The sequence below is a fragment of the Coptis chinensis genome, chromosome 1 (assembly GCF_015680905.1).
Source record: "Coptis chinensis isolate HL-2020 chromosome 1, ASM1568090v1, whole genome shotgun sequence".
NCBI lineage: Eukaryota > Viridiplantae > Streptophyta > Magnoliopsida > Ranunculales > Ranunculaceae > Coptis > Coptis chinensis.
The window spans coordinates 50,569,050-50,713,228 of record NC_141456.1 but is presented as its reverse complement, the minus strand read 5'-3'; the positions used below and the strand labels follow the sequence as shown (position 1 = coordinate 50,713,228).

The 144,179-nt window shown below is 37.6% G+C and overlaps 9 protein-coding genes, 5 long non-coding RNA genes and 1 pseudogene across 20 annotated transcripts; 9 read left to right on the top strand and 6 right to left on the bottom strand.

Annotated features, from left to right (window-relative positions):
- The first annotated feature begins 13,071 nt into the window (after positions 1-13,071).
- On the top strand, positions 13,072-13,920 carry LOC147524447 (uncharacterized). The gene has a single exon (XM_086574844.1). It carries the CDS (start codon positions 13,072-13,074, stop codon positions 13,918-13,920), a length of 849 nt encoding a protein of 282 aa, XP_086430970.1.
- A 15-nt stretch (positions 13,921-13,935) lies between these two features.
- On the top strand, positions 13,936-14,379 carry LOC147524446 (uncharacterized). Its single transcript, XM_086574841.1, has one exon. The coding sequence runs from the start codon at positions 13,936-13,938 to the stop codon at positions 14,377-14,379; it is 444 nt and encodes a 147-aa protein (XP_086430967.1).
- A 6,800-nt stretch (positions 14,380-21,179) lies between these two features.
- Positions 21,180-21,797, bottom strand: LOC147524445 (uncharacterized). The gene has a single exon (XM_086574833.1). The coding sequence runs from the start codon at positions 21,795-21,797 to the stop codon at positions 21,180-21,182; it is 618 nt and encodes a 205-aa protein (XP_086430959.1).
- Positions 21,798-22,680: 883 nt separating this feature from the next.
- On the bottom strand, positions 22,681-23,469 carry LOC147524444 (uncharacterized). Its single transcript, XM_086574831.1, has one exon. It carries the CDS (start codon positions 23,467-23,469, stop codon positions 22,681-22,683), a length of 789 nt encoding a protein of 262 aa, XP_086430957.1.
- Positions 23,470-47,714: 24,245 nt separating this feature from the next.
- LOC147524443 (uncharacterized) lies at positions 47,715-48,341 on the bottom strand. Its single transcript, XM_086574826.1, has one exon. It carries the CDS (start codon positions 48,339-48,341, stop codon positions 47,715-47,717), a length of 627 nt encoding a protein of 208 aa, XP_086430952.1.
- Positions 48,342-53,394: 5,053 nt separating this feature from the next.
- On the top strand, positions 53,395-58,111 carry LOC147524442 (uncharacterized). Its single transcript, XM_086603246.1, has 2 exons — positions 53,395-53,665; positions 57,457-58,111. The coding sequence occupies exons 1-2, from the start codon at positions 53,535-53,537 to the stop codon at positions 57,830-57,832; spliced, it is 507 nt and encodes a 168-aa protein (XP_086459372.1). The 5' UTR covers positions 53,395-53,534; the 3' UTR covers positions 57,833-58,111.
- Positions 58,112-59,455: 1,344 nt separating this feature from the next.
- On the top strand, positions 59,456-66,257 carry LOC147524441 (uncharacterized). Of its 6 annotated transcripts, XM_086603226.1 has the most exons (9): positions 59,457-59,844; positions 60,335-60,468; positions 60,579-60,743; positions 60,888-61,085; positions 61,521-61,575; positions 61,737-62,061; positions 62,166-62,264; positions 65,171-65,265; positions 65,708-66,257. In XM_086603226.1, exons 3-6 carry the CDS (start codon positions 60,726-60,728, stop codon positions 62,012-62,014), a joined length of 549 nt encoding a protein of 182 aa, XP_086459352.1. In that variant the 5' UTR covers positions 59,457-59,844; positions 60,335-60,468; positions 60,579-60,725; the 3' UTR covers positions 62,015-62,061; positions 62,166-62,264; positions 65,171-65,265; positions 65,708-66,257. The 6 variants fall into 6 exon arrangements, 5 of the variants coding, with proteins under 5 accessions (XP_086459352.1, XP_086459347.1, XP_086459333.1 ...); XR_015219442.1 differs by having other exon boundaries at positions 59,456-59,844; positions 60,335-60,743; positions 60,888-61,381; XM_086603221.1 differs by having other exon boundaries at positions 60,335-60,743; positions 65,759-66,257.
- A 15,337-nt stretch (positions 66,258-81,594) lies between these two features.
- On the bottom strand, positions 81,595-82,917 carry LOC147524440 (uncharacterized; annotated as a pseudogene).
- An 8,451-nt stretch (positions 82,918-91,368) lies between these two features.
- Positions 91,369-92,353, top strand: LOC147524439 (protein MAINTENANCE OF MERISTEMS-like). Its single transcript, XM_086563334.1, has 3 exons — positions 91,369-91,944; positions 92,026-92,105; positions 92,290-92,353. Exons 1-3 carry the CDS (start codon positions 91,420-91,422, stop codon positions 92,336-92,338), a joined length of 654 nt encoding a protein of 217 aa, XP_086419460.1. The 5' UTR covers positions 91,369-91,419; the 3' UTR covers positions 92,339-92,353.
- Positions 92,354-101,062: 8,709 nt separating this feature from the next.
- Positions 101,063-102,970, top strand: LOC147524438 (uncharacterized). Its single transcript, XR_015196960.1, has 2 exons — positions 101,063-101,375; positions 102,579-102,970. It is a non-coding gene; the product is annotated as an uncharacterized LOC147524438 (long non-coding RNA).
- A 2,983-nt stretch (positions 102,971-105,953) lies between these two features.
- LOC147524437 (uncharacterized) lies at positions 105,954-116,930 on the top strand. 2 transcript variants are annotated; one of them, XR_015219420.1, is made up of 7 exons: positions 105,954-106,227; positions 106,401-106,488; positions 106,721-106,837; positions 107,473-107,681; positions 115,151-115,352; positions 116,273-116,372; positions 116,483-116,930. It is a non-coding gene; the product is annotated as an uncharacterized LOC147524437 (long non-coding RNA). The 2 variants fall into 2 exon arrangements; XR_015219421.1 differs by having other exon boundaries at positions 115,151-115,296; positions 116,483-116,786.
- A 152-nt stretch (positions 116,931-117,082) lies between these two features.
- Positions 117,083-122,888, bottom strand: LOC147524436 (Plastid-lipid associated protein PAP / fibrillin family protein). Its single transcript, XM_086603187.1, has 3 exons — positions 122,116-122,888; positions 118,271-118,466; positions 117,083-117,621 (listed from the first exon to the last, which is right to left on the bottom strand). The coding sequence occupies exons 1-3, from the start codon at positions 122,658-122,660 to the stop codon at positions 117,310-117,312; spliced, it is 1,053 nt and encodes a 350-aa protein (XP_086459313.1). The 5' UTR covers positions 122,661-122,888; the 3' UTR covers positions 117,083-117,309.
- A 2,586-nt stretch (positions 122,889-125,474) lies between these two features.
- On the top strand, positions 125,475-131,001 carry LOC147524435 (uncharacterized). The gene is made up of 3 exons (XR_015196959.1): positions 125,475-125,939; positions 126,050-126,170; positions 130,528-131,001. It is a non-coding gene; the product is annotated as an uncharacterized LOC147524435 (long non-coding RNA).
- Positions 131,002-136,028: 5,027 nt separating this feature from the next.
- LOC147524434 (uncharacterized) lies at positions 136,029-136,922 on the top strand. Its single transcript, XR_015196957.1, has 3 exons — positions 136,029-136,313; positions 136,458-136,715; positions 136,830-136,922. It is a non-coding gene; the product is annotated as an uncharacterized LOC147524434 (long non-coding RNA).
- Positions 136,923-138,869: 1,947 nt separating this feature from the next.
- On the bottom strand, positions 138,870-139,634 carry LOC147524433 (uncharacterized). The gene is made up of 2 exons (XR_015196956.1): positions 139,175-139,634; positions 138,870-139,072 (listed from the first exon to the last, which is right to left on the bottom strand). It is a non-coding gene; the product is annotated as an uncharacterized LOC147524433 (long non-coding RNA).
- Between the last annotated feature and the right edge of the window lie 4,545 nt (positions 139,635-144,179).

Genomic DNA, 144,179 nt, shown 5'->3' with positions numbered 1-144,179 from the left:
TCCATCGAACTTTTCTTCAATTGAAGTTTTTCGAATTCCATCTCATATTTCTTCAATTGTCTTTGAGCTTCCAATTCATAGCCTTCTTTGGTGGTTTTAGAAAGTTCCACCAGAAAATCATCAAGTTTCTTAGCGGATTCCTCCACTTTAGAATCACCTTCTTCTTTCTCTTTTTGCCTTCTTCTCTTGTCTTCTTTCTTTCCAAAAGGCCTATCCTCAAGCCCATCAACTTGGTGTGGATCATCATCTATTGGTTGAGTTGTCGCAGTTGATATTGGAACTGATGAATCTCCTTCCCCATTATTTGACTTTGACTTTTTGGTGGGATGCAAATCATTTCTTAACTCTATCCTCTTCCATTTAGGTGAGTCTTTCACCATATTATAGCATTGTATCCACTTCCAAACCACATTATGTATCACATATGCACTTATTGCTTCCTCAACCTACCAATTAAGCAAAAACTAAATTAGAATTGAAAAATATATTTGTGAATCAAAATAACAAATAAAAAGTAAATACTTACAACCATATTGTCATTATAGCCACTTGGAGGAGATGTTTGAATCTTAGAAAGAATAGCATAAAACTTTTGATATTAGCTTGAATGAGAGTCCAACAGTGTTTCATGCCCGTCAAGTTGCGTTCGGTCATTCTTCCTAGATTTGCATGAAATGCATTTAGAATTCTAGCCCAAAAATCGTTCGACTTTTGCTCATTTTCTACTACACCATCTTCACTAACTTGTAGCCAACTATTGGTGAGAGCAACATCTTCTTCTTGTATCCATGAAGCTCCTCTAGATTTTGCTTTTGGTTCTTGACTAGTCATTGTTGTTTTAAGAGTAGAGAGTAGAAAGTAAAGAGTAAAGAGTAAAGAGTAGAGAAAAGAAGTGAGTGTAAAACTATGGTGTGAGTGTTTCAATTTATAGGGTTAGAAAGATATAGCCGTTTTTTGCCCGTTGTTGTCATTGAGAGCACGCGGTTTTACCAAAACTGTGCCATAGAAGCCCATTTAGCAGCCCAAGCCCACGCGGTGTTGGCAAAACCGCACGGTTTTTTTAAAACCACGTGAGTGATTTGATACAGCATCAAAGCTGAAACCAAATATTGGCCGATTTGGTGTTTGGTTTGGTGTTTTTTGGGTGTTTTCATCAACATGTGACTCTCCTGAAGTTGAAAAAACACCAAATTGTTGGAAATTTGGTGTTTGATGCTAGGTTGATATCACTCCTAAAGATGCTCTAATAAAAGTAAAACTAATTAAAACTAAACTAAACTAAAATTTACTAAAGAGGGGAAGCTAGAAGAGGAAAGAAAGTGTTTAGCCTTAAGCCTCTTTATATAGGAGAGGGTTAGAGTTACATTTTCGTGCATGGGCTAAAAAGGGAGACTTTGGGCCTCTAATGTGGGCCCAAAGTCCATTATGTTAAATCTAAAGAGGTCACAGCTGCTGGAAATTACTTCCATGCCTTTATCATCTACTTTTATAACTCCGATTGGGGCAAGGCTGGATCCATTGGAAATCTTATTCCGAACTGGTCATTTTGTCGTAAAGTAAGCCCAATTACAAGGCCCGAGTCTAATGATACGGCCTATTGAAGTTCTGTTGACTTTTCTGTCTTTTTTCTACCCGGATTGACTTTGACTGGGCTTGGAAAAGTCTTTTCTCCATGATTCTTGGGCTTTAAATGTAGAACTTCTTCGGCAATCATCTTGACTCATTTTCCATGAAAAAGTGGTGTTTTTGGTCACCTAATCAACTTCAAGTCCTGAAATGCACAAAAACACGTAAATAATACTAACTCTCATTTATTATAAACATAATTGGCCTAAGTAGAGTACTATTAAGGGGTTTAAACTACACTTTTGGGTGCTTATCAATTATGCTATTGATTAAAACTTAAACTAATTTAACTAAGCAATAATATATGATATTCGAATGAATGAGGAAATATAGAGAAGATGAATAATCCACCTAACAAGTTATTTCTTGCCAAAATCAAGTTACTTCATTGTAAAGTTATAATCTTTCGTCTTCCCGTAATGTTCCAACAAAAGCTTCAAACTTTATAAATCCCTAGTAATAACCTACATCTTTATAGTCATTCCTACTAGCATGAAGGATAATTATGATTAAATATCTATGTTATAATCCTAACAATACTTGGTTTAATTCAATATACACTTTATCTCTAAACATGCATAAGAACTAAACCTGTAAAACATCTACAATGAAACAACTATCCTTAAACATCAAAACTCCTCATTAGCCTTCATAATCATCCCCTCTAATGAGGAGATTAGACTAACTTCATTGGAATAATAACAATAACATAATTAAAATCAAACATGATAGAAAACTAATAATAAAAGTAGGACTTTTATTGAAGAAAACTTAAGAAAGGTTTAATGGAGGCTACAAACCCTAGATCTAAACTACAACTAATTAGGAAAGAAGATCCTCTAAGGTGTTTCCTTAATCCCTTTTTATATTTTTAAGGATTGGGTTACAATTTTCGTGCATAGGCTTGGGAACACAACTTTGTGCCACTAAATCAAGTCTGAAGCCCAATCAATTAAATCCAAAAGGATCCAAACTATTAGAATTTAATGTACTACCATTTTCATCCACTTTTACTACTCTGATTAGGTTGTGGCTTAAACCATTGGAAAGCTCTCTCTAATTTGGTCATTTTTATATAAAATAGGCTCAATTCCTAGTTCTTAGTCTAAAGATACTACCTGTTAAAGTTTTATTAACTATCTATCCTTTTTCTGCCCGAATTGACTTTGACTTTCCAGCTTTGACTTAGCTTTAAAAGGTTTTTTCTCTTTGAAACTTGGGTTTTAACCATAGAACTTCTCTAGCAATCATATTAACTTTGTTCTATGTAAAAGTGACGTCTTTATACACATTTTCAGCTCAAATACCTATAATACATAAAAGCAAGTAAATAGTAATAAACTCACATTATTATAAATATAATTGGCCTAAGTAGAATACTATTAGGAGGTTTAAACTACAGTTTTGTGTGTTTATCACTTTACATAGGATATGGGGGATTCGACTCTTGGGTTCAGCACTACGAGAGGATTATACATGGAGAAATCCACCACCAAAAGACCTTCAGACGCCATTGTTTGAGCATATGTTTCCTCCATAACCACATCACTAGCTGGAGAATCCATAAGACTTTTGTCTGCCAAAGCTCTCAAATCACAGCTATCAAGAGTTTCTTTGTCATTAACTGGTGTATTTTGATCCATGATAAGGTCGTCGGCTTGTTGCTCTGCCAGCACATCAAATCTATTTGCATCTTCTTATATGGGTGCAGCTTGAGCTTGTTTCGAGACCCACATCAGTTTATGTGTTTCTATTCCTTTCTTCTTATTATGTTTCTTCTTTTATGCTTTATCATGATTTTCTTCTGGTGGTGGAGTAGTATTTAACACCACACTTTTGCCCTTATCCCCATTGTTCATGACTCCCGTCAAACGCTTGCACTTAGTGACTAAGTGGCCTATAATTTTTCAATGGTTGCACATCTTGGATAGTTTATCGACCTCCACAATTTGCCAAAATTCACAATTCACAGCTTTGACATGTATTTGATCGGGTATGGCTTTCGATAGATTTATATCCACTAAAACTTTTGCATAATAGCCATATTCCCTCGCGAGAGTTTTTTTTTTATCAATTTGTTGTGGGATTTCAACTCCATTTGCAATCACCATTAATATTTCAAGATCCCAGTACTCTTGGCCTAACCCAGGGAAGCGAATCCAAACTAGAGCATGAGTTTGTCGCTGGCTTTCTAAGTTGAAGTTTGTGGTTCAAGGGCTTAGGCGCAACTGATTTTTGCCAAAATTCCAAGTTCCACCTGACCACACTCTGTTTAAATCCTCTGCATTTGAGAATCTGATGAAAAGGTAACCCTTTGTTATGGGAGTGATGACCCACTCTTCTGATGGCTTCCAAAGATCATGAATTATTTCTCTAACTTGCTCAATTGGTGTTTTCTACATATCTATTCTTCCAAGTAGGCAAAATTTACAGTATTCAAGCCCTCTTTCATATGCCCATTGTGGAATTTTAACCGAGGGATATTCGCCCACCATTTCTGGCATTAGAAGATTATGAATCTCAATGAGTGGAAGGGTTGATTGCCTTGCAGCAGCAACATATGATTTAGGCACAGTGGCTTTCTCAGCTGCTGGAGTTTCAGTCTCCTGAGCTGGAGAAGGTTTGGGAACCTCCGCAAGTGGCTCTTTTGACTGGGGTGGTGGTTGACTGGTTTCCCCTAGGAATCCCCAAGGGCATAGAACCATCCCATTTGCCATGTTTCAGCAAACATATGCCAGCTTTGAGTTCGTAGGGTTCAATTTGCTTAAAGGTATAGGGCATAGAAGAAAAATCTTATCTTGTTGTCTGAAGGTGAACGGTGTTGTTGTCTGAAGGCTTGGACATAGAAACTTTAGTTAGGTTCTAGTAAGAGAAGTGTGGAGCTTCTCTCTCTATGAATTTTCATCTCTAAGTATTTTCTCCTGCTAATGAGGAGTTTTGATGTTTAATGATGGTTGCTTTATTGTAGATGTTTTATAGGTTTAGTTTCTTATGCATGTTTAGAGATAGATAAAGTGTATATTACATTAAACCAAGAATTGTTAGGGTTAGAACAAAGATGTTTAATCATAATTCTCCTTTATACTAGTAGTAATGACTATAGATATGTAGGTTATTGCTAAGGATTAATAAACTTTGAAGCTTTTGTTGGAACATTGCGGGAAGACGAAATATTAGAATTTTACAATAAAATAACTTGATTTTTATATCTAGATAACTTATTAGGTGGATTATTCATCTTTTCTATCTTCTCCTAATTTATTTGAATATCATATTTAATTGATTAGTTAATTTAGTTCACAATTTCTTTAATTCATTAGTAGTAAATGTAGAATAGAAAATCACAACAAATTATTACTCTCACCATTGTTTATCTTGATTTAATTAGTTGAATTCTATTTAGTACGTCTTGTTTGTGTCGAATGGATCCGTACTCTTGTTATATTGCAATATCATATTGAGAGTAGGAAATTGATCTAAAAACGTGTTCTCCGGCACCGACACCATTAGATAAACACAAATTTATTAAATTAAATATGAATGCATAAACACTAATACCTAATCTAACAAAAACGCATTTAGATAAATTTTTCTTACTTTCTAATAATAATGATGCAATATAACAAGAGTAAAGATTCATTCTACTCTTAAACTATCCATAAATATATTAATTCAACTAATTTAAATCAAGAGGAATAACGTGAGAGTAATAATTTGTATTGTAAACTAAATTATGATTATGCTATTGATTAAAGACATAATGACCTAAAAATACAACGTACTTTACCATTTTTTATATTAAATACAATGTATTATTTTTCTTGCCTAAAAATACAGTGTATTTTCAAAATTTTACAATTGATACAATCTATTAGATGTGAATAGACAGCTTGTCAATTTACCATTAAAATTGAGCACGTGACTCACACACACTTTTTATTTTATATTTTCATGTTTTTGAAACTTAAAAAAATGTTTAGGTGGACTATTTTGACCGACATGGCTAAAGTCAAATTGAGGAAAGCTCGCGCCTAACTAGCACAAGCAAAGCCATTATCTCATTTTTCTCTCCGTCTAAAGTCTTATCTCTACATTTTCCCCAAATCAGAGACCTTATTTAAGTTACATCCCCAACTCTAATTCGTCTCGAAGCTTGTAACTTGGCATTTACCTTTTCTCCAATTTTTGAAACTCAGCATTGGATTCTAGCGATGAACAAAGGAAGCTTCTGCCAATAGTAAGCTTTTACAAATGTTTTGCTTTTACTATTATTGTCCCCACCAATGTTTGTTTACTGTTTATTGGTAAATTCAAATAAAAAGAGGCTTTAGCTTTTGCAATTGAAGATATTCTTGTTTATTGTCCACCATTATTTGTTTACTACTTGATATGTCTGACTGTTTATTGTTTAAGGTTTAGCTTTAATAATTATTTAACTAAGAATATGGGCTCAATATTTACATGTCTTTGTTTATTCGAAGGCATGTGATATTATTTTTGGTCTATCTTTTTCCATTTTATATTGCTATAGTTTGGTCATTGTTTGTCTTTATGTTATGCTCAATTTCTATATTGTTTATAGTCTACTTTTTTTTTTGCAATGGCTAAATAGTTCAATTTGTGGATACACCATGGTGGTACGTTTAATTACATACCTATGTTGAATTATGCTAATGGGAAGGTTGAATATTGCGATAATGTAAGCATAGAGGAATTGTCCTATGATAATATTGTGGAAATAGTGGATCATTTGGGTTATAGGAACACCTTTAAACCTTATTACAATGTCCCAATGAAAATACTAGAGAATGGTCTTAGGATCTTTATGCCTGATGATGATATAAGTCCAATTATTGAAATTGCTTCAGCTTATGCAGTTGTTAAAGTTTATGTTGATCATTGTGAAGGGTTAGAGGATGAGTATGAGGGTTCTAAGACTGATGATGACTATGAGGTTGAAGAAGAATCTGACAGTAAATCTGAGGCTACTAGCCTTAATCATATTAGTGATGCTGAAGAGGAGATCATTGAGATTAGAGTAGAGAAGATTGAAATAAAGAATGCCAAAAAAAAAGTCAAGAGATAAGTAACCAAGGGGTTTAGTTGATGTACCATTTGAAAATACTGAAATGCCTACAGAAAATTAGGAAGGTGGTACTGAAAATGAGCATGGTGGTACAGATATATTTGGTGAGCTTGGTTATGGAGCAAGGAGTGGGGATGGCTATGAAGCAATGGTTGGGGATGGTTATGAACTTGAACATGTTGATTCTAATGAGTATGATAGTCCTTCGAGTGATGAGGATGGTGAGAGAATAGGAAATAGTCAGTATTTCCTATTTTTAATCCTAAATGTGATACAATGTCTCTTGAACCTGTTAAAGGCATGATATTTGCAAATTGTGAACAATTAAGAGACTTTTTGAATGATTATACAGTAGCCAATCTTGTTCCTCTAAGGTTTTATGGGAGTGCAGATAAATATTTGCTTGTAGAGTGTACAAAGTGTACTTTGAGGTTGTGAGCAACTTATATACAGAAAGAGAAATCTTTTCCAAATCCAGAGTTTGTTTAATGAGCATACATGCATAAGAGATTTCAAGATAAAGATTGCAGATGCAAGGTGGTTGTGTGAGAAGTACTTGCCAAAGATTGTTGCAAACCCATGTTGGAAACTGAGAAAGTTTAAGCAAGATGTTGATGACACATACAAAATTGTAGTATCTGAAGTGAAGTGTAATAGGGCAAAGAAGTTAGCTATGGCTGAGGTTGAGAGTTATTTAAGAGATCACTATGGTAAGTTAAGGGACTATTGAGAGGAGATTTTGTTATCAAACCCAGAAGCTATGTTAAGATTGTAGTTGATAGGCCTGACCCTACCAAAATGGATTTTTTTATGAGGTTTTATGTATGCTTTGAGGCTTTGAAGAGTGGTTGTAAAGATGGTTGTAGAAATGTTATAGGTCTTGATGGGACTTTCTTGAAAAGTTTTTGTAAAGGGGAGTTGTTAACTGTTGTAGGGAGAGATGGGAACAACTAGATGTTTCCTATTGCTTGGGTAGTGGCCGAGGGTGAGAATAAAGATAATTGGTTGTGGTTTCTAGAAAAGTTGAATGATGACTTGGATTTGGGATTGGTTTGACTCTAACTACTGATCAACAAAAGGGATTATTGATAGCTATTGTAGACACATTCCCTACGACTAAGCACAGATGTTGTGCTAGGCATATATATGCCAACTTCAGGAAATATTTTCCAGGAGCACAACTGAAGTCTCTTTTTTGGCAGGCAAGAAAGGCTAGTTATCCTCAAGAATTTAAAAATATATATATATATGAATCAGATGAATGCAATTGACTTCCATGCTCATGATCATATTATGAAAAAAATCTTGTGTTATGGTCTAGAGCTTTCTATGGGTTCTCTTCTTCATGTGTCAGTTCATAATAACTTATCCAAAGCTTTTAATTCAAGATTGGTGGACGCAAGACAGAAACCAATCATTCACATGCTTGAATTGATTAGAACTTAACATGTGTCAAGGATGCAATTAAGGAGAGAGATCATGGATAAATAGACTAACAGCTTATGTCCTGTGATTAGGATGAAAGTTGAAGAGAATAGAGTTTATAACTATTTAGTACCACGAACTTTTATTTTTTTTTCCTAAATGGTACCCGTACTTTTTTTCTCGCCTATTAGTACCATGTACTCTTAATTTGTTTCAATTTAGTAGCTCAGCTTGTTTGCCATCTCAATCCATTTGATTTTTCTAACGGCGAGCTCATGTGTATAACCACATGAGCTTGGTCTCTCTAATTAGCGAGCTAAATAGCCTAATTAGTTACATGGACACAAATTGCTGAGTTGGAAATAAACTAATTACTTACATAGGTCATGAGATAGACACGTGCGGTTGGAAGTAGTAAACCAAAAAACTTTGACTCGATGAAAAAAAAAACATAGAGAGTAAATAGTTTAACCAAAAAGAAAGTGTGAACCCTAAAAAAGAAAATTAAAGATCACAGTGAAGACAAAGATAACAAAAGTCAAATTGAACACAAATTGAAGCTCTTTTGAGGAAGTTTGATTGTTGTGTTGTCTCAGTACGTATTTTTATTAAAATCAAAGTTATTTCTTTTGAGTTATTCCCTTTTGTTTAGTTTATTTAATTAGGTTGAAAATTTTGGGGATTCATGGATTGAAATTGTATATAAGTTATTTAATATTAGTGGTGCAATTGTGATGATTATTATATGATTAATTATGTTTGGATTCGTGTTTCTATATATTTTTACTTGGATTAGTTGGGGTTTCATTAAAAAATCAGTAAATGTAGCACTTTTGCTACAATATATCATATTATATAGCATACTTTTGGTATGATAATATATCATATTGATTCGCATACTTTTATTATAATATAATAATTTATTTGTTCGTATTATATAGCAAGCTATATATATTTGTTTGTATATAGTGAACACATTCAACTTAGTATTACCCCATGGTGGTTTGTTCTATTGGGAACCAATATTGCATTATGAATCTGGATATAAGCAAGTGTACTATGGTCTTGATCTTGCTACTATGAACTTGTATGATCTTCATGCTAAGGTTGCTCAATTGGATTATATACTCAACTACAATTATTGAAAGCTATATTATCATTATCCTGGGTTGTCTCTAGCAAAAGGTCTTAAAAATAATCAGCAATAAAATATCTATTTCTGAAATGTTAAACCAAGCTAGTGTGTATGGCCGGAAGCATTGATGAGTATGTTATCCATAAATAAGATAAAGAATAAGATTTTTAGTTTGAGTTTGAGGATGAGGATGAAAATGAGTTCAAAGAGGAAAGGGGTGAGGATGACATAAGTGAAGCTGGAAGTTTAAACTTTGCCACTGATGATGAAGAATTGATAGAGGTTAGGGTATCAAATGCACAGAGGAAGGCTAAGAAGTTGGCTTTGAAAAACCATAAAAAAACAGTTACTAATAGCGATTTAACCATCCTAAATAAACAGGTTAATTAACTCCTATTACTATTATTACTTGCAAGCGCACAAGGTCTATTGTAGTAGGTGTGCGAGAACAAGGTCGAACCCACAGGGATTGTGATCTAGGAATAACTGAAGTCTAAAATACTATTTAACCTAGTCCGAATATTATGGTTGTTGATTCGAAGATTGTTTAACTACTAACTATTTTAATTATACTTTGAAAACTATGAAACCTGTATTAACTATGAATGGTGGAAACACTAAGGCGTTTGATTCCACCTTAGACTTTTGTAGGTTCTCTTAATCCACTAATTTAAAATTCTCTTTTATTGTACGAGTAGCATGAGGGAAAGGTAACCCTAGCTTGCTCGAAGATGTGATCGTGTAATACTTATATCAATCTATGTATTAGGTTGGTTGAATTTTCAGCACATAAGTATAAACTCCTAGCAAGAACTGTCTTCTTACAACACAACTCTTCACAAGCTTATAATAACAGTAAAGGCAAAGCTTTGATGATAACAACACTTAATCTAACTATGGACTAGTCAATACATGAAGACTATCAAGAGAGATATAATCCATGAAAGTAGTGCTACTATAAACAGTGAAATTAATCAAGCTAATCATTAAAAATCAAGTTGAGAACAATAAACAGTAATCAAGAAAATCCTACGCAAGTCTAGGGCTTCACCAAAGCCCTAGCTTTGAATTTAGTTACTCATAAACATGGTGGAAGAAACAAAGGAAGAAGGAAGAGAAATCATTGACAAAACCGTGGTGGTAGGCGTTGGCTTCTTCTCCAGCAACTCCACTTCTTCTTCTCCAGCAAGCTCTCGGACTGTTCTTGAGTTTTTGTGATGGGGGCGAGAGAGAGTAAGAGCTCTCCATTTGCTTTGTTTATATAAAGGTCCATTAGGGCGTACAAGCCTTGGAATCCCTTTTGGAAACCTTTCCTTTTAGAACTTCCTAAATTAAAATCCAAGCGGTTAGCGCGAAATTGTGAAGGTTTTGGAAAACACTATTATTCTGCAAAATTAAAAGGGAACGCGGGTCGCGCTCTGACATAGGCTTCTTAAGGCGCGGGCGCGTTCTGTGATAAGCACCCAAAACTGTAATATTAAACCCCATTGAGACATATAAATTTGGTTAATTATGTGTTTAACAATCATGAAATAAATATATTTTTGTACTTTTGTAGGTCTTAGCAGTAAACATGAAAATATTGGTTAAACTTGCAATAAAGAATGGGGAACGATGTATATATGAATTCTTCCAAATCAGCCATGTGAAGCTAAACAAAGACGGATCAAAGCCGAGGACTCAAACATGACAGAATCGAGTTAGAACGGGACTATGTAAAGGAAAACGTAAACTTTCGAAGCTCATATCTCGTTAACCTGGACTCCGATTTCGGCAAGTAAGCTGCCCAGATGATCAGCACGACTAGCTCTACCTTAGGCCAGAAATTATAGAAATCGACGTCCAGACCCACCAATGGACATAGCACATGGACCCACCTTTCGGGACCACAAGAAGATATGAGTCATCAATCATGGAGCATGTCAATACAAAAGTGCCAAATTATTGGTGCAAAATTGACACCTTGCATGTAATTAATAAGATTAGGTGTTAATAGTGAAAAAAAGCAAGGTGTCACTTTGTTTTAATGTGGTGGATAAAAGTGAATTAAAATGTGTGTGTGTGTTTTCACGTGGGATGAGGGGGAGAATTCTAGAAAGGAAGGAAAAAAAAAAACAAAACAAGGGGGGATGCACTCCATTTACTCCCTTGACTTCTTTTCCTTTATCATTCATTGTTTTTTTTAGTTCCTTAGTTTTTAGTTTAGTTTGGAGTTTTTATGAAAAAGCTTGTAATAGTTTTAATGGTAGAAACTTTTGTGTTCTTGTTCTAAATAAAATCTAAACTTCTTAATTCAAGTGAATTCTTCTATTATTATTCTTCTTCTTTCTCTTTCTCATATACATATCTATTTTGCATCTTTCATTTTTATCCCAAGGATCATGAGCTAAAACCTTCCCTTTGTGGGGGGTTAATGATGCTCATGTGAGGGATAACCTTTGTGATGCGATTTTAGTAAGTTGTTTAGGAAGAACAACTAGACCTACATCCTATCCCAAAATGGTAGTTGGTGTAGAGTCTAGTTAGGAATCAAGGTGATGATCTTAGAGATAAGTCATTGTTTTGGTTCTGCATGCTAGCAATATGATCTTAGAAATGAGTCATAGTGTTAGGGGTCAAGTTAATCTTTATTAGGACTTGTCTATGAGTTCTAGGAAGATTAAGATTGCAAGAACCTAGAATCATACAATAGATCGAGGTTATCTTCACATAAGGAGAACTAACTCTCCACACCTATCTAGAAGTCAATTTTTATCTTTGTTTTAGTTGCATGTTTACGTAACTCAAAGTTTTCATTTTTTTCATTAAAAGAAACCAAGTAGTTAGTATCAATTCAATCATAGCTTAAAACTTACTAATTTCCTAAAATAGCAAAAACAAGTTGTAAGTTGTCCTAGACTTAGGATGGTTCGAAATCCCTACTCAAAACTATGCATACGAATATCGTGAGTAAGGAAAAATCTTTGTATTCGCACTTTGTCAAATTAGAGAATCAAATCTCTAACACACTCAAAAGGTGAATATCACTCTGACCTCTTGACAACAGCACCTCAATTTTTTTAGTAGCTTTATAATGTCATACACATGTTATTTCATATCTTGTTTTGTGTATTCTCTCTGTAATCATGACGTGAGAATCTCACAACTCTATAAAGTCCTCAGTCTCAACTCGTTTCTTCATATTCGCGTTGATTTCTGTAACACCAAGGAAATAAACTAATCAAAGAAACTTATATTAATTAACTAGACAATATAACATAAATATGGGCATACATGTGTAGCATTTATGTGCTTATCAGATATTGAGCCACACACTGAACCAACAAGAAAGGATTAACCACCTACTGAACCAATGACTAACCCACATAATGAAGCTTTTGGTGTACCTATTTATCATGTTAATGAAATTGTGGATGATGGTTATGATACTGAGTATGCTGATAGTGATGATTTTGACACTCCTGAGTTAGAATCATATTATGACTTTGACACTCATGTTCTGAATAAGGGGAAAATTAAAACTAATTACCCTGTTTACAATCCTCAATAGGACATGTGTACATTTGTGCCTAAAGTTGGGCTAAAGTTTACCTCTCATCAACAATTGAAGGAGTGCTTAAGCAACTACTCAGTTGCAAATGGGGTTTTTCCATTTGGTATAAGAAGAATAAGGCAAAACAACTTCTAACTCTTTGTGCTCCAAAGTGTCCACGGAGGGTGCATGCAAGCTATATGCAAAATTCATCAAATTTTCAAATCAAGATATTGAGAAAGGTACACAAGTGTGGTAGAAACTATAATGTTAAAATGGGAAATTCTAAGTGGCTTGCCAAGTGGTATTACAATAAGATACTTGCTAATCCAACCTGGAAGCTTGCAGACTTGGGCTGAAATCTTGAGTAAATTTGCATTAGAAGTAACTACAACACAATGTCTGAGAGCCAAGAGGAAAGCTTTAGGTGGTGTTGACAAGGGTTTAGAGCTTCATTATGCCAAGGTGTCTGACTATACACATGAAATCTTAAGGTCTAATCCAGGTAGTATAGTGAAAATAGAAGTTGATAGACCTAACCTAGTACAGATGGAAGTGGATGCACCACTACTAGTAGGTCATTTCCAGAGGATGTATGTTTGTTTTCATAGTTTAAAGAAGGGTTGGTTAAAAGGATGTAGACCTGTATTAGGTCTAGATGGTTGCTTTGTCAAGGGTGAGCTTCTGAATGCAGTAGGAAAGGATGGAAACAACCAAATGTTTCCTATTGCATGGGCACAAGTGGAAAGTGAGTGCAAAAACTCTTGGTGTTGGTTCCTTGATAGATTGCTTGATCATTTGAATATTTTAGATGGACAAGGGTGGACAGTTATCACAGATCAACATAAAAGACTTGTGGAAGCTTTACAGTTGTGTCTACCATTGGCTAAGCATAGGGCATGTGCTAGGCACATATATGCAGATTTTAAGAAAAAGTATTGTGCGCTACAACTTAAACTTGCTTTTTGGAAGGCATGTAAAGTTGGTGCACCTCAAGAATTTGATACTGCTATGGAGGACTTAAAGAAAGTGAACCAGGAGGCACATACATACTTGATGAATAAGAATCTAGTTGCATGGTCAAGGACCTTTTTTGCAACTCACTCTACTTGTTAAGCTATTGAGAACAACATGTGTGAAGTGTTTAATGGGACAATTGTTGAAGCTAGGGGTAAACCAATAATCTCTATGTTTGAGGAGATTAGAATGAAGTTGATGGAAAGAATGGTCAAGAGAGTAGATACGATGCGAGGATGGGAGGATACCATATGCCCAAGAGCTACAAAAAAGTTAGAGGCAAACAAGCTGGAATATAGGCACTGGTGGGTATTTTATTATGGGAACCAACATTTTGAAATCAAAAGGGATATGATAGCTTATATAGTGGACATGAAACACAAGACATGTACTTGTAGACTGTGGGACCTCAATGGAATTCCTTGCTGTCATTCTATTACTGCAATGCTTAACAGTGGAGAAGAACCTGAGAAGTATGTTGCACACTGGTATTATGTTGAGAGCAATAAGAAGGCATACTCACACTTTCTGAGACCCATGAATGGTGAGAATCTCTAGATAAAGACCAAGGTTGCAAAGTTTTTGCCACCCAAGAATAGAAGAATGTCAGGCAGGCCAAAAAAGCTGAGGAAGGACTTCTATGAATCACCAAGTAAGAAAGCAGATGTTGTTACTATAAAAGGCATAAAAATGACTTGTCAAAGATGTAAGAAGGTTGGCCACAACAAGAAAGGATATAAAGAGATACTAAATGCATTTGTAAGTTACTTAATTGAATTAAATTTTAGTTACTTAATTACTTTGAGTACTCACTAACTTTCATTACAGGAAAACCAATTGAATGACACTCCTATGAATGAAGAAATGACTGGTAATTACATGAATGTGGAAATGAATGATGTCATACATGAGATTGTAAGTATTCCTCAAAGGAAAGCCAAGGATAATGCTCATAAAGAAATACCCCTACAACCTATAAGTATTCTTTTTTAAATTTTATTTTATGATGCTTGAAGGTTAATTAGGAATACCAAAACATGTAAGTTGTTTCTTCATTTTTACAGGTGAGAAAGTACAAAAATCCAATTGTACCAAGAGGTGTTTTAAACTTAGTTGGTCCAAATGGTGTGCCATATTCACAAAGGTAATTGTTTGTATATGTTCTTTTGTGTCCATTTATGTTCATAGTTGAGTCTCTTCATTACTTAACTTAACTTCTTCTTTATTTATGTTCATAGCTTCCTGGTCAGAAAAGAGGCTGATGGAGTGCTCCAGTTGATCCAGCAGCTTCAACAGACGTTAAGCAATCAGCTCCTAGTAACACTGTATCTATGCCAACACCAGTTGAACAAGCAGGTCCTAGTAACATTGCATCCATGCCAGCACCAATTGATCTAATGCCTTCAATGGATACCCGAACAACTAATGCATCATCAACAAGTTTTGTCAAAGAGAGGAGCATCATTAGCTCAACCTAGACAAGAGGAAAGGCACCAAAGACGATGTCTTCAAGGACGATGGCTGGTGGACCTGCAACTCAGACAAGAGGAAAGACACCTACTGGTAATGGGTATGCCAAAAGATGGTGTATATAGTTGAGTACTCGACTGTGTTTTCAATACTCCAGTAGATCGAGTTATTACAACTCAACTGTTTTTTGTGTTAAGTACTCTAGTAGATCGAGTAATTGAAGCATGCAACTCGACTATTTTTTGTTTTGAGTACTCAACTATTTTTTGTGTATGGATTATGTTGGAATCTTTGGAAATTCAGTTTGAATTTTGGCTACTGAATGTCAAGTTTTAGTAACAAGTCATGAATTTTTATGCATTGTCATAAGGAAGATGATCTCAATGCAAGAATTGCAGCAGGAATTTTGGAAAGGACAAGAAAAATCATTACCATATTCATTTGAAACACAATCAACATTTAACCAAAAAACTAGTCTTACATGCCATACAAACCACAAACTTCTGTCAGATTATACTCGTCAAATTACATTCCTTACAAACAACAAAACTCTAACAGATTACATGTCCATTACAAAGTTAAAACTCTCATAGAAGTTAAAGAGTAAGTTGACAGAGTTTTGCATTACAACCTGTACAAATTAAATGTTCATCAATTTATATTTAGCTTTCAAAATTCTGATTGAGTTATTTTTAAGGTAACAATGGGTTCCGCAATCAAAGTGGTTGCTTTCTTTCTTGCCTCCATCTTTGGTGCATCATGAAGCCATTCAAATTCCCCGTAGCTCTTGCATTTCAAGTACTTTTTCCAGCATTTAATCCATACTTGGTAATCTTAACAATCCTCCTTCCCCTATAGTATTTTCTCTAACATTCACAGTCTACCCAAGGGCACTCGAGCACCCAATGGCTTGCCTGACCACACTTAAAGCATTCATTTTTTTATGTGCTTGATCCAATCCCAGAAATTTTTTCATAAACAACTTCATCTAACCATTGCAAATAACTTCGACATGTAGCATGTTGGCACTTCAAGTACTTCTTTTCTGGATTGCGGGTTGTTTGCGATATGCCCAACAATCAGATACCATCACATGTAACTTTTTTACATGGAAAGTATGGAAATTGGCACTCAGTAGCTGAGTGTCCAACTTCATCACAGATCTGACATACCTATGAACAAAACATGTACTAACATCAAAATTTGAAACTGATGAAGATATGCCTACAAATGACCATTTTCCTAGTTGAGTACTCTTTCCCAGTTCATCAAAACAATTTCAATAATTTAACAGTTTAACACAAATTCATCCATCTAAATTTTCAGGACAAAAACTTAATTATAAAACTCAAATTTAATCAAAGGTATAACCTTAATCTAAATTACCTTTAGTTTTTGGGAAAAAAAATAACTCGTGATTAACTCGCCCCTAGCGAAATCAGACGGATTGAAATGGCAAACAGACTGAGGTACTAAATTGAAACAAATTGAGAGTACGTGGTACTAATAGGTGAGGAAAAAAGTACATATATTGATATGAATTTAACCGGCCTAAAAAAACAGACTAATTAAACCTTACTTTATAATAATACTCGCAACCGCACAAAGTCTATTGTAGTACACAAACAAGAACTAGATTGATCCCACAGGGATTGCTTCTTAGAACAATTGAGTACTTAGAATATTGCCTAACCTAATCGGAATAATATTTGTTTTATAAAGATTTGAATTAACTATTACTAAACCTATTTAACTAAACTACAAAAGCAATAAAACTTAAATATAAACTATCAATGGAGAAACACTAAGACTTTCGAATCCATCTTAGACCGTTGTAAATCTTCATAGTTCTTAATTTAAAGTTCTCTTTTTAATACAAGTAGCATGACGGAAAGGTAACCCTTGCTTACTCGATGATGTGATCGTGAATTTCCTAATGATTCTAACAAATAGTTTTGATTGAATTTCAGCACACTAACATATAAATTCCTAGCAAAAGTTGTCTGTTTAAAGCACAACTTCTCACAGATCCAATTAAATAATAAAAACGGTGCTTTGATATTAACAGAAACCTAATCTAACAATTGAGTAGTCAAGCCATGAATTTGAACACACAAGATATAGTCAATGAAAGTGGTTCTACTAAAATCAGTGAATTCAAACAAGTTTTTCTATTAAACTCAAGTCAGAGAACATTCAACTAGCTAAACATGCACAACCTACGCAAGTCTAGGGCTTCATCTAAACCCTAGCTTGTAGTTTAGCTAATCATGATACTTGAAACAATAAAAACCAAAGAGAAAGAAGTATTTAACAAAACCAAAATCCTACAGTGGTATCTTCGTTCTTATCCAACTCGCCTATTCCAGGAGCTCCAAGGATGTCCAAAGCTTCGGCCTCCAACAGATCTAACTAAAACTCCTAGGGTCGTCCTTTTTTATGTCTTCTTTAGCTTATATACCCTTCTCATTAGGTTTCGTCAGTGTTGGAACCGATTTTGGAAAATCGTGTGCAGTGGGGAGTCTAAACTGAGTGATTCTGATCGCAAAAAGAACTTATTGTTTGCGTAATAAAGAGGAGGGGCGTGCTCCCTTCAAACTAGGCGAAATAGACGGCAGGCGCCCTCCAACTTTGACTGCATGAATCCAAACTTTTACATTAGCTTCAAGAAGTCCTTTACATGCTATTTTCAAACTTATATTGAGTACACTCTCTGTAACCATTCCATGGCCATTTTTCAATCTTTTTAAAAGCTCAGGTCTCAGCCCATTTTGTCGCATTCATGTCGATTTTCTGTAAAACCAAATAAACAAACTAATCAAAGGAATATATATCAATTAATTGGATAACTTAATATAAATGTGGGCATAAATGTGTAGCATTTATGTGCTTATCAGATACCATTTAGGGAAAAAAATGAAAGTTCGTGGTACTAAATAGTTATAAACTCAAGAGAATAAGTTATCAATAAGGCATTGGAATTGCTTGCACACTCGGGAAAAAAATGTTTGAAGTTAAAAATAGTAAAGGCGGGGTTATGTGGTGGATGTAGAAAAGATGACAAGCACTTGTAGAATGTGGGAATTGTCAGGCATTCCATGCCCCCATGCTATAAATGGCATTGTTTTTAATGAAAACCCACATGACTATGTGGCATGCTGGTACAAGAAGCAGACTAACATCAAGATTTATGACTATTACATGCAACCTTTGAATGGAGTGATCTTTTGGCCACACTCTACAGCTGAAAAGTGTCTACCACCTAGGGAGAGAAGAATGCCTAGAATGCATAAGAAATGTAGAAGAAAGGAAATGCATGAAGGACCAAGAGACAAGTTAGTGAGATGTCAAGTCACCAAAGACAATAGAGTCATCACTTGCACACAATGTCAGATTTCTGGACACAACATAAGGACATGTCCAAATATAAATGAACTTGAAGTTGATAAACGTGTAAGTTAACATGTCCACATTTTTTTCCCACTTATTATAGTCATTTCCAATTTTAAGAATGTTGATTGTTTTTTTATCTATGTTTTTGATGATTGGCACGTAGGTGACAAGGTCTGGAAAACCTAGGGGCAGGCCTAGAAAAAAACCCACTACCACCTCCAAGGAATCCCAATGCAGTACCAAGAGCCAGGGGAAGGGGTAGAGCACCTCATATACCATTTGGAATTGGAGTGTACCAAGACCCTAATAGTGGAGAGCACTATGTCAATGTGAGTATTCTTGAATTATTTAGATAATTATTTTTGTTTTGACATGTCTTATATTTTTTTTATTAAGAATCTTTTATTTATTAATTGACTTGCATTATATCATTAATTTATCATTGTTTCCAATGGTTTTAGCCTCCAGGACAAGGTGGACCAATCAACTTTAATGAAACTGTTGAAGAATCCTTTATAAGATCAAATCTGACTTCTCAATCTCAACCTACAGCTGGAAGTGAAGCTCAACCTACTGTTCTAAGCGAAGCTCAACCTACATGTAGATGAAGGACTAAAGCTCAACCAATTGTTGTAAGTGAAGCTCAAACTACATGTAGAAGGACTAAAGCTCGAGCTACAGTTGTAAGTGAAGCTCGAGCTACAGGTGAACCTCAAGTGGAAAATCCATCTCAAGCATCAAATCAAGTTGGTAGTCAAGTTACAGCTGCAAGTCAAATCGAACGCCCATCTACGCCCTATAGGATGAGTAGAGCTAATGCTAGAAAATTGACAACTCTCTTAATGGATGACTTCTCACCAGAAAAGGCACCAGCAATGAGAATTGAAGAAGTGACAGAGAAGTAAACAAGTTGCAGGGACAAGTAAGCAACCAACAAGACCAAATACAAAAAGGACCAAAACAGTGGGGTTGAAAAGCGTACTCTAAACAGTTTATGGTTTTATCTTTTGGTTTGGATATGTCAATTGCAATACAACAAGACATTCATTGTTGTTCATTAGGGCCATTATGTCTTGTATTTATTTCTTTTTGGTTTTGCTTTTGGATGTCAGTACTATGTCTTTTGGGTTTTTCTTTTAACCATGTCAGTACTATTTTGGCTTTGCTTATATATATATGAATGCATGTGTTGAAGTACGTTGTTTTAAACGGGAAATTTAAGTAGTTGAACTACACTTTATATGTAGGGATCTTATATCTATGTTTTTGTTGATTGTCATGTAGGTGTCTTAGAGTTTTTTGTTTGTTGTTTGTCTATTGATTGTCATGATGTAATTGAGCTACTCTTTATATCTATGTTACAAGTACCAATGGTGACTGCGTTAGCAGCAACAAGAAGTGAGTTCTTGGTGGTGAATGGTGCATGACGTGTTTCTGTAATGCTAGTGTGTTCATGTTCTTGCTCTCGTTTGTCTTCTCTTTCAAGTCAAGTTATCTCTTTACCTTTGCTTTACTGGATGTGATCAACTCCTTATTTCACTATACACCAAAACAACTCTTTAATTGCATTCAAGAAAAAAAAACATAACATGTTCACTTGCTAACAATTCCTAAAAAAACATAATACAACAACTTGAAAAATAAAACAACATACCAGATTTAAAACTGCATACGAATACATGTTCACTTGAACAAAATGATAACCCAAACAAAGAGAACAACAGACTGGCCAATTTTAATAACCTACAAATCATTTTGTACTTCTTTTTCCATTCCTCTGTTAATTTCTTCTCTTCTCCCAGCCTCCTCAACATCTCTAACTCCCTTCTTTCAACAAAAAACACAACAAGATTTAATTGGTCGTTGATATTCTACAATGTCCGATTATGACACGGCAACTCAACCAACCTTGAAGAAGTTGAATCAACACTTCTAGAAGAAGATTGTTCGACCCATACAAAAAATTCACAAAACTTTTCACCTCTGTCATTGCCATAATTGTGACAACCCCAAAACATTTTTCTTGGGTTTCTTTCAGTGCGTGAAACCTTCACAATAGCTGGGATTCCACATTCATAGATGTGTCTTGAGTTGACAGAACTAGAAGACATAACTGAAGAATTTGTGGTTAGTCAATTATTTGAGGCTCAATATCAAATTATAAAGTGGAGAATGGCGGGGAATAAATGGTGGCAATAAGAATTGGAGGGAAGAATGAGAGGGAAGAATTGGTGGCTTCAGGGGCGGATCCAGGAATGTTAAGCTAAGGGGGTTGTACTTAAGTTAAACTAAAAAAAAAAAATTATAACAATGTCCCACCAAAAACTATACAGGCATCATCTTTGCTTTCATATTTCTGACAAACATCATACCAAAAAGTAATCATCTTCATTATACTATTCAAAATGAACATAAACAAATGTCTTCACATAGACACATATACCAATAGATCTTGACAAGTATAACAAAAGACATCCAAAAGTTAAAATATGACACTAATGAAATCGTGACTTGCGAGGTTTCTTATCAAATTCATCTATTACTAACTTTATATCAACTTTGTTAGCAAACTCCCTTTTAATGTATATAACCATGCAATCCGCAAGAAACTCGTTATCCATCTTGTTACGAAGTCGTGTTTTGACAAGTTTTATAGCTGAAAAGGCTTGTTCAGTAGTCGCTGTGGAGATAAGAAGAGTCAAGACAAGACGAATCAATCTATCAATCAAATGATAAATAGTTGACTTTCTTGTTTCAACTAAAGCTCGACATAACTCAGAAATGGTAGACAATTTTTGAAAACAAGGATGACGAGTCACATCAGGCTTATAATGTTGTAGTTGACTTCTCAAAATAAGTATCTCATGCTTCGTGAAGTCTTCACAATAATATTTCTCGGCGAGCTTGCAAATATCATCAATATGAAAGTGCTTAAAAGCATCTTTCGGGTCCAAAGCCGAACTAAGAGAAAGAAGCTCCATTGCCTCCTCAGAGAATCTACTTTTCAACTCCACCAACTGGTAATCTATTACAGCATTGAATATATTAACGTGGTAGTGGTGCTCAACTGTAATACAATCATTCTGCTGGCAAGAACGACGTGTACCCGTCATATGACGAGAGCTCATATTAGGAATATCAATATCATGCTTCTTGCAAAAAGAAATCACATCCTCAAGGAAACTATTCCAACTTGTTTCTCTAAACTCTTTAAGAAGCTAATTCGTACTTGAAACTAAACCCATGGCATTTAGAATGTCTTGAGACTTCACTTGCAAGGCTTTACATAGTACATTTGTGATTCCCATAGTCTTATGCAATAAATAAAACATAAAGACAAATTGAAAGTCTCTCATAGCAACATAAGAACCCTTAGCTTCCCCACGCATGGTGTTATTAGAGCCATTCTTCATGATGAGTTCAAGAACCGTACAAATTGCATCATACATCTCCATCAAGCTTCAAATGGATTCATAGTGAGAACTCCATCGAGTTTCTCCAGCTCATTGCAATGTACAAACTTGATTAACACCTCGTCCACTATTAAGCTCACTAATTGTTAACAAGTGTTCAATTTCCTCTTTTCGAGCTTTTCTCTAACTCTTTCTTCCTCTTAGGTGGAACATGGAGATTAACAATGGATGCCAACTTTGAAAAGAATAACCAAACATCAGAAATATCTTTAGAAGCCGCAACTAATGCAAGTTGTAGTAGATGCGCAAAACAATGCACATAATATGTATAAGGACACTCCTTAAGAAATAGTGCTTGTAATCCATTCCATTGACCACGCATATTACTAGCACCATCATAACTTTGGCCTCTCATATTTCCAATAAGCAAATTCTTACTAGCAAGAACTTTGGAAATCTTTTTTTTCAAAGTTAATGCACAAGTGTCTTCAACACCAACAATAGCAAAAAACCTCTCTCTAACAAAACCATCACGATTAACAAATCTTATAATAATTGCCATTTGCTCTCTCCGTGAATTATCTTATGCTTCATCCACAAGGATACAAAACTTTGCATTACCAACATCCTCACGTATTTTCTTTCTCACATTTTCGGCAAATATATGCAAAAGTGCCTTTCGAATACCATGTGAAGTATACATGGCATTTCCCGAACAATTACCAGCTATTTCAGCAACTTTCTTGTTCAACAATTTTGAAAACTTGAACATTGCACGGAAGCTTCCACAATTCTTTGATTTCTTTGACTCATCATGGCCTCTAAAAGGAAACCCTTGTTGTGCAAGCATTCGAATACATTGAACAACATTTCGGAGTAGAATCCGATTATTTGCAATCGCTTTATTAGAAAGTCTATTGATAACACTATCTATATGTCGAGAAGGATTCATTAGATTCTCACAATACAATATTGCCGACCTATGTGGAGAACAAAGACCACCTTCATGTTTCAAAAAAGGACATTTCTTCCCACTGTTAACTTTCCTCCAATTTTGAAACCCATCAATGGTAAACATCGGATGCTTCAGAGGATTGGTTTCAAAGAGAAAACAATAGAAACAATATGCTCTATCCTTGTGGAGTGAGTACTCTAGCCAAGGAAATAGTTTGTACCAATTAGCGTTGAACCGACGTCCTTGCTTTCCAAACATAGTCAATGGATAATCTTTTTCGTTCTCATGAGCCAATCGACAAGGTCCCATTCTAAGATAAGCTACTCGGACTTCATCACGCTTAACAAGCGGATATTCATATATAACAATACGTTTACCCGGATCATGTTCAAATAGAGAAGTGACATCAACTTCCATAGGTGTAACTTCTTGAGCTTTGCAAGAATGTTCAACTCTGACTTTTTAGACTCGAGAAGAAGGTTTAACTCTTTCAATTTTGACAACTTGAACTTTGGTAGGACGTTGCTCTTCCCCATCAAGTTTTTAATTATCAAGAATAGATGTTGAAGTTTCGTCACTTGCTAGTTTATCATCTTTTCACTTATAGAACGATAGAAGAGTTAATGGTTTTTTGGGCACTTGAAAATGCGACATTGTAACCTAAGATATTAAATAATTATCAATATACAATAGATAGTGATAAGTGCTCAAAAAGTGCAATTTAACCCTTAATGATGCCTCTTGTTTAGCCATCTTAGTGGACTAATAGTGTTTGTAAGTTATGTTTTTGATTCTACAAGTGAAAGAGAGAGTTTTGTGGAATATTAGAGAAAAAGGGGTAAAACGGAGCAATTCAGAGCATTAAGGATCACATGGAAAGCCCGTGGACAATCATGGAGAAGGCCAAGGAATTGAAGCTATTAAAGATGCGACTTGGACCTATTTGGAAGCCCAAGGCCAAATGATTCGTTGCTTAGACCAAAGCCCACAAAAGAGGATAGAAGGATAGAGTAGAAAAGATAAAATAGACTTTCGCATCTAAGATGCATGGATCGCACGACCAGACGTATTGCTCACGTTTGGGATGCATGGATCGTGCGTCCAGAGGCATGAAATGATACTGTAGCCAATTCATTTTCAGTTTTGGAGACGAAGTTGGACTCTGAAAGAAGTCTATTTGTATTAAGAAACAAATGACGGTTTGGAATGCTTCTAGAACTCATTGTAACCCCTATAAATAGAGGACCTAAGTGCCTCATGTAATTGGCCAATTCACTTATATTCTTGTCTCTAGAACTTGAGGCAGAGAGAGATTAATAATAAAAGATTCGGTTTTAACTAGCTGAGTCTTAATAAATTAGTCTTTCTAGTCTTATGTTCTTCGACTCTTTTTCTTCTCGTTCTTCGTGTTCTTCCTTCTTTATGGAAGGCTAATATTCTCCTTCAAGGGAGGAGATGAAGCCAGTGCTTAAGGTTTAATGATTCTTCTGGTTCATGGTGTTCTTCAATCAGGTTAATTCTTTATATTTTTAGTTATTAGTTCCATTGCCCACACCAGGGGATGAAAGTATAGAATAGGGTTTATGTTTTGTAATATTAATATCACGCTAGTGTTCTTTACTTTTCTTCTAGTAGTATAGTTCTTTAGAGTTAGGGAAGTATTCTTTGTGTTGCCTTAGAAGGGGTAGCTCAGGGAGTGGCTGCCTAGGGGAAGTATTCTTTGTGTTTGCCTTAAGTGGTGATTCATTGAATGGTCGCCCTATTAGGAAGTACTCCTTGATGTTGCTCTCGGTAATACATTGAATGGCTGCCCGAGCTTACATAAAAGGAAAGAAGATATTAATAGCATAAACATAGGAACAACCTTAAGTAGAATTAATTGTTAACGATGTTTCGTCCAAGAGGGCATCGACACTCGCTCGATTGCCTAATTGTAGTCTACTTGTAAGAACAACCATGAAGTAGAAGGTCATAGATTAAAAGTATTAGTGTGAATTCCCTCTCTTATAAATTCTCAATAGTTTAGTTAGTTTAGTTTAGTTTAGCATTAGAATCTAAAATCTCTACAATCATAGTTTTTAATCCCTCAAACCCCTTTTCCAGTCCTGTCTTTCACATAACATACACTTAAAAGTGGAACGATACCCTACTCATCTTTTACTTATTTAGGGATAATTAGGTTTTGATACGCTTCTATTTTGTTCAACGGCCATCATCCATCTACATCATCCATCTACATCATCCATCTACATCATCTATCTATATCATCTATATCTTATCTCACAAACAAAAAGAGGCAAGGTCAAATGGTGCCGCTATCGTTTTAAGTTGTTTATGTTTAACGTTTTCTTTCAAGATTAGAATTTTGGATATTGAGGTAATTTTAGTCACATCATCCATCCTTTTAAGAAAGAAAGTAGCTTGAAAGACATCTTGAAGACAAGATCTACCATCTAGGTTAGTCGAATCTTTATTCTTTTTATTTCATTCTTAGTATAGTTGCATCATAGTTTAGTTTTATTGTTTTCTAGTATAATTGCATTTAGGACCTTTTCAACAATTGAAGTTGTAAGCCAACACAGCAAAACATCAAACTCTAGTGTTTCTTGTCTGAATCTTGATAAACGGACTATCGTCTGTGGGCAGTGGTACTTAAGCAATCCAAGTGATTCACCATAACCCTAGAAAGATGACTTTAGACAACGGGCTTAGATACTAGCTGCAAAGCCCAACCCAGTTGAAGGAAAGTAGTTTTACATTTTAGTATAACTTAGAATAATTGCATACTATTCAAGCATTGTAGGATAGTTTTTCGTCATTTTCAAGTGTATGCCCCGTCGTCCATATCATCATCCAGTTAACAACTGACTCACAAGAATACTAGACGAGATTGATACAATGGCCGCACGCAATGATGGAGGTGTTTTGGACACCAATAATCCGGCCTGAAGCTATCCCACCCATGCAAGCATAACAAAGGAAGAAGCTGAGTGATTTCTATCCTCTAATCATTGGAGACCCACCCAGCAATATTGTTTTTCCAGAGACAGAAGCTAACCAATTTGAACTTAGAGCATTAGTAATCTCTATGCTTCCAAAGTTCAATGGTTCAGACAATGTTCAGCCTTATGTTCACATGAACAAATTTCTATCAGTCCTCAGAACTTTCAAGAACCAGAATATCAGGGATGAGAGTATCAAGTTAATTCTTTTTCCAATCTCACTCGAAGGTAAAGCATCCGAATGGTTATTAACTGCACAGCCGATCAATTCAATCAACAACTGGGAGAAGTTGAGAACAAAGTTTATGAACAAGTTCTACCCACCTCAGAAGACAGATGCCATACAGCAAGCCATCAGCAATTTCAAAGGAAAGGTGACTGAAGAATATTATCAAAGCTGGGAGAAATTCAATAATCTGCTAGTCTCATGTCCACATCATGGTTATGATAAGAGCACACTGGCTCATTTTTTTCTTTCGAGGACTTTCAACTATGAACAAGCAGATGATACAATCAATGCATCAAGGTAAGTTTACATCATTGGATGGAGAGAAAGCCTACAACTTTCTCGAGAATTTAGCGGAAGACACTCAACAATGGAGTACTAGCAACGAGGACGTAGCTAGAATGGAGGGGGTGCCGAAGCAATTTAGCAACCAAATTTAAGAAGACCAAAATCAAGCAATGCTATCAATTATGGCAAGCCTATCAACAGGACTTGAAACTCTGAACAAGAAGTTTGATCAGATCTCCATGAATCCTCCAAAAGCAAACAATTTCCAAGCTAAACCTCAGCCAACCAAGCCTTGTTATGCCATTTGTGAGCTATGTTCTGATGAAGGCCACACCACTGAAGAGTGTTCGTACTATCTGGATACTAATGCAAAGCCATGTAGTATCAACTCTTTAGGAAGAAATAACCAGTTCAATCAGGGACAGAATTATTGGAAGCCACAAAATACAAATCAGAGGAATTTTCCTCCAAGATTCCAAAATCATTCTAATAAATTCCAGAATAACTAGTATCAGTTCCAAAACTGCCAGCAACCATACAGAAATCAACAGTCATACCAGAACCATCAATACCAAGCCAACACAAATAGAGAGTTAGTACCAGATCTTATGAGTGGATATATTGCCCCTACGCCTCAGTCGAGCAAAGCAGTTATCCCACATCTGGAAGAAGCTATCACCACCATTGTCAATGAGCTGAAATAGACAAATCAAAGAACCCAGACGTTGGAGAGTAACTTTAGTGTCATTCAAGGCCAGATAGGGCAAATCGCTGCCGCCTTGACAGAGAGATCAAAAGGAGCATTACCAAGCAAGCCAGAGCCAAATCCGAAAGGAAGAGGTGTCTTGCAGGTAGATAACCTGGAGATTACTCATGACCAATTTAATTATGTCACCACTCTGAGGTCAGGCAAGAAAGTTGATAACAAGATTATCTATGAACCAGGAAAAGATTTTACAGAGCCTAAGGTAACTTATGTCCCCACCATCCCACCCAGTTCTAACACTCCAAATATATCTAGTGTTTGCCACCACAAGAAACCATTGCAAGAGAAGTTCAAGGAACTTCAATCGTGGACGTAAGTAAGAAGAAGCCATCATGAGTGACTCCACCTGTCACTCCACTATTTGTTACCAAGCCAACTGAAGCTGAAAGAAGAGAACCGATATTGAAGAATCCGGCAGCACCATTTCCTTCAAAACTAGTGAATACCAGAAAGGATGACCAGTACAAGGAGATTTGCGATGTATTTCAGAATTTGCATATTAATATCCCATTTCTGACCGCCATCAAGCAAGTTCCCTCGTATGCCAAGTTCGTGAAAGATCTAGTGAAGAAGAAAACCAACATTCCGAAAGAAGCTTTTATTTCTCAAAGATGTTCATCGTACCTACAGAATCTAGCGGTTGTGAAACTGAAAGATCCTGGAAGTCCAACTGTTACATGCAGAATTGGAGATTCTTTGGAGGAGCAAGCTTTATTATATTTGGGTACTAGTGTGAATCTTCTACCATATTTCGTCTATGAGAAGTTAGGCTTGAAGGATCTAAAACCGACTGATGTTACTTTATAGTTGGCAGATAGATCAGTGAAGATACCTAGAGGAATCATTGAAGATGTCATAGTCAAGATCGAAGATTTCTATTATCCGGTTGATTTCATAGTACTCGACACAAAACCTACATCTGGTACCAATCATTCTAGGCAAACCATTCTTGGCCACTGCAAATGAACTCATCAACTGTCGAAATGGTAATATGACATTATCCTTTGGTAATATGAGAGTCGAGACCAATGTTTTCCATATGTTACAGTAACCACAGGAGGTATGTGATGTGAATGAGGTATGCATGATTGAAGCGTTAGCACAGGATTATCTGACTCATTCATATCCTGCTGACGAGTTGTTGAAAGCTCAGACAGACTCAGACTATGAGGAACTTAGTGTTGAGGCAATCAATGCAATTTTGGATTCATCACCTGTCATGGATGACTTCAAGTTCAAAGAAAAGTTTGAATCGCCTATGCTTGATGGACCATCTAAAGAGCTTAAGAAGGAGTCGCCTAAGCTAGAATTGAAGCCTTTGCCGTCTACACTCAAGTATGTTTTCTTGGGAGATTTGGGAACCTACCCAGTAGTTATTGCATCAGATTTGACTGAGGAGTAGGAATCCAAATTAGTAGCACTTTTAAAGGAACATAAGTCAACTATAGGTTGGACAATTGATGATATCAAGGGGATCAGCCCTATGATAGTTCAACATAGGATTCATTAGGAAGAGGATTACAAGACTTCTAACCAACCACAGAGGAGGCTTAATCCGAAGATGAAGGAAGTAGTTCGAGAAGAAGACGTCAAACTCCTTGATGCCAGCATTATCTACCCTATTTTTGATAGTCAATGGGTTAGTCCAGTTCAAGTTGTGTTGAAGAAGTCCGGAACCACAGTAATCGAGAACGAGAACAATGAGTTGATTCCAACCAGGATTCAGACTGGATGGAAAGTTTAAATCGATTACAGGAAGTTGAATAGTGCATCGAGGAAAGATCATTTTCCATTACCTTTCATCGATCAGATATTAGAAAGATCAGCTGGACAAGCTTACTACTACTTTCTTGATGGTTACTCAGGATATTTTTAGATCCATATCCAACCTGAGGACCAAGAGAAGACCACATTCACATGTCCATTTGAGGATTGCCTGCACCATCTCTCCTTAGTCCTTAAACATTGTTGCGATACCAACTTAGTTCTGAACTGGGAAAAGTGTCACTTCATGGTAAAGGAAGGGATAGTGCTGGGTCACCAAGTTTCAAAGGAAGGAATTCTAGTAGATCAAGCGAAAATGTCTACAGGAAGTAAGCATGTTGTCGAAAGATCAGTTTTGAGATGGAAACCTAAGTATTCCCCACTTGTTAGTTTATGGGATTTACTCCTTGTTGACCTTCAAAGGAAGATTATTTCTATATATGGCTCGTGTAGGGTTCGGAAAAAGTCCATTTGCGCATAAAAGGAGATTGCGTAAGCTAGGTTGGTGTAAGAATTGTCATTCTGAAACTTGTCCTGGGTTACAGCCATTAAGAGAAGATTGTTGGTACAAGGTATACTTTTGTCAATCACCTATTGAGAGAGATCAGAAGAATTCCTACAAAGTGAAACCTAGTGGGTGGGAATACTAGTCTTGAAGATCTGACTATAAAGGACTCAAAAGTCTTGAGAATCTAACTTTAAAAGACTCACATTACGTCTTAGGGATCTGACGTAAAAAGACCTAAAAAAATTTGTTTCTTGAACTAATTCTTTATATTCGGCATCAATGGTAATATCCTATCTTTTTCTCATCCATTTCATTTACTTCTTTATACATTGAGTTCAATGCATGCATAAGTAGGGGGAGGGTGTACTTGAGAAATGAATTTCGAAAATTAGTTTTCAAAAACAAAAATATTTTTGTTTCTATATCAATAGCATGAGAAAAATGAATTTTAATGATGAGTCTGGGATATATATTCTATACTGCTTAGTGTTGAGTTTGATAGATAGTTGATATTATTGATTTCATTACCGCTTAGACTATTTATTATGCTCGGACATAGTTCTTGTTGATAGAATTCTTTATCAAGACACCACTATAATACTTGGTCAGTTTTGTGTACTTTTGCTAGAAAAGAGATTTAAACCCCTAGTAAACTGGAAGTAGAATTTTTAGACTTAGCCCATGAGACTTGAGCATTATACCCATTCTTTGGAGAGTTCTTATGAAAAATCCGAGTCTTAGTGACTCAACATCTTTCAGTTCTTTATGTCGTTGTAATATAGTCTCATTATTTGTTGATTTGGTTAATCACGAAGTGACACCAACTGGGGAGATAGCCATTAGGTCTTGTAGTCTATTCGAAACAGAGTATCATACTGATAAGTCAAGTAGTGAACCCATTCAGCCTTTATCCCACCTAGTAGGACCATCTTGTTAAACCTTTTTGAGCCTTACAATAAGCCATTTTCTTTCAAAACCTTTTATCTTTTACCCAACTCCAGACAAGGAGTATAACCAAAATCTTTATCAGCCATACCCATATGTTTCTGAGAATACGAGGGGAACAATAGGAATAAAGAGCACAAAAGGAAGATTACAAGGAAATATCATAGAGATACAATGAAGACCATCATTTTGTTCTAAGTGAAAGAAGCTAGTAGAAAACAAGCATATCCAGTACTAATCAAGGATATACCACTAAGTTTAAAAAAAAAGAATAAGTTGAACAGAATGGATGGAAAAGCTAAGACAAAGGAAGAATTTTCTCTGCAATACAGAATTTGAAGAAATCTTCCAAAGAAAGAAGCAAAACCCTTAGTGTTTTCTGAAACCCCCTTAGAATCCTTTTTACCTTTCCTTCATAAACTAATACCCAAGCTAAGTTACAACCCATGACTTATCACTACAGTATGGTACGAAGTCTAGAATAGGTGAGATGATGCTAAAGTGAAGGACCCAACACTTCATATGTGATTGACATTATTTCCATGAGACTACTTTTATTCAGAAGTCTGTTTTTCAAGGTAGTATGTGGGATGTTCATATTCATTATTCTTTTCCCCACATACATGAGGTAAAATAGTATACCATCTTCTGATAGATTCTTTTCTAAGAGTATGACCAGTGAGGATTGAAAGTCGAGATTATCTGTCTAAAGGTAAACTAGGGATTTCGTTTCTTGGATAGGAGAGTATAGGAGATTGACTAAGTACACACATAAGCCTTGATTGAGAATTTTGTCAATTTTTACTATCTCCCATCATAATCTATGAGTTTTTGCAGCAATGTAGTTAGCAATGGAGACCGTCTGTTGGAGTAAGCACTAAGTAGGTAAGGAATTTCTCTCTCTAAAAAATACTATCATTCTTGAACATGCTATTGATTAATTTTGTGGGTATATCACCTGAAAAGCCTCATGAGACCATAACTCGTCCTTTTTGGGGAACTTAAAGGTTTAAAGCCTTGTTGCATATGGTAAATGCAATCGCGATGCCTGCGAAAATGAGTTAGGATTTTATTTTTGTTATTAGGATGTGATTTTGATCACTTATCTATTTTTTATCTTATTTGCTAAGAGACTAGCAAAAGGCTAGTTGGGAGTTGTAATAAGTGCTCAAAAAGTACAATTTAACTCTAGATTATGCCTCTTGTTTAGCCATCTTAGTGGACTAATAGTGTTTGTAAGTTATGTTTTATGATTCTACAGGTTAAAGAGAAAGTTTTGTGGAATATTAGAGAAAAAGGGGTAAAATAGAGCAATTCGGAGCATTAAAGATCACATGGGAAGCCCGTGGACAATCATAGAGAAGGCCAAGGAATTGAAGCTATTAAAGATACGACTTTGACCTATTTTAAAGCCTATTTGAAAGCCCAAGGCCAAAGGATTTGTTGCTTTGACCAAAGCCCGCAAAAGAGGATAGAAAGATAGAGAAGAGACAAAATAGACTTCCGCATCTGGGACGCATAGATCGTGCGTCCAGACACATGAAACGACACTGTAGCTAATTCCTCCTCAGTTTTGGAGACGAAGTTGGACTCTGAAAGAAGTCTATTTGTATTAAGAAACAAATGACGGTTTGGAATGCTTCTAGAACTCATTGTAACCCTTATAAATAGATGGCCTAAGTGCCTCATGTAATTGGCCAATTCACTTATATTCTTGTGTCCTGAACTTGAGGCAGAAAGAGATTAATAATTAAAGATTCGGTTTTAACTAGCTGAGTCTTAATAAATTAGTCTTTCTAGTCTTATGTTCTTCCACTCTTCTTCTTCTCGTTCTTCATGTTCTTCCTTCTTTATGGAAGGCTAATATTCTCCTTCAAGGGAGGAGATGAAGCCAGTGCTTAAGGTTTAATGATTCTTCTGGTTCATGGTGTTCTTCAATCAGGTTAGTTCTTTATGTTTTTAGTTATTAGTTCCATTGCCCACACCAAGGGATGGAAGTATATAATAGGGTTTATATATTTGCAATATTAATATCATGCTAGTGTTCTTTACTTTTCTTCTAGTAGTATAGTTCTTTAGAGTTAGAGAAATATTCTTTGTGTTGCCTTAGAAGGGATAGCTCAGGGAGTGGCTGCCTAGGGGAAGTATTCTTTGTGTTTGCCTTAAGTGGTGATTCATTGAATGGCCGCCCTATTAGGAAGTACTCCTTGATGTTGCTCTCGGTAATACATTGAATGGCTGCCCGAGCTTACATAAAAGGAAAGAATATATTAATAGCATAAACATAAGAACAACATTAAGTATAATTAATTGTTAACGATGTTTCATCCAAGAGGGCATCGACACTAGTTCGATTGTCTAATTGAAGTCTACTTGTAAGAACCACCATGAAGCAGAAGGTCATAGATTAAAAGTATTGGTGTGAATTCCCTCTCTTATAAATTCTCAATAGTTTAGTTAGTTTAGTTTAGTTTAGCATTAGAATCTAAAATCTCTACAATCATAGTTTTTAATCCCTTAAACCCCCTTTCCAGTCCTGTCTTTCACATAACATACACTTAAAAGTAGAACGATACCCTACTCATCCTTTACTTATTGAGGGATAATTAAGTTTTGATACGCTTCTATTTTATTCAATGACCATCATCCATCTACATCATCCATCTACATCATCTATCTATATCATTCATATCTCATCTCACACACAAAAAGAGGCATGGTTAGATAGAGAAAATAATTATTATTGGGTATTATCACATCATCCACACAATCCAAAATTTCTAATGCATAAAACAAAATCCAATTCAAACAAATAGTTCTATTGGTGTCACTAAATCCCTAGACAAATAAACAAATTCATATAAACAATTTAAATAAATTGGTCTTAACTATACTAATGTCTAATGCACAAACATTTAAACAACTAAACAAGTATCATAATAAGTTAATAAATTGAGAATACTTGAACTAAAAAATTTACCTTATGAGAATAATAAGAGTTTGCAAGTCGAAGAAGTGAATAACCGAAGAAAAGAATAAGCAAATACTGAAATACTCCCAAGACTGTGATACTACCCGATAGTGCTGTCACTTGAGAGGCCGAGAGTTTAGACCTCTAGGAGTTCTGACTTCTGAGTTACCCGAGAGGCGAGAGGCCGAGAGTTTATCTCTGTTCGTTATTTCTTTTGAGCAACTTCTAACTCTGTTCGTTATTTCTAACTTTCTATTCGTTATTTCTAACTTTCTAATGGGATGGGCTAAGTTTGTTTGTTGGGTTTAAATTTATATTTTGAACACTATGACCTTTTTTTTTTTTAGGAAAGCTTGGGTGTGCTGCAACCCACCCCCTGGATCCGCCCCTGGGTTGCTTGGTCTACGTTGTCGAGAAGTCTCCAACTCATTTGCAAACAATATAAAATAAAAGGTGTGTGTGAGTCACGTGCTCAATTTTAATAGTAAATTGACAAGCCGTCTATTCACATCTAGCAGAGTGTATCAATTGTAAATTTTTGAAAATACATTGTATTTTTAGGTAAGAAAAATAATACATTGTATTTAATGTAAAAAACGGTAAAGTACGTTATATTTTTAGGTCATTATGTGTCTTGATTAAACTTAAACTAATTTAGCTAAGCAACTAAAATATGATATTCGAATGAATTAGGAGAAGATAGAAAGGATGAATAATCCACCTAATGAGTTATTTCATGTCAAACTCGAACTATTCATTGAAAAGTAATCTTCTTCAAGTCTTTCCGCAATATTCCAACTTAAAGGTTCAAACTTTATCATCCCTAACAATAACCTACATCTTTATAGTCATTACTACTAGCAAGAAAGAATAGTTCAATCCATTATTGATAGGGTTATATACTAAAAGCATTACTTTTGTAATAACTCTAATTCTTTATATTTTGAATAAGAATCATATGGGCAAATGTTATGCATATTATATATGTTATTAGTTATATGCATATGTCTAATACTTTATGTTGTAGATGATATGGTATGAACACACAGAAGATCATATCATCAGTACCTTATAAAGTATAAGTAATCGTTCACAACCTAGATGGATTTGGACAAACCATTGGTACGGTTGTAGTATAATCTGGTATTAGTCTATCCTGACTATAGGATTACACTAGTACACTTTGTGTGTATTGAACAGGACCAAGTGAGGTTGTTTCTCCTTATATTGATTATATAAGATAACAAAGACCTCTGTTATTATGGATGGTTGGTAGATCGTTGTCCACACAACGTCCAATCTATTTTAAAAGAATACAACAGAAGATCAAGAGGTTGATTTCGGATTTCATAAAGCTTGGATTCTCAAAGTTATCTAAATCGGATTCAAAGGTATGTTTTCTATTCAAAATCGTGAGAACCCCATTGATTCCGCTGCGCGTGGGTTCTCGCGGTTTGTAGAAATAGTCATTCTAAAATAACGGTTCCTACAATTGGTATCAGAGCATGTAGATGTTGGTAGATATGTAGAATTGTTCTAACATGATTTTGCAGGCATCTAGACCAACTGTTATGGTCAGAATGAATTCTGAAAGAAATGGATCGTTTTTTATTTTATGAAAAATTGATCGTTTTTACAAGTATTGATTATCAATGGATGTAATTTAAATCACGGTCTATATCGTGTTATTGTTTTTCTCATTGATGTAATCTATTGTAAAGATCAAAAAGATCAAGATTCGGATTGGTCAAAATCTGGATTTGAATTTTTTTTTGCTGGAGCGCAGGTGGAGCGCGGGTCACTCTTAAGCACCTAGAAGTGAGCGCGGGTCGCGCCCTATGCAGTCACAACTGGAGCACGGGTCTCGCTGAAGTGCCTGGAGCATGAGTGCAGGTCGCGCCCTATGCAAGCACAACTGGAGCACGGGTCGCGCCCTATACGGCAGAAAGAGAAAAAAAAATTTCTCTAAAATGAGATGATTTTTGTTTGCTGTTCGGGGGGTCTATGAAGTGATTTCGTGAGGTTTCCAATGAAGGAAACAGGTCACGCTTTCTAAAAAAATAGGGGAGCTGCCCCGAACCCCGCGACCTGACCGACCGGATTCTGCGAAGGCAACTAAAAGAGTTCGGCAAACAAGATGAAGCAATGAATATGGGCCATAACAGTTGGGAATTTGTTTTCCATTTTATTGTTCATATTTGCTTATTCTATATGCATGTTTTTATTTGTGGATGTTTGTTAAACCTATGCCCACATGAATAATAGATAACATGAACATAGACCTGACCAGTAAACAGAAAGATCCTCAGTTCTAAATAACTAAATGGGAGTGGGAATTTAGTTTCGTATAAATCCCACGGTCTCCATTACTGGTTTGTTGGTAATGTAATTATACTTGCGCATCGGTTTTAGTGCCTTCCTCCATATCGGATGAGTCTAATTACGGATTACCAGAACAAACTTCTAAAGGACAACTATATGAAGTTATTAATGTATGGATTCACTTCTCCATCTGAAGGGATTCATTACAAATAATGGACTAAGAAGTTAAGTAATGGTATACACTTAGATGCAAGTAATGGTATCCTCCCCATCGGAGTCACTGCTATTATTTGTAGGACCAAAGTAGGTCAGCAATTTAGTTTTACTTGTCTAGATGGCATGTGTCCACTTTAACAAGTGGTGTGCTGTTAAGTTGACGAGAAGTAGAACTAATAGGAAAAACCTCTCTACACGAATGTAGATAGGGTAAACGTCCACACTATCGTGGCTTACTACATCTCGGTGTGTAGAGTGCTGACGGGTTAATTAATTGATTTTTTAGTTAACTCCATAAGTATTTCCACGAATGTAGAATGGTAAACATCCACACTATCGTGGCTTACTACTTCTCGGTGTGGAGGGTACAAGTGATGGGTTGATTAATTAATTAATTTTTGTTATTAACTCAAAAAGTTTTTGCCCTACATAATAGTTATTTTATGTGATTCTCAGGTTTTCAAAATGGTTACTTTCAACCCACTAGCAACTATTCTTAAGGAAAACAAACTTCTTGGCCATAATTACATAGACTGGAAACGCAACTTGGATATCGTGTTGACTGCTGAAGAGTACAAATATGTACTCAATGAGGAATGCCCACCTAAGCCTGAAGATATTGCTGGAGAAGAGGAGAAAGAAGCATTTAAGAAGTGGAACAAGGCAGATGAGATGTCGCGGTGTTACATTCTGGCATCTATGTCAGGTGTGCTACAACATCAGCATTAGGCTATGACCACGGCTTATGATATGATGCTCAATCTCAAGGAACTCTTCGGATACCAGAATAGGGCTGCTAGGTAAACTGCCATGAAAAACTTGATGACCATAACTATGACTGAAGGGACTCCTATAAGGGATCATATACTCAGGATGATGGCTTATCTGAATGAGTTGGAGATCCTTGGAGCTGATATCGATGCAGAAAGGCAGGTCGATATCATTCTCATGATGCTACCTGAAAGGTTTGAACCGTTCCACCTTAACTACAACATGAATAAAAGGTTGTATTCTTTGGTGGAACTGATGACAGAACTTTAGTCAGCTAAGAGTCTCTTTAAGCAAAGTTATGTTCAGGTTTATGCTACTGAGAAGGTTTCTACTTCTACGCCTAATAGCAGAAAGAAGAAGAATAATGTTCAGAAGCATAAGAATATGGCAAAGAAGGGAATGGGACCTCAAGGAGCTGTGAAAAAGCCTAAGGGCAAATGCTACAAGTGCAAGCAGTCAGGACACTGGAAGCCAGATTGTCCTCTTCTCAACAAAGAGAATAATGGAGGTATGTCTCATGCACTAGTAGTTTAAACATGTTTAGCGGTGTTATCTACCAAAACCTGGTGTGTAGATACAGGAACCACTAACCATGTCTGCATTTCGTTGTAGAGGTTCCAAGAAACCAGAAAACTTAGTGCTGGAGAGATGGCCTTATCTTTGGGGATGCTACCAGAGTAGTAGTTGTTGCAGTGGGAGATGTTTGTTTATCTTTTGGTAGAAATAAGACTAAGGTGTTAAAAAATTGTCTTTATGTGCCTAATTTTAGAAAGAACTTGATTTCAGTTTCTATGTTAATTAAGAATGGATATTCTGTTTCTTTTAAATGACAAGATTGTCATTAAGAAAAATAAACTTTTTATCTGTTCTAGTACATTAAAAGGCAATTTATACATCATTAATCTTATTCCACCCACAGTGCATTAAATTTTACCCAGAGTAGTATTATTCTAGAAGTATTGAGAGGAGAGTCATTAAACTACTTCAATACCAATTGTACAAGAATAGGAACCACAACGTGTCACCAATGACGTACAAGAACAAAAGGTGCTTCGTCGTAGTGGGAGGGTTGTTAGACAACTTGATAGGTGGATTGGTTTGGGAATGTCTACAGACATAACCACTGATAGCCAAGATCCTGATCCCTAGACCTACAATGAAGCACTCCAAGATAGAGATGTAATATCTTGGCAAAAGGCAATGAATTCTGAGATGGAATCTATGGATTCTAATCAGATCTGGGAGCTTGTCGAGCCACCTAATGGTGTAAAACCCATTGGATGCAAGTGGATCTATAATATGGATGTCAAGATAGATTTCCTTAATGGAAGTCTTGAGGAAACCATCTATATGCAGCAACCAGAAGGATTCATTGAAAAAGGTCAAAAGCATCTTGTTTTGTACAAGAAATTTGATGGAAACATAGTGGTAATTCTTGTGCTTTATGTAGATTACATCTTACTAATTGGAAACAATGTGAACGTGTTGTCAGACATAAGGGTATGGTTATCCAAACTATTTGATATGAAGGACTTGGGAGAAGCGGGTCATATCCTTGGGATCAAAATTATAAAAGATCACAAGAAAAGGATGTTGTGCTTATCTTAGGCTACCTATATTGATACTGTGTTGATGAGTTCCTCTATCAAAGGATATGTGTCCCAAGACACCAAAAGAGATAGAGGACATGAAAGTGGTTCCTTATGCTTCGGCTGTAGGAAGCTTAATGAACGCCATGCTATGCACGAGGCTAGACATTTGCTTTACCGTTGGCATGGTTAGCAGATATCAGAAGAACCCAGGACAAGGGCACTGGACTATGGTAAAACATATACTGAAGTACCTGAAAAGGACTAAGAATTATATGTTAGTATACCATGCAGATAGTTTGGTTCCCTTAGGGTATACAGTCTACACTATCGTGAACTCCTAAAAGTATTTCCACGAATGTAGAATGGTAAACGTCCACACTATCGTGGCTTACTACTTCTCGGTGTGGAGGGTGCTGAAGGGTCAAATAGGGACAAGAGTAAGTCTACCTCAGGTTGTGTGTTTACCTTGTGAGGTGGATCCATAGTATGGAGGAGTGTCAAACAAAAATGCTTGTCTGACTCCACCATGGAAGCTGAATATGTGGCAGCCACTGAGGCAGCCAAAGAATCAATTTTGGGTCCGGAACTTCTTATAAGCAAGTAAACACATTGAGCGCAAGTACCACCTAGAAAAGAGGAGATGTTTATATTACCAAGATGGCATCAAAAGATAACCTAGCTGACCCCTTGACAAGCATGTTGAGGGGATGGGAATTAGATGTTTGGCAGCATAGCTTTAAGTATAAGTGGGAGATTTGTTAGTAGTATACTAAAAAGCAATGCTTTGAGTATAAGTGGGAGATTGATAGGGTTATATACTAAAATCATTACTTTTGTATTAACTCTAATTCTTTATATTTTGAATAAGAATCATATAGGCAAATGTTATGCATATTATATATGTTATTAGTTATATGCATGTGTCTAATACTTTATGTTGTAGATGATATGGTGTGAACACACAGAAGATTATATCATCAGTACCTTATAAAGTATAAGTAATCGTTCACAACCTAGATGGATTTAGACAAACTATTGGTACGGTTGTAGTATAATCTGGTATTAGTCTATCTTGACTATAGGATTACACTAGTACATTTTGTGTGTATTGAACAAGACCAAGTGAGGTTGTTTCTCCTTATACTGACTATATAAGAGAACAAATGCCTCTGTTAGTATAGATGTTTGTCCTCCTAATCCGAATATAATAACGGGCACCTACATGCATTGTACATTGCTTTAAATCATCAATGAGTGAGATTCATTTGTGAATCAACAAACTCGATGGATTGGGTAATGACATTGTATGTAAGGTGTACTGTTGATTATAGAAGGAATCCGTGTCCAGCAAGAAGTCGGGTTGATGATGTCCCCTTGAGGAGCTCAAAAAGATTGTCATGTAAACCCCGCGGTGGATTTATTCCGACATGACAATGAGGGTTGAGTGGTACTACTCAAGGACATAAGAAGTTGATTAATGTAGTTGTCAGTAACTTGACTTAATCAACGGACATTCGATATCTTAAACACGGGGAGATCAACGAGCATATAATATGGAGCCCATAAACGCTGACACGTAATTTGGGATTAGGGCGGTAGTGCAACAATGGCCTTTAGTGGAATAAGCCATTTGTTGATGGACTTGGGCCGTGTGTTCTGGGCGAACATGGGAAGCCCAAGCCCGTCAGGAGGCCCAATCCTAATTTCTCCTCATGGTCCCTATTGTAGCCTATAAATAGAATAATCTCTCTCTTGCCGAAATTCACTATTCACTGGTTCTGAAAAAGAGGCAAGAAAAGTAGATCTGAATTCGTTTCTAATCTTGAGAGAAAGAAGGGGGTTGGTAGATCGTTGTCCACACAACGTCCAATCTATTCTAAAGGAATACAATAGAAGATCAAGAGGTTGATTTCGGATTTCATAAAGCTTGGATTCTCAGAGTTATCTAAATCGGATTCAAATGTATGTTTTCTATTCAAAATCGTGAGAACCCCATTGATTCCGCTACGCGTGGGTTCTCGCGGTTTGTAGAAATAGTCATTCTGAAATAACGGTTCCAACAATTATCTCTAAAAAAATCAAAATAAACCTTAGTTTAATTACTAATAAATATTTATCTCTACACATGTATTAGAAATCAAACTTATGTCCATACACAATGAATACCTCTAACAAGACAATGTATTCCTCATTAAGCTTTATAATCATCCCTTCTAATTAGGAGATTAGCCTAAACTCATTGGAATAACATTACAATTAAACTAAAAGAAGACATTATAGAAGACAATAAAAAAAAATTGAAGAAAGATATAATGGAGGCTACAAACCCTAGATCTAAACTACAACTAATGGGGAAAAAGATCTTTAGGGTTTGTGCCTCTAATCTTTTTATGTAATAGAGAATTAGGTTACATTTTTGTGATCAGGCTTGGGAGTTGAGTTTTGAACCACTAAATCAAGTTCAAAGCCCAAATAATTAAATCCAAAAAAATCCAAACTGTTATAATTAACTGCAATGCCATTTTCATCCATTCTTTCTGCTTTGATTGGGTCGCTGCTTAAACCATTAGAAATCTCTTTTTGAGCCAGTCATTTTGATATAAAATAAGCCCAATTCTAAACTCTGAGTCCAAAGGTACAGCCTGCTGAAGTTCTGTTGACTTTATGTCATTTTTCTGCCCGAGTTGACTTTAACTTTCCAGCTTTGACTAGGCTTTAAAAGACTTTTTTTTCCTTTAACCTTAAAACTTCTCCAGCAATCATATTAACTCATTTTCTATGTAAAAGTGATGTCTTTTATACACATTCAGCTCTAAGACCTGTAACCTACAAAAATATGTAAATTGTGATAATTTTACATTATTAATAACATAATTGGCATAAATAAAATACTATTAAGGGATTTAAACTATATTTTTAAGTGTTTATCATCTAGGATTGTTTCCACGCTTAGATCGTAGTACCAATCTAGAGTGGTGCCTTTGAGGGTATATGGGAATAAGCTACATAGGAGATTGTCTTGATGGCTGTGGGGGGAAATTTTTTGTTGGTAATGTTTAATGTATTTGAAGGGACAGGTTGAACCATCGTATGACTTAATTTTTGGTTGTTGAAAGTTTTCTGAAATTGGTGTGTTTATGACGTTTTTTATGAGTGGTGAATCACTAAACTTTTGGAAGGCTTTGATGACAGCGATGTAGTTGTATTTCTTCTCATACTGATTTGAGATGCATTCGACAAGTTCGATCAGTCTTTGCTTAGTAGCTCGCTAGTTGTGCGGCCCTAGATGTTGCTATTTACATTGTTTATGGTGTATGAGCCATTGTGGTGTTGTAGGTCTTGTAGGTGTTACTGCTGTATTGACTTGGTCTTGGAATGTTGGCGCTTGTTGTCAAAGTCAAGCGCCAAATATTGGGAGTGGAGCTTCTGGTGTCTCATGGACTATGGAGTTAGCTTTTGCTATGGTAAGCTGGTTAGGAGGATGTGTTTGTGATAAAAATATTGTAGTGGTTATCACCAGGATTTGGTCGGAGAGAAATGGGTTAGATGAATTATATAATCACCTATGTGACAGCACAAAATGTAAATACCAAAATAAGTCTTTTTAAGGCTGACTCTAATATTATACCAAATGATGGGTCATACCTTTGTTGCTCTTCTTGGTGGAAGATGCCAATGTATCCAGTTAAGAAGATGGATCCGGAATCAAGCCAACGTAATTCTAGGGTTGGCTTTTATAGATGTGGTGGTAGAGTGTAAGTCATGATATATGACAAAGGATGGGTCATAGTTGAAAGTGTGATTGAACAATACGACTTGGTATGGCCGAACAATGTATTTGGTGGAGAGATATAGTTGTTGTAGTTGGTAGGAAATATGATAATTGTAGTTGGTGAGGCAATGGTGATGCGATGCAAAGATGGTAGATGATGATCTGTACTTGATGCGTGTGGAGGGAGAAAGTATTCTGGTGGATTTGGTTTAGGACGTTTCGTATATGTGTCGTGATCAATCTATAGGTCAATTGGATGAGTGCGGTGTTTGTGGATAAGATAGAGTATATGGCATATTACTTGAGTCGTAGACTGGGTGATCGAATAAGATATCATCCAAAAAAACCCCAAATCAAACAATCATTGGCAACCCAACAATTTTGTATAAAAATTCAGCAATTTCATCCGAAATAGCAATCACTTTCCATAAACATATCTTCTTTTGGAGATTATCTATTGTATGCTCCACTATTGCAACCTATGAGATTCCTTGTCCTCTTCCTTACTCTTCTCTCTGTATTTTTTCTTTTTTCTCTCCTCTTTTTCTCTCTCCTGGCCCCTTTTATCTCTCTTCTCTTCTCCTTCTTTTCCTCTGGTCCCTCGATCCTCTTTCATCCATTCTCTCTTCTCTCTCCACGTATCGCGGCAGTTATCTTGCAGTTATGATTCCGCTCTCCCTCTCTCCACGTCTCGCAGCAGTTCCAGAGCAGTTAGGATACCGCTGATCTGATCCTATGCAACCTGTTCCCCCATACTATACCGCATCCGGTCCCATTGTCACCACTAGCCTCCTAGGTCATGAATACGACCCATACAGATGCCCTCTCTCGGTCTTATTGATGGTCCGCGAACAACTATGGGGCCGAGAACTAATATTTCTCATCTCATACACATTTCGCGGTATACTTCTCGTTCCTGACACTGCCACTCTGTCCCCCTATCTTTTTTCTCCCAACATGTGTTCCACATGCTTCCTCTGTATTGCCACCTGGAAATATGGCGCACGCGCCTCGTACTTTGCCTCTTCGAAAATTGAGACTCTACGTGTCACCCTTTCCTTGGTTCTTTTGTTGGTTAATACCTTTTTACCCCTGCCCCTTCAAATCCCGCTCACACCTCTCTCTTCTCTCAAAACCCCCAAAACCCCAAACCCTCACCATCTTTTCAACTTCCTTCCCTTCAACCCTTTCCCACTTCTTCCCACTGTTCTTCCCTCCGGTAGCTCTCCAGCACTGTTCGTGTTCTACGACCTCCATTGCATTGGCTCCCTCTCTTCGCAGGTTTGTCTTCCCCCTTCTTATTTGTTTTCCTTTCCTCTCATTATTTGTTTTATTCACTTTTGGGGGTGTTGCTTCATCACTTTCTTCCTTTCTAGAATTGCATACCTCTCTTTTTGTAAACTCCCCTCTTAGCACTGGTTCCATCATGTCTGTATCGGAATCGGAGGCTACCTCCGCCACCAAATCCGATAGATCTGACTCCTCTACCCCTAGTTCTAGCCATCACTCCGCGGACCGATCTGAATCCCCAGCTTCTAATTCTACTGAGCCCATCGCTGTTCCATCTACTTCTGGGAGGAAACCTTCTCAACCTCCCCCGCCATCCTACTACCGCAGACCCAACTTAGATGTCGTTAAAGCCGCTTATGGCATACCTAGTGACGTTATTCTAGAACATGTGTCTGGCGTCACCCACTTTCCTCACTTGGTAACACCACACCCCAGTTATCTCGTCGCTACTGTAGGACAGATAGCGGCTGGTCTGCGTTTTCCCTTAACCCTTCTTGACGTCGATGTCTGTAACCATTTCAACATTCCTCCGTGCCAAGGCATAGGTAACTTCTGGCGTGTTATGTACGCTGCCAACTATTACAATGAGACCCACTCCCCCAAAATCCAACTCCGCGATATCCTTGCTCACTTCTATATAAAGAAAAGCACTAAACTTGGGAGTGTGGGATATCAATCATTCGCACTTTCGTCCCACAAAAGAAGTCTTTTATTCTTCACATCACCACCGACAAGGTGTGGCACCACTATCCGTTGTATGTGTCCGGGAGTTTTTTATCCGCAGACCTCCCTTCAGAAGTTTCTCTGAGGCATCTCCATTTCCTAACAAGTGGTAAGTAAGCCGTTTTAAGTCGCAGTATCTATGTCTCACTTGTTTGTAATTTTTCTTTACTCTTGGTGATATAGGTTGGAGACCCGATTCGCGATCACAAATATACAACGGCGTTTATTTCGAAATTTTCCAATCCCTTCGCGAACTTGGGAGTGCACAGTGTGAAGTCCTCGACATTGATCCGGAAAAAGCCACTCCTCTCTTACTTGACCCTTCTCTAAAAGACATTGGCAAATACCAAGGCCCCCTCTATCGCCTGCCGCCCCCCAAAGAAAGAAAGCCCAAACCATCCCCACCTCAAAAAAGAAAACGTCCAGCTCACAAGTCCTTCAACTATACCACTAAAATCTCTCATTCACGAGCTATTGCCCAACGTGCCGCTGCTGCTAAAGCTAAGACTGCTACTGCTGACACCCTTCCTCCTTCGTACTCTCGTGTGGCTGAGTGGGAAGACGATTTTGCCCATACTTCCCCTCCCCCTTCTGCTACCGCTATGGATGTGAACAAGTACAAGCTTTGGGACAGTGACTCCAATGGCGATGCGCCTGTCGAAGTTTCAAACAAGAGTCCTCCCACCAAAAAGGCCAAAACTACTTCTACTTCTCATCCTCATACTAGTACCCGCACTGAACCTTCGCAGTCTGCTATATCTTTGCGCCGCCCCAGACAGGATTCCTTTTCAGCTGGTCCCTTAACATCAGGCCCGGTTGAAGTCTGGCATCCCAAGTTCAAGGCCAAGGATCGCAATGTTACTACGCGAGACTCAGCTTTGGAAAATCCAGCTGTTGCCGCCTCTTTGTTTTTCAGCTCTCATCTCCCTCGGGATCAAGCCTATGGAGATTTTGGCACTGTCGCTTCCCATAGGGCCTCCATTTACACTGGATGGGAAAAGGTGTGTGTTATTAATGTTACTTGCTCATTATCCTTTGTACTACCATTTATACCCAATATGTCTCTGCAGCTAAGTCTAGACATTGGCTATGTGCTGCGCGGCCTTACCAGCACTGTGGAGAATCTGGAGGTGGCGAAGCAGGAGATACATGGCCCTGATGGCTGGAAAGCAAAGTATGCTAAGCTGGAGAAGGAAAGGGGCGATTTGCGGATCGCAGAAGTCAAGGCCCACAGGGAGCTCTAGGTGGCCGAGGATAAGCACCGTGACTATGTAGCAGGGTCAATTCTAAACTGGAAATCCTCAAAGAGATGGAGAAACTTGCCACTCAAGCTGTTGTAGACAAGGTCGTAAAATAAGCCACAGAGTGATTCCAAAGTCTCGCTGCGAAGAAGATTGCTCGTGAATTGCAATAACAACTCGCTCAGCTTAGCGTTGCAGGCCGTCTTCTTCCATTGCCTCCTCCAGTTGCAGATACACCATCCTTGGTATCATCGACTGCGCATCCTGAGGCTGCTGAGACCACTACCCCTGATGTGACTACCCCGATTACTAATGTTGACCCTTCTCCAATGGAAATGACCGAAGACACCAACACCACTGTCAGTGAAGAGGAAAATATTTCTCAGGAAGAATTGAATACTGATCCTCAGCAGTAACACATGTCGGATTTCTTTCTTTGCAGATTTCTTTCTGATTTGTAATTTCGGTGTTGAACAATTATCTTTTGTACGTGTTTGGATAAATGCTTCATCGACATACTACATTTGCGTAGTAGGTGTCAATCAACTTGCGTTGTACTCTATTTGCACTGTAATTTACCACCTGTCATACTTTTCGATTTCACCTTTCTTCTTATTCGTTATGTATTAAAGCCATTGATCTATATGAAACTTTAATTTGAATATATTTTTCATAATCATTGAAGGAACTACCTTGATTTTAACCAAGTTGTTTGCAGCCCTTTCATTTGCAGACTTAGTTAGCTGTGACACTAGCTAGGGTTGCCCCCATGTTGATTCGGACGTTTAGCCCGCGAAGGGCTTCTTCCCCGCTCATTTGAGCAATTTGTGAAACTAGTCAGGGTTGCCCCCAGTTTGATTCGGACATACAGTCCGCGAAGGGCTCTTCCCCCCCGCTCTTATATAGCTGTGAAACTAGTCAGGGTTGCCCCCATGTTGATTCGGACGTTTTTAAGCTAGTCGGGGTTTCCCCTGTTTGATTCGGACATCTGTTTGATTCGGACATACATCCGGTGAAGGGCTCTTCCCAGCTTTCTTTGAGCGGTTTGTGAAGCTAATCGGGGTTGCCCCGGTTTGATTAGGACATACGGTCGCTAAGGGCTCTTCCCGCTTTCTTTGAACAGCTGTGAAGCTTGGTGGGGCAACTATGCTCGTCCCCAATTTGATTTCTATTATCTACTACTAATTCGAATTGGAAGAAGTGCATGTTTATTTCATAAACATAATAATAAACAACACAAAGAGTGTGCTATCAAATATGAAAAGACTAAGCAAAAATCCTAGACATGGAACTTTTTCAACATTCTGACATTCCACGGCCTCTCTATCTTTTCCCCAGTCATAGTCTGTAATCCATAAGTTCCAGAGGTACCCTTCTTACTGATGACATAGGGACCTTCCCAGTTTGGCCCCAACTTCCCGTCGTTTTCTTTCTTGGTGGCTGGAGTAACTCGTCGCAGCACATAGTCACCCTCCGTGGCTTCACCCGTTTATCATATTGTCTCTGTAGAGTCCGATGGTATTCCTCCAACCGAATACGGGCTATCTCTCTTTTCTCTTCAACAAGATTCAAATCCGCGGCTAATATTTTCTCATTCAGTCCACTTTCCACAGCCTGCGTTCTGGTCGTGGATTCTATCATTTCTACTGGAATGACGGCCTCTACTCCGTACGCCATTGCGAACGGTGATTCATTAGTGGATGTTCTCGGTGTGGTTCGATATGCCCATAGCACATGACTTAACTCATCTACCCATGCACCATTCCTCTCTTCCAACTTTCATTTTAAATTATCCATTATTATTTTGTTAGATGCTTTTGCCTGTCCATTTCCTTCAGGGTTGTATGGGGCTGAAAACCCTTGCTTGACCTTAAATGCGTGAAGAAACTTTCGCACCTTTCCCCCTGTAAACTGAGTTTCGTTGTCTGCGATGACAGTATGCGGCAGCCCAAACCTGCATATGATATTCTCCCACAAAAACTTCTTCACGTTCTCTTCTTTAACTTGTTGCAAAGCTACGCCTTCCACCCATTTGGTAAAATAGTCAGTAGCGACTAACATAAATCTCCTTTTTCCATTCGCCATGGGTAGAGGTCCTACAATATCCAGTCCCCACATGGCGAACGGCCATGGGCTGAACACATTATGCAATGGCTCAGCTGGTGAGTGTATGAATGAAGCAAATCGTTGGCATTTCTCACATTTCTTGGCGTACTCTGTGGCGTCTCTTTTCATATGGGGCCAAAATACCCTTGTGATATCAATCTAGCTATGAGCTGTAGTTTGCCCCGCGAAATGACTCCCGCAATCTCCTTCGTGAACCTCAGCAAGAACTTCATGAGCCTGCCGCGGACCTATACATTTAAGCAATGGGCCGCAGAAGTTTCTCCTGTATAGGTCACCTTCCGCCAATGTGTACCGTGACTCAATTTGTTCCATCCTTCGCCTGTCCTGTTTATTCTCTACCTCTACTCCCTTCAAGAAAGTCTTTATCGGTTCTATCCAACCCTGATCCCCTTCGGTAGTAAGCCAAATACCATCCTCCTCTGATGTACTTGGCTTGCTTAACACTCTTACTTCAATAGACCGACCCTCTGATCCAGGAAGAACTACAGCCACATAAGCCAAAGCATCGGCGTGTCTATTCTCTCCGCGGCCCAGATGGGCAAACTGTATTTTTTCAAACTTACTTGCCTTTCGCTGTAGGACCTCAAGGTATCTTGCCATCCAGGGACAGCGAGCCACAAACCCTCCATTCACCTGACTCACTACCAAGTTGGAATCTGAGAAAACAGACAACTCATTCACCCCTAGATCTCTAGCCAAATCTAACCCAGCTATCACCGTTTCATATTCAGACTCATTATTTGATGCAGCGAACCCAAGTTTCATGGATAGCTCAAGGCAATTGTTCTAAGGAGTCACTAACACGACCTCTATGCCATTTCCTGTATCCGTAGCAGAGCCATCCGTGAAAACTCTCCACCCATTTCGCATATCCCAAGGATCCAATGGATCACGGCCGACCTCCCCTTCAGATTCCATCACCATTTCTTCTCCCCAAGTGGGATCCTCTGCAGGAAATTCGGCCAGAAACTCCGCCATGGCTTGTGCCTTTTCTGCTGTTCTGACTTGATATGTAATCTCATAAGAACTGAGTAATACCGCCTACTTAAGCATCCTACCTGATTTCTCGACCTTCAACGCTTGTCTGAGAGGCAAATTTGTTACTACCACCACAGAATGAGCTTCAAAGTAAGGCTTCAATTTAAGGGCTGAAAATATCAACGCCAAAGCATACTTCTCAATCCTACTGTACCGGGTCTCTGCCTCCAGTAGGGTTTTGCTCTGAAAGTAAACTGGCTTTTCTATCTTGTCGCTCACCCTCACCAGAACTGAACTTATTGCGTACTCGCTAACACCCAGATACAAATGCAACTTTTCTCCCTGTTCCGGCCGTGATAGCAAGGGTGCCTGCCCAAGGTACCTTTTCAACTCTTGAAAGGCTACTTCGCATTCCGCGGTCCAATGGAAATCAGGAGTTTTTCTCAACAAGCGGTATAGAGGCCGGCATTTGTCCGACGATTTGGAAATGAATCTGTTAAGTGCGGCAACTCTCCCAGCTAGTCTTTGTACTTCCTTCACATTCTGCGGAGATGGCATCTCAATCAACGATCGAATCTGATCTGGATTTGCTTCTATTCCGCGGTGGGTAACTATGTAGCCCAGAAACTTTCCTGAAGTTACCCCGAATGTGCATTTCTCGGGATTGAGTTTCAGATTATGCTTGCGCAGTATGCCAAAAGTTTCATGAAGGCCTTCTAAGTGTTCCTTTTCTGACATGCTTTTTTCCACCATGTCGTTAATATATATTTCTATCCCCTTTCGAATATTGCCTTCGAACATCTTTTCTCCCAACCGCTGAAAGGTAGCACCCGCATTCTTTAAGCCAAAAGGCATCCTGGTGTAACAATAAGTACCACCCTCCACCACAAAGGTGGTTTTCTCCTGATCTGGCCCGAACAGCGCGACCTGATTGTATCCCATCGATGCATCCATGAAGGAGAACACCTTGTATCCTGCCGTTCTATCAACTAACTCATCCACCCGGGGCATAGGGTAACAGTCTTTTGGGCATTCTTTGTTTACGTATGTGAAGTCGACACACATTCTAACCTTGCCGTTCTTTTTCGGTGCGCGACCACATTAGATAACCACTCAGTAATTCCACTTCCCTTATTATCCCCGCCCCTTCGGTAGGTATTATAACCTCTTGGCGGATCCGCCCAACATATTTGGGCCTTATACTTCTCATCTTTTGTCGCACTGGCTTAGCATCTTCATTCATATGCAAATGATGACAAGCATAATCTGGATCCAAACATGTGATATCCTCGATTACCCATGCAAATATATCAGTGTTAACTGTTAGAAACTGTACCAACTTACATTTCCATTCCTCCGGCAAGTCAGCTCCAATCGAGGTAAACTTTTCCTCATCTCCCACCCCAAGGTTCACTACCTCCAACTCATCCAACGTTTTCGGTCCTAGTGGAGGCTCGTACCCCCTATTTCTGCTATCTCCTGTAATTGCTATGCTGGCCCTGTTTCGTGTGATGACCCCTCTTCTTTTGCTCCGTGGACCAGACTTTTTACAGTCACTTGATGGATATTCTGCGCTGCTACTTGATCCCCCCTTATTTCATATGTCCCCCCATTAGTAGGAAAGCGGATCACTTGGTAAAATGTCGATGGGATGGCTTTCATTTTGTGGATCCATTTTCTCCCCAGGATGGCATTATACTGGGAACTTGAATCCACCACCATAAATCTGGTGAACACCGTTGTCGGACCGGTTGTAACCGGTAGCATCAATTCCCCCATGGGCTCTGTCATGCTACCGTTGAACCCGTAAAGATTAGTTTGAGGCGCTTGTAGCTGATCTTTTCCAATATTCATCTCCTCCATCACCCCCTTAAACAACAAGTCCACTGAACTGCCGCAGTCTATCAACACTCTTTACCAGATAATTGCCCATCGCTATAGTGATCACCAACGCATCCTCATGCGGAGAAATTACTGACTCTAAGTCTTTCGGGGTGAACCTTATTCTTTCATCACCCTTTGCGATTCCGCTCACTAGCCGCGGTATGCTTACCACCTCATTCACATGTTGTAAACTTGCTGTCTTTCTCATCTTTTCTCGGTGTGCATTTCTTCCCAGGGTTTCCCCACTAAAGATGACATTAATGGTACCTAAAATTCTAGCCGGAGCTAGCACTCTCTCGGCTTGGTGAACCTCTGCGACAAACTCCCTGAGCATCCCTTTTTCAATCATTCTCTCCACCAACCATTTCAAGGCGTAACATTCATTAGTGGCGTGATTCCTGATTTTATGATAGGCACAAAATGGCTTCCCGTCTATCTCCACTGGCGTACTCTGCGGACCCTCAAAGTACTGTTGTCCCTTAATCAACGGTAAGATTTCCTCTAGGGGCCTGTTGAGCGGAGTCTGCTCGATTTCCCTGTACGGCTTCCTCTCTCGGATCTCCCTTCGGCCGCGGTCTCCTGTCCTATCCGGACCTCGGCTCTCTCCTCTGTACGTTCCTTTCTCTCTTTCCTCTACTCTACTTTTTCCCTTGTAATCATCGTGGTCAACGGCCTGCACTGCCTTCCCTGCTCTCTTATGCTCCTTTGCATTTCTCTGCATTATATCCTCGTAGCGTATGTATTTTTCTACTTTGGGATACAGAGCGTGTAAAGAAGTGATTTTGATTTTGGAAATCGACTCATGAACTCTAGTTCCCGCCCTCAAGCCGTGCTAGAAAGCTATGACCGCGGCATATTCCTCCAAATTCTCTACCCTCAATGTCTCCTCCTTGAACCTACACAGAAACTCTCTCAAGGACTCCGCCGATCTTTGTTTTATGTTGAACAGAGCTGCGATGTCAACCACCCTTCTTTTCTGGTGTATGAAGTGATAAACAAACGCGCGCTCCAGTTCTTCAAATCTTTTGATGTTCCGCGAAGCCAACCTGTAATACCAATCTGAGGCTCCCCCCTTTAGACTAGCGGGGAACATCATGCAACGAAGCCCATCATATTTATTCTCCGCCATAATAAAGATCGTTGTCGGAAATGGTGCAGGTGATCCGTCGGGTCTCCCCTTCCATCATACCTCTCAAACCTGGGCTGGGAGAATCTCTCTAGGCACTTCCGAATTCCATATCGAATCTGCCAGTGGATTTTTGTTGAGGCTTGCAACCTCCTTCTGCGTAGCGCTCTGGTTCGCTTTTTCTGCGGTGCGATTCCTCTCCCTATCTTTCTCAATCATAGCATGTACTACCTCCAAGGTGATACCCACCGTTGGTTCAGCTTCCTGTGGCGGGTATTCCTCATTCTCTCCCTCTACTTCGCTGCTCCGATGATCACCCCGACCCCTTTCACCCTGCGTAACCTCTCTCTCCTTCCTTAACTCGTCATTCTCCGTCCGTAGCCTAACTATCTATTCCTGAAGAAGTCTGGTAGCGTCCGCTGCCACGTTAGATACTTCTTCTTCTCCTACCCCTTCTTCCTCTCCTACCCTTTCTTCCTCTCCTATCCTTTCCTGTTCAGTACTCTCTATTTTCTCGATAGTTTCTCTCACCGTTGCTTTCTTAGGTCTCCCTACTCCTCTCTTCACTATAGTAGCCATTTTCTCTTCAGTCCCCACAGACGGCGCCAAATGTATGCTCCACTATTACAACCTATGAGATTCCTTGTCCTCTTCCTTACTCTTCTCTCTATATTTTTTCTTTTTTCTCTCCTATTTTTCTCTCTCCTAGCCCCTTTTATCTCTCTTCTCTTCTCCTTCTTTTTCTCTGGTCCCTCGATCCTCTTTCATCCATTCTCTCTTCTCTCTCCACGTATCGCGGCAATTATCTTGCAGTTATGATTCCGCTCTCCCCTCTCTCCTCGCAGCGAGTTCAGGCGGTTAGGATACCGCGGATCTGATCTCATGCAACCTATTCCCCCATACTATACCGCATCCGGTCCCATTGTCACCACTAACCTCCTAGATCATGAATACGACCCATACATCTATACTCTTTCATCTTTTCTTCAATTACAAAAATACATAGATTAAAGATGGAATTTGTGAACATTAACATATTTCTTTTTGGAGAATGATGTATTGAGAGAAAAAGAAAGAAGAAGAATAAGAAAAACTGTGGGTGAAATGAAAATAGAGAGTGAAAGACAAAAGAGCGGAAAGGATGAGCAAAATTTTTTTCTTGTTTCCTCTTTCTCTCTTTCACTATCAACCTGATTTACCGAATCTCTCATAATCCTTTTGGATTTCAATATCCTTACATTTGTGTCTACGCAACTCACTGGGGGTACATAACCTATTTTCATTTTTTTTGGACCAAACACCCACATTACTTAAACATGACCGCCACGTCACCTATTCATTGATATGGACTCCTTATACAACCTGCTAAACAGGCCCATAAGGCATAGTGTCTTATACTTATGTTGATGGCTTGTATAAAAACGTGTCGTGTCTTATCTATTCTACCTTATAATGAGGCGCGTGCGAGTGACCCACTTAGACGTGGAAAATACCATTCGTCCCTTTGCACATTTTTTTTGGGCCCCACCCAACCACAAAACTGAAACCTTTTGAACTTTTGTTTTGAATATTTGCCACGTGTATTAAAAGACCTACAAAAGAGAGAGAAACACGAGTTAAGAGGGGAGAGAGAGGAAAAAAAACAATGTTTGAATAAAACAATATTTTAACACGTGTAATCAAGTTGTGCTCATTATAAAACATGCGACGCACGTGCATAGAGACCAGTAGGTGTTATACCGATCATGTCCAACAGGACCTAGACCATCCTGTTCAAGTGCGGCCCATTTAAAGAAATTTGACACCCTCCCAAGTCATAGGGTAATATAGTAGTTTCGGTAGTTGGTCAACGAGTAACCGCCTTCAAATAACACATTGGTGAGTGGTCAGAGAGAGAAACTTCCGGAGCTGGTCATATATTTCGAACACATACAACAAAAAAGAAAGAAGGAAAAAAAGAAGAGAGAAAGATGGTGCTATGGGAATTGGCATTAGGGACTGCATACTTTCTTGGGTTGAAAAGAAGCTACAAGCTCGCTCTCAAGTTAGAACGTCGTCTCATCACTTCTAATCACCCTAAGATCCGTCAATTTGCCAGCAGGTATAACCGAATATATTTGTATTCTTTCTTTTGATTACTATTTTATTATCAACCAATAATAAGCCTTATTAGTTCGTTTTTATGTATGGCCCAATACAAGTTTCGTACGAGGAGAGTTATTTTGAGGATAAATATATATATATGTTAATCTTAGTCTGAAATGACCCCGAAACAATATTCCGTCACATATTATCTCTTCTTGTTACTGCCTGATTTGCAGGACCATGAATGACTCACTTTTGGGTAGGTCACATTTTGCTTCACCCATTTACAAGAACCATAGGATACTGCTTTACATAGATCTTCTCAAGGCTTTATTCTCTTTGGCACTTACACAACTAGTATGTGGTTTAGGACTAGTTCTAAGCAATGCGTTCGTGCTACTTTGAATATTAGCTCAAGTGTAACCAAAATGAAGAACTCTGCAACATCAACATTACTCAATCATGAAGCATGGTTAGCCTCAGGCATTTATCAATGCGACCAAATATATAGCATGTGAAATCAGTCACTCATGCCAAGCTAAGGTGTTTTTCAACAAGACTTGTTTACACTTGCCATCATCTCATAAATCCCCTAAAACTATCCAGTCAGCACATTGAGCAGAGTTGAGCAACAAGAAGTTCTAGGGATTTGTTCTGGAAATTTATAGCAGCTTCCGTGAAGAAGAGAATAAAGAGGGAACAAGGACACAATGAACAAGAAGACGAAGAAGGGAAGATAAGGTACTTGTGGAGCAGGACGCTTGAGATGTACTTTTCACAGTGCTTTATCGTGTGTTAGGGTTTTGAGAGTAATGAAGGGCGTTGTTCTTGGGGTTGGATGAAATGGGGTGGTAGATTTTGTCATAGGTGATGCAAAATTCCTGTGTTGTTTTACTTGGACAAATTCTCCAGGAGAAGAGGTAAGACAATGTCACTTACTCAGTTACTCTATACAGTGCGCAAATGGTTGAAGAATTTTTCATGGCAAACAAGACGTGTCAATGAACGGAAGTTCTAGTTATAGTGAGCAAAATTCACCCAATATAGAGAGTGACATGGGAAGTTGGTTTAGTTGAAAACACCCTCAGACAAGGGTGTAATTTGCTATAGTGAGTTCTTGTCTTGTTCCAGCCTTATTAACTCCCGTAAAAGACGATTATTGGCGCATGTGCAATGATAGCGGAGCAGTGAAAAAGATCAGTGTACAGCTATCCGCTGTATTGGGGTTTGAGAGTGAAAAAGGGAGTTGTTCTCGGGCTTGGATGGTGAAGACTGTGGGTTAACTTCTTTCTTCTTCTCCTGACTGCTCCTGAGATTGATAGGAGTTGATCCTGTATCTAGAAAGACTCGACTCCCTCGTATATTGGTTATTGAGTTAATAAGGAATATTTTCCCATGATAATATGTTTTAAGCTTGTGGGTTGATTGAATTATTTTTGTGGTGCTCTGTTGTCTAGAAATAGAATATTCTTTTTTGTTGCTGTTGAGTTGTCTCTTTATCTCCCGAAACCTTGATACTGAGTGGAAATTGGAATCATGACAGAAAATGACTGGACACGCTCTCCTCTAGTTTTTTTCGGTCGGTATGGATTCTTCTTATGCTCTGATCTTATAACTTTGTTGGCTAAATCAGTGTATTGTTTTTCTGCTATGTTGTCGATATAAAAGAATCATTATTGCTTTTCGTGCATTTTTCTGCATCTTAATTTGATTTTACCCTTTTCTCTTTTCTTTGGATTTGATTTTCTTCTTTCTTAAGGAGTCCTAAGTTCCTAACAGACATACTAGCTTTGGCATGCCTTTATTGGTTATTTAAGTTTCTGCTGCTTTTTTTTTTTGTTATGCTATATGTATTGTGGTGGCATTGATGAATTCTTCCTTGTCCTCTACATACCCAAAAAAAATTTGAATTTCCTTCTTTGATGTCATTGGGTTGCTCTCTTTTCCATATATACCCCAAAAACCCCTTCTTACCCACACAACGCAATGAGGTGGTGCTATTTAAGTGGATAGTCTTAAAACATACCCAAGTTAGTTTAACATGTAATTGTCGTCAAGGGCTTAGTAGTTTCCTACAGATGTTCAGGCATAATTCAACATGGGTAAGTACGGATAAGAACACTGAAAAGAGAACAAGGGATTCTAACATTTTTTTTAGTTGTTAAAAAAAGGGATGATAGCTTTACCAAATAGAAGTTCTTAGAAAAAAAAAAAAAAAAAAAAAAAAACTTATCTTTAGCTTTCTAATGTGAAGTGTTCTTTTTTGTATTTATAGTCACATGAAGTTTTAACATTTATTACAAAGACTTGTCTCTTGTAAACTTAGTTACAATTGTGACTATAAGTATCTCTTTTCTGTGTTAACTTAACAAATGAGATTATTACTGTGAGTTGAGTAAATAAATTTGTAAGGCTTTGGTCTATGCAAGTCTTGTAATTTCTCATATTTTATGAACACAGCTTGCAGTTTGCAAAATCAAAGAGAAAAAAATGATTATAGATAGTGTATGGTGTGTCCATTCAGTATCTCAGTTGTATTGGAAGTAAGTATGAAAATTACTTTGTCTAGGATCTGTCGAACGCTCTTTGTGTAATGTGGGAATAAGGCATAGCTGGACCAACCATCCCTCGTCTCTGGAAAGGCTCGTAGGCCAGCAAGTGGTTGTGAATGCAGGTGCTCAAGGCTTTTTCCAAGCACTAACGCAGCATGACTCCCTATGAAGTTTGCAGTCAAGTGTTCTTGAGTGGGAGCAATACCAGGATAGAAACCCTACATTGCTGGTGGTCCTCTGTGGTGGACGCAATAGTATGTGGTGGGTCGTCATTGATACCCATGCAGTCCCTTGGCAGACATGTGGTCAATGGGTATTTGATACCTTTTTGTTGGACGTGCTTTAGATACATTAGTGGGCAGGACTCACCTTGAAAGCACATTCGTCCACAATCTTGCTGTTCGGCTGATGGAGATCCTCCAATTGGTGCCTTAGAAGCAAAGCTCCAAACCTAAAGTCCTGAATTAGAGCCCGGTTAGGGTCATCTGAGTTAGTTGCTCGCTAGGGTGTAGTAATTTTGTCTGCGTATGGCCCTTATACAAGGAATTAGTTCTGCTTCATCAAGTTCAAGAGGACTAGGTGAGGTGTATGAATAAAATATATGAATTGACTATATTTTTCTAAACATATATAGTATCTCTATTTACCGACCAAAAAAACAAAAAGAAGGATAAATCTTTTTGGAATTTTCCTTCCACAGTTTCTTGAGAAGACTTTGGCTTTGATTATCCTATGTCCTTGAGCAAGTATGCTTTGTTCTCATTCAGCCTTAATTTATAACTTGAGCACCTGTTGACATTTTTTTGCCGTACACATGCAGCACAACATGATCTTTTGATTCTTGTAATTTGGTCTGTTAATCATGTCCACAGTTTCAAAACCATGGAAGGGGTTGGATTGGTGTCTGCCTCGGGAATACACTTTATCTATCATCTTCTTTTGTTGACCAAGTCGGCACTTTTTTTGTCAGAGCTGCTAGACATTCTATTTACCATTTGTAGCAAAATGACTACATAATTTCAGCAATTAAATGGCTCTTATTGCTGAACTACTGTTGAGTTTGTTGTCAGCTTAACTGAGAAATTGTTCAGCAGATGTTAGAACTTAGAAGAATTAGATGAATGACAAATTGACAATGTATGCAAATCAAGTTGGTAGGGTAGAGTTTGACCACAAAGTACTGATTTGTTTAACAGACACTATTTAAATTGAATTTCATTTTGCAGCATTGTAACTGTTAATTTGCTCTTTACAGGCGTACGCGAGCTATTTTTGACATGGCACTCGGGGTTCATAGGAAAGTACAGCTAAAAGATATTGAAGTAGGCAGAAATCTTGGAAACTGGATTGTAAGGTGGCTTGATCACATGAAACCTTCTGCTGAGATCCGTGGGAATACACCCAGTAAACCATTTTCTTCTAGTGGCACAACCAAGAACTTGTCAAACTCTGTCCACCAACCTCCCAATCCAAACCAGAAATCCAACAATGCACCTGCAGCTCAAAAATCTGGTCGTGTTTTTGCAACATCGTTGAACATTGGGTCCAAATCGTTTCCCACATTGTCCATGATGATGCGACCACTGAATCCTTTCCGTGCAAACATCCAATTTGAGCATCTGTGGACCTGACTTGGCAAGGCCCACTGCTGGGGGAGGTGCATTTGAAGGAGCGGTCAGGAAAGATATAATGCAATGGATGTTGCGAAAATGATCAGGATGTCTTTATTTTGTAAGCCCTAGAAAAGACTCCCAACGGTTTTTCTTGTAAATTTTTTGTTCTGGTAATGTGGAAGAGAGATGGGAATCAACTTTGTTAAGTAGAGACTGGAAATGGTTAAATGAGATGAAATGGGATTTCCCTTGGACCATATTATTAACTAGTGAAAAGTTGCTATTGCTTTGCATAAATGATGTTTGCTCAGATTGATTCCTCTTTACCGTTAAAATCATCTTTAAAGCTGTAATGCATATGATCTGTTAATACTGCACGTGACTTGAGCAATCTCGAGATACAGGTTCCAATTTATTCGTTGTTATGATCTTGTGCAGTGCAGGGGTCTAAGTTGATTACTAATTTACTATTCCTTTGTGTATATAGTTTTTGATGGTCTTTATGTTGGAGACCAGTTTCAGTCACGAGTTGCAGTTACCCTATCGTGGTGACGAGTTACTTATCAGCTCACATCCAATGCTTTAACACATGATTCAACACACTATCTGTGACATGGTTATTTGTCACGTTAAAAAATCAATTTCATTAAACAGTGCTACTCTCAGTGGAAAAATCGTTGAAGGGTACGTGTAAAAATTAAACAAGAATTACAAATGCGCAGATTCTTAAACAAGAATTACCCATGTTTAATGCTAAATGAGTATTGGTACTAAAATTACCAAATAAAAGAATTGGTACTAAACCGCCACCTATAAAATATGCTGGTTAGGGGTGTGGATAAATCCATGGATGGAACTCATCCTTGAAAACCAGCTTTTAAGGTGACGGTGCCCAAGTGCTTATGAACAGGTCCATATCTAAGCATCAATGGCAATGTGGGACTATTATTCTCAACAAGGGCATAGAAATCTAATTGCTGTGCATGTTTGACAACGAGTAATTTTGGACTCTGCTAGGAGCCTAGGATAGGGAACTAAAAATGGTCTGGAGATCTATCTCTTTGTTTGGCACGATGTAGGTCAAACATACATTTTCAAACTACATGTGTGTATATAATATATATATACTAGTATAGCCTATAATGATCGTGGCCTCTTAAATTTATTCGGGTATTTTTCTGACGCATAATATCAATATCCTTGATGAATCGGTCATTTTAAAGTATTACTTAACACTTCAAATGAGAGGAATCGGTCATTTTACATGTGATGATGAATTAAAAAACCAAATCCACGCCTCATTTTGATAGCATATAAATGCAACTAATTACTTATTAAATGTCTACTACTAGTATAGCATATAATGATCGTGGCCTCTTAAATTCATCCGGGTATTTTTCTGACGCATAATATCCTTGATGAATAATAAAATAATATGCCTACATATTTATTAATGAGAACTATTTTGTTTTTTTATGTCTTTATAAATTTTAGTACTGATATTGTCCTTAAATTAAAGTATTACTTAACACTTCAAATGAGAAGAATCGGTCATTTTACATATGATGATGAATAAAAAAACCAAATCCACACCTCATTTTGAGTTGTACGCTACTATAAATGCAACTAATTGCTTATTAAATGACATTTAATTGGGTTGTTAAAAAAAATGAAAAGACTAGAGAGAGAGTACGAAACCCAAACTCTCTTTCTTATCTCCTTCTCAATCATGAACAAACCCCAATATTCTAGATTAAGACCTACACCAAATTCGATCCAGATTATCCAATCCTCTCTCTCTCTCTATTTTCTCTTTATTTTTTTGTTCCATTCCTGATTCTATCTTCTCTTTATTTTTTTGTTCCATTCCTGATTCTATCTTCTCTTTATTTTTTTGATTTTCGCAGAGAAGACCTATATGAAGCTTTTCTTTATCTTAAAAAAATCAAAATATTTATTAGCACTTTGATCGGTTATTTTCCAACTTCAACTAAAGATTGGTTCAATCTCATAATTGAAGTCCATCGAAGGTTCGTCAGTTTGTCCTGTTGATCATTCTTCATATATGTTGTTTGGGCCATTCTCAGCATCACAGATTATGTTAGCGTTACACATCTCTAATCAAATATAATTGTTTCTAGGTAAAGACTTGTGTTCTAAGTAAAGACTGTGTAATCAAATATTCAAGGTCAGCATAAACAATATGTATTTTATGCAAGATATTGAAAAGCATTATATCTTGCATAAAATATCTTTTCAACCATACTTTACATGTGTTTTGCTCACAGTATGTTGTAAGAATATCGTTGACACCATTGTTTATAATTTTCAAATTTATGATCTGAATATTTTTGGCCGACCTTAAATGTGTTGTTGGAAGACAATGTATGGATTCATGCTGACAGAAGTTTTGGGAAAAGTAGTGCAATAGCTGAAATGATGACCATTTTTCAGCTTTGTTGATCAACTAAGTTACCAATTTATGCTAATGGTTTCGTGATATTTTCTATGATTTTTCAGGATTGAGATCTACAAGCACCATAACGAAGAGCATATAGCTATAACTTGGGGAACCGACCACTACTCCTGGTCTGCCATACGTTGAAGAAGCTATCTCCAATATTGGAAACTGGCTCTTTGGTGGTGATTTGGAGGTATAGAACCAATCCAGTACAGTGATGGTCTCGATCGGTTTCGATTGACTCATGTAGAACTGCGCAAGAAATTTACAAAGAAGGGTGTTAATGCCGTGTTTCCTTTCCAGCTCCGAAATCCTGTACATAACGGCCATGCTCTGCTCATGACTGACACCCGCCGTCGGCGTCTAGAGATGGGTTACATAAATCCTGTTCTATTGCTTCATCCATTAGGCGGCTACACAAAAGCAGATGATGTACCTCTTGATTGGTGAATGAGGCAACATGAGAAGGTTGTTAGTCTATTCTTGCATTTTATCAATACGTGGTTTATGACATATGAAATGAATCTGCTCCATTACATAATCTACTTTGGAGAAACTTCCTTCAACGTACAATTAGTCGGGCTTAATAAAATAAACAAAATGTTTCTTTAGGTGCTTGAAGATGGTGTGCTTGATCCAGAGACAACAGTGGTTTCTATCTTCCTATCCCCCATGCATTATGTAGGTCCAACTGAGGTGCAGTGGCATGCCAAGGCTAGGATCAATGCTGGGGCAAACTTTTACATAGTAGCGGGTATGAGCCACCCGGTGGAGAAGAGGGATCTCTATGATGCTGATCACGGGAAGAAGGTACTTAGTATGGCTCCAAGGCTTGAACGGCTAAGCATTCTCCCATTCAAAGGGTGATAAATTTTCATGTCCTTCGTATCTATAATGGATGTAGATACTTTAGTTTACAAATATTAAGATTTTTCACAATTCACCTACATCTACAAGTAACAAACCCACGGTCTAAATGGATATATGGAAGCTATGGTGTTTAATTAGTTGTTGAAGTATGTGATTGGCAGCAACTTCTATTCTTTTTAGTGGCTTCCAAGAATTTTAGAGTGCTTCAAATACTTAAAGTTCAAAGCATTCTACAGGTATTTTTCCACCTAATTGTTTCTGGTTTACTTTGAATTATGCACGATATATAGGTTTGTGTATGGAAATAATTTTTATATTAAAATTGTTATTTTATAAGGAGAGTAAGGAACTGATTTTTGCCTTTCAACCTTTTAGAGGGGGCTTTCTTTGTTAAACAATATGCAGGCCTCTGTATGTCATGTTGTCTCAGGTATGTTGTTGCTTTGAGCCAAAGTAATTGTTATCTATTCTGTCAATTGTGTTTATGGACAATCTTTTATTCTTCGGCTATTGTTAACAACTATTTTCTAAGATAATATCTCACAAACATTTGTAAAATTGCATAAAGTTTCTAATCCCCTTCTATTACAGGAAGCTTCGCTCTTAGCGCCAATTTGGAAATTTCACATACTCTGAGTAGAGCAGGCAACAATTTTTGGGGATGCTGTCTTTTAGTTGGATCAATTCCTAAGGCAATAGACTCTCCCTCTCTTTCTATACTTACAGTTCAGAAGAATACGAATCAGTCAGCTCCTGAAAGCCACGCTGAGGTTTCAAGACCTTCAAACAATTTAAAAGGAGCAACGAAAGTTACCACATGCATAGAAGACAACCATGAAAGAGGAACATCTAGTGGAAGCCATACTTAATTACTCGCAGAATGACATTTCCTCCCTAATAATACAAGGCGAAAGAAGTAAGTGCGAAAATTAAAGAGTCAGAACTCAAATTTTTCCTAAAATCTCTTTAAGTTCCTATTGTTATTGTAATGTTGCTCTTACCTGTATTCAAATGTCACAGAAGCAGAAGTCTGCAAGGTTAATGACCTCCCTTGGCCTCATGTGCAATTGCAAAAGAAGCTTCATGATGATTAACCCAGAGGAACCTTTGTGCAGCATCGTAAGTCTATGTTTTTTAATCCATAGTCCTTATACATGTAAATATTTATGCTGATAGTTTAAATATATACTGCATGCCAAAGGTTCATTTTAGCTAACCAGATTACTACACCATACACTTTTAACTTGAGAACCACATAAACTTTTCATTGTTGTCACCTATTTTTCTTGAGCCCCACAAATATTGCTTCTTTGTTTGATCAGAAGTTTATTCATTCTTGGTTAGTCTTATCCCAATCTAATATACCACGTTCTCCTGGTTTCTTAGAAACAATCCAGCCGATATCTCAAAATCAGTTGATTTTGAGGTGTTTAGATGACAATGAATGGAAGGACAATAATGGTTTGCTTACATGCAACTAGAAGAAAAATGTTAGCACAAATATTTCTTTTTTGTTGCTCTACGTACATTCAGTGGTTGTTTTCTATTAGAAATTGTTATGTTGTTTTAACAAAATTGTTTAAAAGCTTTATATCAAGGAGCTTGATATTACTTTCGTCTTTGTATTTTCCTCAGTTTTGTTCTTTTTCGATTCGTTGCAAGTTTTTGACATTTCGTAGATATTTCTAGGATTGATAATGCTGTAATCACTTCAAAATTTGGGGATTATTGGGTTCAAGCCCTCCAATCTATTATAGGATAGATTGAATATGAATTTGAATGGTTAGTGTTGCTGTTATCTTGACCGTTTAGACCTCACACTTCCATCAGAATTTGAATTATATGATAGTAGAGATCATATACCTCATTGCTTAGATATTATTGTTTGGCTGAGGATTCATATTTAAATTGATTGACATCTGATATAAATGGTTAGACATGTATTGCTTTTGAGTGACTCTTTTTCGTGTCATGTCTTATATACATGGTCTCTTTTTCTCTTTTTTGATGGTTATGTCTTACATGCTCTCATAAAGAGATCAAGTACTATATATCTAATGCTAATGTTTCTTATATATACACTTAGGGGGTGTTTGGATCCTATTTATTTATTGCCAAAAAGTGTTTATTAGTGAAAAAACATTTTTTGAAAAAATAAATGTGTTTGGTTTCTATTTAAAAAAAAAAACAGTTTTTCATCCAAAAAACCATTTTTGATCCCAAAAACTTGTTTTATGATAATTAGGTAAAACTTGTTTTTCAAGTTAAAAAACTATTTTTCTTTGAAGGAAACACTTTGGGTGCTAAAGGCAAATGAACTCCCCGGATGTTTTAGACTTTAGTGATTTATGCCACGATATGCCAAAATATATCGAGAAACATAGTGTGAAATCTGTTTTCATAAAATAGCTTTTAAGAAAAATCACAACCAAACATGTTTATTGAAAAACTGTTTTTAGAATAAATACTTTTTCATAAAAATGTTTTTTAAGAAAAAATAATTTTTTGAAAAAATGAGAACCAAACACCCACTTATACTTTTAAATGTATTAACACTCTTGGTAGCTTATACTCTTTGTTCTGCCATGTCTTACGACACTATTATAAGCTATTGTGTTACTTTGGACTTTTAATTTAGACAAAATCAGCAAAAGCAAATATTGAAATAGTAGAATACTGCAAAAAGATGATTTCTAATACAACCTTCATGTGTTTTGCAGATCCTTTAAAGTCATGCACAAAGTTATGCAGTTGCTCTAAAGGATCTCAAGGCTACTCCTTTAGGACTGATTATCTTTTAGTTATTATTTTTTCTCCTTCCCTAATGACAATGGTGGGAGTAGTTACTATATCTTTCTTATTCAAATTCAGATAAAACAATTATTTTAGATTAGACACAAATTTACAATAAACAATTACATTTTTTTCTCTCTCTCTCTCCTGTTTAATACTTTCCACGGTTCAAATTCTGTAAAATTATTGTAGTTGTCACTTTGTAAACAAGTGATCATACATTTATACCTTAAAAATATTTTATATAATTATGTTCACATACTCTTGAATATGCTATATTTGTCATCCACGTGTAGGCACGTGCTTTTTGGCTAGTATATATAGGGGTGGGGCATAGGCACTGTAGCCACATTATAACCACAGTATATCTTAACCGTTCTATTCACTTCCATCCAACAGACGCGACTTAACTAAGAAATTTCACTTCTATTCTGCGATAAAAAACCTTTACCTTCTCACGCGTTCTCTCTCTCTCTCCTCCACCACCACCACTGTAAATCGAAAATTGGAATAACTCAAAAGTCAAACCCAAAATTTTCACCCCAAAATCAAACCCAAAATCTCCACCCCAAAATCAAAGCAAGCAACCAACTATTTAGTTCGATTTCTAGCACCCAAATTTGAAGAACCCATCTTAAAATTCAATTTGAAGGACCCATCTCTGATTTGGGGTTTAAAATTCGATTTGAACCCATTTTCGATTCTCACAAGATATGTACTTTTTAAAATTTTGAAATATTTGTTCATTTTTTTATTTATTTTTTTAATTATGTAGTTTGTTTTGTTTTTCATTAAATTTGAGAAGTTAGGTTATAACTAGGTTGCATTTTGGTATTTTTCTGATCCTCTACTTGATATATGAAAGTGATTTTGGTATTTTCCCGTGTGTGTCTCTGTTGGTGGGCAGGGTAGTGTTGTTGTCATGTTCGTAACTTATTCTAGGACAGTTCATTTAGCATAATATTTTCATCTTGGCTATTGCATTGAGTCTACTTAAGGTAGATAGAATTTATTTTGCATTTAACTTGTCCTAAAATGTTACTTGTTTTGAACATTGAATTCTTTATTTCCTGCAAAAGTTCAATACTGCAACAAATACATTCTAAGTATACATTCTAGTTTAGATGCATTTTATTTCAAGTTTGGGTTTTTGATGTAAGTGTGAATGTGTGATATTAAAGAGAAGAGCAAAGAAGCATTTCAACTCAGCTTAAGTACACTTTTTTGTGCAGAGAATTAGAAAGTTATGTTGTGAGCTTTTTTACCTCAAGGATGCAGTGGAAAATTTATGTGGGAATATGCGGTCCAAGTATCTTGCATTCCTGAGGTAATACATGCAACTTTTCTGTTTAAGGAGAATAGATCACAGGTATTTTACACAAGTCATTACATATTTAAAGGTTTGAAATAATATGCAAGGAGTAATGTGATCGACATCAACCTTGCAAAGAGTATATTGTTGGTAAAAAGCCCTAACTTCTGGAACCACTACAAGGTGGTTGGACATTTGGTGACTGAGTGCAGAGTGATCAAATTTTGTCTTGGTCCTTTTGCAAATACAGAGAAGTTCATATCCTCAAGATTTTAGGAGGTAAAAGAAACTCAAAAACAGGAAAAAATAGAATTGGACAAAAGTGTGAACTTGGAACTCATACCTAAACCTGCTCTTGGTCCTCTATGATTAATCAATGTTAGAAAGAATTTATTTTGCATTTAACTTGTCCTAAAATGCTGCTTGTTTTGAACATTGAATTATTTATTTCCTGCAGAAATTCAATACTGCAGCATATATATACATTCTAAGTATGGTGGCTTGCCAGGAGAGATCGAGGCACTAAGACTATATAGTGCAAACTTTGTTAAAGGGAATCCTAACAGCTTTGAAGATTTGAAGATACATTCTGACAGCTTTGTTAAAGTGTTTCTGACAAATTATGGCAGAAGATACATTCTGACTGCTTTGAAGATTTTCGTTTGGCAATCAGCAGGCCTGCAGCAGTTCAGAAAAGCTGAGGCAAAATCCCGTAGAGAGAAGATCAGCACCAAGAGGCAGCCTTGTTTTATGGTCGAGGGAGCCACCCTTGAAATTGTTAAAGGTGTTTATTGAAGCATCCCCTATGATGTGGTCAATGACCTTAAAGGTGGTTACTGAAGCATCTTTGTTTGGTTAAGGAATTTCATCTTAGTTTTGATAATACTTTCTCAGACATGGTTTAGAATATTTTTCTGTTTTTGTGTTCATGTAACTGAATTCAAATACGCAAACATAATATTAGCTGATTTAATATTACAAGTAGGCATTATTTTGAACATACGATAATTAAGACGAATGATATTTCAGTGTGTAGAACTGCGCATTACAAGCATCTGGCTCGTAATGTGTAAGTACCCTCCGTTTTGCACTACAGTACACGTGTCCACACACCAGGTCGTACCAATCCATCAGCTCGTACCTATCCATCAGAGCGTACCAACGACCCAAACCCAGGTCGTCCCCAGCATCAGTTACAGCCATTTATGGAAACAGATCAACTAGCGCAATTCTGGAGCTCAGTCAACGCAACAATCAAGGAGAAATTTACTTTGTAACATCAGAGTAATGGAAAATCATCAAGATAGCACACAAGGTGGATCTACACTTCATAACGGCCTAAAGCAAATAAGGAAAGTCAGCTCAAACATCTATAAGTAGAGAGAGATGAACTACGTAAGGCTTAATTCAAGTTTACCCCAAGAAACTTGATACGTAGGCAACTCTTAACCCAAGCAGAGTGCAGCCATTCCCTATCAAACAGAACTTTAGGTCGTTGTCCCTTAAACACTAAATCTCTATATTGGCAACGTCTCCCGGTTCGTTTTCTTAAGAAAAGAACACACTCTTTTCTCAAGCCCACGAAGCTTGTCAGAAAAACTACCATGGACCCCTCACTTCAAATGTTAGCAGATCAGATTAAGACACTCCAAGAGGCTTTCATCACATTGCAACAAGAAAATCAAACAATGCGCGAGCAAGCTACCTCCAACACCAATAACAACACTCCAGACGCAGTAGAGAACAATGTCGTCACAGCCCTCACCACCACCACCAATCAAAAGACTAGAAGACTTCGCCCCAAAGGTTGGAGAAGTCAAACGACAAAGCCAGCACGATCTAGATCGCTCAGAAGATACTCCAGACGTACAAAGTGTCACCAATCACTATTGAAATCAGGGACAAGTAGCCTCCTTCAGAATTCATCCAACCAAAGTTTCCGCACGGTAGCTCGTGTCCAGGCCAGCACGTAGCTCGTTTCACCCAGATCCTCACACTATATAGCGCTCCAGAGTACGACTACCTGAAGTGCAAACTTTTTCCAACCAACCTGAAGGACGGAACCTTAGAATGGTTCTACACGTTCACTCCTGATTCAATCAGCAACTTCGACAAGCTAGCCGAGAGGCGTTAGAGTAGCGAGTTAGATCCCCTGGAAGGAAGAAACAAGCTGACCTGGACTCCTTGTTTCAACTCAAGCAAGCACATGGCGAAACGATTCGCGCTTTCCTAGGACATTTCAAGAAGGAACTCCTATCAATGGAGCCAGACCTAAAAGACAATTTTGCCACTTCTGCATTCACCAACGCCCTCCTAGACGACTCCGACCTAGCAGGGTCTCTAATGCGCAACAAGCCAAAACTCTTAGATGACCTGTACCACATAATAGACAAGTATATCAAGTACAAGGAATGGTTGGCCCAGCGCAAGGGCAAAGAAGTCCTCGCAGTAAGCGACAAACGAGGACCAAAAGAAAGCAATCACTACTCATGCAACAACAACAAGGGTTCTAGCTCCCACAAGCCCTCCTACACAAAACGGGAATTCTCCAACTTCTCCAGGATGCCAAGCCAGATCCTGAAGAACATTTATACAACACCGTACTTCAAGCCCAACATCAACAAAGTAATAGCAATCCAAGGACGTCCATACTGCCACTTCCACAAACTCCAACACCATGAAACAGATGAGCGTTGGAGCCTCAAGCACTACCTCCAAGACTTAGTCGAGGAGGGAAAACTGAAATAGTTCCTGCTGGAAACCGACCTTAGGCATAAGCTGAATGCCAATCACCACAGAAGCAGGAGCCGAAGCCATAACGACCTGCTAACAACAAAAGCAGGAGCATAACAGCCCGATGATCTAAATCCCCAGGTCAGTTGAGGCACAACAGGAGACAACACTCCTCCGACCACGAGGAGGAAAAGGTAATCAACATGATTACAGACACCTCCAATGATGAAACATCATGTCGAGAAAAGCGCAGACGGGTAGGCGCGCTATAAGAAATCTACCACCTCTCCCACAAAGTTGAAGTCATCACTCTTACCAGCTCTCAGTCAACGACCTCCATAGCATTCACGGAGGACAATCTAGACAAGGTGTGCCTACCCTACAATGATGCCCTGGTAGTGCACGTCAAAATCAATGGGTGGACAGTTAAAAGAGTCCTCATCGATCCAGGCAACTCCTGCGACATCCTTTTCTATCAAACGTACAAAGACATGCACCTGCCAGACTCGGTTATGATAGAATCAAATGCACCACTCTATGGGTTCAACGGAGAACACACAGATGCCATTGGAGACGTCATCCTACCAGTCTCCATTGGAGAAAAAAAGGACATGGTCAAAACCTCAACACGTTTCAACGTGATTAACGTCAAGTCGTCCTACACTGCCATCCTAGGGCGTAGGTGGATTCATAAGATCCAAGCAGTTCCATCCACCTTGCATCAAGTGTTGCGGTTCCCCGGACCCCAAGCCATCATGGAACTCAAAAGCAACCAACTAGAGGCTCATAGATACAGTCAAGTCAGCAAAACAACCATGGCTAAACCTCAGGTCATCCAAGCAAAAGAAAGCCAAAAGCTGCAAGATCCTCAAGCTTCCAGCCCTCCAACATTAGAAGCAGACAAGCTCAAGGGGAAGCAAGCACAAATAGAACCAGGAGAAAAAGTCAATTTGGGCACAAATGATGACCCAAAGTTTGTCCATGTAGGGGCCGATTTAGACCTAAGCTCAAGGAGCAACTTGTCAAATTTCTATCTCTCAATAAAGATGTTTTTATTTGGTCATATATCGATATGCCTGGAATCGACCCACATGTTGCTCGCCACAAGTTAAATGTCAATCCAAATGTAAAGCCTATCAAATAACGTCCTCGAAAACTAGCTCTCAAATTTTAGAAAGCCATCAATGAAGAGATAGAAAAACTAAAAAATATGGGATTCATCAGAGAAGTCGAGTACCCGACCTGGCTAGCTAACATTGTAGTTGTTCCTAAAAAGAACGGCCAGGTACAACTCTGCATAGACTTCATAAACGTCAACAAACATTGCCCCAAAGATAGCTTCCCCCTACCAAGAATTGACATACAAGATCAAACTTGCGGACACGAACTCCTATCATTCATGGACGCATATAGTGGGTACAATCAAATACCACTTGCAGAGGAAGACCAGGAAAAAACGTCCTTCATAACTGAACAAGGAACGTTTTGCTACAACGTCCTACCATTCGGCTTGAAGAACGCAGGCGCAACTTACCAAAGACTTGTCACAAAAATGTTTAAAGATTTGTTGGGCGACACTATGGAATTCTACATAGACGACATGGTAGTCAAAAGTGAAAAGGCTAAAAATCACATTTCTCACCTACAAGAAACCTTTGAAAGACTGCGCCAAAACAAAATGAAGCTCAACCCAGCAAAATGTGTATTTGGGGTAGCTTCAGGGAAATTCCTAGGCTACCTCGTTTCACAAAGGCGCATCGAAGCAAACCGTAACGCGAATCTGAGCTCTCGAGATGCGGAACCAACTTCCAAGCAACAAATCTACAAGTTATCTAGAATGGTTTCAACCCTCAACAAATTCATCTCATGTGCATTTGACAAGTGCAAATCATTCCTACAAATATTGAAGAAGGGCGTAACATTCACATGGACATACGAATGTCACAAAGCTTTCAATGACCTGAAAGCTTACCTATCAACTCCGCCCGTCTTGTCCAAACCAACTGAAGGAGAGACATTGGGGCTTTACCTTGCAACCACTGACTTTGCTATCAGCTCGGTTCTCTTTCGTGAGAACAAGGGAATCGAAAAGCCAGTCTACTTCACTAGCAAGACATTGGCAGATTCAGAAAAGCATTACTCTCCGATAAAGAAAACGATGTTGTCTTTGTTATACTCTGCTAGAAAGTTCCGACCTTACTTCCAAGCTCACAACATCAAGGTCATCATAGATGTACCCATTAAACAGGTCTTAAGTTCTAGCAACAAAATAGCCTGCGTGGCTAAATGGGTTGAAGAATTCGGAGAGCATCACATAGACTTCATTCCCAGAACGTCTCGTAAGGGTCAGGTCATCGTTGATTTTTTGGCAGACTTCCCCGTCGAAGATATCAACTGGGAACCCGAACCAATCACTTCATTTCATCAACCATAAACCCCAGACACAGGGCACCTCTATATAGATAGAGCATGCAACAATAGCGGTAGTGGACTAGGGGCTGTGTTAACTTCACCATAAGGAACATAGCTACAAAAGTCAATCAAGGTCGATTTTGCAACATCCAACAACGAAGCGGAATATGAAGCATTAATCACAGGCCTCCGCATGGCGCAACAGCTACAAGTCCAGAAATTCAAAGCTCACAGTGACTCACAGCTAATCGTCAAGCAAATCACCAAAGAGTATGTAACAAACGGAACAAACCTGGCCAAATACGCTTAGATCGTCAATGACATCATCAACTCGTTCAAAACATTCTCCTTGGAACACATTCCTCGAGAGGATAACAGACATGCAAACAACATGGCTTTCTTAGCCTCGAAGACACAAGAGACATGTCCAACCACAGTCTGCATTGACATCTTAGAAAGGCCCACATACTAGCAAGAAAGTGTCAACAGCCTCACAGATTTTCAGCACTCATTCAAAGAAGAGATCACTCAATCTTGGATAGGCCCATTTCTGAAATTTCTCTTACATGGGGAGCTCCCAACAGACACAAAGAACGCTCGTGCCATAAAATTCAGAGCTCCCATATACACTGTAATCAACGGTCGATTGTTCCGTAAATCCGCAGGAGGACCTCACCTAAGATGCATAACTCTATGCGAAGGCCAACTCATCTTTGACGAGATTCACAAAGGCGAATGTGGCAACCATGTAGGAGCAAGATCTCTGGCTCACAAAGCAATCGCCCAAGGGTATTATTGGTCAGGCATGCACATCGAGGCAAAGAAGTACATTCTCAGATGGCACCAATGTCAAACATTTGGACACAACCATTTAAGTCCAGCACGAGAGCTGATCAACATAGCAAGCCCATGGCCTTTTCATATGTTGGGGCTAGACATCATGGGACCATTCATCCTACAAAAGAAAACATGACTCAAATACGTCCTAGCAGCCACATATTACTTCACCAAATGGGTTAAGCAATCCCACTAGTCCAAGTCAAAGAAGTCCACGTCATCAACTTCATATGGACCAATATCATCACAAGATTTGGTCTACCCCACACCCATGTCATGGACAGCGGAACTCAATTTGCTGGCTCACAAGTCAAGGCATTTCTACAAAAATGGTGCATCATTTAAGTATTTTCTACACCTAGATATGCACAAGGCAATGGTCAAGCAGAGCTTACCAACAAGGTAATCAAGGAAAATCTCCAAAAGAAGTTGGAGAGCAAGAAAAGCCAATGGCCAGAACAACTCGAGAACATTCTATGGGAATACAAAACAACAGCCAGAGCCAGTACCAATGAATCTCCTTTCACACTTTGCTTCTAAACAGAAGCAGTCATACCATCAGAACTCACAATCACAACCACACGTTCTGACATCGTCGAATCAGGAGAAAATGACAACATCTTGGCAAAAGAGGTTGATCTCCTAGAAGAGCGAAGGGAAACAGCTATAATATCCCTAGCTCAGTATCACCAAACAATCCAACGATCTTATAACAATAAGGTCGTCCCAAGATCTTTCCAAGCTGGCGACCTAGTCCTCAAAAACACACTAGCTCCAGCCAAGCTCGACCCAACATAGGAAGGCCCCTACATTGTTGACAAAGTCATTGGAAATGAAGCATACTGGATTAAAACTCAGCTCGGTGATGTGCTTCCCCGACCTTGGAACATAGCTCTCCTTAAGCAATTTTATCAATAATCTTTCTCCAGATGTATCAGTCAATATGAATAAAATTTCATCAGCATTTTGAGTACAAATGTCATCTTTTGCATTACATGAGTACCACGCATCTTGCATTAGCAACTCGACCTAGGACATCACAATGTCAGGTCGTACACCAAAGACGGAGTTAAGAACGACTCAACTATAATTACCACGCAATGGTTAATTACCAATCCAATCCAACCCTAGGTCCCCCCAAAAGGACCCTAAATCAACTTAACACCAATGCCAAGGTCAAATTCAAACATATGGGACCTCCAAAAGGACCCAAGGCCAACTTAAGACCTATTTAAAAGGGTTAAGCTTGGCTCAACTATAACTACCAATCAAAGGCTAGTTATGAGTCAATAGGAGTTACCCCAAAAGGAACAACCCAATCAACACAAACAAGGAGACCAAGGTGACGACTAAGCTCATCTAGTCAGGTCGTGAACCAAATGATTACGACCTTCGAACATTAGACGATCTATCATAGTCCAACAAATCGTCAAGACTGCCACTATGCAGCACAGGTCGTCATACAATCACATTCAAAGAAAATTCAAAGACAATATCAATGAAAAACAGGTAAGTAATTTAAATATTTTACTACTTACACAATTTGGTTAGATGCTAAGGCCCCCAGGTTATCCTGAGAAAACGACCTCAGTACCCCCATCAAAAATCAAAAGTCATCAATATCGATTATCGATTATCAACTCTGAGAAGAAATAGAATATTGTTCAAACATTTCATCCATCATCAAAACGGCTGACAAAGACAAGAGGATCAATTAACACAAGAAAGATTATCCACATTCAAAGGCTCCAATGGTCCACCCTCTTCACCAATAGGGCCACTAGCTGGATCACCACTTGCATTTACAACTTCTGTGGAGACCTCTTCAGTTGGCTGAACGGCTGGAGTAGCACCAAGGTCGGATGGAAGATCAGGTCGTCTACTAGCATCTGCAACAGCACTATCCACAGCTACTGTTGCAGCCCCACTTTCGACCGACCTCTTCAGGGTTTTGTACTTATGTTCAAGCTCCAAGAAGTCATCCACCAGAACGTAAGTATCCCCGCTCTCTACCAAGTCAACCAAGTCATTATATTCAGCTTGGGCTCGTTCAGCAACGCCTTGCGCTTTCTTGCATTCACCGACCCAGTGCTGAACCTCCAGCTTTGAAGCATCAAGATATGGTTGCAATAGGGCCACATTCCCAGCCAGCTCGTGCACCTAAGCCCTTAACCCTACAACTTTAACCCTCTCCACCTGTTACACAGCCAGAAGCTTGTCATAGGCCTCCTTAGCAGCATTCAGCTCCTTCTTGTATGGGTCAGAGATAAGGGACATCTCTTTCAGCTTCCTATACATAGCCAGGACTTGACAACAAGCAAATCAGACAGCAATAACATCAAAGAACAAGACAAGGCTCAGGTCGGAGAGACACTTACAAAGCAAAGGGAGTGATCCATATCTCTCAGGTTCACCCCCAAGTCCTTCCCAGTCTCCAGCTGGTGCCTATCTCCTTCCAAGGCAATACTCTCCAGCAGCCCCCCAACAACTAAGAAGGACTTAAAACTACAGTCTCTATTCTTCACAAACTTCCTCAACCCACTCACCGGGTCCTCATAGGTGACAAGCCTATCCAGGACGTCATCATCACTCTTGTCACTTGGGGCCGCACTCCCCGACCCCTTGCACTTCTGGGCAACTGGCTCAGTCTCACCAGCCTTCTTCTTGCCCTGGGCATCAGCTACCCCGACATCAACCTCCAGCTCCTTCAGATTCATCCTCTTCAAAGGAACCTGACTTGAAGAACTACGACCTTCCCCAGCACTAGGTCGTTCCTCAGACTCAGTTCGAGACCTCTTCGCCCCTCAGGCTCAGCCACCTCAGAGCGCCTCTTCAGCTGAGGCCTCCAGAAAGGCGCAGGAGCATCACCAGCTCCCCCACCACTTCCACCAGCACGACCACCATCACCTCCCTCAGAACATCTAGGAGCAGAAAGGATATCAGTAGCTCCTCTAGCCGTTCTCACTCCAGAAACAGGTCGTACCTTCAGGCTCTCCATCTCCATCTCAGCGTCCGAGCTAGAATCAGAGATGTAAAAAACGAGCTTACGAGCCCTCTTCTTTTGCTCCACCTTCTTCCGGTTGATCTTCTCCCCTCCACGCTTCTTAAATTAGTGGGCAACCTCCCCCAAGATAGTTCTTTTCTCTTCCCAACTCAAACAAGCAAATTTTTCTATAACGTCAAGTTGAGGACGACCCCGAATGGAAACCCCTGCACAAAAGGAAACAAAAATATCAAAATGTACAACATATCAAACACAATACTTACATAGGACCTACAATATAGCTACCTACCAACCCACTTTACAGAGAGGGTATTAAGCTCACACCCAGAGGGGGTGTAATTATCCACAACCAATAACAGCCTACGCCCCCATTCCTCCCTGTACTCACCCCCACAATCATAGCAGGCTTCCTTACTTACGACGCAAACTAAAAGTTCGATCGCGGGGCGATCTCTTCCTGAGAGAAATGCTCCAACACATCTCCTAAATGGATGTTATAACCCCTCTCATTCAACAAATCTAACATATGGAACACCCTCCAACTATTCCCTGCGAACTAACAAGGGGCTTTTCCACATAAATTCAAAACCTCAACAGTAAGACGACAAAACGACAACCTCATCCTAGCATTAAACTGCCCATAGCAAACCACCACTCCCCCATCCGGAGGAACATATTCACTGTTATACAACCTCCTATCTCCACTCAGGTCGTACATGGTCAAATCGGCATCTACCCAACCAAACTCCTCCTTCAGATCAGCATAAAGCAACCTAGGCCCCAACTCCTCAGCCATCGTCTCCATTGAAGAAGACGATGAAGCCCTAACTCCACTACGAACTCTAGCCTCATCATCCCCATCACTTACCGTTCTCTCTCTCCACTGATCTACCTCCACTTCCCTACTCAAACTATCATTGGTCATAGACATTATGAAATCAAAATAAACAAATATCAAGTTTTTCAAAGAAACGCACCTGGAAAACAAAAGGACGAGAAAGGTTGGTTTGTTTTCTTTTTTTTTTCTCTCGGCTTTTTCTTCGCGTGAATTGGTAGAATGAAGAACTAAAAGGCCTTTCCCACACGAAAACCTTTTGGCTGCACAAACCTCAAGAAAAACAAACCTTTTCGTATTCCTACAAATGCAATGATAACTCGCCCACAAACCACTGCGATTTTGGGCCCACGAATCCAACCTAACAGTTCCCACACATTTTTCAAAAGCCAATATAATTAAACCAACCAGCTGTCTGACACGTGTTTTAAAGCTTTATTTTACCCTTCCTTTTTCACACCATAGCTGTCCAAAGAACGGATAAAATAAAGAGGGATGTGTAAGTACCCTCCGTTCTGCACTACAGTACACGTGTCCACACACTAGGTCGTACCAATCCATCAGCTCGTACCTATCTATCAGAGCGTACCAACGACCCAAACCTAGGTTATCCCCAGTATCAGTTATAGCCATTTATGGAAACAGATCAACTAGCGCAATCCTGGAGCTCAGTCAACACAACAATCAAGGAGACATTTACTTTGTAACATTAGAGTAATAGTGAATTATCAAGATAGCACACAAGGTGGATCTACACTTCATAACGGCCTGGAGCAAATAAGGAAAGTCAGCTCAAACATCTATAAGTAGAGAGAGATGAACTACGTAAGACTTGATTTAAGTTTACCCTAAGAAACTTGATACGTAGGCAACTCTTAACCCAAGAAGAGTGCAGCCATTCCCTATCAAATAAAACTTCAGGTCGTTGTCCCTTAAACACCAAATCTCTACATAATGGTTTGGAATTTTCTTTGGAGTTGGGAAACAATTTCACAACCGTAATAACAGAGGAATCTCCACTAAGAAGGCACAACAGAGCTTTTTCCAGTCAAGAGAATCTATAGGATGCTCATCATGGTTCCACAGATATTGCAGTATACCTAATTTAGCTAGATCAGCTTACATTATTGATTATTTTGACTAATAAAAATATTTCAAGGTCAGAGTAAAGAATTGCCACACATCATTCAATGCATATAACCACAATTTGCCACATAATCAGATCAGCATTCATTCACAAATAGTTGAAACTAAGAATTAAACCCATTGAAAATAACAAAAAAGAATCCAATAGATTGATTTTCAAGAATAGTAACCAACATTACTTCTGTTTTTCACCAGAAAAAGTCACTATAATGTACTTTTTGTACACACCGATGTAAAAAACATAACACCAATTGTTCCCTAGCTAGCCTAAAAACCTAAAATATCCCTATCCCTAAACTTCTACACAGATATTTGTGTTCAAATAATCCCATGAGATAAGCTTCTGCAGCTTCTTGAAGTGCTAGCACAGCATGGCTCTGGAATCGCAAATCCGTTTACAAAACCAAAATCCCAAAAAACAAGCATACATCAATAAAAAAAGAACATGCATGTAATTTAACTGTAACTTGATAATGAGAAGTGATTTTTACCTTGAAGTCTTGTGCAATTTCACAAACCAAACATTGGAACGGAAGCCCCGAGTCTACCTGATGGTTACCTCCAGAGCAACAACATTCAAACCATAAGCTACATCCAAAACAACTGAAGTCAAGCACTCCTCGGCAATTTCCACCAGAAACCCAAACTTAGGATAACTCATCATTGACAATGCCATACGACATAATGAAATTCTCCTCCCTTTCACACCCAATAACTATTCTTAACATTGAGAAACCCATTATTTCCTCTCTCCTTTGAAAACATGTGTCTTACATTCAACACGCCAACAACCTTCATCTTTGCCAAATCTACCCATTCAAAAAAAAAATAGAATAATAATTAAGCCATCACTTTCTAGTTTAAATGAACAAAAAATGGAAAAATAGAGTAAAAAGGAGAATTACTGGTGAAACAAATGAAGAGACAGAGTTAATACAAGGCATTGATAAAGCCATCTGGAAATGAAATTGAATTTTTTTTTAGTAATGAAGAATTTGATCAGTTCAAAATAGAGATAAAGAGTTATAGCTGGTTTAGTTAAGATCTCTAATTAATTTTTCTTATTGATAAAGGAACGGAGATTACGAAGCTGAAAGGCAGAAAAGGTGAGACGGGGGAATCGATAAAATCGAAACTGATTCTCTTTTGATCCAAATTAGCGGGTTTTATCGTTGAGAATCCAGCAAAAGTATCTAAGCAGACAAAAACCAAAAATGAAAAACAAAAAACGAAAATGAAAATAGTACAAAAGGTGTGGGAATGAGGAAATGGAAATTCAATATTACTTACTCTGTGGGTACAAATTAACAGTCAAACTTATCTTATGTTGGTCTACCTTTATATTTCCTTCTAGAAGTAACCTCATTGTTTCTAAAGCCTCTTCACTCATCTGAAAACAAAAAAAAACAATTAACAGCCAAACCCATTACTCGAATACCCCATAATAATCACATTCACCACATTCTTCTCAGACATTCCATCAAACACTTTCCGTGAATTACCCAAGAGTCCAAGTTTTCCATACATATCCACCAAACCTATCTCTACAAACACATTCAATTCAACCCCACATCTAATTAATTACCCAACAATGCATTATTTTCCCAATTTGAACCAACCCCAAGTTACCAAAAACCGGTAAAACACTCTCCACAGTAACTTCATTCGGCATAAACCCCAAATCAAACATACAGTCATAGTATGTTTTTTGGATGATGATATTAGAAGTGACTTCTCAAATTTAATGAAAAACAAAACAAACTACATATATTTTTTTTTAACTAAAAAAAAATTGAACAAATATTTCAAAATTTTAAAAAGTACATACCTTGTGAGAATTGAGAATGGGTTCAAATCGAATTTTAAACCCCAAATCAAAGATGGGTCCTTCAAATTGAATTTTAAGATGAGTTTTTCAAATTTGGGTGTTGGAAATCAAACTAAATAGTTGGTTGGTTGCTTTGATTTTGAGGTGGAAATTTTGGGTTTGATTTTGGATTGAAAATTTTGGGTTTGATTTTTGAGTTATTCCAATTTTCAATTTAGAGAGAGAGAGAGAGAGAGAGAGAGAGAGAGAGAGAGAGAGAGAGAGAGAGAGAGAGAGAGAGAGAGAGAGAGAGAGAGAGAGAGAGAGAGAGAGAGAGAGAGAGAGAGAGAGAGATTTATTATTAGTTAAGTCATGTATGTTGGATGGAAGTGAATAGAACGGTTAAGATAGACTGTGGTTATAAGATAGCCTTTCAGCTCGGCTCCTAAAAAGACTTTAAATAAGTATCAAACTAAGTACCAAATCTAAAACAACTCATAACTTTACCTACAAAATAATTTTAAATCTAATTTTTTGTGGATATGATCTACTAACCACAAATAATATCTCTACAAAAATTCAACTTGTTTGGCAATATTTAACATTGGCAAAAGATGATCGCAAAAACTAGACATTTCTGGACTATTAGATATTTTTTTCAAAAGTGGATAACAATTTTTATCTAAGTTAGAGGATATCAAACGAGTTGAATTTTTGTAGAGATATTCTTTATGGTTAGTAGATTATATGCACAAAAAACTAAATTTTAAATTATTTTGTAGGTGAAATTGTGGATTGTTTTAGATTTAGTACTTATTTAAATCTCTTTTAAGAGTCGGGCTGAGATATATATATATATATATATATATATATATCGGTTTGTCTAGAGTGCCACTCTTATAGTGACACTCTTATCTCACTCTTCTCCTCAGCCATCCGATCTAAGCCCTCAAGAGATCGAAGATCTAATTCATCGATAAAATCGATATTTTCAAAATTTCGCGGTATTTCAAAATAAAAAAAAAACGAAAATAACAAAAAACACGAAATTGGGTTCTCTCTCTCTCTCGGCTTCTTCTTCTCCAGTTTGAACCAAGCTTCTGGATTAAGGTATTTTTCCACTTTTAATTCGTTTGATTTGTTATTTAATTAGCTTGGATTCGTTTGAAATAAACCTAGTAAACTTTATTCTTGGATGTTGTTTATATTGTTGTTTAAAACGCGAAATTGGGTATGAACTAACCTAGTAAACTTTATTCTTGGATGTTGTTTATATTGTTGTTTAAAACACGAAATTGGGTATGAACTTAGACAAGTAAACAAGTTTAAAACGCTTGGTTCAACTGTTTATGAACTTAGACAAGTAAACAAGTATGAATTGGGTGTGAAATTGTTTATATTGTTGTTTAAAACGCGAAACTTGGAAGTAAACAAGTTTTTGTATTGGAAGTAAACTTTGCTTTAATGGTATTTTCGTTGTCGTATTCTTCATGCTTTAATGGTATTTAATTAGCTTTAATGGTATTTTTGTTGAAGTTTGAATGGTATTTAATTAGCTTGAACTGTGTCATATTCTTCATGCGTATGATTCGCCGAGTTTTGAACTCGTGCATTATTCTTCATGCCGTGATACGTCGGGAGTTTTGAACTCTGTCAGAGTTCGGTGAACTCTGTCAGAGTTTTGAACTCTGTCGTATTCTTCATGCCGTATTCTGTCAGAGTTTTGAACTCTGTCGTATTCTTCATGCCGTATTCTGTCAGAGTTTTGAACTCTGTTAGAGCTTTGAACTCTGTCAGAGTTCGGTGAACTCTGTCGTATTCTTCATGCCGTATTCTGTCAGAGTTTTGAACTCTGTTAGAGTTTTGAACTCTGTCAGAGTTTTGAACTCTGTCGTATTCTTCATGCCGTATTTAGTCAGAGTTTTGAACTCTGTCAGAGTTCGGTGAACTCTGTCAAAGCTTTGAACTCTGTTGTATTCTTCATGCCGTATTCTGTCAGAGTTTTGAACTTTGTCAGAGTTCGGTGAACTCTGTCGTATTCTTCATGCCATATTCTGTCAGAGTTTTGAATTCTGTCAGAGTTCGGTGAACTCTGTCAGAGTTCGGTGAATTAGCATATTCGGTGAACTCTGTCAGAGTTTTGAACTAGCATATTCGATGAATTCTGTCAGAGTTTTGAACTCTGTCAGAGTTTTGAACTAGCATATTTGGTGAACTCTGTCAGAGTTTTGACCATGTTTGCATAAAAAGAAAGGGTATATTGTCTTCTTCTTGGCTTAAACCCTTTTAAGTTTCTTGTTTAACGCTTAAGACAGAACGATGTGAGCGTCATTATTTTGGAAGACTGGTTTCACCTCCACTTTCAGCAAGTAATTGGTAACTCTGTGATTGTATTTTATTATTATTGAATATGCTGATTGTATCATAGTATTTTTAACATGTGGGAGGATTCATCATTGAACTAGATCTAGACTTGCTTGTTCTTGTTATTGTTACTGACATTTGTATTCTTTTGTTTCTCGCTCTAATATTATCCTTGAGGCAATGGCAAGAAGAAGCAAATGGATGCTTGATATCGTATTAAAGAGCATAATGGACGGAGCTGGCCTTCTTATGACTATAACTGTCTCGGTTTCGACTAATAAGATCTTATACAGCTACGATCAGAACACTCCTTAAACAACAGTACTGCCATAGATACAAGTTGAAAGAAGAAGGGGGTGCACTCCATTTTGGGTGGGAGGACAAGATCTTGATAGTTGCATCGACATGGAGATAGATGAGTGACTGGAAGTATTTATGTAATTGTCTGAGTGTTTGTTTTCCCATAATGTGTATATCTTTGTGCATCATTGGATGCACAGTATTAGGATTTCGATATAAAACAAAATTATGGATCTTATACCGTCTTGAACCAGTTCTTCTTAAACCGCCTGTAATTAAAAAGGTTGAATACTTCAGTACATCATTTGGTAACCAACTTTGTATCACAGTTTGGAGTGTATTTTTAACAACAAACTCAAAATATGGACGGCATATGGAATATTTGCTAAAACCAAACTTCGTTAGCTGCTGCTAAACTACACTGTATTTACACCTGAGCTGCCCATCACCATTTGGTTTTTTGTGTAAATGGCTTAATACCCAATGGCCTTACAGATTATCCTTACAATTTTGCAGATGGGAACTAAATTTCCAAGTTTAGTTGCTTACTTGCTTTAATACTGAGCTATGGAGGTCTTACTGCCAAACCAAGTAGAAGTCCACCATCATTTAAGTATTCAATCTCCTCCATTATTGAAAATCAAAATTCCCAATAACAGATGAAGGATCTAAGGAAATGCAGCCTTCAGTACAAAAGCTAATTAAGGCATTGTTACAATCAAGTATCACAAAAAATGAATCATATTCATTCTTGAAAACGTCAAAACTATACAAATTATCGGATCAAAAGTTTGAAAATCAAATAGGTGATACAAAGGGAGCATTGTCATGACCAATTGGAGTTCTCAAAAGTGGATTCCATCTATCAAATACTATCCGTCCTCCTCTGCCAATCCTTCCACGAAATCAGATCTTTGAGTGGCATACCATTCGATTTGGAGGACTCAATGGTGGTTTGATTCCTGCAGCAGCCAATTTTTGTGGATCTAACGGTCTTGTAAACGGTAAATTCTGAACAAAAGCCGGTTGAGGTGGAAGCCGAGTGATTGTCATATCATCTGAATCAGGATAATCATCATCCTCGATCGATGAACCTATAGTATAAGAATAAGGTGGAAAGCCAAACCCAAAACCATCTTCCATAAATTGAGTATCTTGTTTCTACTTCATTTGAACCCGCAGAATACTAACTTCACTCTCTAATAACTCTCTTTTCTTCTCTTCCCTCTTAATCAATGCCTCTATCACTGTCTTAGTCCGATCCAAATTCGCCCTAATTTGACGAAGCACAATCAAAGCGACAACACATTGTTTTCCCTCCTCTGCATTCTTTCTTCTTGTATGTAACCGATGAACTTTCTCCCTAGGACTAAACACATTATAAGGATTAGTATCATTAATGGTGATTGGGGTTGCAATCGACGAAGAATAGGCTTTTGCCACCTTTCTCTCTTATCTCTCCAATACCTAAAAATCGATTGAAAAACACTATAACTTATCGACTCAAACTGCATAACCTCAAATGCAGCATCCATCACAAAACAAAAGGTATCGGCGAACTAAGAGTAGGTGTTATAACACCACCGGCTCTCTCCCTAGATCTTATGATCCATAACCTCTAACCTAAACAATACCCCTTCAAACTCTTCGGTGTGAGTAAATTCTTATTCTTTTTAAGCCGTTTTCAATATACTCCTCTTCATACCAATCTTCATCCTCATTATCAAGATCATACGCAACAAACTCCCCAATCTCGAGCGAGCTCCACGGCCACCTAAATAAGAATTCGGTTGATTAAATGTACATAAATAATCTCTTTCATAAGTATCTACAATATCATATCGAGGTGTAGGTATTTCAGCAACAGCTTTCTTAGTGGGAATTCGATGTACCTCATGCTTTCAAGAGCAATTTTCTGGATACCAGGATTAGAATCCTGAACTCTCTCAACATAAAGTTCCAATTGTTGCTTCAATGCCAAATCCTCATCAGACTACATATTCAAAAAAAAAAAAAAAAAAAAAAAAAAAAATACACCATAAATTATTAAAGGCAGTAAAAAAAATAAATAAAATAAAAATAGGGTTTTAAATTTGAAGGTTTTAAGTCGTCATCTTCATTATTATTCTTGTCATCTTTCTTCTTCGGGTCTTTAGCTGGTACTTTAACAGAAGAAATATCTCTCTTCTCTTCAGTTGCCCCTCCTTCATTACTTGGATCTATCGCCATCTGATTATTAGTTTAAGACAACTGTAAAAACACCAGCAGCTTCTAGTAGACAGCTTAAATTTGCAAACCGATTTGTTTGAATAATTTATGAATTTGTTTGAAGGGTTTGGGTTTTGGAGAAGAAGAAGAAGACGAGATGAGTTTTCTTCTCAAATTCAAGCGTTTTTTTTTTTTTTTTTCGTTTTTTTGTTTTTGAAATAATAATGAAATTTTGAAATATCGGAAATTTTGGGTGAATTAGATCATCAGATCTTGAGGTTGGATCGGACGGCTGAGAAGAAGTGTGAGATAAGAGTGGCAGATTTAGAGTGGCAGTATAGCCAAACCGTATATATATATATATATATATCGGTTTGTCTAGGGTGCCACTCTTAGAGTGCCACCCTTATCTCACTCTCCTCTTGAGCCGTCGGATCCGACCTCTAGATCTGAAGATCTCAATGAGGGTAAATATGTATTTTCCTCATCATCTTCTAAAAAAAAAAAAAAAACCGATCTTCACCAAAAAAAGAGACCGATCTAACCAAAAAAAGAGACCAAGAGACCGATCTAACCAAAAAAAGAGAGGGATCGACTAATCTGAGGGATCTACAAAAACAACCATATATTGCTTTGTCAGATTTGATTTCCATCTCGTGCGACTCTTCTTTTGCTGCGGTATGTGAACTTACTGGTCTAATTCACCACATCTAATTTAAGAAATGTTTTCCGTTTATGTTGTTAGGTTCTAAAAAGGTTATTTTTTGTTGCAGCGGTATATTTGGTGGCTCGATGCATTTTCGCGTTGAAATCAAAAAGGATAGAAGCTGATAATCGATACTTCCTTTTTCGATAGCATTTCATATATCTTTAACTTATATTAAACTGAACCTTATTAAGTAATAAAATTAAACCGGTAATATTCTTTTTGTTTTAAGAATGTAAATTTGCTTATGAAGTGGATGTGATTTAACTTGCATCTATGTCATATGACTAGAAGCAACAACTAATAACCGATAGAAATATTGGATTCGAGCATTTTTGCTTATTGTATTATTTGGAAGATCCAAATGCAATATGACTAGAAGCAACAACTAACCTATCAATATCCTTGAATTTCGACACCACCCTATTTGTATTAGCTTTAGAGTTCGTTTTAACTGCTTTGCAAGAATGCGGACTACTCTTATGCTTAGCGAGTTCAAGGAGCTAAATGTGTTTAATTAGGTGTTGGTGCAAGTCCAGTTCAAGGAGCTAAATGTGTTTAATTAGGTGTTAGCATATTTGATGAACTCGCCGGAGTTAGGTTAATTATGTCGAGTTTGATGAATTCGTGAGGAGTTCTAAATTTCGAGTTCGAGTTCGGTGAATGCCGCCGAGTTTTGAATTGTCGAGTTTTGAACTCGTCGAGTTCTAAATTTCGTCGAGTTAGGTGAACTCTGTCGAGTTTTGAATTGTCGAGTTTTGAACTCTGTCGAGTTCTAAATTGTCGAGTTGGTGAATTTCATCGAGTTTTGAATTCGTCGAGTTTTGAACTCTGTCGAGTTCGGTGAATTCTGTCGAGTTTTGAACTCGTCGAGTTTTGAATTCTGTCGAGTTTTGAATTCTGTCGAGTCGTCGTCGAGGAAGTTGAATTGAATTCGTCGAGTTTTAAATTCTGTCGAAGTTCGGTTGAATTCCGGTCGAGTTCTAAATCTGTCGAGTTGTGTTTGGAAGTTTTCCTTTGGAATTGGAATTGAAAATATAATTCCAAAACTTACAATTTTAAGTAGTTAAAAAATTCTCGAATATATGGAAATCTCAAGTTTTACCCTATAGAAACTTACAATTCTTTGATTTTGGGATTTGAGGTTTCTATTCCAAAGGCATAAAAAGTTGTCGAAGGTGACTCTTAATTTTGGAAATATATTATGAATTCCACCCTAAAATCCTCGGTTGCCAAACACTGTCGAGTTTTGAATTCTGGTCGAGTTTTGAATTCTGTCGAGTTCTAAATTGTCGTCGAGTTAGGTGAACTCTGTCCGAGTTTTGAATTTCTGTCGAGTTTTGAATTGTCGAGTTTTGAACTTCGTCGAGTTTCGGTGAATTGCAATCGAGTTTTGAACTCTGTCGAGTTTTAAATTCTGTCGAGTTCGTGAATTCTGTCGAGTTTTGAATTTGTCGAGTTTTGAACTCACGAGTTCGTGAATTTTGTCGAGTTTTGAACTCTGTCGAGTTCGTGAATTCTGTCGAGTTCTAAATTCTGTCGAGTTTTGAATTTCGTCCGAGTTCTAAATTCGAGTTTTGAATTTAGCCGAGTTTTGAATCTGTCAGGAGTTTTGAACTCGTCGAGTTTTGAAGTAGCATATTTGGTTAACTCTGTCCGAGTTTCGATGTTTAAGTTATTTACCTTTGTTTATGTACATTGGGATTTTTGATTTGTTTAAGTTATTTATATTTTTAATTTTTCGATTTATAGAAATGGAGACATAGACATCAATGTTATGTTTATCCAAGTTCAAAATAAATAAATCATTAAATCAAACAATGAAGTTATGAACTTATTGTCTCTCTGTTGATATCACTAGATTTTTATTTGAGGCCATATCGACCGAGTAATCGCTTGCTTGATTCAAAATAAATATATAGCTCTGTTTTCGTGTAGCTGTTCTATCTTTTTCTATTTTTTTTATATATATATAATGTTATGTTTGATTCAATTCTTTTGAATTCTAGACACCCATTTTGTACTTTCCCTGTTGATATCACCCATTTTGTTGATATCACCCATTCTTAAAATGAAGTTAAGAATGCATGAAAACCAAAATAAAGTTGAACCTAGCTAGTGGTCATCCATCTAACACAAGTTTCACAAGATTTCGAGTATAACAAAATTTATATTTTTCGCAAGTATAGCAGATATATATAGATATCGTTAAAAGTAAGATCCACATCAAATGATATCGAAGTTTTGCATTCACCAAACTCAGGAAGGATAAATCAGTTGATAATCAGAGAAGTGAAGTTAGACAAGCTCTTTGTGACACCATTTAGAATGGTGTAATAGGAAGTAAATACAAGCACAAACTAAGAGAAAACAAAGAACTCGCTGCCCTATGGAAATCCACCAAAGGGATAAGAGTTGTGTTACTAGAACTCACCACTCTATGGAATCCACCAAAGAGATAAGAGTTGTTTCACCAAGAAGAACCACTTCTTCTCAATAAAAGTCCTATATCTTCATTCAAATACTGCTCTACTTCCATTACAAGTCTTAGAGAATTTATAGCTAAATACAAACTTAGGATCGAAGAAGAGACAAGCATTAAAACTATTCCTGATTTTCTTCTAAGTTCAAAGTCAAACTTGAATCTGAACAGGACGTTTCTCCATACATAGCACACACCACTAGAAAGCTCATGAAGTCTAGTTTCCAACCAAATTTACGGTTCGCAAAACAAAGGTTTTTAGAGAAAGTTATGATCATTTTGTCGTATGTTGTCAAACTGGACTGCCAATCCAAATTAGACTTATTTGGGCTATATCTTGGACTTTCGATTGAATGTTTCGTCATCACTTTGGCTTATCGCGAGGAGTCAATCTTGCTACTTGGGCGTACTTCCTTCGAGGAACGGTGAATAAAGCTAGGTACTACGAAAGTACAACAAACCCTTATGTGAACTAATGACCAATTCATTGTCCTGAATCAAGCCAAAGCGTCTGTGCTTTATATACAACCAATATACTTAGATGCTTATTGTGTTTCAGTTAACCGATCGGCACCAATACATAGTAAATCGAACACTTCAACGTCAGATAAACTCTCAAAGGTAACTAATCAGAAGTTACTACTCTTCAAATTCTCATCAGATTACTAGTTTATGGTACCGATCTCAGTCAACTAAATTAAATCTTTAAGTTGTACAAAGTCACAAACCTTATTCCGAAATATTTCTCAAAAAGCTAACCAAATCCAAAGTCTAAATCTTCCAACAAAGATGTGATCAAGAGAAATGTAGAAACGATACCAAATTCAACATAGAGTTCATACAGATCGATCAAAGGTGAAAAGATGACAAGACACCACTTGAGCACTAATTCGACATCACATATATTATTTATTTGAGATATTTTCAGTAATGTAGGGTAGCATTCTAGCAAAGCGCACTGACAGTTATAGGCTGGCATTCATGGCAGAGGAAGGATATCATAGAACAACATCCTTTTCACACACCAAATGTAAACACTCATTCTTTTATGTTAGTACATTATTAGTAAAGAAAACGTTTGTTAAGCAAAGTAGATTTAGGTAACTCACACATAGAGAACAAGAGAAATCCAATAGCAGATCCAACTAAGCAAACACCCAAAAAATCTTATCCACACAATACAATCTTGATACATAATATCCCACTATTTAGCAACAAAGTGCAGAAAATTGAGTTTTCCAAAGCTGTAGCTAAATACACTAATTAATAGAAGAGTTATTCAGTTTCCTTTTTCTCTTTTGTGTGTGTATGTGTATCACTAGATTTTTATTTGAGGCCATATCATTTAGATCTTGCTTGCTTGATTCAAAATAAATATATAGCTCTGTTTCAGGTAACTGTTCTATCTTTCTATCTTTTTTTTTTATATATATATATAATGTTATGTTTGATTCAATTTAGTTTTTGAGTTAGAGACTTAAGATCGAGTATCGACAGTTGTTCCCCTTTGATTAGGGGTGGTCATCGAGTCGAGTCGAGCCGAAAGTCTTGGCATGCTTTCGGTTCGCTCGTGAGTTTTCGAGTCGAGTTCGAGCCGAGGTCAAACTCAATGTCGAGCTCCACTTTGTGCTCAAACTCGACTCGATTTGAATTATAATTAGCTCGAGCTCGACTCGACTCGACTCGTTTTACAAAACGAGCTCGAGTGAAGCTCGACTGCTCGAGCTCGAGACTCGTAGGTCATGAGCTTGCATATGGAAACAGTGGCATATATACTCAAAATTGTTGAATAAACCCCATTTTTGTATGATTTAAGTACAAAAATTCCAAAAAACGTAACCAAGGTCTGATTCTAAGTCACAGTTAGAACTGGTGCTTACACCGAAGCAGTTGTCGTTGCCTTAAAGTTACGAACTACAAGTAAAGAGAGAGTCCCCAGGGAACTTGATGAGGATTATATTAAGTAATCCGGGGACCACATCATTTATGCACGCTCTCGGCCAAGAAGGGTACTACCTCTCACAACATCCCTCGGCGAGGGGTAGGTGGTAGTTTGGCTTAGCTTTTACCCCCAACCCGCACCGAACTTATATCTAATTTAGGCAGGGGCGGTAGGTGCGAAAGTCGTCTTTTCGGGGGACATGCTTTGTTGAAGACATCTCTATACCCATTCAGGAGTGAAGGGCCTAGTAGGCTCCTCCTTGGAGAGATAAGTACTTGATTGAGATAGGGCGAGTCCTTGTAGAATTGGTTGGGCGCAGTCCTCGTAGCTAGGCATGAAGGATCGAATCTCTTCTTGTTGACAGACTTCTTCCTGCTTCCTCACCCTAGGAGAGAGCAAGATCTTCCCCTACAGGGTAGGTTTATAGGAAGTTAGGATAGATTCTAACCTATTAGATGTAGCCATCTGGTTCTTCCTGTAATCCAAGATTGCAACTATCGAAGAGCGTAAGAAAGGAAAAGAAGTAAGAAAGGGTATGCAAGCAAGGAGAATCTCTCTATCTTCCCTATAGTGCAATGTAGTCAGTAGCTTCATTTCCTTACTGCATCTATTCTAGAAGGAGATGCAAGCTACACTAACAAATCTAAATGTTTAGATTTCAACAAATTTCATAATACCTCACGGTACTTTGAACTATATCATGTATGGCGTACATTTATTCCAATAAGTACTAATTTGCTGCTTAAACAAGACACTTATCTTTCAGTAAGTAAGAAAATAGATCAACATAATCAGGTAATTGATAGAGAACCAACAAACAAACATGCTAGGAGAATATGTCGTCAAATTAAAATGATAGAATTGAATAAGATGGCCAAGAGGAGCTATATATATATATGTGTGTGATTCAAACCAAATTTAGAGTTTTAATAATTATAGTTGTAGTTATCCTTTAGTAAACTTAGGTTGAACCATTAGTAAGATAAAACCTAAACTAGTATAATTTTTTGGGATATGTTAATAGCCTTTGATTCAATTCTTTTAGTTCCATATGTATTTTACAACCTAAAGAAGACTACTTGTTTGATTGCAAGTAAAACACGAAGGATACAAGACAATTAATTATTCACCAACATGAAGAACTTTCAATAATGTACAACAGCTCCCGTCCAATGATTTTAAAGTTTTCATCCTCATATCCTCAAATAATAGTGTACGAGGGTGAGGAAAACCAATTTGATTTGATGTCCAATGGTAGAGAAATAAACTGAGCCAGTTTAAGTAGGTTGGTTTGAAAAAACGGCAAATAAAAGTCAACAAAGTGGAGCAACTACTTCAATTGGTTTAAATCAATTTTTTGCAAACTTAAACTGTTAACTTCCTTCACAAAAAAAAAAAAAAAAAAAAAGTGGATGAAAGGAGGAGACATAAAAAAACTAGTCTCAAATGGACTATACAAAGAAGCACTATCACTCTACACTCAATTCCACAAAACCAACACTATCCCAACAAATTTCATATATCCATCACTATTCAAAGCATGTGGAAAGCTTAAAACATCCCCGTGTTGTAGTTTTGACTGCACATCATCAAGTCTTTTGTTCTGTGCAGAAGACAACAACAGTCTTATGTGTTTTGATGATTCTGATAATGGAGTTCTTTGGAGCAATAAACTATGAAGAAAATATTTGGCATTCACAAAACTTTAATCAAAATACTAGCCTTTTTTGTTTTCTTTGCATAGTGATGATGTGTGTTGGGCTAATGGTTGAGAAAGAATCTGAACATATGCCTAGACATGATTATTTGGCAAGGTTGAAAGGTGGGGATTTAGATTTGGGTTTGAGAATGGAGAAATTTTGTTGAATGGATTTCCAAGGTTGGTTCGGGGAAATTTTTTTTTATTTATTTTTTTTATGAAATGGGATTTCTTTTCTATTAGATTCTGATTTATTTGAATTTGGAACCAATTGATATAATTTTATGTTCTAATTTTTGAGATTTAAGTGTTCACTGAAAAGGCTTTTCGTTTTATTTTTGACTTTTGACTTTTCAGTGTTTTTCTCAAATGTTTTACTTTGAGAAATTGGATTTTGGGTTTTTTTTGTTTTACTTTTTAATTCATGATGAGTAATTTGTAATGATTATTGTGAGTTGGATTTACTGGGATCTTATTTGCACACATGAGCAAGATTTTTGCAATTTTGAGTAGGTTACTTTTTCTCATTAGATGTCTAATGTCTTTGCCCTTGATGTTAACAGGTTCACGCTCATTCTGACTTTGGACCTTTGAGTGTCTATTTATCAATTAGATTGGTTTTTTTGTTAGTGTGTGTGGAGGGGATTTAATAGAGGAGTATAGTTTGCCTAGATACATGCACACCTTAGATATAGATTGGCATGCACACTGCCTTATTTCGTTCTTTGTTTTTTCACGTTGGTATTGCAACAATTTGAATTAGTTGAATGTCTTATTTTTAACTCCTATTTATTTTGTAGCAATGCCTCGAACAAAGAATCTGAATGTGAAGAATGCAGCAAAAAGTGTTTTCACAGGTGCTAAGAAGTTGTTAGGTGGGGGGAGTAGTAGTTCGGGTCGCGATGAGGAGCCTGAGAAAAAGAGAGGAAGGAGAACAACCACTTCGGCATCAGTTCGTAGAGGGGATCGGAAAGCGGATGATCCCAGTAATGTTGTAAGTGGTGTAGAGTTAGGAAATCAAAAGAGAAGAAAGGGGACAGAGATGAGTGATGTAGATGTAGATGTAGATGTAGATGTAGATGTAGATGTAGATGACCATGACGTAAATATGGATCGTGGGAATAGTGTAGTTCTAAGTCATGCTGATAGTGAAGAAGAGGGTGTTGATGATGCAGAAGAGGAGACTGACGAGGAGGAAGAGGCGCGGAGGATGGAGGGAGGAGGAGGAGGAGGATGACGAGGAAGTCCATGTACATTGCACCTCCAAGTGAATATTGTGAGAAAGTCTAACAATGACTTGGAGTTCAAGAGAGGTGTTTATGGAGGTGGCCCTTGTGTGTCACATCTATTGTATGACTATATGATTGCGTGGCTCGCGATGTTTGGGAGGGCAGGTAATATTATCATATAGTGTCTATTAGTATTTAAATTTTGTATTACTTAAACTTGTGCATACATTAATACTAAGTTTTTGTTGTTTTAGGGCGCGAGGGGGTGTTGAAGTGCCATGGGCACCTCAACAAGTTGGTACAATGGGATATCGAGGAGGAGAGTGTTCGACCGTTCTACTTTTCACGTGGAGCTTCAAAGGACCGGCTTATATGTGCTCGTCTTAGGTGTATCTGAGCATCGAGGATCCTGTGTTGGTCTCTGCGTTTGTGGAGAGGTGGCATCCAGAGACCAACACGTTTCATATGCCGTGGGGCGAGATGACAATCATGTTGGACGATGTTTCCCAACTCTTAGGAGTTCCGATCAGAGGCAAAGCAGTGACTGGGGACACTGATTTGACCTTGGAACAGACAAAAAGACTTCTCCACAAAAATCTTGGCATACCCATGGATAAGATAGATGCGGAGATGAAATCCAATAAGTTCACTTCCAAAGTTAGGATGGATTTCTTGATGAAGCAGTTTGCTGGGAAGGTAAGAGATGAAGATTTACGTGATGAAAATGGGGTTGTTGTGAAGAAGGCGTCAACCCAAAAAGAGGTGCAGTTTGCTGTGAGAGCTTATCTGTTATTTTTCTTTGGATGTACCGCCTTCACCGACACGTCTGGAACTGCAGTTCCCGTTTGTTATCTGAGACTGCTTTCGAAATTTGCCGAGATCAGAGACTACGCGTGGGGTGCAGCCTTACTGGCTTACTTGTACAGGGGTCTTGGGACTGCCACAAGTGCCAAGGTGAAGGGTGTTTCAGGCTATTTCACTCTCCTACAGGTATTAGTTTTTTTGTTTTTCTTTTCAATGTCAATTTTATCTATCTATTACAATATTAACTCGGTGTCTATATTAATGTAGGCATGGATTTATGAGTACTTCCCAGTGTTCAGGCCATACCCAAATGAGGACTATCATTTGAGCATGTCCCGTGCTAATAGGTACTTTCGATTACTCGATCTTTTATGCTAGCACAATATTTTGCATTGAAGTATACCGAGCCACCATTGATAATATGACTTGTACCGATGTAAGCATTTTTGTATGTAAATAGTTTTATTTATTAATTAATATTATTAGTATGTGATTAATGATTAATTTCCTCGATCATATGCTATTTGACAGGTTGAATGGTATCCCTATGTTGAAGTCCGAGCTACACGGCGGTGGATGAAATAGCATTTTTCGAGGGATTTATATGCTTTCTTGATAATGTCGAAAGCCGGTACAATGTTTGCGAGGGTTGTGCGTCGGTTAGGTCATATGCGGTTTGTACCCTCGGATCCCCAAAACCAAAGACCTCGACATGAAACTACTTCGACGCTTGGGTATGATGTGAAATTTAATATTGCGTCTTCCTCTTTGGAGTAATTGGCGAGAATCACTTGATTCAACTTGAACAACGCGGACCCATTCCGTCTTATCCATGGGAGTGTGTTAGTAGATACATGAGTTGGTGCGAAAACAATAGTCATATTCGAATGATAAACCCCGATCATCTTAGTCACTACTCCCTACGAGTCTTCCATATCATAATCGGTGAGTTAATATCTTACAACGTTAATTTTTGTTTTGTTTTGTTTTGTTTTGGTATTTTATAAATGTAAATGTATATACTAATGTAGTTTTGTATTTTAATTTTGACAGCACCCCGTCGTCAATGAAATTTCTCGCTTGCTCAATCAAGGCCTGCAATTGGGTGGGACTGCGATTCCAGAGGATGCACAGAACGAGTTCATGGAGGCATACAATTTGACCCGGTGCAAGTTCATTGGCGGACGATATCGTGAAGGAGCATAGGATTTAGGTATGTTGAGTTTGGTTAGTTTAGGGTTTAGGGTTTAGTGGTTAGTTTGGTTAGTTTACCTCCTTTTATCTTGTGTTGGGATGAGTGTTGGAAATGGAAATGGTTTGTTTGTGTTAGTTGAGATGATGCGGGGAGTGTTTATTGGCATTTGAGATGATGCTGGTTTTGCTTTACTTTTCAGTTTGTGTTAGTTGAGATGATGCGGGGAGTGTTTATTGGCATTTGTTTTTCTTTGTTCTTTTGATTGATCATGACTTAAGTTCAAGAGTTTTCCAGTCAATGAGGTTTCTAGATTTGGTGTTGGATTTGACATATGTGGTACTATTTATACTGATTCATGTGTTAGTTGGATTTGTTAGATTGGATCTTCTTTACAAGCCGATTGTACTTGGTGAGTAAATATGAGTACATGTTGTGAGGATTTTAAAGTTTGAAGTGATTAACTTTCTTCTTTTTCATTGCAGCTTGTGGCCATATATCTTGTTTTTGGTGTGTCCACTGGGCAATGAGTGGAATGGGAGAGTCTCATTGTCCTATATGTAGGTGTCCATATAGTCACTTCCTAGTATCATCGCCAATTGCTTCATTTTTTGCTCTTGAAAATGTACCCTGTGGCCTACAAGAGAAGGGAAAAACAAATGTTAGGTAATTTTTAACATATAAGCTATTCATGTTTTCTATTTTTCATCTGTATGCTTTTTAGTACCTGTAGTAACATATAAGCAAAGAGCCACAATAATATTCATCCATTGCTTTTCTGTTTGTCTGCGATTGCCGGTTGCCTTTGATAATTGCTAAAATTGTGTGAAATCAACATAAGTTGGATCAAATTGGTAGTTTTATTATTATTATTGTTGTTTTGTAGAATGGATTATAAAAAACACATTTTGTTGTAGAACCTCTTGTGAACAACAATACGATTATTACACCAATGATTATATAGTTATATCATTATCCTAGGTTAATTTGAAGCTTTTCTAGTTTTATTTGATCGAGTAATTCTATTACTAAGATTTATTTGTCCTGATGTCTTTCCTTCTACGGAAGAAAAAAAGAGGTGAGGCTTCTTCTCACCTCAGCTTGGTGACAATGTGTTGAGAGGGCATAGTTGTGAGGAATCAAATTATGCGGACTCCCCTGAAACATTCTCCAGCATGTGTTTCCAAGCTGCCCCATATGGTAGCACTTGTTCCAATGGGAAAATAAATACCTCTAGTACTGTGGAGAAGCAAACTCCTGACATGTTGGCTCATGCAAATGCTTCATTACTTTCTGCGGAAGCTCATTCTGGTTCGGAAGTGACAAATACTTTAGCCGTTGAAGAAAGTAGTATCTTAGAAAATGATCTGAAGGATGGAATATGCAAGCTTTTTTCAAGCAGTGATGTACTTTGTGTTGCATGCAAACAAAACGCTATTCGACCTGTGAGTTCTTAATTGTGGGCATGGTAGAACTTAGTTATGTAAAGAATCGTTATATATACCAGAGTGTACTACAATGACATGTATCATGTTGAAAGTCAAATCATCCTAATTTATCTCTTTTTGCAGTCTATTGTCAATCTTGTATAGTTATACCAGTAAATGAAGCTCTTAGATGTCAACTTTGCCAAAGTTCACATCCTAAAGGAATACCGATTCAATGGCTCTTCTTGTGCTCTCCGACAATTTGCGCATTTTAATTTGTCACATCGAAGTATCTCTATTAATAATCTAATGCAGAACATTGTCCCAATGTTATCTCTAATGTCCCAATGTTATCTCTATTAGTATCTCTAATGCAGAACACAAAAATCCCAATGTTATTTACCAAAACACAAAAATCTAATGCAGTACGCAATGTTTTTGCCAAAACACAAAAGATCTGTTTTTTTGCCTCTTGAACGGTGTGGTCACACCAAACGGTGTGGCCATATCGTTTGGATTTGAACTTGCAAAAAAAATGGCGTGTCTGTTCAGACTTTGTCCCAAACGGCATGGCGTGTTTCTGTTTGGACTTTGAACTTGCATCAAAAATGCGTTAATGCGTTTGGACTTTGTCCCAAAGCGGCATGGCGAACCGTTTGGACTTTGTCCAAAACGGCATGGCCACACCGTTTGGCCTTAGTTCCAAGCGGTGTGGCCATGCCGTTTGGGACAAAGTCAAAAGCGGTGCAGCCATGCCGTTTGGGACAAAATCAAAACGAACCGCCGCCATTTTGGCGCAAAGTTCAAAAATCAAACGGCATTGCCGAACCGTTTGGCCTTAGTACCAAGCGGTGTGGCTATGCCGTTTGAGACTAAGGCCAAACGGTCCGCCATGCCCGTTTGGACTTTGAACTTGCAAAAAAAAATGGCGTGTCTGTTTGGACTTTGTCCCAAGCGGCATGGCCACACCGTTTGACACTAAAAGGCCAAGCGGTGTGGCCATGCCTTTGGCACAAAGTCCAAACGGTCCGCCATGCCGTTTGGACTTTGAACTTGCAAAAAATGGGCGTGTCTGTTTGGACTTTGTCCCAAGCGGCATGGCCGGACCCGTTTGGCCTTAGTTCCAAAGCGGTGTGGCCATGCCGTTTGGGACAAAGTCCAAACAATCCGCCATGCCGTTTGAGACTAAGGCCAAACGGTCCGCCATGTCGTTTGGACTTTGAACTTGCAAAAAATAGAGTGTATGTTTGGACTTTGTCCCAAACGGCATAATGTAAACCGTTTGGACTTAGTCCCCAAACGGCATGGCCACACCGTTTGGGACTAAGTCCAAACGGTTTGGCCATGCCGTTTGGGACAAAGTCCAACCATACCGCAGGACATTTGTTTTATCCAAATTCAAATCCAAACGATATCGCGCATTACTAAGTCCATATCGTTGATGTTGATGTTTTGGCAATTTATCAGTTTGGTTTGTTTGTGTTGATGTTCATTGATGATCATATGAGTTGAGGTAAATTTGTTGTTGACAAGCGTTGGCATTATCTTGGTGGTATAGTATGCGCATCAATACATCATATCAACTTACGGAACAAAATTGCAAGTGGGCACGCTTTGTGTAACAACAATAACATTTTATAATAAGCACATCAAAATGCTTTATGCAATCCCAAATATTATTGTTACGTATTACAACATTTAAGCACATCGAATGAATTAGCAACAAGTATAGCCTGCGCACCTAGCTTTGGCTTGTTCAAGCCTTTCACTCCAAGTTTCAGCTCTCTTCAACTTCTCCACCTTCTTTCAACACTACGCTTCTTCTCTCGCTCTTTTCACGACAATTTCTCCGTTATAGCTAATAACTCAATTTTTGGCGACTTTCTTGAATGGTGCATAGTCAAGGTGGCGGTGATCTTGTGGCATCTTGTGGAAGGCAGTAGCAAGTAAGAAACATAACCATGAGAATGATGAAAAGGCTGAAGATCGATTGATGCAAAGTCGAGGGGCTGGAAACGAAGCGGATGAGTAGGCGTATTTTTACCTAAAGCAAAGCTTTGCCTCCAGATTCTCCATTTCTCCTTGAGCCATACTTCTCTTTTCTACAATATCAATGAGATTAGAACTCGTCTAATTAAACTCCCCAAATGTAACCTAAACCAAAGCAATATTAAAATTTGAAAATAAAAAAGGGAGAAAGAAGTTATCAAAAAAGCACCGGTCTATCATTATGATGTTTCCTATCTATAGCCTAGCTAGCGGACAATATTAGATACTATCCAATGGACATAATGATGCAATGGAACACAACCCCGACCGCAGTTCAACTTAACAACACTTGATAAAACTCTAACAAGGCTGCCATATCTAAACCACTCTTAACAAGTCCGGACATCAATGAAGTCCATGGCAGAGATAAAAATATCATTAGAACTAGTGAACATTTAGAATCAAAGAGTTTTGAATAAATCTATACTTACAATCCATGATTACGTATTATTTTTCTCCGGACAATTTCTCGAGTCATGGTTAGCAATCGTCCACATCCGTGACACTTTCTTCCCCGAATTGTTTTGGGCTATCTCTTTGGGGATTTCCATCTATCCGCTTTCTTCTTCCCCCTCCCTTTTGTTTGAGAAATGTTGGGATTCAAAATCAATAGCTAAAAATAAAGACCGAATTAAAATAAATATTTATATCAAATTAAACACCGAATTAAACACTAAATTTATATCAAATTAAACATTCAAATAAAAAAAACGTGTGATGTATTAACCGAGAAGGTATCGAAGGCTCAGAACCGAGAGGCTGCAGACTTCTGCGTCTCCTTTGTAGGAAGTCTCATTAAACTTTGAAATTTCAATAGCCATTTCACCAATCTTTTCAATAAAATATGAATAACCCTCAAAAGTATACGACGATCGTAGTAAGCCACTTGAGAAGCAACCTTGATAGAATGAGCCACTCTCAAAGGTTCATTTGAGACATTCGACCACAAATCGATTATCAAACTTCGGCTCTATAAGTGTTAGACTTTTGCATCCACCGCGTCAATCTAAAATGGTTTGGAATCTCTTCAATCTCGTAAAGCATAAAACCTTTAAGATATGACCACAAAGCAAACCCATAAACTGAAAGTACTTGCATTGTGATCTCCCTCTAAGGTTCCTCTATCGAAACTCACTCTCCAAACTGAATTTCTTCAAAGCGGTCTCTCCATTTCACCATGTAGCTTCGGTTCCATACACGTCAATTTGTTCCCCATCAATTTTGTACTCCATCTTTGCCTTTTCTAGTTGCTCTTTAAATTTATTGAATATTGAGATCATTATAGACCTTGGCGGCATGCATAAGGATGAAAGCATCGTTAGGGCACAATCCGTGAACTATGCTTTCGGTCGCGTAATCGAATCTCTTTCTTTCCTAGCAAGCAAAGCCAAAGACTTCTCATTACCATGTACAAACTGCATATAAGCGTAGTCGCCGAATTGACAAACCGGTCATAATGAGCATTCATCGATTCACCGACCCGGTCGTGTGCATACCAAAGAAAAAAAGGTGCCCGAGAGATAACAAGGAACCCATTTCTCCCGCATTGAATATATCTCTATCAACCAAGGATTTTCAGACAACTCATACTTCTCAATGATTGTACACCATCTTCTCTCAAAATCAACAATCCTATACGAAAAAGAAATAGTGTTCTTCAACTCAGTTACCAATGTCTCAAATTTGGTAAATGACATCTTCTCTTGGAATTTCTGCATAATATGCCAAAGACAGTAACGATGACGAGTATTAGGAAACACTTTGGCAATGGCTGCTGTCATCGCTCTATCCTGGTCAGTGATGATTGCAGTTGGCGCACGACCACCCATGGCTGCAAGCCAGGCCTTAAATAGCCATATGAATGTATCTTCTGTCTCATCAAGCAACAATGCGCAACCAAACTGAATCGACTGATAATGATGGTTGACTCCAGTAAAAGGGGCAAAAGGCATGGAATATGCATTGGTACGATATGTGGTATCAAAAGACACAACATCTCCGAAATATTCATACTGGCATCGAGACCTCCCATGAACCCAGAAAAAGTTCACCTTGATCCCATTTTCATCTAAATCAATGGCGTAATAGAACCGGGATCCTCGACTCTCCTCGCGATAAAATATTGAGCACGGCGGTTGCATCACCTTCTTTAGGCATCTTTACGGTCAAACCATAATAATGGTTCCAACAATCTTTCGTGTAAAACCCAACTTCCTCTCCATGGAAAAGCGGATGCCACTTTCCCAACGGATAAACCTGTTATCACTAAATATCTCGGTCAAGCACTTCACGCCGGGCATATGTTTGTTAGTTTTCATGCAAATTCTCTTCGATGGGGTCACCGGACCGTGACTATGGTCATTATGAGCAGCAATGACCTCATATATCTCTTCATGCATTTTTCTTAATACGAATTCTAGCTTGGCAACCACACCGGATAGTTGATGTATTTCTTGATCGGACTTCATCTCTCTTAGGAGTCTTAACCCCTTCACGTGAGCAAACCACTAAACAACCACTAACCAAATCCACCTGATCGATTTTGTTGCTTAGAAGTCGTCCGAACACGAGTCTCAAATCCCTCTTGTTGACCATACTCTTTGTAATAAGTCTTTGTCTCGTCAATACTTGTAAAAGTCATTCCTATATAAGGAGCAGATAATGTTTGCGTGCCTTGAACAGGGGCTTTAGTAGACGAAGACCCAACTACGTCTTCTTCGATATTGATTGATGTCTCTGTCTCCATTTCTATAAATCGAAAAAATTAAAAATATAAATAACTTAAACAGTCAAAAATCCCAATGTACATAAACAGTGTAAATAACTTAAACATCGAAACTCTGACAGAGTTAACCAAATATGCTACTTCACCGAACTCTGTCAGAGTTCAAAACTCTGACAGAGTTCACCGAATATGCTAGTTCACCGAACTCTGTAAGTTCACCGAACTCTGACAGAGTTCAAAACTCTGACAAAGTTCACCGAATATGTTAGTTCACCGAACTCTAAAAGAGTTCACCGAACTCTGACAGAGTTCAAAACTCTGAAAGAATACGGCATGAAGAATACGACAGAGTTCACCGAACTCTGAAAGAGTTCAAAACTCTGACAGAGTTCACCGAACTCTGATGTATGACAGACATGAAGAATACGACAGAGTTCAAAACTCTGACAGAGTTCACCGAATATGCTACTTCACCGAACTCTGATAGAGTTCACCGAACTCGACGAATCACGGCATGAAGAATACGACGAGTTCACCGAACTCGAAAGAGTTTTGAACTCGGACGAATCACTGACGAGTTCAAAACTCTGACAGAGTTCACCGAATATGCTACTTCAACGAACTCTGACAGAGTTCAAAACTCTGATAGAGTTCACCGAACTCTGACTGAGTTCAAAACTCCGACGAATCGACATGAAGAATACGACGAGTTCACGAACTCTAAAAGAGTTCAAAACTTCGACAGAGTTCACGAACTTCGACGAGTTCAAAACTCTGACGAGAATCACGGCATGAAGAAGAATACGGCGAGTTCACCGAACTCTTTCGAGTTCAAAACTCTGACAGAGTTCAACGAACTCTGACAGAATACGGCATGAAGAATACGACAGAGTTCAAAACTCTGACAGAGTCAAAGTTCACCGAATATGATACTTCACCGAACTCTGACAGAGTTCAAAACTCTGACAGAATACGGCATGAAGAATACGACAGAGTTCACCGAACTCTGAAAGAGTTTTGAACTCTGACAGAATACGACAGAGTTCAAAACTCTGACAGAGTTCACCGAATATGCTACTTCAACGAACTCTGACAGAGTTCAAAACTCTGAAAGAGTTCAAAACTCTGATAGAGTTCACCGAACTCTGATAGAGTTCAAAACTCTACGTATCATCACGGCATGAAGAATAACGACGAGTTCACCGAACTCGACGCGAATCTGACGAGTTCACCGAAACTCAGCAGTTCAAAACTCGACGAATCACGGCATGAAGAATACGACAGAGTTCACCGAACTCGGTAGAACGACGAGTTCATCGAACTTCGGCGAGTTCAAAACTCGACGAGAATCACGGCATGAAGAATACTGACGAGTTCACCTAAATTGTCGTCTTTAAACGAGGGTATTAATCATAACTATAATCATAGCAACCTAAATTAAATCAAAATTCAAGTTTTATGGTATAATGACAATCCAAGTGTCAATTAAAGCATTATTAATAGGCAAGCACCATAACCAAAAGTGCACTATAGTTGAAGTGCCAAATGATAATGGGGAGAAGAAGAAACCAAATGAAGAAACCTAATTGCCAAATGATGAGAAGAAGAAGCCGAGAGTAGAGAGAGAGAGAACTTGAATTTCGGGTTTTTTTTTGGTTAGATCGGTCTCTTTTTTGGTGAAGATCGGTTTTTTTTTTTTTTTAGAAGATGATGAGGAAAATACATATTTACCCTCATTGAGATCTTCAGATCTAGAGGTCGGATCCGGACGGCTCAAGAGGAGAGTGAGATAAGAGTGGCACCCTAGACAAACCGCATATATATATATATATATATATATATATATATATATATATATATATATATACGGTTTGTCTAGAGTGCCACTCTTATAGTGACACTCTTATCTCACACTTCTTCTGGTCCCTTGGATCTCTTCTCTAGATCATCAGATCTAATTCAGTCAAAAATCACGAAATTTCAAAATTTCAAACTATTTCAAAAACAAAAAAACGAAAAAACGCGAAACTTGTTTTCTTCTTCATCTCGGTCTTCTTCTTCTCCAAAACCAAAACCCTTCAAACAAATTTCATAAATTATTCAAACAAATTGGTTAAAAGAGGAAACCCAAAATTTCTTGATACAGTTGTTAAAAGAGGAAATGGATTTCTTAAGAAATCCAGGTTGTTTAGAGGAACGAATTGTCAGCGTGGGTGAAAAAGAGGTAAATACTGTGTCATCACTTCTCTCTTGAAATTATTTGTTCTCTCTTGAAATTATTTGTTCAAACTTGATTAAAGTGCAACTTTTGGTTGGGTCTTGAATTTAGAAATCCTTCTGGACAAGTGAAATTGTCCATTGTTATTTCGTGTTATCTGTTAATACACCAAGTTCCCCATTCACACCAACTATCGCATGTATTTCATTGAAGGATGAGGGCATTCCAACCTTCCCTCCACGCGGAGGATTTGGATTCATTTATGTGAATCACTAAAAATTATTTTACTGCTGAATTATTTGGCATATATGAAATGATTTGTGTCAAAATGCATCTACTTGTAGAATACTTAACTTGTAAACTTCAAATTTCATCCATATCAGAATCTCTATTTTGCCCAGCTAATCATGTATTATATGAAATGGCTAAGTGAATAACACACTCTCTCCATATACTGGTCAAGACGTCAAGTAATGCTATTCCCTTAATCTCGTATAGTTCTCTTAATGGAATACTATATGTATAAGAAGGCTCACTATACTTTGAAATAGCAATTTCTTTTTTGTGTTCTTTGATCTTGATTTCGTGAACATAATTTTTCTATGAACTTGTTTGAGAATACTTGTATCTAGCGCCAATTGCTTCCTATATCGAAAGCACTAGCGGTTCAGTATTTACTTCTATATATATCAGCAATAACTTAAGTTATGCTACAATTTGAGTAAATGTTGCATTGCCATGCTTTGTAGACTGCAAAAGTGATTGGTAAATGGGATACTAGTATAAGAATTCTCAACTCACAACATTGGCAGATGGCAAATGAGCGAATCTGAGTTTGCATAAATTATTTAAATTTTTAGTAGCCAGTAGTTGCAATATATATAAACATAACACATAATCATGAGATTGTATGTACATTATAGTGTGACTGCTATCTAGATCATCCCAGAGAAATCAAAACAAAGCCGATTAGATTAGTTTCCCTTACATAATTAGTGTATCTGGATTTTGCAGTTGCAATGTTTCACACTGTACCAAACCAACAACATCTGCATTATGGTAGGTTGTTATACTCTGACTTACAGAGTTGTTTCAAAGGAATATCCTGAGTGGAAGCTTATTGTTTAATAGTCTAGTTTGAGTATCTGAAAGCTTTCTGTCACCAAATATTATTGAAGATTGCTTAATGCCAGTTGATTTCTAATGCAGGCTCGCTCCATTCTCAAGGCCTCATTAACCTCTAGGACAGCTCTTACCAGTGTATTTTGCCAGAAGAACTAAGGATCCAACTCGGACTGGAGTAGACTAGACTAGAAGATACTTTGAAGATACATACTAAAGATTGTAATACTTAGTGTTGTAATACTCTGAAGGTGCATAAATACTTGATGTAATGTAAGGTACCTTTTAAAATGCCAGACTTGGTATAGTAGGGAGTGTTTGTTTTGATTGTTCTGAATTCTCTTATGTGAGAAGGTAAGGAATTTCATCCTGGTCTTCGTAACCTTGAATGGTATGGTAAATTGTTTTTTAATCAAGATGCTGTCATACTTTGACTGATCGGAGGAACTCATCTTCACTGTTAAGCTTTATATTAGATACTTGATGAGACAAGTTTTTACTGGCATTCTCATTTGTTTATGGTGTGTTTGAAATATTATTACCATGTGAAATTCAGGTTGGAATATTAAGGTTTTTCATACACGTAATGCAATCTCATTGGTGTTTTTAACTTGTGTTGATCTTATTATGAATTTTTAGTATTCCAAGTCACGCTTTGTAATACAACTTCTATTGATTACATATTTACATCATCAAAATTTAGTATCCAAAGGCCATAGAGATTTATTAGTCCCCAGCGCACTTCTAATGAGCTTCAAAACAGAATAAACAAAAACAGTAATTGTGATTACAAATTCCAAGTTAGAAGCCGAACTAAAACTCAACTAGCGGGTTTTGAGTTTTGACATGATGTTTACTAGCAGCGGGTCTGGATTTGGTGTTAATAAAAATAAAAGTTAATGGTGGTTTGGTTCTTTGGTCTTATTTCCAGTTGTCATGAAATTACAGGCTCAAAACTGCCAAGACAGCCGTTGCAGCTTGATTCCATAAGGTAAGGAATATCATCTTGGAAAGTGTCTCATAACGAAAATGCTAGTTAAAACTCTGACAGAGTTCACCGAAAATGCTAGTTAAAACTATAACGAGAGTTCACCGAACTCGACAAAGTTCACCGAAAATGCTAGTTAAAACTCGTGAGTTCACGAAAATGCTAGTTCAAAACTCGACAGAGTTCACCGAAAATGCTAGTTAAAACTTCGATGAGAGTTCACGAAAAAATGCTAGTTCAAAACTCTGACAGAGTTCACTGAAAATGCTAGTTAAAACTCTGACAGAGTTCACCGAAAATGCTAGTTAAAACTCTGATGAACTCTGACAAAGTTCACCGAAAATACTAGTTAAAACTCTGACAGAGTTCACCAAAATGATGAAGGATGTAGTCAGGATATTTAAGTTGGAAATCATTGTACCTAACCACTCAATACCCAAACAAAAATCAAACTTAAGTTCACAAAAATAATTTCTACCTCAGTCATCAACCAAAGGAATCTAAACCATATTATACACATCGACAGTAACAAGTCTCACAATTTTAACAGTAGAAAATGTTCTAACAAATTTATGCAAGTAGATGACCTTTTCTAAAAACCAAACCCAGAAACAGGACGACCCACAATGCAAAAGGAACTTTGGATAATATTGGAAACCCTAATATAAGCAGTAAATCAATCCATAGAGCTTGAATCTTTGCCTTTCCTGCTTGGAGAGCTTGAATCTTTTGTTGTAGCTTTAAGACCTGCAAAAAAACAAAATTCAACGTTATCCCTACTATCCATATAAGAATGCACCCGCTTCCCTAAACTTAAGTCCCCTAGTGAAGCACACACATGTAAAACATTAACTAAAGTAGCTTCATTAGGCTGAACTTCTCCTCCTTGTAACATTTCTTGAAAAATCCTAACTGCCTCTTCATAATACCCTCTTTGTGCATAACCACCCAACATAGCAGTCCAAGTGACAACATCTCTCTTACCCATTGTTTCAAAAAGGCTGTGTGCACTTGTGATAGACCCACAACTAGTATACAAACTCAATTTTGCATTGTTCACAAATATGTTATTTTCTCCACTCAAGTTTCTTAAATTGTAACCATGTACAACTTTTCCAAATTTAAGAGCTCTTAAGTTAGAACAAGCTGATAAAACTGTAACAAGTGTTACTGAACTAGGCCTAACATCCATAGACATGAAAGTTACCAAGGCTTCCATATCTAAACCACTCTTAACAAGTCCAGACATCAATGAAGTCCATGACACAACATCTGGGACCAATATAGAATCAAATATTCGACGCAGATAAAATATCATTTGAACTAGTGAACAAATGAATCAAAGAGTTTTGAATAAAATTTAAGCAATGCCAAATACTTGATTAAATAAGAAGAGAATGTTAGGAGAATGCTCACATAGTTTCTTCTTTACATAGATTGATCCATTGCCAAAATCTTTTATCATTTCCCCAGGTGATGTTTAGAGCCTTTGCCGAGATATGAACGACACCCTAGTATTGTGGATCCTCTATAATCATGTCATTAATCTAGGAGGGAAAACACACACACACACCCAGGTTAGACTCCTGAAAGAGTTTAGAGGCACATTGGCTCACGATTTTATCTACTTTAAAACATCTAAAACAGAAAACAGAGCCTTCAACTTTGCACATGAATCAAAACCAACAAGTAAGATGCATTTAACTTACCTTGAATCCAATGATGACTCGATGAGTTCCCATCTCGTTGTTCACATTCGTTCATAATGTTCTAATTTTGTTTACTTGATACGAACAAAATTGTTAACTAAAACACGAGTTAACTCCAATGAGCTGAAAGTTTCGATTGTTTGTAATGCGAGCTGAGAGGGTTTGGGTTTTGGAGAAGAAGAAGACCGAGATGAAGAAGAAAACAAATTTTGCGTTTTTTCGTTTTTTTGTTTTTGAAATAGTTTGAAATTTTGAAATTTCGTGATTTTTGATCAATTAGATCTAGATCGATGATCTAGAGAAGAGATCCAAGGGACCGTAAGAAAAGTGTGAGATAAGAGTGTCACTATAAGATATACTTCTAGATAAAACCGATATATATATATATATATATATATATCTAACTTCTTTAAAGAAAACGAGGGCTTCAACAGTGAATTCATCACGCCATTAATTTTGTTTTTCCAATTTTGTCCCTTTCCAAACACTAATATTACAGCTCATGCCATTTTTTTGTTTTATTTTTTTATTTTGTCTTTTGCAGGGATAAAATAGTAGTTTCACATCTAGAAATTAATGAAAAATAAAATCAAATAAAATCAAATCAGATATTGTTAACGTGGCGGAGACACGTACAAAGAGGCTAGTATATATATAAAAATCTGGTGTGATGAACAGTATTTTTACCGTACGTCACAGGGGCAATTTAGTCTTTTCTCTATCTATTGTGGGGGTATTTTCGTCTTTGTAGTATCTAAATATATTATCTCGACATTTCTAGAATATTCCTCTCCTTCTTTGTCTCCGGCTTTTGCTCTTTTTTCATTCTTTGATCCCTCACCGCGACTGTTTACACATAAAAGAATATTCATAAGATTGTGTAAGATAAATAGCAATGGAAATCTTTGTTAATCGCATGTTAAAAGTATCAGAAACTATCTGATAAGTGAGTGACAAGATTTTAAACTTTGGCACCAAGAACCAATTCAAGGTTGCTGCATTGCTAATGTGTTAATTTATTTTGGCAGGGAGACAAAAGGTTTGTTTTCTTATCGAATCTGGGTTTTCTAAAAGCATGTTTTTTTTCCAAAAACCATTTGAGTGTTTCTGTACTGGAAATGTGGATTTTCGGATTGTTGTCTCAACATGTTTGACGAAATGCATGGAAGATATTTTGTATCTTGGACCAAAGTGATTTTGGGTTTTATGCAGTAAACTGGAAACGTGTGAAAGGGGTATGGATATTATTATCCTGATGATGAGATATTGATGTTTCATGGGGCTTTAATAATTAAAAAAGGTATGTTCTAGCTCTCTCACTTTAATCATATTTGTATCAATTGTAATTTTGTACAAAAATAAAAAACAATATGTTTTACGAAATGTCTGAAATAGACTTTGTATATACGAAAGTCTTGCTTCCATATTTCCTATTTTTTTCTCATTTTTTTTTCTTAATGGGTTTTTATTGCTGTTACTCCATTCACTAATAATAGATGTTACTAACTGAACTGTGAATGTATATGATCAAGGTTGCTTGGGGAGCTTACATGTTCACATCAATTTTCTATATAGAGCTTCCCACATGAACAATGTGTAAATGTTGATCTTCATAGTTGAATTTAAGGTGCTCATCGATCATTAACCAGGTACAACGCAATGAACCACACCCACTGCACTGTATCATTGTTTTTTACTATACCGTGTTGTATCATTATTTTACTATACATTAATTGGTATACATTATGATTGATAAGTCAGATGATCAAAGAGATCGTCAGTCACCAGATTGTGAGTGTCCATATAAACATGAATATGCCCTTGCTCCTGTGTTAACCACTGCACAACTGAAATGGTACATGGCATATGCCAATACTCTGCGACCGAAGTGTGTCTTTGTCTCTGAGAATAATTAATTTCCATAGAAGCCATGTGTGTCAACTCCTTTTGCAGAGGGAAAACATGGGAAGCATTGTGACATAGCACCGAAATAGATACATAAGAACATAACACTACTATGCGCTCATGTGTGTGACACAGGAATTTGTTCATTAGAACACTATACTCATGTTAACTATGCTTATGAATTATCTCCCTTTTTCTAAAGTAAATATTTATCTTCCACGGATTACCAAACTTCCTAGTATTGGTGTTTCTGTATGGGATATTGGTGTTTATATGGGTGGAGGTTAACCATATAAATAGAGACTATGTTCACGATATAGGTAAAGATTATGCAATGTTTGTGGCTTATATAATGATTTGTTCTTGCTTTCCACTTTAGACTTAGCAAGCTGCAAAGAACACTGCACTTGGGAACAATTCAGCATCATGTTTGATGAATGAATTGGGAGTATATGATTTGACGAATGATGTTATTGAAAGATTTTTCCAATGTGGTTCCAAGTCAATTACGCCGCCACCTGTCTGGTTCACAACAAATTCGTTTTAGTGTGTTTGTGACTTCCAGCATCAATTCCCTTTTGTTATGAGGTAAGATTCTATTGCTCTTAGAATGTTGAGAGGAAGTTATTGCTCTTTGATAATTATCACTGCATTATGGTTGGCGAGAAAGATGACATAAATGGCCTTATGTGAGGCAGCTTCGAAACCACTTATATGAAGAATTGATTCTTAAGTTTAGTATTATGTAGAGCTACATGATACTTCATATATGGTTTTATTTATTATGGTCTAACTAATGTTATTTAGAAGCAAACCGTCAGAGTAATTAAAAGTGAATAAGTTGCTTACAGCTACAAAATCATCAACATATTCAGATTTATTGGAGGTTTCCCAAGACCTGCACCATTTTAGGTGTGCTACTACTTAGTAGGTTAACAATTGTTGTATAAAAACTAGTTGTTCATGTAAAAGAAAAATATCAAATGGTTTGTTCATGTTGATAGTATATATGTGTTAGTCTCTGCCTCATTCATCTTAATTTTCAGCGTCGCGAGTTTCCAGCATATCTTTTTTTTTTTGCAGGCAAAATGTGAATATATTAATATTAATATAAGGTTACATGATGAGTCAACCTTAACAAGTTACATACAAGGATCCCACCATATTGCAAAAGGAGTGAACATACTCTAGCTAAATCTAAAGTACACCTGATCAGGACTCTCAATTTTGGGTACAAAAGATGGTCGTGATGCACTCCATTCCGATGCATCTAAATCCAGAGTCGCCCCATGCTTTGCTGCCGAGTCCGCACTAAAGTTAGCTTCTCTCCAACTATGTGTTATCCTGTAGGATATCAAGTTTTGAGTGGCTCTTTCCCATCTAGTCTTCAGTTTCCATGAAATGTGACCATTTGCAAAAGATTGAGCAACCGATTGGGAGTCAGTTTCTATCCATATTACCCTCCATCCATGCGCAATTGCTATTTCTGCTGCTAATACAATCGCAATGTTTTCTGCCTCATAATTGGTGACCACCCCGAGACCTTGTGCCTGAATTCCAAGTAAGTTGGATTGGTAATCTCTGAATGTTAAACCAGCGCCTCCTCTTCCCGGATTTCCAAGTGAACATCCATCACAATTGATTTTAATTTCTCCTTGTTCAGGCGGGTACCAGCTGACCTGTTGAACTGCACTGCACGGCTTTGGCTTGCATTCGATATCTAATGAGTGTAGAATAGCAAGTTTGGCAGCAGTGTTGTACATGTAGCTCATAGACAGACGCCCAGTGACTTGAATGCCCTTCCTTACCTGGTTCTTTATGTGTCCGGAGCTGAATCTTGCGTCATTGTATCTTTGACAATTTCTCATCTTCCAAATAGCTACTAGCATGCTTAGAACTGCCGCAGTCCACAACTCTCTGATCAAAGGACTTTGCAAGTCTTTTTGCTTTGAAAAGTCCCTTTATGTCTACCTCTCCTGCTACTAATTGCGGATTCAAATGAAATAAATGAAGAATCCATTCCCAAAGTGCTCGAGTGGTGGGACAGCTCCATAACAAATGGTCGTAACTCCTCCTCTTCTTTGCATCCATCACACCTGGAAACAATCGGAATGCATTTACTCTTCACCTTATCATCAGTCAGGATGATTCTTTGCAGTATTTTCCATGTTATACCAGCTGTCCTGGGGTGCACATAGCTGTTCCAAATGATTGTACCCCACCAAACAGCTGCCCCCTTCTCTCTGATGGTGTCGAAGGCAGAGGACACCGAGAATTTGCCTTCCTTATCCGGTTTCCATATTCTACTATCCTCAATTTCGGTACTTGGAGGCAGCAGAGAGTTGAGATCCATCCCTAGAAGAGCGAAAACATCGATCAAACTATCAGGAAAGCTCCATTGATTGTTCACTATCAAGTCTCGAACTTTTGAAGAATGATTGCTCCAGTCGAAATGTGGATGCAGGGCTATTGCCGAGTTTGGACCAGCCCAATCATCTCTCCAGACGTCTAGAGAGCTACCCGATCCAATAGACCAGCCCATGTGCCCTTTCATTTCTTCCAGCGCCCATTTCAGCCCTTTCCAAATGGATGAGCATTTGTGGCTAGCCAACCACCTTCCGTGCTTCAATTTGTATTTCTGCACCATATACTGCGACCACTGGTTGTCCGTCGTGATCATTTGTCATGCCAGTTTCATGAGCAGTGCAAGGTTCAACTCCTTCAGGGGTCTAAGGCCTAGTCCCCCTTCTGCCTTTGGCTTACACACTTTCGCCCATTTTAGCGTGATAGTCTTTCTTACTGCTGGGTTTCCAAACCATATGAAGTTTCTGATGGCTTTTTCCCCTTCCTTTATGCTTTGTCTCAGCCATTTGTAGATTCCCATGTTGTTGGTATCGGTATGCCGTATCAAGATAGACCGCAAGGACCACTCTCCCCTGAAAAGAAAGTAACTTTCCTGCCCATCCACTTCCTCTCTTTTTGATCTTGTCAACTAGGATTTGCATGCTGGATTGAGTGACACGACCTTTGAATAACGGGACCCCCAGGTATACTTCAGGCAAGGAGCCTTCCTTCATGTCAAAAATTGCTTCCACCTTTCTTCTTTTGGTGGCTGTCATGCTTCCGAGGAACAACTTACTTTTTTCCTTGTTTATGAGCTGTCCAGCCGCTAGTTGGTAGTCATTGAGGCAATTTCTCAAGTATCTGAGTCCTTTTAAGCTTCCATTTGCAAAAAGGATGATGTCGTCCGCAAACAGCAGATGTGATGGAGAATATGTATTCCCAACAAAAGCCATAGGGATGGTTTTGCCTGAAGTTTGCAGTCTCACTACGCTTCTGCTAAGAATATCCTCCGCAATAGCAAAAAGAAGCGGGGATAGAGGGTCTCCTTGCCGAAGACCCTGCCGATTGCCAAAGAATCCACATGGTCCACCGTTTATCAAAATAGAGATCAAGGCTGGCGAGAATGGCCTTGATCATATTGCGGAACTTTGGGGTGAATCCAAAGCTCTCCAAAGACCATAAGAAGGAAATCCGGCTTAGAGAATCAAATGCTTGAGATATGTCCAATTTGATGACCGCATTCCCACCCCATCTTTTTATATGCATATCATTAATGAGTTCGAGGCCATTGCAATTGCCGTACTTCCTCGTTTCTCCCCTCAAAAAAACCATGTTGCTCAGCGGATGATGTTAATGACAATAGAGGTTAGCCGGTTAGCCAAAATTTTAGTAACAATCTTAAAAAAAGGAAGTTACTTAAACATAGGGGCCTATCTTGACCAATCTCCCGGCGTTTGTGTGCGCGAATCAGCACCAGAAAATTTTGCGTTCATTCCTTGCGGGATGATGTGATCAGTGAAGAATGATATAATGGCTCGACAAACATCAGTGCTCACAATGCTCCAACAATTCTGGTAGAACATGCCTTGAAAGCCGTCCGGACCTGGGGAGCTTTGTGGATCCATACCCATGACTGTGTCTGTTATTTCTATCCTGCTAGGTATAACTATGAGCATTTCATTTTGCTGATCTGTAACCGCTTGTGGAATGAGTTTCAGAAGCTCCTGGTTTTGCAGTACCGGTATGGCCTCAAACTTGGCTTTGTAGGCTTGCACCATGTACTCCTTGATAAGGCCTTGATCATGCAAGATAGTACCTTCAGCTGTCTTGATCTCCTCAATAAAATATTTGGACTGCCGCATTCGTGCTTTAGCCTGGAAATAGGCCGAGTTTCTATCCCCTTCAAGCTCCTCTTTGATGCTTGCTCTTTGTTTCCACATAGTGGCTTCCGTGTGCATGAGGTTTGAGATGAGTTTCTCCGTTTCCATTTCTTGTAAGTGCAGCTAGACATCAAAGGTCTCCTGCTCTTGCTGTTTTTGGATGTCTTTGAGGGATTTGGTTGCTGCGTTTAATTTTATCTCTAGTGCCCTGAATGTATCTTTATGCCAGGCCTTTAGAGTACCCTTGAGTCTTTTGAGCTTACGCATGACAAGACGAATTGGGCCATCACACATTGGCTCACTCCAGCTTAACTTTACCATATTCATAAACTGATTGTGCTCAAGCTAGATCTTTCTAAACCGAAATGGCACATTTTCCGGCTTAGTGTTTTTGTGACACCATCCCATTACTGGAGAGTGGTCAGAGAACTTGCGTTGCATTATCTTGCATCTCCAATTAGGATTTTCTATCAGCCAGCTGTTGCATACAAGAGCTCTGTCTATCTTTGCCAAAATCCGCTTCTTCCCTATTTGCCTATTGCACCAGGAGAATCTATGTCCCGAGTAGCCGCGGTCCAAAAGAGCATTGTTGTTAATGAAATCCACGAACTCATTCATTGCTCTTTGGTTCGGATACCTTCCACCTTTCTTCTCAGTTCTTGTGGTGATGGAGTTGAAGTCGCCAATAACAAGCCAGGGAGTGTTTAGTGCACCAACAACCCCAAGTTCTTCCCATAAGGCTCGTCTTTGTATATAGAAGCATTTGGCATGTACAAATGAAATGAAGCGCTGATTCAAATTTACAGTTATATGCTGTTCATTAATGACAACCACATTCACTGCCATGTCATTCTTCCAAAAAACCCAGATATTTCCTATTTTGCTCTCCGAGTGGTTATGCGCAAAATTATTACTGTATCCCCTGTTAATCAGCCATGAAGGAGTAACAGTGGGTGCTATAAGAGGCTCTGCCAAACCGATCAAGTCTGGCTTGTGCTTCTGGATGATGTCTTCTAAGTATAACTTAGGAGATGTTATTCTCATTCCGCGAACATTCTAGAATAGGACGTTCGTCATTGATTATGCAGAGTTATTTTTTCTCGCCCTTGTGGATGGAGGAGAGTACTCCTGCAACATCCATTTCGGCTTATTCTTTTTCTTAACTATCGTCTGCCATTGCTCTTCCCCGGGCTCTTCATTCTCATCATCCGCTAAGTCAGCCCAATTAACTGATCTCAACAGTGAATTTGCCTCATCTATTAATTTGGATCTGTTTCCGTCACCCAAGGATGTATTCTCAACATGTCCTGTCGATGTCGATGATTCTGAGTCAAATCCTCTGTCATTCGAACCCTCATCTGCTTTGCGCTCCTCCTGCTGAGCAGTTATGTTAACCACTCTTTGATGCGGCTCAGCGCTCCATTTTACAACCCAATCCTCTGTAAAAGAGTTTTCCTCAACAGCCTCTTCATGGGTGAAGTTAGACACTATGGTGGAGGTAGGTCCATGTGCCGGCAGAGGAGCAAAACTCTCGCCCATAGCCTTGGTGTTCACCACTTGTAATCCGACAGCCTCTGCAATATTTGTACGAAAATTGGGCGCTAAGATAGATGGAGGCTCTTTATGCTGGAGCGATGCTGGCATCCCCCCTACTTTTGAAACCTTAGCCCCATTATCTGCCCTGCTTTCCATCCCTCTTGCCACACTGGACTCTTCCAGCGGAGCCTCTGTTTCAGTCCTTTCCTTATCGGTCATCTCACCTGTTGCTGGGTGACCTAGCACATCCTTCACTGGTTTCTCAGTTCTACATCCTGCCTGATCATACCCATCCATTGACTTCGCCCCAGCTGAAATCACTTTCTCACCCTCAGTATAAGAAGTCTCCATCACGCCTCCAATGTGGTTCTCAGGGATCCCCTCTAGGGAAAGATTCACTGCTGTGGACTGCTCTTTTGCTCCCTCTGCATCACCTTTCGATGTTGTGTTACCTTCTTCAGCTGGTAACAGCTCCTTTGCAGCTGCTGCATATGATAGCCTCTCCACAGAAACGATATTGTCTGCTGTAGCGAGCTTCTCTGCACTGGATAGCGCCACTGCTTTCCCCATGTTATTCTCCGTATATTTCCCTGCTGTGAGGTCCTCATTGGGAGCCACAGTGTGATCGTTGTCCTCCACTGTGTGTATCTCATCCAATTCAAGCCCCTCGAACCGGTTTTGCGTCTGAACTTCCTTGGGCTTGTCCTTGCTTTTCACTTTCCACAAAGACTCCCCTTGCTTGCTGGTCTCTCCAGAGTTCTTTTTCTTTCCGTGTCTTCTTCGTCTTTTTTCTCCCACCGGTTCCAATGAGGAGAGGATGACATCCACTACTCCCTCCTTATCCTTGTTTCCATTGTTTATATTGTGCCTCATATCGTTTCTAAGCCTCCGGCATTCAGTTACCAAATGTCCCACTACTTTGCAATGTGTGCACATTTTTGGTAGTTTGCCCACCTCGACAGTTTGCCAGAAGTTGGTAAACTTCGTCCTTACATAAATTTGATCCGGCAGCGGTTCGGATAGGTCCACATCAACCAATATATTGGCATAGTATCCATACTCTCTGTTGAGGGTTTTCTCATCTATTTGCATAGGATACCCCACTCCCTGAGCTATGGACATCAGAGCCTCTGGCTCCCAGTATTCCTGACCAAGTCCAGGCAATCTAATCCAAACCAAACCATGGGATTGCTTTTGATTGTCGGGATTGAAGTTTGTAGTCCATTGACTGATTCTCATAGGCATTTTGTCAAAGTCCCACGAGCCTTTCGCCCAAACTCTATTTAGATCCTCTGCATTCGAAAATCGGAGAAACAGAAAACCTTTCCCGATGGGTGTGATCAACCATTCTCCTGATGGATTCCAAATTTGTGATGCAATGACTCTCACTCTCTCCAGCGACACTTTTTTCAAATCTATCCTTCCCACTAAACAATGCTTGCAAAATGTCAACCCTTTTTCAAGAGCCTTCTCTGGGATAGTGATTGCTGGATAATCCCCCATCTTTTCAGGGATTGGTAGTTCCTGGAATTCCACCGGTTGCCTAATATGGAGCTTTGCGGCATCCGCGTAAGAAACTCTCGTATTCTCTGCTTGAGCTGCGTCAGCTCCCTTCTCAGAGAGGGATGACGAATTATGATGTGACATTGTGATAGTCGACATCTGATAGGTTTTCTCAAATTCGTATAGGTCCATGTTAGTATGCCTAGTCAGAACACGCACTGTATATCAGTGTGGGATTTCACCTTATAGGTAATAGAACCTGAGAAATGTGGATGAAGAGAAGAAATACCAGTTTCAAGCTTTTGGAACTCATACTGTGTTCAGCGAAGGATTTAACCCAAAAGCTTTTGATTTTACCCGCCTTCCAGAACTCTCACTGTTAAGCAGTGGAGGATTTTACCTAAAGAGGAAGGTTTATTGAAGATGAAGAGGATAAGAGTTTTTTCTAAATTTGGTTTTAGCTAAAAGCGGCAAACTAGAGGAGTACCGAAGCATTGAATTAGCTTAAGTTATCTCGCACCCTATCGCCCCACTAAAGGACCCCATTGGAAGACACACCTTAATATGTGATTTCCCCCCAGCATATCTTAAGAATATTTGTTTTTCTATATACCTGCACTTTCTATAGACTGACTCCAAGTCTTCTGTTAGATATTTGAGAAAATGGTAAGATTTATGATTTTAGTGTTGTTTATATTCACTAATTTTTATAATAGTTAGTTTGGATATAATTTTAGTGGTGTTTGTATTTACTGATCAAGTTGTATGTGATCTTTTGACCACCGTATAATTCAGGTGCATTCAAAATGGAGAACTCTACCCAAGAGAGCTCATTATTATTACTTAATGACAATGCAATTCATGATCGTCGAGAGCAGCAGCGACAAAGAAAGAGAAACCGACGTGAAAATATGACTGAAGAACAGTGTTGTTGTTATAAAGTAAGTCCATTTAGCTTACTGGAAACAGAGTGTTCCATCAAGGTACATCTGTCCTGGTACGTATTTTCTATGTCCTTGAATTTCTAGAAATAATATTATAAAGTAACTATGTACTATGAGCATATGCAGGTTATTATACCACTATATAAGAAACCTAATTTCTTATAGGCGAGTTGTTAACCGAAATAATTGGAAGTCCTTACTGTCCTAAAACAGAATTATATAGTCAGAAGTCCTTACTATATGGTTGTAGAAGTCGTGAAACAGAAATATGGTCCTGAAGTTTATGTATGGATTGCTGGACTAATCCTGTACATCCTAGTTTCCGAGATTCCACTTTTCTCGGCAGGTGGGTATTCTCTAAACTATACCTTTCCACATTCTATATGGTGTTTTTTTACTTGACTACTTGAGAAAGTACAGTTAGCCCCTATAGATCCAATAATATATGTTGAAAAGGTCCCAATATGGTTATTTATTGAAAAACCCCCAATATGTTCAATATGTTCAATGCAAGTACTTGTTGTCTGATAAATCATTCCAACTTAATAGACATTGTAAATAAGGATAGTGTACGTGTATTAATCCGGGTAAAGGACTATGCAATGGTACAAGATTGTTGTGTCGAGGTTTCTACTCAAACTTTATATTTGTTGAAATCGTCAGTGGAAACTTTTCAAGTTCAACGACTTTCTTGCCTCGAATACCTCTCAAATCTTTCGAATATTCTCGAATTCCTTTTGTACTTACGAGAAAGCAATTTCCAGTACGTCTGAGTTTCGATTTTACTATAAACAAATCCCAAGGTCAGACAATGCCGCACATTGGAATCTACCCGCCTGATCACATTTTCACTCATGAGCAACTTTATGTTGCTCTGACGAGAGTGGTGTCAAAGAAAAACACCAAGATATTTGGTGAAAAATGGACATCTGAACGGTAGACAGTGCATTTACACACGCAATGTTGTCTACAGGGAAGTTCTGCGTAGGTGAATATTTCGAAGCACTCTACATTTTCATGTGCTATTGTGGCAGTAAACATTATCTTTCCCATTCGATGATCAGTTGTTATATGTAAGTGCGGTCATTATCTTTTCTACTTAATTATTCATTTTTTCTATGTACACATCCACTTCATGCAATAACTTTGTTTTCTATTGTTGTCTTTATATGCATAACTGCAGAAGTGCTATTCATGGGTGTATGAAGGATGGCTGCAAGATTACAGATACAAAAGGGGTTATTCCTACATCAATTGTTGTCTTGGAGAGCAAGGCCATGCTAGCTTACAGAAGTTGTGTGAGAGTCTCAGTAAATATTGAAGTACCATCAAATTCATCTTGCTACTTATAGTGAATGCTTTGACGATGGAGATGCTCCTCTACTTAAGTACCTCCAAGGCTCCAACACCTCTTCATAAAATGCAAATACTATATTATTTAAGATTTATATCTAAATTGGTAATACAACCTTTCATCTTCTTGCTCATACTTCTTTCTTGTGTTTCCCTCTTTGTCGTTTGTCCTGTGATAATGCTAAGCCGTCTTTTTCTTTGAATTTCTCACCAATGTTAACACGTGAATCACACGTGCATGACACTAGTATATATATATATATATATTACTTTTACCATTTCCATGTTCAAAATTTCATACGCCTAACAAGTAAAAATGAACTTTGGCCCATACATCTGTCGTTATGTTGATAATCTTTTCTACAGTTTATACGCCAGTCCAAAATTTTGCACTGTTCCGTATTCCTTCAAAAAATAAAAATTTCAGAAATTTTGGCGAAATACGTTTTTATGCTTATTATCAACTGATGTACATGATATAATAACCAACAGCACCGACAACCTTTTCCATGAGATAACCTGAAAGTCCATAAATCTGAACGGGCAGACTAGGTCTAGATCCCAAGACTTCCTCTAAAAGTTGAAAACAGCATTAGCATTTTAAGTGACTCAAGATGTACGGAAATGTACAACCGCGTGAGCCTCAGTGGATACTATCTACTGATCTAGAAGAGGGCTGCCCTCTTTGGCAAGAATGAACAAGCCACCATCACCTCTTGAGATCCTGAAATCATTATCCAGGTAAGTTGTTAACAGCCAGGAGCTGCTCCTCTCCCCTGGAATGCGAACCTTAAGAGGTGGCTGACCAGATACAACACGTGAAATATTTGCCAAAGTATCTTGCAGAGGGTTGAAAGATCTTTGGACTGGGGACAAGTCAATCCTTTGCCCAAAAATATCCAAATTTTCTGGGAGAGAGAGACTCGATGATATCTCAGGAGGGCTGAAGATTCCTTCCTCGAATTTAACCTACATACAAATAACCAAATAAAGTTGGTTACACGTAAATTAATCTAGCATAGGTGAATCTAAACAACAACAACAACAACAACAAAACAACAACAACAACAACAACAACAACAACAACAAAAACAAAATAAAATAAAATAATAGTAATACTAAAAATAAAATGGAAATTCGGAAAAAACAGAAACAAATTTGAAGACAATCCTAAACCATTTAAGTTAAATAGATGATGCACAAAAATTGAAATTCAAAAAAAGATTTTATGAAAGAAACGATACAAAACAATCAAATAGCATATCAAATTTTGACTTACTGACCAAGATATACAATGAAAAAGAGTTGCCTAAAGAAAAGTCACTCGTGTCAAGATGTGAGTTCACTTTCTTTGTTTCTTTTCAATGTTAGGACTCGGGAGAACACCTTGCTCATAAATGCTTGGGAGGAAACTTTTTTCTCCTGCAAACTTCCAAAAATTGACTTGACAAAATAAATTCAAATAATGAGGCTTCTAGCTGGAAGTTCGCTGAAGACTTGAACCATTCCATAATTCATCTTCCAAAGAGTAGTTTTAATAATCTTGATATGACCTTTGAGCAACATACCTCCATACCTCCATTAACACAGACAAGTAAATAACAAGAAGTGATGGTACCTGTATCCTAGAAGAACTTCGAACTTCAAAAGTAGCAGATGCACTAAAGGAGAACGTGGCAAAAGGACTGGACAGTGTCGTAGAGTTTTCAATTTTGAGGTTTTTTGTATCAATAGATTGACAAATGCTTTTAATCTTTAACAATGGTATCGTCCCAGCTGCTAGTAGAGGCAAGAGCTCAGAAAATGCTGTATATCTGAGATAAATCCAGGGTTACCCGTAATTATAATTAATTAAAGATAATAAAAACACCTATAATAAAAATTGGGGACTTAATCAGGTCACGAAGATTCATTGGAGAATAAGCCACAGTTATCATTCCACCCAAAAGAACATTATAGATCAACAGTACAAATTAACATTAAAATAAGAATTTTTCCTGGATGACTCGCTAGTCAATTCATCTCCTTCTAAGTTCTGAACAAAGGTGCAATCCACCTCCAAAACAGCTACCCACTGAACCGGCTGCCGTCCAACGGAATCCGGTCATCATATTTATTACTATTTTAGTCTAAACAAAGAATCCCCAATTCCATTCCACCAAACAATTAACAAATTTGAGATTATAACAACATAGCATCAAAAAATTCGATGCTAACTAACAATTTGAAGTGATACATAGATGTAATCAAGATTCAAGAAGACATATTTTACCCCAGAAACAATATGAAAGAGTTAAATCTCTCTACACTATCACCATTCATCATTATGGGTATTCTTTTAGGAGAGTTTCCAATCCCATTATCCCAAAAACAAAGAAGGCAAGTTCACAATCATAAAGTCACAAACTCACAAAGAGACTTCAACAGTCCACACTCTTTGAATTTTGAAATCAATCATGTGGTGAGTGGCTCTGGTGTGGAAAAGAAAAAGAAAGGGAGAACAAATAGAGAGAAATGGGAGTGGCAACGACCGTTGTGGGTGGTGTTGAAAGTGACCGGTGGTGGTGGAGAGGAGGGAAGATGGGGTTAATGGTGAATTTGCTAAAGGAATCAGAGTCATTTTGAGTTGAATCAATAAACAAGCCGGTTTTAGAATTCTTTGAAGTTTAACTGGTCACATAATTTTTGTCTCTCTATGGGCAGGACGGTCCTACCTCATAAATAGGCAGGACGCCAGCAATCCTTTTAAAGTAAAAAGAAAATTATTACGACAGACTCTTCCACAGAGAAAATCCCACAAGAAAGGACAACCCCTGTACAAGTTGCATGAGCAATAAGGTTGTAGAAGTATGAGACAGATCACAAACGCATATGGTTGTTCCCGTCAAAAGTATATTCTTTCTTTTGGTCGTTGAGATGGGGCAGAATAACTACTGGTAATCAAAAGAAAAGAGGCTTTGTAACTGTGAATAGGTGTTACATGGACTTCAAGGCCGAGGAAGCCGCCTAACATCTCTTTATGAGTTGTCCTTTCTTTGTTTATTGCTCGGTAAAGTGAAATTTCATTAATAAAGGAGAAGTAGGATGAGAAGGCCTACATTTATGAGATGTTCTTTTACTCATGAATTTGGGAGATCGTCTCTTTCTTCAAAATTGGAAAGGTTCTAGACTGTCTAATGCTGGTTATATGATGTGGGGAGTCCCCATGCCATTTGCTGGGGAATTTGGTTAGAGATAAATATGAGGATTTTCAAAGGCAAGCAAAGATCCAATTATTGCATAGTCTGCAACATCAAGTCTATCTCCAATTGGGAAAATGAGATGATGGCTTTATTACGACGTAATTTGGTTGTAGTGCGATCCTCTCCATCACACTACTTTCTAATACATTGTATTCCGGTAAATAATAGGTAATAATTAATAAGCTATTATTAATATGTAATATTAATAACAATAACAATAACAATAACCATAACAGTGACAGTGACAGTAACAATAAGTATAATTATAATAATTGGTACACCATGTTATAATAATAATAATAATTAAAGCAATACAAGAGCCTTCCAGCTAGATAACCACAGGTTCACTGTCAGGTTTGTTTTATTACAACTTTGTGAGGCCAAATATCAGAAAGCTTACACCAAAAAGATGCAATGTTGGGAAATTGTTTTGATCTATGCAACAAGAGAAATCATTCAACAGTTTCTAGTGTGGGGAGAAAGACAGGCTTCTATTTTCTTTCTTCTGTTTTGTTCTTTCTGATATAACAGTGAGAAACTGCAGACAAAATCTAAATAAACCTACAGTGCTAATTGTGATCTAAATAACAGCCTTCCATTGTTTCAAATTCACCGCTTGACCTATTCATGCTTCAAACTTGCATGGTCTAGGAGTATCTCTAGTTGTCTGCTTATCCTATTAACTATCGCATTTTCAAATCCACCCTTCAATGATTATCGAATACTACTCTGAGGTTCATCTAAAGTAACCTCCAAAAAGTTACCCAGTAATAGATTTTGACTACCTCACCTGATCAACTCTTTGGATATGGCAACAGATTCTCTATTTACTTTTATTAGTTTATAGGTGCTCATTTTACCTTTTTTGTATGTCTCACACACGGGTATATTAATGTGTATCTCAGGCTTTCAATATTTCACATCTAGTATCATAGAGATGATCAGATGACATTTTATTTTTCCATTCTTCCATACTCGAATGATTATATTGTATCATTGGTTGTGGGTTGAGCTATGACCAACTAGTTAGGACTTGGGACTACCGCTCCTAAGCCACTAGTCGTACTCCACAAGCTGCAAGCTCTAAAATGGGTGTGACATGTCCTTATATATAAATTGGATTTCATTTGATGAAGTCATATATTTGTTTGAAATTCGTTACTATCGTACAAAATCTCAAAACATTGACAATCGACACATATATTTTGAATACCACTACAAATGATCAGAATCTTAAGTGTCAATAAAATTACAGTTCCTAAGGGTGCCAAAATTTATTTTCTCCAAGTAAATGCAGCTAAAATGTTTAACATAACTTTCAAGTATCCTACCAAAACACTATCAACAATTTCATTGCACAAAAAACACAAATTCTACATAATGTAACCATTATACCCACACCTTAATCGCTACAAATAAACCACAACATAAAAGAAAAGGTCAACTTACAGTGAAACCCAATTTCAATCAAGTGAAGCAGCGGAAGTAGCGACAGGTGTAGGATTAATCAATTCCAATTGATTAACTAATCCAAAACCTCCGCTCAAACTAATTCCAATTAATCAAGCATCTGAATCACTTAGAGCAGTTAATGTACTACTGAACAAGGAACTAGCTCCTAGTTACTGTTCGAACATAAAAGCTGCTATACCCGATCTACATGGGGAATGTATCTTTTGTTCAAGGGCCCTACAAAGACTAATCGAGCAGCTGATTACTTAGCTGCCTGAAAAATTTCCATGATTATAGTAATAGTATACCTCAATTAGACGATAGATGTAGGGCAAAGCAGGACTGGTTTACCTAAGATTTTAATACAGGTTGGGGCCTTCCTAACACAAAAATGTCTTGTCCCTTTTTAATAATTGTAGAAGAATACATTTTCATCTAAATGTAAGTTGTTTTAATGAATGTACAGCGCTTATAGTTGAATTACATGCATTTTTACTTACGATAAAAAATGTCAGAACTTTATTATTCTTTATTTAAGTGGATCTTTATTTACGCATGTTAGGTTTTTTTTTTTTTCCATTCAAGGATTTTATAACCAGTCGCAATAGTGTCGATTTCTCCAGGCGCCCTACTCATTTCTAGGATCAACAACTACTTTCTACTACAATAATGTACACATTCACTTACTAGTCTAAAATGCAGTTAAGTTAGTTAACAGAATATATTCACATATCGTACAAAAGAAATAGAGAAGGATAGGTAAACTTACAGTAGAACCCAATTTCCATCAAGCTCAGGTGCGGAAGTAGTGTCAGGTGTAGGATTAAACAATTCCAACTGATTAACTAACTCCAAAACCTCCCCTCTAACTTCAGGTGAAGCATTAAATCCAAGTTCAGTCCCATAAAACGTGTCCACCAAACACCGTTTCAAGTCACCAAGTTTATCATAAAGTGCCGTTCCGTTTCCAGTATCATCCTCCTTAAATTCCTTCACCTCCTCTACTCCACCACCTCCTTCACCCCATTCGTCTTCGTCTTTGGGAGGATCCGCGTCAGAAAATTTAGTATAAGAAGTTTCGGGTTCGGGTTCGGGTTCAGTTTTTTCGCCCCACTCGTCTACTATTTTGGGTGACTCGGAATCTGAGTCACTGGAGGAATTGATGCGAAATGAGGAGGATAGTTTAGGAATTGAGATTAAAGAGTTGGATGAAAAGGAGAGAGAAAGATTTGGGTGTCGGGGGAGATTATGGAGTGGGGGCTTTGGGTTTTGGATTACAAGTGAAGAAGAATGTGGCGAGAAAAACAGCGCCATTTATTTTTATTTTTTTGGAGAGAGAAAATGCGCGGTTTAAAGGAGTGAGCGACTGAGGGAGTGAGAAGTGAGAACCACGAATTGGAAATTTGCTTTATCTCCGGGCAAGAAATGAGGCTCAGCCCTTGGTTCTAAACCAGTTGAGTATAAACTCCCTCCACTCCTCCCGTAACACATAATCTCTCAATTTATTTATTTATGTCTCATTAAATAACTTCCCTATTTTCCAAAAAAAAAAGATAAAATCCGGTCCGTTTTTTATTTCCCATTTTATCTTCTTTTTTTTTAACTCTTTTGAGATTGAAATTTTTTTGACACCTGACATAATATATGTAAATATATTTTTACTTAATCATATATATGTAAAACTATATCTCTATTAGTAAAATACACCATAATTAACCTGGCCTTTTAAATTAGACCAGCCTTTTTTCTACCACCTAATACCCCTAATTAAATACAAAAAAATATTATTCAATGTCTTTAAAAAGGACTATTTCGTCATTTAATTTTGTATTTCTATTTATACCCTTCAATTACAACACACGAGACAAAGGTGTTTTATGTAAATTCAGGGCAAAACCAAATCCCTCTATATTGACATGTACGGCGGTTTTGCCACTTAACTACCATTAATACCCACTTCAATTACCATTAATACCCACTTAACTACCATTAATACCGAAGTTCTTTCAATATTAACATTTATGCGAATTTCAATGGGCTAGGTAACAGACGGTATTTCTCCCTTTTTTTTTCCCCGCGTCTCCCTCTCAATCCCCACTCCTACTCTGATCTCCCACTTCTCAAAAAAAAAAAAAAAAAAAAAATAAATCCGTCATTCATTCTCTCTTTCTCTTCATATTGAGTTCTCTCATTACAACAAATTCGGTCCAACCATTCAATCAAAGAGCCATTCAATGGAGGTAAAAACTCGAGAAAACTATGTGCTATTTGTTTGCGGCTCGATCTATCAAATTCTTAGTCACATTTATATATCAGAAACATGAAAGTTTTGCTTCTCTATTTACCTACTTTGCAATTTTGTTTGGTTAGATGAAGGTCCGCTAAAATAGCTTATATGTATAGAGTTATATATTCATGGTAATAAGTTTGTGGACATTTGATTAACAAAAGTGCGGGTTGGAAGCTATGGCCGTTTGCTCACGATTACCTATGGTGTAATCCCATTAGAACAGAGGCTTCTATGGGTTGATCGCGGTGGAGCTCATCCGGGTTACCTTTCTCGTCAACGCAAGTATCTAGCATAATTTACACATATTGAACCAAGAATCATGAAAAGGGCAAGTTGTCCAAGACACTTCCCCACCTAGGAGTAATTGCTAATTCTTAACACCGACGATCGTCTTTTCGGTGCTAGTTAATCAAATGAGAAATCGAGGCAAAACTTCAAGCATCAATAGAGACAAATTCTAAATCTCAACATCGGCTCTCCCGAAAGTACTAATTTTATTGCGATTACTTTAATTCACGTTCATTTAGTTACTAATCATTGATTTTTTAGTATGTATTGCTTACTAATTTGATCAATTCTATGTAATCGATTCAATTTATGGTTTGGGGTTTTGTTAATTTGTGTATTGTAGTGTAAAGATGAGAAATTTATTTCATTTTTTATTGGATTGATTAAGGATGCAATGTTTGTTAGTGAAATTTTGTTTATTTTGATGATAATTTGATGATTTTGGGTGTAATTTGTAGAGATTGATTGAGGAAATATGGCGATGCATGAAAGGAAGATGATTGACTTAGAGCAAGGATGGGAGTTTATGCAGAAGGGGATTACTAAGTTGAAGAATATATTAGAAGGATTGCCTGAGCCACAATTCAGTTCAGAGGACTATATGATGCTATACACTTATGTAGTTTGATTCGTTTTTAGTTGATTATGTTTGTTTCGGTGCATTTGTAGTTTTGATGTTATTGTTTTTGTTGGATGCATGATTTTGTTTTGTTCTGTTTTGTTTGTAAACAGGACTATTTATAATATGTGCACTCATAAACCTCCTCATGACTACTCACAACAGCTTTATGACAAGTACCACAAGTCATTTCAAGATTACATTACTTCAACGGTAAATATTGCTATTGTTATGCTTTAAGGATCATCGTAATTGAATAATAGGTACATGAGAATTTTTTACCTTTGATAGTACAGTACTTCAACGATAAAGAACAGTTCAATTATGCCTTTGTGACCATGAAATCATGATTTTTTTTATTTTTTTTTTTTTTTTTTTTTTTGGAGTTTGATTTTCAATTTGATTATGATGATTATGATTATGAATGTTTTGTTTTAATGGGTGACTTATCTGTAGTTAAATTATATGATATTACTCTAGCTTACTAATCATGTTATAGCCCTTAAATCGTTTTCTGGTTATCCTCTTATGGGAGCTTTTAATTCTCCATTTCTTCAAGAGCAAAGTTAAACTCATTACGTTGTTCAAGCTCGAAGAAGAGAAATCGATAGTTTGGAACCGATGCAATGTGTAATAGTTGTGGACAAACCAAATAGTTGGGCTGTTATTAGTCACCGCCTAATTTGGTTGTTGTGACAGTTGTGCATCAAGTTTCATTTAGGATAAGTGTTTGAAAAAAAAAAAAAAAAAAAAAAAGGTTCGAGGCTTAAGCCTCAATAAACAATATATATAAGAATAAAGAGAACAGGAAAAAATGGGGTTTGATGATGGAAGGTTGTGATTTCTAATAGATTGAGGTGTTAATACTGAAACCACGACTCATAAGGATATTTGAATTTTTTATGAGGAGCTGAGTCGTAAAAAACCAATTCCACCAACAGTGAATCCACGTGGAGGCTGGCCGTCGTTGGAGGAAAAAGGTGGCTCAAGGCAGCTGAACCAAGCATTACCCAAGCCTGTACAGAAGGAGCTCCCTCTAGAATCAGAACCCAAGCATTTTGACTTCGGAGAGAAAATTTGGTTTTTTTTATTTTTTTAGTGGTTGAAGACTTGAATTGAGGTTCTGTAGGTAATTCCAGTTAGAATTCTTTTCTTTGTTTATGATTATGGTAGCACTAAGAAATCTGTTTTAGGAAAAAGCCTGCGGTCCTTCCACCAAGTGATAGGTTAGAGATAAAGAATCAAGCCGAAGGCATCACTTGCACAGAAGATCACGGTGTGCCTATTGGAGCTGGTGTTGACTGGATCATTTAAGATGACTCTGTAGATACTACCACTACTTTAGCTTTACAGGATTTGGGAGAAAGGGAAGACAAACTGCTATCTCGGGGTTCTGGTAACTACTAAATATTTTCCTGCTCACTACATCAAGGTGTTGCATGGTTTCTTTGTGTATTACTCTCTATATCCCCATTCTAGCCTATAACTCCCTGATTTGGCTGAAAGGTTACTAGATGGGAAGAATATATACCCATATGCTAGAATGCACGAGCAAAATGCAGAATGCAAGCATACCTAAGCGGTTTTATGTCTTGACTATGGACTCTGCCAATACCTATCAGAACATGTAAGTTCTCTTTTTATTCATCATCATTGTATCCAATCTTTCCCATGTCAGACTTCTCCTATTATTTTTTTTTCAATAAGGTTACTCATTCCAGGCAATTTTTTCCTTTATTGGGGATGTTGTGTCTGTTATATGTCTCTTACTTTTCCGCGATCTTTATATATACTTTTCACCAAGTCAATACATACTTTGCTTAAAAACACTTCGAGGCATTGGAATGGTTCTCGTGAGTTTTAACGAGGAATGTTATGTAATTTAATATGTCAAATATAACACGTTGTCTTCGATGCTCACAATCACATACATGTAAAACAAGAATGATGTTTTTAAACTAATTAATTGCACAATCATCTATGTGTGGAACTTGAAATTATGGTAGCCTTTGTTTATCCGCTTCTCACCGATGTAGCCGACCGAGTATGGAAGTATGAATAGTTGTCCGCTCATTGATGTTTGGTTATTAAAGCCCCTAAGTGTGTATAATGCTGATAAAAGTTTCTGACTTTAGTTGGACCTCGATTACTAACCGATCAATCATTTTGTAAGTAAACAAATGTTTTACTCATCGATCCATTACGTAATATCGCCACTTGAATCTGAATTTTTAAAAGGTTATGTTACGCACACCTATTAATGTGATTTTTTTAAACCAAAAGGTACTTCACATACCGCTTTGCGTTTGATTGTATGGTTCTCTTAGAGGAAATATGTCCGACCAAACTAATGTTATATATGGAGAAATGAATTAACATCGCATGTAACGCCGTGATTTTTAAACACGATTTTTCTATTTTATTAATTAATTAAATTAATTATTTTCAAAATTCGGATTGATTTCGGGATACATGGCCCTGGTTTTGGCCCGAAGTTGGGTCAGAGGACTTGGTTTGGGACCCAAGATATAAACACTTTTTTGTAAAATAGGGTTCCCTGGATAATAGAATAATTAAAAATGGAGAGAGAGTGGTTTCTTTGGAGGCGTTTGGAAGCGGAATTTTAATTAGCTAGGAGGATTCGTCGAAATTGCTCATACAAAGTGAGTAGCTATATATTTTTGCTATATCACCGGATTTATCGCTTTCGACATCGGTATACTGTCTAAGGTTTCTGTTTTTGTACTGTTCATTATATTGTTTTTATTCGACGTCGTGTTTCGTCGAGTTGTTAAAACTCTAGTTAAACTGTTAAACTGTCGAACTTTGTTAAAATTGGGGTAAACTGTCGAAGCTTCGACAGAGCATCAATGGCGTCGCCCAAAACAGTATCGAAATCGTGTTTTTGACGGGTTGAACTTTCTATATTTGTTGTTGGAGTTTGGTGGTGGACTGATGAGGGTCGAGTGGGGGCAGTGGAGCTTGGAGGCGCTAATGGCGCCGGTGTTTGGGCTGTTTTTGGTTTATTGGTTGTGTTGTTCTGCTTTGTTGTGTTGAGTGTATTGTTGGAGGTGAGTGGGGGTTGAGTGGGCTGTTGGAAGCTTGAGGCCGGCCATTAATGGCGGCAGTAAAGTTTTTAGATCTAGTTTGGAGGTAGGAGGTGGAGTTAGCAAATCGAGTTGTTGGGTGTATTAAAGTTGGTGGGTTTTCGATTTGTGGCATAACCGATGTGTTGAAAGGGGAGGACGATCGGTTTGGTGGTGGCCGGTTTTAGCTGCTGGAGGAGGAGAAATGGGTGAGGAAGATGACCATTTCGATTTGGGCCTGGGGCTTGGGCCTTGGTTGGTTCTTTGGGCCGGAATGTTTTGTTTTGGTTGGGCCCAATTGATTTTAAGTTGTTTGGCCGAAATTTCAAGGGTGGTTGGCCGAAATTTCAGTTTTAGTTTATGTGGGCCGAAATCTAATTTAAGTGGTTGGGCCCTTTTCTTTTTGTTTTGAAATTTTTGGACCGAACCACTTAACTGTTTTTGGGCCCGTTTCTAATATTGCTTGGACCAGTCCATTGGACTTAAAATAGATCTTTTCGCCTTTACACGTGTTTAAACTTTCGGGTTAAGGTTTGGGCTTGCCAGGTTAGGTCCGAACCATGACTTTGGTCACGAGCCCACGAGCCACGATTTTGTCATCCCACCCGAACCATGAACCATTTAATGACCCTGGACCCGTCGAACACCTAAAACCAGTTTGACTTTGACGCGACGGTTTGACTTTGACTAGGATAGTTTGACTTTGACTAGGACGGTTTGACTTTGACCATCGACCGATTGACTTTGACGGTTGACTTTGACCTTCTTGACCATGGACGATTGACTTTGACCTTTGACCATGGACGGTTGACTTTCACCTTTGACTTTGGCGACGACAGTTTGACTTTGACCATGGCATGTTGAGTTTGACCTTGACCATGAGGTGTTGACCTTTGTGGATTGAACCGATTGACTTTGGATATTTGATGGATGTGGATGTTGACTTTTCCAGTTTTTCATATGTTTGTTTATATGGATATATATAGTAATAAAAATCTTGTCGGATATCAGATAACTTGGTTGGTAAATTATCTAATTTAGATTTGACGTGAAGTAGTGTGTAAAAGATATTGGGCTTTGATTGTGGGTATGGATTGTTTAATCAGACTACATTTTATGTTGTATATTATATGGACATATGTAGTAATAAAATCTTTGTGGAAGCTTCAGACAACTTTTTGTTGTCATTATCTAATAAAGATTCGACATCGATATTGTGTATTTTTGACACGTGACGATATTGAGATGTTAGGAGATATTATATTCCTAATACGTTATAATGTATGTGATACGTTGAAGATCATTGTGACGTGATATAATATCTTTAGGATAGTTGTATTAATCGCAATATCTTGGAGAAATGTATATGTTTCCATTATTTTATATGTGAAATGCTAATATAGCATTGGTGAATATTGCCACGGGAGTGTGGTGTAGTCTAAATAAGATATTGGCGTGTGAAAGTATGAAATATGGTTATGAGATATATTGAGATATTTTAGAGATTGTGGCTTAAATGCAATAAGGTAATTGACCGCGACGCGTGATATAATGGAATGTTTATGAGTCATTAATGTATTGACACGAATAAATTACGAACGAAAATCCCAGAACCGACTACCACAACTCATGAGATTTGCCTTGTGTGGGCTTATGTGATATGATTGACCCATGTGTTGGGTGTATATATAAGATGTGATTGACCACGTGTGTTGGTGCAATCAGAAAGCCGAATAGTGGCTTGATATATTCCGTTCGCAAAAAGAGCGATGATCGCATAATATTTTATGCCGAATAGTGGCGGTCTTACATAGATTTGGCTTCCGTGTGAGGATTTACGGTGTGCGGCATCCATTTCGGAGGTGGTTACGCCTGAGTGGCTCATTATGTAAGGGAGGCATGTGGATGTACATGTTGGCGTTGGGTTCGCGATTGTGGTAGCCAGGGAAACTAGGTAAAGACATAGATACGACGTGATTTTAGGGACACGCAAAAGAAAGTCCGAAATAATCTAATTATGGTAATATGTTGGTTAATGACGATATCTTTATATAGATGATTGTATATGCTTGGGGTTATAGTTTAGTTAGAACCTAAAAGGCCTCGATGGAGGAACTACATGCCTTATTTATTATGAGTATAGTTTGTTGTGTGGTTAGTGGGAAGTTAAAGGCCTCGGTGGAGGAACCTACGCCTTTAGTTATTGAACTTAAGGATGTTGTATTAGTCGTTGAAAGTTAGCGCCTCGATGGAGGAACTAACTGCCAGTATGGATTGTGTATATATATGTATATTATATGTTGTATTTTAGGGTTACTCACACCAAGGCATTTTATAATGTCGACCGATTGCATGTTTGTTTATCGGGTGTGTTCATTAAATGAACATAGTTGATAAGTCTTGATGGGTTTAGTGTTGAAGATGATCGGTTGTCGTTCTTTTCTTTAAGTAATACAGATTAGCGGGATAAGTTTTGTTTTCCTCGAGGTGATATAGATTTTCGGAGTTGAGATAAAGTTATTTGCATTTTCATTTGTAAATTGTTTTTGGTAATGAAAGATATTTATTTGTTTAAGTTAAAAATTTTATTGGTTTTATTATCCGCGATATTTTAAACCGCTTTTATGGGTTTTGGGAGTAGAGAGTCGTCACACCCTGAGATCGAAGAGAGGGGGGACAAATAATGTTTTTCCAGTCGCCGAAAATGGAGCGTGACAAGGCATCCACTCAACTCCTCAATCATCATTGTTGGTGATTGAGTGGTACTATTTAAGCATGAAAACAAAACTCATCAGCTTTTTTAGGGTGTCTAGCGTTTAAGTCGGTACTTCCATGCTTCATTTTCTTAGTGTAGAATCTTGGTTTTTGGTGATAACATTTCTGCTTTTGATGACCTAGGTAACGACACTCAGACTGCAAGAGTTAATACCCTGCCTTCCACTACAGGAGTTTATTGTTTTAATTATGCCAAATAGTTTACAAGTTGAATTAATTGATTGAGTTTTGTTAAGATGTTACTCTTCCCTCGGTGATCAGTGACATTTGACCTATCAATAGAAGACATCAAGGTTTGTTTTTTCTCTCCATGAATACATACTGTGAGCATAATGTAATGTCACAATTTACAATTGAAAATATTTTGTTTGGCCTTTTATTTATAATATATGTTAGTTCATCTTCCTCTTTTATATTTATTTTAAATACTTGATATCGTATGTACATATATCTTTCATGTGACACTAAAGACCATGTTCTCTGGCCGAATGTCGCTCTATCTCACTCTTAAACGTTTCTCCCTGTTAATTATGACCACAAGACATGGGTTATCTGTGCATTGCCACTCGAAGTTTGAACAAATTCCAAAAGACTCATCTATCTTGAATTAGTTATTTTCATATATATATCTATATTCCTAGCCAAGAAAAAACGCGTCTTAACTGTTACTCTCAATGCGCATCCTTTTTTTTTTTTTACATCATATTTTTTTTTTTCAATTACAACGTATCTCTTTGCAACAACAAATTTATTGCACGCAATCTGTCTTTCTATGTACTTAAAAATTACTTCGTTTTGCAAAAGCGATTTGAGTAGTTGAAAGTTGTGTTTTCCAACACTATCACTAACGTAAATAGGCCCTCCGGGATATCGCCCTAGAGGCGACATGGAATTCTGCACAAGGATGAGAAGATGAAACATGTCGAGTCGGTGAATGAAGTTCCCCATCCATAAGCTATTGTAGGCACAATGCACCATGTGACACCCTTGCGGCCGAGAATCGCCATTTGGATCACGATGTTTCAATAGACCAAAAATCATCTCCCCGGGATTAATTAATCTGAGATAAGTTAACGAGATCATTTCATAATAGAACAAAATATCAGCCTAAGTAACAAGAAGGATTTGGACTACATGCACATTATAAAACATGTATAAGAGACTTGTGATTTCTTTCCCTTTGATTTTTAAACTTTGTTTCTCTAATTCCTTTGTTGTATGTAGAAAGATATAACAAGAGGACCTCGATCGAGTTCGCCGAGGGAAGATTGAACCAGATGCATGCAACTCAAGCTTCTGGATGTACATAATTACGGGTATATTGTATTCTTCTTTCATTCGATTTTGTTTAGTTTTGGAGATTTTTTTAATTACCTTTTGTTTTTTTGGGGGGATTGTAGTATATTTTCTGCTACATGGAATGTGGGTGGAAAGTCTCCACCAAATTATTTAAACCTTGAAGATTGGCTTCATACTTCCTCGGCCAGATATTTATGTTCTAGGGTATGTTTTTATTATTCAATTTTGTTTTACCATGCAATTTCTTCATCCTTGCAATAAGCACAAGGCTTAAAGAAGTCCTCCTTTTTCCGATTTCGTGAAATTGTTCCTTTGAATCTTTCGGAAATGTTTTGGGATCAAGACAATGCGCCCGGCCAGAAAATGGATGGATCTTATTCGAAAAAAACACTAAACAATCTCGAGGTGCAAGTGGAGGTGGGGGCTATCGACACCACCTCCTCATTCTTGATCGATCGTGAATTGGATGCTGATTTTTGAAGGATCAACAAGGCGTAAGTCGTCTTCTTTCTTCCATCGCCGATCATTTCAGTCCTTGAGTGAATAACGTTATGCTTATAACTCAACCGGTCCTCACTCATTCACGCATGCACCCCTCTAAGTATGGCATACCAAGGATAAAGAGATGATGGCGACAAAATTTAGAAGAAAGAACACCAATAATTGAATTATTACGGTAGTACTTTCTTATATTTCGGAGATCACATAGCTTAACGTAATCGGGAGAGCAAATTGGCGGATCTTCTGAGAGAATAGGACTAAGTAGTAGTTGTTAACAAAGTCATTTCCACCACAAGTGATGAGAACAAGTGCTTCGTTCACCGTCTTTTTGGCTTTGAGGCATTGCCAATGAGTGCACCCACTTTTGTCGATATCTTGCTTGAAATACTGAATTTGCTGGCCAATCCTGATTATGTTTACCTGCATAATAGTGTGTCATCCATTACGACGTATTTATTAGATAGGTTTTTTTGGCGCTAAGTGAGCAAGTTTAATTGATAATGTAAATACGCTAAGTACAATTCCATTTCGGGTTAGTATTATTAGATAAGGTTCGGTGGTGTGGGTATTAGAATTTGAAATGTGAGGCTTCTTACAAATTGGATTCCAGTGTCGTTGAGGACTCCAATCCCAGCAGAGGCAAAGCTAGCACCAACAAGTAGTCTCCGTCCAGTGAGCTCTGTGCTTAAGTATGGCATAGTAGGTTCTTCACCAATTGACTGGCCTGATTTTAGTATATATAACATAGTTCTAAATTTAAGTAATAGAGCACTTTCAAATAAATTATACTAAAAAGGGAATTGGGAAAAAAAAGTTACTAAAGTACTTGGCCTTTGTTGCTCAAATATGGAGCAGTGCTTCCTTAAACTTTACAGTCTGCGTACTATTGAGTATAGACACAAACTATAAACGTACTCCAATCAAAAGAATCTCAAAATATAAAATGCAGCACATGAAAAATGAGAGATATTTTACTGATAATATCAGGGATGTTGAGTCCATTGGAGAAACGGCCCGGTTAACGCGATGAGTGGGATAGTCGATTCCATATGGATAAAGCGTCGGACGACGGCGATTGTTAATAGATAGTTGTTGAATACAAAAAATGCACGCGCCTCTGCTTGAGGAACAAAAATGCCCAACACTATAACTACACTTATTACCATGGAAGCAACAAAAGCCGAAGAGTTCTTCATAGTGTTTTCAAATGTCCAGAATAAACAGTGTTGAACACATAAATCTCTTGAACTATCGGTGTTTCAACACACTCAACTCTGACACGTACAGAATGATGGGTTTGAGTGCCATTATATAGTATTTTGGTTGTAAACAAACACAGTTGCAAGTTAATATTTCTTGGGGTAGGTTAATAAAAAATGGCGAAGTAAAATTATGTTTACACTTTTCAGCAATTTCTTTTTAACATCGCGTGCATAGCACGTGCATCTTGCTAGTTTACATAGTCATTAGAACTATGAAAATTTAAATTTATATAGTAAATTTTGGGATTGAAAATTTTCCACTTGACAGAATATATGTAAATGTATTTTTACATAGTCATATATATGTACAACTATATTTACATAGTCATTGGAGTTATGAAAACTTAAATTTATATAGTATTTTTTGGGATTGAAAATTTCCCGACACCTGACAGAATATATGTAAATGTATTTTTATATAGTCATATATATGTAAAACTATATTTACATAGTCATTGGAGCTATGAAAATTTAAATTTACATAGTAATTTTTTGGATTGACAATTTCCTGACACCTGACAGAATATATGTAAATGTATTTTTACATAGTCATATATATGTAAAACTATATCTCAATTAGTAGAGTACACCATAATTAACATGGACATTTAAATTGAATCAGCCTTTTTTCTACCATGAAATACCCTTGATAAAATATTAAAATCAATTATTCAATGTCTTTATTAATAGAGTACACCATAATTAACATGGACATTTAAATTAGACCAGCTTTTTTTCTACCATGAAATACCCTTAATAAAATATTAAAATCAATTATTCAATGCCTTTAAAAAGGACTACTTCGTCATTTCAAAATTTACTACTATCTATATTCTTAAGATTATATAGTAACTTAAGAACGTATGTGTAAATTCAGGTCGGAAATCAACTACACGCCACTATTCAATTGTTCGCGACTTACTTTCATTAATTGCGAAATAATTACCTTTTATACCGAAATTAAATGCAAGAAACCAGATTTTTCTTTTCTTCTCTCTCCCAAATCTCTCCTAATTTGCTCTCCCTTATAAAAACTTAAATTGAAAGCGCCCAAAAAAAAAAAAAAAAAAAAAAAAAACCCTGATTGTTATTACAAGTCAAGAGAACAAAAAAAAAAACTCGGTTTCAAAAGGTAATATATTTTTCCTCTATTTGATTACTTGGTTTCGATATAGATATCGATATTGATTTAAAGCCCTTGCACATCTCTCTCTACTCTTGGTTCATGTTTTTTTTTCATCTAAGACTGTATTGTTTTATAAATTTTACAAGCGATTCTTTTCCCTTCTCTCTTATCTCTTCTGTTTCTCATATTGCCTATCTCTTTGTTTGCCACTATTTCCAATCAGAGTTGCCTTTAATTCAATAATTGAGGTCAGTCATGCTCTGAGTTATTTTATGTAGTTTTTGCAATTTCTTATTCGATTTCTTTTTTCCCTGTAGTACATTTCCCATTTTTTTTCACTCTATTATTGCTTTATAGACTGCGCACTTCATATATATAACCAAGTTATTTTCCATCTGCCAACCATAACCAAGTTATTCTCCTCTGTTTTCATTGTGTATAGAAGTTTCCATATCTTACTTGATGTTTGAATAAGTCGATTGATTTTTTTTTAACCTTTGTTATATTGTATTCATCTTCAAAGTATCCTTTCTATTTATGTTTTGTTTTACGCTCTCTGTTGCTTTGAAAAGCTGCAACACAAACCCAAGGTGTTAGAAACGTAAAGGTCACATCCCTTCGGTTGGACGTAGTGGTATTACTTCTGTCTCATGTGCCGCTTTTCATTTTACTGATCAATCATTTCAATAATCAGCTGCTTCTCAATTAGATTGACATAACTATTTTTGAGTTAGGCTGCTAGGGCGAGGCAACAACTTCTCTTAAGCAGTTCCATGAATCTGAATGTAAAATTACTCGCTTTTAACTGTTCCTCCATATTTTTTTTATACTTTTATTTTGCTTTCTAACTTTGCAATTTGCACTTATACTGCAGAGATACTGGGCTTTTGACAATGGAAAACATTATGATTCTTGCTCTGAAGAATCTGATAGCAATTATCAGGTATTTGGATATTATAGCCCAGCTTCAACTATTTCTTGTGTTGGTGCATCCCTGTTAAATTCAGACGCAGAGAGTTCACCTCGAGGAAATACCCTGGACGTGGAGAACTTCTATTTATCACAAAGTTATCAATCAGGTGATCAGGATGAGGAGATAGATCGGCGTAGTCATGGTTCATATGGTCTTTTGGAATCTCTTGATGCACTCAATCTGCTAAATGATAGTAATCGGTTGTCCGACACTCTGCCAGGTGGTATGCTATCCCCTTCATGCCTTGATTGTCAGATAAATGCAAGGATTTTGTCTGTGAACAAGGAAGCAATAAAAAGAACTCTAAGTTACTGTGGTCCTCAGTGATGAATATGCTGCACTGAATCGATGTGAAAATGAGTTTGCATATAATTTACACAGGGAAGCAACTTTTCATGAACCACACTCAATTTACAAGACCACAACATCTCAACTTGGGAGGGTAGCTTTCGAGGAAGTTGAAGATGCCAGTTCAGCTTCTTCTGAGTTATGTGATTTGGACGACACCAATTTGGAGATCAACTTTGAAGGAAAGCATGCTTTCAGCAATCCCTATATAGTGCTTCCACAGCATTCTTTGATATTGAGTTTCTCATGCCTTATGAAATCCATGGATGCTGGTCCATAAGGACCTTCAACTGAAACTGGGAGGCCTTTCACAGGATAAGCGCCAGAATCTTCGGATGCTCGTTTCACAGGATAAGCGGCAGGTCAAATGCTGTGATGGTTTTTCAATAATTTCTATGATGTGAGTGGAAGTTTTTTTTTCCCCGCCCCGGAAGTGATTATTACAAGTGACGGATTTCTATAGTCAGCAACTAGGCAACGTACCAACGTTAACTTTGAATCCCTGACCAGTGCTTTATATTCACTTCTCTTTTTCCTTATGAAGGTGATACTCGCATGCTCCTGACGAGCTAACATATGGAGTTGATATGAAAAGGATCAGGTGGTGCGGTATCCTCTAGGTGTGGTGTCATATACAATTTTATCTTTGAAATTTGTTGGAGATACATTTCTTAAATCAACAAGGTTGTGACTTGCTCATTTATAGAGAATTGCTCTCTCATATTTGGTTGTTGCAATTCTGGAAATCTCAACAAAAGATGGACAAGCCAAGGATCTTTTACCTGGATGGCAGCCTACATTGGTGGGCACATTCTCATTTTATTCCTAAAATAATTATATATTGTTTTTATGTTATTCATATCAGTGGAACAATCTCAACACACCTTTTTTTTTTTTTTTTTTTTGCAATATGTAGGCTGGCAGGCGCATGTGTTATTGTAGTTTACCTGTTAGTTATTTATGGAGTCTATGTTCCTGATTGGCACTTTAGTGTCTACAACACAAAAAGTCCTGATTATGGGAAGACGTACTTTAAATGTAAGTAAATTTTCACCCTCACCACATAACACTCCTATAACATTTTATTTTCGCCGCAGATAAGTTTTTTAGTTATACTTCATTGTTCACCCAACGATGCCCTTACTACTTATGAGCAATTTGCTTAGATGACTTAGCTTTGAGCCTGTAAACTGCCATTAGATTAAATACTAAGACATTAGTTGTCTTGCTAATTTGATCCAGAATCCTAAAGCAGTGAATTGCTAAATTATCATAAATCAACTTAGGCATATGTTGCAAATTTTGATTGATTCGACTGTTTATTTTATCCAGCATCTTGCACATAATATTTGGTTTCAAGAATGCCCTGGACTATGTCGAGCCAAAGATTTGAGAGTTTGTTTTGTCATTCATTTTTAATTGCTTGCTCCGTCTAATTTTTGGCGTCAAATCATATATCAAATGTTAGAAAAATGAAAACAAATCTTCTTTCTCCTACTACACATCCTGACAATTTGTCTGTGTAGGTAAAATGTGGTATAAGAGGAACTTTGGACCCCCCTTGTAATGATGTTGGGTACATTAACAGAGTAGTTTTAGGAACCAATCACATGTACCAGCACCCTACTTGGAAAATATCCAAGGTATGTATGGTCAAAACTTAACACCTTTTGTTCTTCTACTTGTAAATTATGTATATTGCAAAACCTACTACTCTTAATTGTTAGTGGAATTGTGCATCTGTTCTTCTCCAAAAGTTGTGCAGGTTTGCACTGAGAGTTCCCCGTACGAGGGGCCTTTTAGGAAGGATGCTGCATCATGGTGCCAGGCACCTTTTGAACCTGAAGAATTATTAAGGTCTGCGCCACACCAAATTAGTAAAAAAAAAATTTTAAAAAAATGATTACCTATATTGAAGAGTTAATAGTTGATTTTTATCATCAAGATTAATTATATTGCATCGAGAGGAAGTCTTCGCACAGACCATAACTACATAGATTAGGTACTCTGTCATCTTCTAGAAAATAAAATCAGATCAACGTAATATAATGACAATGAGTTGTTCGTTTGAAGGAGTCGACAAAAGTTATAAATGATTGACAAATAATATGTATTATATATTAATGTAACATCAATTACATCACTTTTTTTCCATTCTCTTTTTACGCTTGAATGATTGAAACTCGATTTCCTATCAGGTACGCTATCTCTCATCTATTCGGCATCAGAATCTTGTGAACCTTTTGGGTTACTACCAAGAAAATGGTCAACAAATGCTTATCTATGTGTATATACCTAATGGAAGTATTTCCAGTCACTTATATGGTAACTGTCTAGCCATTTATGTGTTACTATAGCTTATAAATTGGTTATATATCCAGGTTGCTTATATTAAGAATTCGATGTAATCGTTTCGCAAATTTTGTGCTTCATTTGGTATATTTATGTGGATACTTAATTGTTTCTTATCATCACAAACTTCAAAAAGTTTACTGCAGTCCGCATCCACTACCAAAAAATAGACTTTTTGCCACGGTCAGGTCCTGTGGCTAAAAGTGCCAAATTCGCGGAAAAAAACCTTTTGCCGCAGGAAAACTTTTTGTCACGACCGTGGCAGTATTTGGTGTGGCGAGTTCTTTTTTGCCGCAGCTAAAGTGACCGCAGCTAAATGTTTAACTTCTTGCCGCGGAAGCATTCGTTACAAAATGTATTTTCTATTTAATGCAGTATTGTTATTTTTATTGGAGGGAAAACCTTTTGCCACGGTCCCATTGCAAAAAGCTATTAAAGCATTCAAATCAAGTAAACCTTTTGCCACAACTTGGCCGCTGCTAAAAGTGTTTTTTTTCCCTAATTATTATTTTTTTTTGTTTTATTTATATTTTTTTGGGTGGGTGGGGAGCATAAACCAACCAAAAACAAACAAGTATAAGGTGCGTCAAAATAATTCCAACAATAACAATGAAATCCCACATTTTTCTATTTAATTGAATGTGGCTTCGCCAAGTACAAAATGTTATTTGATCAACAAATAATAAATTGGTACAAAGAAAAGAAAAATGTACTATGAAATAAGAAAATCGTTTCCAGTAGCCATCTCGGTCTTTTCTTGAAGTTAAAGAGCCTCTTGAAGTAATCCTTAAATGCAAAGTTTAAGGCCTAGTGCAAATTACAGAAACTCTGTTAGTACGTAGCACCCAAGATATAAAATAATTTTGTTAATGTACGTTACGTAAAATCTGATTAGAAAAAAAATATCACCTGAGTAGGGAAGTAATGAATCACATTTGCAATGTTTCCTCTCCACAATGGCCCAAACCTTTCTTCCTTGATTGTTATGCTTAAGCATTCCCCAACACCTTTGTATGGCGTAAAAAAAAAAAAGAAAATAAATAATATGTTACTAAACTTGGACGAGTACTAGAAAACAAGTGCACCTATATCCAACATGATATGGTCAGAATTAGAAAATGTCTAACCAAAATTTACAAGATGGCATTCAACTAAGGATTAGAAGATTGCATTCAGCTAAAAAAAATGTAGAATCTTGAATAAACGTGCATAGAAAGAAACATTTATTGAACCAACCGGAGAAGATATAAAATACAGCCAAAATCCCATTACTTTGTTGATGTCGATATTGATGCCAAACCTGAGAAATACAACCAAAATCCAACTGTTATACGAGATTGAATGAACCAACCTGAGAAGAGACTAAGTACCAAGATCCAATAGTAATAGGCCAAAAAATTAAGATTGAAGAATTATAAAATAAGACGGCATATGGCTGTGCACACAACAATAAGAACCACGCCTACTATATCCTTGGTAACTAGCATACGGATATGACACTAAAACATTGTTGGCTCAATCCTCATATTTGTTATCTCATACTTTGATTGAAATTGTTTAAATATAAAATTTTAATGCACGAGTTCTAAAATTTACATTTAAATAATGTAGCGCCCCGAAACCGATCTCTTTAGTTCTCTCTATCATTCTCTCTGAAAACTTAACATGTTGGTTTCCTTTGATGGAATGTACTCTAAAATGTTATGACGTTAGTAAAGATGATACAAAAATAATTTAAGGCACGTAGTATATAGTACTGGGACATTTACATGATACAGCTTAATTCACACTCATCAATTAAAGCAAAACGAGTAGAAAATTCAGTTAGACTAGTCTATCTTCGACTAAGTACAACTTTCGACTTCGATATCCAAATGCAACGAAACTAGATTCATTATAAAACTGACATAAAGTACTATCTTTTTAATGTAGGTAGCTGAACCTAATTTGGACAGTAGCTATGTCAAAAGTTAGCTCAAAACCAGTCCGATTACAGCTTGCCCAATGCAAACTACCACACTGTTCTACCTTCTAATACAAGTAGTAAACAAGACAATGGATATATTAAAGTAACTAATTACCTGACCCTTGAACATCTAAACAAAACAAGGAAAGCAAGAAAATATCAAACCAGTTCACGTTGGTGATTAGATTTCAATTAATATGCTCAAATGACGCGGGCAATTGAGTGTGAACAACCCACCTTTCAAAATAAATCTAACATGGTTTGATTCGTTGGAAACTACATTCCAAAAACTAACTTTTTCATGTTTTAACTAAAATTTCGTTGTCAATCAAACTCTATGATAATTAAGCCCAAAAATAGTTCATGAATCAACCATGGTCTAGGAGAAGAAAGGAGTCATTTCCCTTTCCATTCATGTGTCAACAACCAAGGAACTATAGTTGATTGAAGAGGGGCAACAAATATAAACTCCACCTTTTCCCGCAAAGTAGCATTCCCAATAGGTGAAAAAAGACATCTAGTTAAAGTGAACTGCGGTGTTCGGACGTCCTTTTCTCCCTCCTTAATTATCTAAAACCTCTAATTAAGTGTATATTATCCTTGCTTTTTATCAAGCTCGTGTTGGGTTCCTCCCTCCTCTTATTCATAGTGCTTCCAATTGTAAGGTTGCACTCTCTCCATGAGCCGAATACCTTTCCTGGTCTCCCTTTTTTCCGATCCCCGCAAATAAGATTAAAAGCACTACAAGAAAAATGACTTTTGGCCACAGGTACAGATGAGCTTTAGCCACGGTCATAGGCTGTTGCATACTAACCACGGGCTTTAGCCGTGGCTAAAACTTTTGACAGGTGTGGCCAAAGGTCGGTGCAGTTTAAGTTTACTTGGGTTTTTGGCCACGGACCAAAAATTCTACGTAATGTAAACTACTCTCTCGAGGTTTATCGAAAATTAAAAAAACAAAAACAAAACAAATACTCTGTCTCCGTTTTCTTCCCTTCTCCTCTCTCACGGCAGTGACGCAGACACGCCACTCCCCTCTCTCTCAAGTAATCTTTTCTATGTTTTGTTTTCTTCTTCTGCTAATCTCACTTTGAACATCTCTAAATCATTATTTTTTTGAGAAAAACTTCGTCTTTAATCGCTAGGTTGTTATTCGTTTTTCCCCTCATGTCTCTCTATCCCCTCTAACAATTCTTGCTTTTTAACCTTTGAGCTCTTGATGTGTGTTGCTATTAGTGGAAACTTATAATCTTGTCTCCCGGATATAAAGAGACCTTTGGGGGTTTCTGGCGTGAGTAGAATCGAATGGCATTGCTTGACTGCATAATGGCGGATGCCGGTGAAAACCCATACGATCGTAAACCCCTTTTGTTTAAAGTTACTTGATGATAAACTATGCTATATAACTATATAAGCAATGGTTGGGGAAATGAAAATAAAGGAAATATTAAATGAGCTGATTTTTGCAAGGATGATCTCCATGGCAGGGAGATCATTTCGTCAAATAAGTAGCCCCTGATTCAAGATCTAGTCCACTTTTGGGGTGGAGTGGCTCTACCCTCTCATGTAAATGTTGTGAGATGGTTGAAGCATGTTTTGGGTAGGAGATTGAAGTTATATTATACATAGAAACAGAAAACTTTGCATTTGTTGTTTGTCGTTATACTCACTCCATAGAAACAGAAAACATGTCTATGAAAAAGTAGTGTTTGTAAGGTTTGTTTTGTTAAAATTTAGTTTAAATGAAATAACATCACTCATGGTTTATGATATTTGTTGTGAACAGGTCCGGATTATTGTTTTTTTTCATTTACATCAGGTGAGTTTTTCTCCCATCTCTGGTTTGGTGTTAACTTGAAATGGGGTTTTTCTAGAAAAGTTGAAACTTGTTTTGTTTTACTTATCTTGGTTATAGATCTTTATTGTTAGTCTTGATTCTATCACCAAATGGGGTTGTGTTATTGTTATATGTTAGTCCTGATTCTAAGTTAAAATGGGTTTGTGTTGGTCGTTTGAGTTTTTTAGGTATAACTAAGTTCAATAAAATCACATTTGTTTGTTATGTGACTTACTAGATGATAGATATTTGCTACTTGTTGACGTGATGTACTTGCATTATGTTCTCTATTTATTATATATCAATGTCACCTAAGGTGCAATTCAGAATGTTAATTGCAGTAAGTTGTAGTGTTGATTAGCTAAGTGTTGGGCATTTTTATGGAATTCAAATCAATATTTTGTAAGGTCAAATATACCCATTTGTTATTTATTTTAGAAGAAATAATTTAATATATTTAATAATTTATTATATTGTAAGTGAGAGTGTCTCACATACAAATTCATCATGATTCTAAGCACCTTAAGAATCCATTTGTCGATACCAAGATTAGTAACTTGGATGCTATTGTTGTTATTGATACTTCTTTTAAACCAAAGCCTAATGTTCGTGGTAGTCTCAAGAAGTAATTGTTTTTAATCTTGAATCATTTGTTGAAGTGTGTGGTAGTTGGTAGAAGTGAGTAGGAGAACCCTTACTTGCTTCTTTTTATTTTTATGCTCCTACTCTATATTATATTGAATGCAAGTTAAGATATTGCTACTGGGTTAACTAAAATACGCTACTAATATGGGCGGTATAATTATATTTTTTCTAGATAACATCCTACTTGGTTGCATATGATATCATCTTTGTTATTACTGTTCTTTATCTAGTTTCAATTTAGTTTTTAAAGTGAGAATGTAGTTTGTTTTTTTCGTATGCATGCCTCAATCGATCCATTTTTTTGTGTGCTTCCAATTTATTTGAATTTATGGGTGCAACTAGGTTAGATTGATTGTTGGATGTAGTACTTGTGCTATTTTAGTCTCTCCCAACGTGGAGTTCATTATTTACTTATGTGGTGGTCTATTATGTCTATGGTTTACCTGCCATTGTATTTTCAGCTCTAACTATTTTTGATTTATTAGTATTGCAAGAACTTCAAAGATATGGAGGGTTTGGGGTGATAGATAAAAGTTGGATTGATTTACCAAAAGAGGGCGATCGTTTTATTCATGGTGTTAATCAATTTGTACAATTTGCAAAGGGATAAGCTGTCACCACAAGGATGTGATCCCATGTCCATCGATAAGCTGTAGAAATAGGGGTCGAGCACTAACCCATGAGGTGGTCACATTGCATTGTTACCAAAAGGGCTTCTACAAACAAGTATACATTTTGGAGAATGCATGGAGAAACAAGTCAGCCACCAAGTGTGGCATTTGAAAGAGGTGGAAGGTCAAATTCCACTAATTTTGAGGTGGGAGGGACTTCCCTTTTTGAGGAGAATGTTGCATTTAGTACCGCCGTAGAAGAACTTGGCGGTGATAACTTGGATCTTTGTTATTGAACAATGTTCAACAGATGGTGCTCGAGGAATAGTTGAGGAAGATCCTATAGTTGAGGAAGAGCGACCACAATTGAGTCGATAATTTTCGTGAGGCTTTGAGTCCCTTATATCCTGATTGTGAGGACTTTACAGTTTTGAAATTTGTCGTCAAGTTGTTTTTGGTTAAAGGTTACACATGGGTGGACAGACAAGAGTTTTCACGGGACTCCTCGAATTACCGTGTGGCTTTTCCGCGTGACAACAAGATTAAGGAGAATACTTATAGGGCAGAAAAATTAATAAAAGAGTTGGGCCTTAAATATGAGAAAATTGATGCTTGCCCGAATGATTGCATGCTATTTTGGAGAGATGATGATTGGAGGGATACTTGTACTACGTGTGGAGCGTCGAGGTACAAATATGCTGATATCGAACAGAGGAAGAAACATATTAGGATTCCAGCAAAGATACTCCGATATTTTCCAATTACGGCGAGGTTAAAGAGGTTGTATAGTGTACCATGGGTGGCAAAGGAGATGTGTTGGCTTTTCGGAAAATCGATTGAAAGGTGGAGATGGGG

What these genes read in the sequence shown, in the direction of transcription:
- LOC147524447 (XM_086574844.1), top strand. Translation starts at nt 13,072, where the DNA reads ATGTTAAAATGGGAAATTCTAAGTGGCTTGCCAAGTGGTATTACAATA.
- LOC147524446 (XM_086574841.1), top strand. Translation starts at nt 13,936, where the DNA reads ATGTGTGAAGTGTTTAATGGGACAATTGTTGAAGCTAGGGGTAAACCA.
- LOC147524445 (XM_086574833.1), bottom strand. Translation starts at nt 21,797, where the DNA reads ATGACGGGTACACGTCGTTCTTGCCAGCAGAATGATTGTATTACAGTT.
- LOC147524444 (XM_086574831.1), bottom strand. Translation starts at nt 23,469, where the DNA reads ATGGAAGTTGATGTCACTTCTCTATTTGAACATGATCCGGGTAAACGT.
- LOC147524443 (XM_086574826.1), bottom strand. Translation starts at nt 48,341, where the DNA reads ATGAAACTTGGGTTCGCTGCATCAAATAATGAGTCTGAATATGAAACG.
- LOC147524442 (XM_086603246.1), top strand. Translation starts at nt 53,535, where the DNA reads ATGGTGCTATGGGAATTGGCATTAGGGACTGCATACTTTCTTGGGTTG. An exon ending in ATCCGTCAATTTGCCAGCAG is followed by an intron (nt 53,666 to 57,456) that starts GTATAACCGAAT and finishes TGCTCTTTACAG; the next exon opens with GCGTACGCGAGCTATTTTTG.
- LOC147524441 (XM_086603226.1), top strand. An exon ending in ATGCTGATCACGGGAAGAAG is followed by an intron (nt 61,086 to 61,520) that starts GTACTTAGTATG and finishes TCAACCTTTTAG; the next exon opens with AGGGGGCTTTCTTTGTTAAA. An exon ending in TGTATGTCATGTTGTCTCAG is followed by an intron (nt 61,576 to 61,736) that starts GTATGTTGTTGC and finishes CTTCTATTACAG; the next exon opens with GAAGCTTCGCTCTTAGCGCC.
- LOC147524439 (XM_086563334.1), top strand. Translation starts at nt 91,420, where the DNA reads ATGCCGTGGGGCGAGATGACAATCATGTTGGACGATGTTTCCCAACTC. An exon ending in GCTATTTCACTCTCCTACAG is followed by an intron (nt 91,945 to 92,025) that starts GTATTAGTTTTT and finishes ATATTAATGTAG; the next exon opens with GCATGGATTTATGAGTACTT. An exon ending in AGCATGTCCCGTGCTAATAG is followed by an intron (nt 92,106 to 92,289) that starts GTACTTTCGATT and finishes GCTATTTGACAG; the next exon opens with GTTGAATGGTATCCCTATGT.
- LOC147524436 (XM_086603187.1), bottom strand. Translation starts at nt 122,660, where the DNA reads ATGGCGCTGTTTTTCTCGCCACATTCTTCTTCACTTGTAATCCAAAAC. An exon ending in GATGGAAATTGGGTTCTACT is followed by an intron (nt 118,467 to 122,115) that starts GTAAGTTTACCT and finishes GATTTATCTCAG; the next exon opens with ATATACAGCATTTTCTGAGC. An exon ending in GAAGTTCTTCTAGGATACAG is followed by an intron (nt 117,622 to 118,270) that starts GTACCATCACTT and finishes ATTTGTATGTAG; the next exon opens with GTTAAATTCGAGGAAGGAAT.